At 45.3% G+C, this 105,523-nt stretch overlaps 2 protein-coding genes across 2 annotated transcripts; both read left to right on the forward strand.

The window, feature by feature from the left end:
- The first annotated feature begins 768 nt into the window (after nucleotides 1–768).
- Nucleotides 769–27,462, forward strand: LOC142578372 (glutamate receptor ionotropic, kainate 2-like). Its single transcript, XM_075687767.1, has 7 exons — nucleotides 769–881; nucleotides 5,808–5,898; nucleotides 19,850–20,011; nucleotides 20,473–20,620; nucleotides 21,903–22,120; nucleotides 24,198–24,487; nucleotides 27,222–27,462. Exons 1-7 carry the CDS (start codon nucleotides 826–828, stop codon nucleotides 27,460–27,462), a joined length of 1,206 nt encoding a protein of 401 aa, XP_075543882.1. The 5' UTR covers nucleotides 769–825.
- An 8,018-nt stretch (nucleotides 27,463–35,480) lies between these two features.
- LOC142579863 (putative cytochrome P450 49a1) lies at nucleotides 35,481–65,779 on the forward strand. The gene is made up of 9 exons (XM_075690487.1): nucleotides 35,481–35,806; nucleotides 43,205–43,442; nucleotides 55,575–55,765; nucleotides 57,072–57,273; nucleotides 57,663–57,822; nucleotides 60,307–60,476; nucleotides 61,233–61,311; nucleotides 61,671–61,877; nucleotides 62,888–65,779. The coding sequence occupies exons 1-9, from the start codon at nucleotides 35,623–35,625 to the stop codon at nucleotides 63,020–63,022; spliced, it is 1,566 nt and encodes a 521-aa protein (XP_075546602.1). The 5' UTR covers nucleotides 35,481–35,622; the 3' UTR covers nucleotides 63,023–65,779.
- The last annotated feature ends 39,744 nt before the right edge of the window (nucleotides 65,780–105,523 follow it).

Below are 105,523 nucleotides of genomic sequence, written 5' to 3' on the forward strand. Positions count from 1 at the left end.
AGGAAGATCTTTATTTAGGCCTTCAGTATAAAAAAAATAAAAAATGCATTATTTAAGAAAATCTCAAGTACCATGTTTCGAGCACTGTAGCTGCGTAATAAATACCAATACCACAATTACGTAACCTGCATCTATTAAGTAATATAAAGAGGACAATACACGAGGACAAATATAAAGAGGACCGTTTTATAAAATAGTAATTTAACAGTAGGACTTTTGCGATACCTTTGTAAACATTGTAACGGTTTCACTAAGCTGTCATGTATTTATCTGCTTTAGTTGCTCTAGCGCTTACTACACTACTGCCATACTTGTTTTTGGTGCAGGGATACAGATTTGTAAATTTCATACTTGATTTCTGTTAAACATGCCAATTATTGGGAATTATAATAATTCCAGAACCTGAATCAAATTCCTCCTAGAGTCTAGAATTGAAATTTTTCTCTCAAATGCAACAAACGTCTTTCATATTGGTCCGGCAGTCGTCTCATGAAAGAATTTCTGCTTTTTGCATATATTTGAAAGGAAATATCGAAGTTGGCCTGAGCTGAAGGTTCCTCTTAACTCCAAACATGGACTTCAAGCCTTAGCGCATGCTCGCTGCTGCCGCCTTTGGAGGAGCGTTCAACAAAACAACGGTCAACAGTGCAGTCGTCCGGTATTTTACACTGTATTTCCTTTTATTCCCTGTCTCTGTCGCAAAATGAAGCTGCCCCGACGACCTCTGCACAAAATCGCGCCTAATATATGGAGGCCTGTTCGCAGTGGATTCCTTGGCTGCGTTTGAACTTCACCGGTGACACGCATACCGAGGATGATGTGCAGATGTCTGGACCTATGGCCAACCTCTTGAACCAGCTGGCTGGCGATCTCGGATTCACGTGAGGCTCATATATCTGTGTGTATGCTTTCATGAACAGCAGGTTGCCATTATCCCTCAAGAGAAAAGTGTATAACAGCTGTGTCTTACCAGTACTCACGTACGGGCCAGAAACCTGGAGGCTTACGAAAAGGGTTCTACTTAAATTGAGGACGACGCAACGAGCTATGGAAAGAAGAATGATGTGTGTAACGTTAAGGGATAAGAAAAGAGCATATTGGGTGAGGCAACAAATGCGACTTAATGACATCTTAGTTGAAATCAAGAAAAAGAAATGGGGGCATGGGGAGGACATGTAATGAGGAGGGAAGATAACCGATGGTCATTAAGGGTTACAAGCTGGATTCCAAGGGAAGGGAAGCGTAGCAGGCGGCGGCAGAAAGTTAGGTGGGAGGATGAGATTAAGAAGTTTGCAGGCACAACATGGCCACAATTATACATCACCGGGGTAGTTGGAGAAGTATGGGAGAGGCCTTTGCCCTGCAGTGGGCGTAACCAGGATGATGATGATGATGCTTTCACCTGACGAAGGCATGTTGTGGGCGAAACGCCGATTTGAATGAAAGTTCAACCTGTTCGCGACTTATAGATAGTAATACGCATATATATGAGAAACATTACATTTATAATAAATATGGTTAAGGGGGACGATGTGTGCAGAAAAGAAGACGTCGTGAATTATTCGCGTTATATGACTAAAACAGAACTGAAAGGAGGTGTGCGCAGCGGAAAGAACTGAGCAGCTTCGATAAAATCTGTCCCGAATCATCTGAGTGAATGCTTAGCTATACAGAGTGATCATTTATAAGCCGTCTGGATTTTTTTATACATTCGCTGTGGCCGATATCGTAATTATTGTCCTTGAGCTGGTCTATTTGAACAGACAAACCTTCCTAGCACAAGAAAAATAAAAACATTGTTGTGGCTTCATATGGTAGCGTTGCGGAGGCATCGGGTTGAAGAAATTAGACAGTCGGAAGTTGGGAAATCGATAACCGACAGATTTACTGGCACTTGAAGAAAACTTATTTACAAGCTGAAAAAAACAACAACAGAAAAGTCGTGTTCAGCAAAGAGCACCTGGATGAACCTCGTTCACATGGCCCCGAAGAGCTTTTTTTTTCTCCGCACCGTCATTACAACAAGTCTATTCAAACACTCCCTCCTGGCAGTAGCCATTCACACACAGGCCATCTTCCACCAGGCCGACAGCCAATGAAGAAGCACATACAAAACTGTCGCAGACAGAATAACCAACCGGCAAACCCTCCCCCCCCCCCAAGTTCTAGTGGGCACAAAGGCGCAGAGAGGGTCTGGCCGTGGGAATGGGAGACAAGATTTTTTACTCCCAACTGGTCTCTTACGCTGCTTATCGGTAGTCTGCAGGCACCAGTTCGTGGCGGCTTTCTTCCGGGAAACGTCCACAAGTCGTTCGCGTCGTCTCGGCCTGCCTTGGAGTGGCAACTCTCTCTTCCCTTTGTGGCGCTTCTTCTTTGGCGAGGGGAGCTCGTTACGGGAAAATTAGCAGCGCCCAGCATCGCGTGGGAACTGTCCTCCGGCTATCTTCCCAGCCTGGCTCTCGCATTCTATTCTTGCACGTGACAAACAGCGTGTTGTGTACTGCAGTCATAACATATTGAACTAATTACCGAAAATTCATTAGTTAAGTTAATTATTTACTTCACGGCACATAGTGAAATTTACGAATTGACCGATTCCAAAATTGGGAGTATACCGCCTACAGGGAAAACGAATAACCTCGCGCCTACGCCTAATAAGGCCTACGACGGCGTGCAGTCCGTGCTCCGCGTGTCGATACGACCTGCTTTGTGCGTTCTTTCGGTGCATTATTGAATTGGTTTCAATGCGTGAGTGATAATTCAAGAATACAATATACCCCCCTCCCCCTTCCGTTTGCGCCTAATGCGAAGATGTGAGATTGTTCCCCACCTGCGGCAAGTTGTTTTTTAATCCACTTTCATTGCCATTAATTTATCATTCCTTTGATTCAATTAGTAAGTTCAAGTAACTTCCGCTATGTTTTACTTGGTGTCCTTGTTCGTTCGCTTCTCATGATATTCTACAGCTTTAGTGGTATGTTGCGAACACTCCACTCCTGCATCAACTTGTGAAAAGAGACAAACTCAGTAATGTTGCTGAGTACGATAACCTACATATTATAGTGTTAAACTGGTTTTATCTTTTCAAGTACCACTGGTATGAGAGATTGGGCACATTTAGGCTGCTGACCCCACGACATGTGACACCACTGAAAACAGTAGACTGGAAACAGCCTTCTTTGCACTTATTTTAGTCATGTGAACACTACACTAATGAATCAGATAAAATGGCAGTAGTCATGCCAGTCTTCCACTGCACGAGGCTCTCCCAGAAGGGTTATTCCAGTGAAGCACGATTCAAATAGATCGTTTAGGTGAAGTTGCAAGGTGTTGAATGAACTAAACTTATGTGTTAAATAGGAAGTACGATGCTGCTCTTCACTGACTGCAGTACGCTGAGTGTCCGGGGATTTAAGTCTACAAACAAGCAGTTACCCGAGCCCCGCGGCACTGCGCACAATGTACCCCTAACGGTTCCCAAGCCCGGACTGCCCCCTCTGTGGTGGTTATGCGGACTTCGAGCATGTCCTGTGGGGCTGCGCCTCTGCCGGTCCCCCTTTCACCCAAGAGGAAATGATGAAGCTCATTAGGGCCCAGGACCAGACCTTTCAAGTCCTGGCAGTTCAGAGGGCTCGCGAGAGGGCCGTCAGGTTTCACCTGATGGTACCCGAGTGGGCCTAGCCAGGTGACGTTGAGTTTAGTCGCGTCTATTGTGGACCGAATAAAGTTGTTTCACTCACTCACTTGAGACAGGAAACAGTGTTGGCAGCTCCGGTACAGTTTATACATAGCATGATGTGTTACATACAGCCAAGCAGCAGTATTTAGAGACTTTCAGAAATTGTTGAAATAATGCCATAAGGTTCTTTATAGTCAGACTGTTAAGCACTGTATTACAATAACGCATTTTTGCTGCCTTTAAGTTTCAGGTCATGTTAACTTATCAGTAAGCGGAAATGCTAGTGCACCGCATTCTTGCACAGCGAAGTAATGATATCTTTTTGTTACAAGCAAATACAGTTGACTGCACAACTTATTGCGTCGGCGTCGCAAAATAACTGGTGTGCTGCATTTACATTCGAAAATTATAGCAGTGCGGCTGCGTGCAACTCAGAGCAGCACTCAGTGCAATATAGCACGCAGAAAAAGAAGCAAGAAAAAGTGGGCGGTGGGAAGTAAGAGAGAGGAGGGGGTAGTGCGGCTGGCGCCGCCCTGTTAGTGTACATACCAAGGGAACGTATTAAACACGACCAGCGAGAGTAGATACGTGAAAACACGCACACTGTGAGCGGGTTATAACAAGCTCGCCGGCGTGACAACGAACCACCTTCACGTCGGCAAGACGACGTGTTGTAGACATTGTAAGCGCCTACGGTAACAAAGCAACCACAACTAATGGCGGCCCCAAAAGGATTCAGGGTTGAGCCATCACGAAGAAACACTTTGAGGTGATCCTACACTCATATGCGCCTATCGGTGTCCCTATCCATGGTCACGTAACGTCGTCACCCACAGGGTAGCACTACAGGCTTTCTTCACGGAACGTTCGTCTACTTACGTTTGCAGTCCATTTGCTTTTTCATTCAGTTAATAGCAATTAATGCTGCCTATTTTTCAATGCATGTTATGAGAGTACACCGCTGTAAATTGGTACGAAGCACGATGTGCGGGACGAATAGGTATACTGTCGTGAAAGCAAACAAAGAAAAACAAAGCGCCTGGCGCGGTTTTTGAATCGTGAGGTTTCGCCTATTTGCCTAAATTTTTATTCTCAGTCTTCGCATACAGCCTCTGCAGACATTGGTAACAGCACATAGAGATATATACCAAGGCAGTAATTCACGAGGATGTCGTACTTCAGCGTAGCTTCTCTACGTGGTGTTGAAATGCAATGTGTTGGTATACCCTGCGTTGTCTTGTGCGCGCTATAGCAAATTCCTTTAAGTGGAAGAACACTTCAAGCAACGCGTGTTCAATTTGAGTGGTTGTTACCACTAATTATGTGCGTATGTTTGAAAAAGATAAACAGCTGCCAGCACTCTGTTTGTGCTTGATGGTTTCTTGCGCTGAAGTTAACGTAAAATTATAAGTAGTAGTTCAGTAGTATTCAAGGGAACGCACGCTGGTTCGGAACATTTCAAGTAAATAATGTTTTCTTAATGTCTCAAAGGACGTATATCACATAAGTCTTTTATGCGCGCCCGCCGTGGTAGTTTGGTGGCTGTGGTGTTGGGCTGCTAAGCACGAGGTCCCGGGATCAAATCCTGGCGGCGGCAGCCGCATCTCGAAGGGAGCCAAATGCGAAAACACCCGTGTGCGTAGATTTTGGTGCACGTTAAAGAACTCCAGGTAGTCCTAATTATCCCGGAGTTCGCCACTACGACGTGCCTCAAAATAAGATCGTGGTTTTGGCACGTAAAACTCCGTCATTTGATTTTTAAAGTATTTTATTGGACTTCTCAAAGAGTACTACGGAGAGCCGTTAGCATCAATCATACATGTTCTTGGGTTACGCTTCCAGCGTTTCGTCCAGTAGATTTGTTTTCGTTTTTTCGAGCTACTTCCATTGTGCGCATGTGTGTTTGTGTATGTGCGTAGGTAGGGACAAAATATGCAACACTGCAAGCGGCTGAGTTTATGATAGGAGGCGTGGAATAGTTTGATCTTTGGGGAGCAAAAGTGCAGGATAGCTCTGTACTTTCACTAGATCGTAATGAGTGTACCTTCTGATGGAGTGTCGCTGCAAGAAATCATTTTGCAAGACACCCGCAAGTCCGTTTAAGCAAGAAATTTCGCAATTTGCGCAGCTACACCGTGGATTCACCCGAAGATGGCCAGTGGGGCGTGCCTTTGCCAAATGGGGACTGGAGTGGTATGGTCGGCATGGTGTATAACAACGTGAGTTCGCACAGTAAAGACTGCCTTGGCTTTCCGTGTTTGGAATATTTCTACGAGCGTCTATCTTTTGTATTGGTGTGCAGCATATGTTCCGCTAAATACTGGGGAGCATTTCTTATCACGCCTCCTCCGACACCGATTGCTTTCTTTTACCCCAAAGACAAATTCCAGACGTCTATTTCATCACGTCGCTGGCGCTATTTCATGCTCATCCCAGTCATGTAGATGCCCGAGCTGCTAATAAGGGCTTTGCTTTGTTACATTTGCTTCTTAAGTTAGGCTTAACGCAGAAACAGGCAATTTTTGAAACCCGGTATGACGGCTCAGACTCCGGCGTATCCATGGCGCGGCTCGTTCCTGAAGAAAAAAAAATTACCATCAATATAACGTGTCTGCACGCAACTTGCTACAAATAAACGAAGCGATGATCTTGAATATGACGCCTAATTGAGAGAATTTAGCGTGTGCAGTGAAAAGGTATGGCATTGGCCCAGAAGTTAGATAGTCATGCTTCCTTGACATCCATAAAATTTTAGTCTTTTTTTAACATTGGAAACATCAAATGAATATCAGATTTTGTTTATAGGTTTTAACGTAGTGGAACTTCAAAGTCTCAATGAGAAGTACTGAAGTCCAGGGCTTCATATTAATTTTTACCACATGTTCTTTTAACGCGCATTCAAAGCATGGTAACGTTTGTCCTTTGAATTTTACAGCCATCCAAAAGGGGACGCGGCTACTAAAAAGAAAGAATGGAAAGCAGGTGCAATGATACACATTGATGCTGCATGTAGACGTATGATAAATGACACACAAGACGCCATACTTTCTCACGAACACCTGCAACTATGCGATTCAGTAGCAGGATAAAGCTGGAGCTAAGAAAGCTCTTTCTGACTGAACCATGCGCAACTACTGATGATTGTGCGTAAGTAATACATACATTTCATTACACAGAATCACAAGTGTGCAACATAGTAAAAAACGTCATCTTACAAGAAAACTGTAAACGGTATGAATGGACCATCGATAAAACTAGGTATTAACCTAGACGTCCAAATTATTCGCAAAAAAAAAATAATGCGCCAAGGCAAAAAATAAAGTACGCAGACTTGAAGCTTGAATTAAAATACGGTAGAGAAGGTCTGAAATTTTTATAAACGAACTTTCAAAGTACGCTAACAATAAGAAGTAGTCCTTGAAAAATGTGGAACAGAATCCTTTCCGTTATATATCGTTGTTTGGTAGCTTGAAAAGAAATCATTCTTTATGAGCAAGCTGACTAGCTATATTACCTCATTATTTAGGCATTACTGCCTACATAGCAACTTTCATGAAAGAAATTTAGCACGCACGCTTAGGGCACTCACCACAGATCAGATAATGGTAGTTTTCGGACGCAACCTTGCATGCAATATTGTTTGCAGGTAAAAACGTTTCATTACTGCGCGCATTATCAGCATGTGCAAAACTATTAGCGTTGGGTTCAATTAGCTTGGGGACATGCAATGCAAGTCACACTGAAAACGCGGTGATGAAAGGTTGAGGAAAAATTATGTGACACAGGAATACCAAGAGTGCGACGGTGTTACTATTGCTGCCAAATCCAGGCATTCCGAGACTAAAAACAATGTGTAAAACGACGAACTAGAAAGGAAAATGGGACAGCCTGGGTGCAATTATCAACAGTAAATAATACCTGCAATATTATTCAAGCTTTGTCTTACCCTTGCATCGTGTTTATTTTTACCCTCTAATAACGCTTGAACTGGCAGTACGCACCAGCTTGTAATTTATACCTGATTTTTATTTATGTGTCCTTTGCTAGCGACACATAAGAGTGAAGCCACCTGAATATAGGCAGTAATTCTGGCACTTTAAGGGGACCATAGAAAGGTTGATTGAGTAGGCATGTAGCTTAAATGTGTTGATTTGCTCCCAGGAAGAAGGCAGGAGAATAGCTTGATCAACTCGTGCGTTGAAGAGCTTCCAATAGAGAGATGGTGGTTCCTGAGCTCTCGTTATAAGTGGCGTTGCAAGCTGACACGAAGTCAAAAAACTACAATAGAACAAACATTTGCCGGAGGAAGCGCAGGATAACAAATAGGCCACTCATCTTTGAAGGTTGGTATATGTGCTACAAAGCATGATGATAAATAAAGAGAAAAGTTGGAAGGCGATTCAACTTCCAGTTGAAGTCGATGAAAGACTAAGCGTTGCTGATCTAGTTTGGGTTGGGACAGGGGCGGTGTCACCGCGCGTCGCAACTTGTCGCGCCATTACTCGGGTCAGAGGAGTAGAAGTGGCGTCGCGGACTCGTATTTTATTTTGCAGCAATATCTTCGGGATCAGCCCCCGTTTTGGTGTATGATGACGCGCTAAAGAATTTGAAATAAATTCCGAGATTTAACGTGTACTAACCACGATTCGATTATGCGGCACGCTATTACCCAGGAAAAGCGTTTGTAAACTTATGGTTCCAATATCAGGCTTCTGTGCCAGATTCTGTTCGAATCCGGCCACTGGACGATTTTATTGACTTTTTCGTTTAAGAAATGGCAATTTCGCCATGAAGGCAAAACGATCAATACCATTGCAACATTGAGAATATTACATGATGTAACGCTCATAGCTCCAGCAGGAATTGCCACAAACATAAGCTGACGAAGTGAACACGTGTGGCTTGACGTGCGCAGACGCACACGGATAAAAAATGCGGCAGACCCCACGCCTTGTTGGAATCGATGTTATGCGAAGCAGTGTGCGGGGAGCCTACCCGAGTTAGTAGTAGTAGTATAAAACTTTTATTTAAAAAAAGAAAAAAAAATCACACTCAGGTCCAGTGGGTGGGTCCCTTAGTCCAGGGCCCCACTGGCGATCGCGGCACGCCGGGCTTGGTCGAGAAGGGCCAGTTGGTCCTCCCGCACCGTGCTGGCTAGCCACACCTCCCACTGCCTACTGTTGGAATTTTGCCCCATAAGGGGTGATTGGATTTCTTGTGGCCGACTCTGGCACGACCATGTGATATGGTCAAGAGATGGCCGCCCTCCGCACCAAGGGCAAGTGTTGGGATACCGGGTGGGGTGTATGTGGTGTAGTAGGAGTAGGTGTGGGTATGTACGGGTTTGTAGTCGGCGCCAGTCCCGCATTTGCGCTGAGTCCAAGGATGTGTCTGGAAAGCTATACCGTTGCCTTCCTCGTCTCTGTGCCTCCAAGATATCTTTTGCTGTGATCGGAGATTCTACGAGAGTGCGTTCCCTCGCTCGGATGCTATATTCCCGAGCGAGGCGGTCCGCCCTCTCGTTACCGCTCACTCCGGCGTGCGCCGGACACCACGTAATAGCGTGGTGTTCCGTGAGATTTCTTCTTAGGATTTTGACGGTGAGTTTGGGCAGGGTGCCTGCCATGAAAAGGCGACATGCCGACTGCGAGTCGGTTAGTATTACCGCAGAACGTGCTCTGTTTTCCGCGTCACGTATAGCCAGAGCCACCGCAGTAGCCTCTGCTGTGGCCACCGACCCTGTTCTGACTGTTGCGGAAATAGTAGTTTGTGCGTTTGTGGCTACCACAGTGAAAGTTTTGCTATCCTGTTTGCACGCGTCCGTGTAATAAACCTCCGGATTTCTACCGAACCTGCGTTCGAGTGTCCTGGCCCGTGCAAGGCGGCGTTGTCTGTGGTATTTCTCGCTCATGTTTTTAGGGATCGGGGACACAGAGATCTGCGCTCGTATGTTCGGTGGGAGTAGTTCTGTTTGGTCGTTACAATGTGCCGGTCTGAGTGGATACCCTAATCGACGGAGAAGTGCGCGACCTTGCTCCGTGGAATTGAGTCTTTCTCGTTGTGCGATCAGTGTTGCAGCCACGAGTTCTTCAAACGTGTTGCTAATACCCATTGCATTAAAAAGGGTCGTGCTAGTGCAAATCGGTAGACCAAGCGCCGCCTTATAAGCTGTGCGTATAGGGGCGTTTATTTTAGTTTCCTCTGAGTTTGATACTTTTTGGAAAGGAAGGCCAAAGGTTACACGGCTTATGATAAATGCCTGTACGAGCCTTATCGTCTCTTCCTCCTTGAAGCCTTTTCTGTTTCTTGCTACTCTGTTTATCATTCTAGACACGCTGTTAACCGTTTTCCGGAGGTTTGCGATCGTGTGCCCTACTGCTCCATTTTCCTGTATCCATAGTCCTAGTATCCGAGCTTTAGATACCTCCTGTATAGTTTGACCTCCCAGAGCAAGCTTTATCGGAAGTCTATCGTCCTTTCGTGTATAAGGCGCTCTTACTCGGATTAGTTCGGACTTCTCCGGGGCGCAATCCATGCCAGCTTGTGTTACATGATCCTCAACAATGCCAATTGCCTTCTGGAGGGTTTCCTGACGTTCCCCTAGAGATCCCTTTGCGGTCCAGAGAGTTACGTCGTCCGCGTAAATCGCATGTCCTAAGTTTGGGATCCGTTGTAGTTTCACCGCTAGTCCTTTCATCCCTATATTGAAGAGTAGCGGTGAAAGAATTGAACCTTGCGGCGTTCCTCTTTTGGGGGTCTGTAGAACATCTGAGCGGGTGGATCCTAGCCCTATCGTGGCTGTGCGGTTGTCTAGAAAGGATTTTATGTATTCATAAGTACGCTGTCCGCAGTGCATGTTCGATAGTTCCGTTAAAATGCTTTCATGCGAGATGGTATCGAAAGCTTTTTGGATATCTAATGCTACTATGAATCTGTCTGCATTTCCTCTCTCTGTGTTTAATACTTCTTCTTTCAGTAGGAGAAACACGTCCTGTACCGACATATGCTGTCTAAAGCCGAACATAGTTTCCGGGAAAAGGTTGTTGTTTTCTATGTACCTAGTGAGTCTCATCTGTATAACCTTTTCAAAAAGCTTACCCAGACATGAGGTAAGGGATATGGGTCGGAGGTTTTTTATGTCCGTCGGTTTCCCTGGTTTCGGTATTAGAATTATCTCTGCATGCTTCCATGCCTGTGGGATTTGACCTCCTTCAGTCCATACATGTTTGTTAAAAAGATCTGTTAGCCCTCTTAAAGCATTGAGGCTAAGATTGCAAATCATGGCGTTTGTTATTTTGTCCGGTCCAGGCGCCGTATTTTTCTTGAAAGTTTGCGCTGCCGCGAAAACCTCTGCCACCGATATAGAGGCATCTAGCTCCTCATTGTTCCTTCCTAAATATGTGGGAGTATCATGGTTTTGCGTGGAATTTGCTCCTATATACATGTCTTCTAGTGTGTGTAGGAGATGGGTGTCAGCGTCTCGAAATTCGCATTCAAGCAATCGCAGATCTCGGTTCGTCGCTGTTTTTGTACTTGCAGGATCTATCATGCTTCTCAAAATGGCCCATGTATTTTTTGTGTGTAAGGTTCCTTGTAGAGATTCACAGAATTGGTGCCAATTATTGTTTTCTAGTGTTTGTGCATAAGCATGAGCCTCCTGTGTTAGTTGAGCTATACGTATTTTGAGCTTTCTATTTAATCTTTGTCTTTTCCATCGTCTCGTCAGGCTTCTGCGTGCTTCCCATAAATGTATGAGGCGGCTGTCTACCGCTGTTATATCCGATGTTGTAGCAATCTCCCTCGTTCCTCTTTCGTGTGTTTCGCGTATTTGCTCCACCCAGGTTTCAATATCTTCTGGGAAAATGAGCTGCTCTTGTTTATCTCGATATACAGTCCAGTCTGTAATGCAAGCCCTCCCTAGGGAGCGACGGATTTTGGGGGAATTGATACCTATCGAGACAATGTTATGGTCACTGCCCAAATTTTCCTCCAAATTTGTCCACCACGTCTCCCCTGGATGGCTCGAGAAAGCTAGATCTGGGGTTGTATCCGCCGCTACACTATTGCCTAAACGTGTGTAACACCCCGGTATTGTAATGAGTTCTAACCCGTATCGATCTGTCGTCTCAACTAGTGATTTTCCCTTCACTGAGTCTTTGTTGTAACCCCAGGCGGAGTGTGGTGCATTGAAGTCACCAACCACTAGCAGCTTGTCTTTTCGCTCCATGTCTGATATTGCATAAATTAGTAGGGTATCGAAGCATGGTGCTCGCTCTCGAGGAGGACTGTATATATTTACGATTACAGTCTTGGCTTTATTTCTTTTGCATGGCCACACCGTTAGTATTTGATGCTGTGTGTCGTGCTGTGGCATATACGTGACGCTGAGGGCCAGGTCTTTTCTCGCAAAGCTGGCGACCCTAGGATAATCAGGATTGGAATACGTCTCGTATCCTTTTAGTTTTTGTGTAAATTGCCCAATTTCTTGTAGGCATATAATGTCGGGTAGTACTGGCGCTGACTGTATATATTGTGCAAGGGCAGCATGTTTGTTACGTAACGTACGGCAATTCCACTGCCATACCTCAAGGTTTTCAGTGTTTCTGTGTGTCGTGTCAGCCATGAATGGTACTATCGCTATCCGTCGTCTCTATCACTTTAGGACGACGGGTAGGAGCTCCTGGGCTATCATTAATGCGTTTTCGTGTGGTTACTTTGATGCAGCTTAGGGAGTCGTCTACGTGTCTCTTAAGAGCACGCAATTCTGCGAACATTATCTGTACTTGATGTGTGATTGTTTCCAGCTGCTTGCCTATGGGCTCTTCTGGTGTTGGTGTCGGTTTACTAACATGTGTTGTAGACGCTTCTTTTGTTTTGTTTGCGAGGTCGTGTATTGTTTGCTTAAGGGCAGCCATCTCTTTCTTCAATTCTGCCAGACTGGCTTTTAGTGATCTATTTTCTTCTATAAGTTTCTGATCCGCTACCGATTTGTGATTCGCATGATGTTGTGCAGTGGGAGCTGCAACTTGCGCCCAGCTTACCTTTGGTGCCGCCATTTGTGGTTGGCCAATGGTTTCCCTGGACTGAGGGTGGTGAGGTGTTGCGTTCTTCATCTTGGACTTCTCTGGTCCCCGCCCGGTTTCTTGACGGTGCACTTCCGGGAAATTTTCCTGGTCGAAGGGAATAGATCCTTCCGAGGTATATCCGCGCTCTTCTTCCTCCGACTCGAACCACCTTTGTTTACGCTTGAGGCTGCGTTCCTTTGATGGGAACGACCGTGAGAGCACCATGATGTAGGCGGCTGTTTCATGGCCTACATGACACCCATTTCATGTCATGACCTATCATTTATGTTCGTCATACACTCTTGTCATACTATGGAAGTTTCGATACACACCAAGATGTAGGCGGTTGCTTCAAGACCTACATGACACGCATGTCATGACATTCTTGTCATGACCTACCATTTATGTTTGTCATACACCCTTGTGCCAACTTTGGTACATGTGCCAACTTTAGTACTGTGCCAACTTTGGTACATGTGAATATGTAGGCGACTTTTTCATGACCTACATACACGCATGTCATGACATTCATGACAATCATGTGACGATCTATCACTGGTGCTCGTCATACACTCTTATCATACTATGCCAATTTTGGTACATTCCAAGTTAACGAAAGGACCATGACAGCACCAAGACGTAGGTGGCTAGATAGGTATTGTCAATGTAGCAAATGTTCGCCTAGAAATACTTCGCATTTGAAATAACTCGATGACCGCGAGTAGCATCGGCTCGAACTACAGGGTCTTGTCGGCGTTGTCACCTTGGTTCGACCTCGCGTTCCGCTGCTGCGGCATGCTCCCGGCGAGCCCGATGTGCCTCCGCGTCGCGCTCTTCAATGACAGGGTTTTGTCGGCGTTGTCATTTAGCCTCGGCCTTTTTACGCGCAGCTTGCATTTGCTCACAAGGGGTGTTTTTGTGGTCACGCCAAAAAATCCAGTTGCTCCCATAGCAGAGCAGCTGCGGTAAAGGGCAGGAAAGGGTATCGCGCGCGCTGCGCCAGCTTTGTTTCGGTTCAGTTCAGTATCGGAAAGCCGATGGGACGGCCAAGCGTTGTGCGTTCCCCCGAGGAACGGGCAGCCTTCAACGAGAGGCGCCGAGAACTGGCCCGTGAAAGGGCTCGCCGTCGGTACGCCGATCCATACGTTAGAGCTACCCAAGCCCACGCAATCCGACAGGAAGGAGAAGAAGATCCCGAGCTCAGGGAGCGGGAGGCCGAAGCCATCCGGCACCGTTCCTGTGGGTTACTTAACCCTGACGAACGTCAGGTGCACACAGGACAAGCTTCATTTGCCCCCATTTTCCGGTGGGAGAAAGATTGGTCATTTTTAACACGAAAGTTTTACTGGCCGCGAACTTGCGATTTCGCCATGGTGGTGCTCCCAGGAGGCACATGACATCGCAACGCGCGCCTCGCCGCGGATATTTCTCTCTCTCTCGCTCCCTAGTCCCTACTGCGCATGCGCCACTAGTAGTACCGAGCCACAGGTGTTCCGCCGCTGCGCAGCGCCACGCCTTTCTGCCGCCGCCCTTTGGTATGACGTCACACCACGTTCCTCGTCTTTGCGCTCGCCTCTGCTCGCGTCGCCAGCTGCGTCGCATGCCTGATAACATCTCGGAGGATTGAAAAGGAGGGCTCGCGTGCGCCGCAACCAGAGTTGAGGCGGCAGTATGGACGGCGACAATTCTGATAAGCAGGAGGAGGCCTGGAATGGACATCAGAACTAGATGAAGAGGAAACGAATCGCCCAGGAAACAGACGAACAGCGCGCCGAACGACTGGCTAAAGCTGCAACATAGCTGGACAACCAGACTAACCTGGACTTGAAATCAAGATTAACCAAGGCTAAGCATGCTATGCCTTAGCTTTCGCAATGTATATCCTGGCATAGCCGAGCTAAACCACTGCCATTTTTTTACTCAACGCAGCGTCTGTGCTCCCCGGTGTTGAGATGCAGTGCAAGCGTCAAATTCAGTGGCACGTTGTTCGTGCGTTTGGACTAACGAGTGGTCTTGGCGCGTATGTAATATCTATTTGCTTTAGTGCGATTAGCGTTTCGCTGGCGCTTCTCGACTGTCGTTCTGTAAATTAACACGCAAAGTCATGTTAGCGCCATGTGAGGAACGCAGTGCGTCGCTGTGGAAACCCTGTACCATCAGGAAAGTCTTGCATGAATATCTGATAAGGAAATTAATAGCAAATTTAAGAACGCGTTATTAAATGTTCCCTAGACAACGCCAAGTTCGCACAAGAGCCCGTTCTTAAATTTGTTATTTTCTTTTTAAGTGTTTGTGCAAGCCGCCCCAGGTTACCACCTGTGGGAAGACGATGGCACAAGCTGGCAGGAGTCTCCATAGCTGTGTTAAAAGTCATTACAGCGAGCAAAGCTGTCTTACTTTACGCCTTAGCATACAGCTTACTCTGTGCAACAATCTGTGTGATTAATGCTATATTACGCCACCGAGCGCTGAAATTCTGACACGGTGGGAAAACACACAGCTAATGTGGGCGTTCTTCAGAAAACGTATTAAAACTGAATAAATCAGCATTTTTATCTGTAATAACAGATGACGATGAAAGCTTGCATGGAGTGTTCGTGTAAATGATACTGCAATAAAAAGCTGGAGAACGCTTGAGCTTCGCCATTTAGGGTTGGACGGACGCGATAGTATTCAAAGCTCTCTGAATGCTTCCCACGCTTCCCGGCAACTGTAGCTTATGTAACCGCAATGTTTACCGGGAAGCGCTGGCGGCGAACGCTATGCACGGAGGCGAACTTTCTAGTAGAAACGCGGCTACTTGCGTGGGCCAATCCCGGACATGGTGCAAAGTCGGTCTAGATACGTTCTACCATTTTCAGATTTCTATTATTGTATCACCGTTTTAATATTTAAGACTGACAAGATTTAACATAAAAGGCATGAGCTGTCGGTGTTTTATTTCATGACATTTGTTTGCTGGTTGTCATTTTCAAAATACCGAGGAATAACTTTGTCAAGAATGTAAGACAAACTATGCGCGACTTTAGTGACAGAACAGTATAACTGGATAAGCTTAAGTTCAAGGTACGCTACAGTACGTTGCTGCCATTTCTGAAAAATAAACATTATGCAAATATGTAAAGCAGACAAACTACGCAGGGCGTGCAGAAGCAGAGCCGCATTAATTAAAGCGCACCACAGGGTCCATGTGACACTACGGAAGCGGTTGACCGTCAAATCAACACTTCTGTGCCCGCCGCGTCTGCTTTGCGGCTATTTCATTGCTAGAGGCCTTGGAGTTAAGCCCAGCCGGGGCAGCCGGTTGCCCAGTGGACTTTCTCTTTTTTTAATCTTTCCGTCCCCCTTTCCCTTTCCCCAGTGTAGGGTAGCCAACCGGGCTCAGTCCTGGTTAACCTCCCTACCTTTCATTTATCATTCTCTCTCTCTCTCTCCTTGACGGGGGGGGGAGAAAAAACGCACGTGCAGTTTGGGACAGATTTTGGGACGCATTAAAGAAAGTCACGCTGTCAAAATTAATCCGGAGTTCACCACTACGGCGTGACTCATAATCTGATTGGGGTTTTGGAACGTACCAGCCCCATAATCCAATTCAAATTTAATACTTCTGCCACGGTGCGATGTGCCATGTGAGGCAGAGACTGCGCTCAGCCCTCTCAGAGGTTATGAATTATGGTACACAACAACGCCTCAAGCAAACACCTCTCCCTGTGTGTTCTGTTTACTACGCAGACAAACAGCAGTGATGCTAGTAAGGTAACGTTTAACATCAAGTCACCACTCTCGTGTTAGACTAAACGATGAAGAAATTAAGCTTTGGCCATTAACATCACTGCTAATTATCGCCAATCAATGGATCCAGCACGGAATGTTTCGTTTACATCGATTCCCACAGTGCGTTGGATCTCCATATTTTTGAAACTGCAACAATTACATGACGAGCATATAAAAGTATATCAGCGACCTGTAAATGAATAAAATGTTTCTAGGTTAAGCTTCAAGTAAGTGTATGTTCGGCTCATTCTGCTTTCCTGAATTTAGGTTGGTCACGCATCACAACCTATGCTCAATGTTGTAGAGTGACTGGCTGACTGGCTTACATTTCAAGTATGTAACTGCATTCTAGAGAATTCATAGGATACTATAAAAGAAGGCATTGTTGTACGTTTACCAATGACAATCACAAATATTACAACATTCTACATGTTAGGTTTTTTTTCAATAAAACGCTTGTGACTTCTGTGCATCTAAGTTAGACTTCACATGGAGAAAAAGACAATTGCCACAGGCTGGTGCGACCTCCCAGAATCATAGCCAAAATTTCAGAGAAGCTGTTTCCTTAAAGCAGTGGCATTAAGTATGTCTATCACCTGTAAAAAAATACTACGTAATTTAGAATGTTTCCCGCATATCCCACTTTCGGACACTTGCTCTAATTTGCCTACATATTCCCGTTAGCCTGCCCCTTTTTGCCACAGTATATATACAAATTGCATGTTTAATTTTCGTAAAATACTGCGGGCGCCTCGTACAACGCATTAAAGAGGGCGAGGAGGAGTGTTCAGTAGTTATTTTAAACGCCCACAATTAGGACAGCCACTCTGAGCTTTTGCACAAATCACCAATAACACGGACCACACTTGCACCTATTGTGAACTAAGTGTAACATACACTTCTTTATAGACACCGGGGAGCATTGCCGATGAAGGCTGGATAAGGTTTTCGAGCACTCGCTTATGTAATTTTTAGCAAAATCTGTAATTATCTGAGGCTCTCGAAAACTTGCCCCTGCATCAGCCACGAAATTTCCGTTTTAACCTTGAAACTTCAACTTTGTATCCCGTTGAGATCTTTGAGGATTCTCTCTGCTGATAATCTCGGACCCAATTTTCATTGTTTCTCAGCCAAATGTGTATTTGACATATACTGCAGCTTCAACTTTGATCGTACGTCACCAGCAGGATGTTTGCAATTTCTATGAAATATAGACCACGTGCGTGTTTAGTTGAACAAGAATACCATAAAATCCAAATGGGCCTTTTGCGTCCGACAGGAAATTAGATAGGCAACATATATTCAGTAATTATTTACCAAGTTCGTAATACATCTGCACATTTGCAGCTTTCAACACACGCGTTTCAATACATATTCCTCATCTTCTCTAAATATGAAAGCACTCTTGAAACCTATATGAACCATGACTTATAATTCAGGGCAAGCTCTTAATCCAGTACTCAAATGATATTGCGCAACAAAAAAACGACACAGACGATCACGAAGAACATTTAGAAAAAGGCCCGTTGAACTAGAAATGGACTTAATGAGAGCAGCATTCCGGGCAAGTTGGGCAAGTTGACGCTTGGTGTGTCGTCTTTTGTTACGTCCGTGTCGTTTTGTTTTTTTTTTTTGTTGCGCAATATCATTTGAGCACCCTGACTCCCATTATCCAAAATTACGATACCATGCATATAGGATACCATATAAAAACCCGTTTTTCCCGCATGTCATGAGATGTTATTGGTATAGAAATTATGGGTGGTTTTTTCACTACAGGTCGTTAAATAAAGGCTGATGTCCGGAAATCTTTATTTCTGAAAATTATTCACCAGAACTTTTCTCTCCCTTTCTGTATGCTCCGATGCAAGCTAAATGCGCGCATCTCGCCATTTATACGAAGCCAAAGTAACATGAGTGAAGCTATTTTTTGCCCTTTTGTTAAATATCGCTTCCAATGTGTTAGCTCTGACTTGTTCCATGACAATGCAATGTCTTTCTTTTTTGCCGCTCCCCGAAGAGTCGCGCCGATTCCCTTATTCCTGCTACCGTCAACAATTAGAACTGTGAAGTCTATACGCTACTGACAGTGGAAAGGTAAATTACTTTGGAATAGTATAAGACAATGAAGGTGATTTTTAAGTAGGTGTAAAAAACATTGCCCACGGACGTATACGGAAAGGAAAAAAGGTACCGATGAATAATTTTGATAAATAACGATTTCCCGAGCATCAGTCTCAGTCTTTATATAACCAAGTCTTGTAATATTTCTGTCACTATTCATTCTTTCAGATGAATGGTGAAACGTTGTAAACGTTTCATCCAAGCTTTTAAAGATGCAGAACACGAGGGTTTAGCAAATTTATTTACCCACAATGAAGCCAAACACTCCAAAATATGCCTTCGCAGCATCTCTAACTTGAATGTCTTGCTTGTTTTTTCTAAATAGGAACTCATTCAACTATCCAGTTCGCCAAGTACACCGTGAAAACACGCATACATTGTCTTCGAACGTTTCTATCCATACTAACAGTTTCGCTGCGAAATGTTCCTCTGGGAGCCATACCTGACTCAGCTCATTTGCATTGGACTCACTGTTTTGATGTTTTTTGTTCCGCATTATGCTGTTACCTACCCACTCATTCCTTGCATTTTTCACGTTTATCTCTTTGAGTTGCATGCCGTCGTCTACTTTTTTTAAGCCGAGCTGTTCTTTTTTTTATCGGTGCCATATCAAGGAAGAAAGCCAAAATTAGTTCCAGCAGCCACAGCATTTCCTCATGCGTAGATCACAATGTCAACAGATTTGGGGATAGTAATATTGGGCCTTGTAGTATATCAAACTGCATCCGGTAGCCCACAGACGGCGCAGTGAAACCGTAAAACGCTTGCTGCAACAGCGGAATGCAGACCGCAACGGAAATAAAAACATCCGCACGCATGTAACTGTGAAATGTGGCGATATATTCGTTTTTTCACACAGAGGCATGAATCAGTGGGAGATCAAACCACGATTACCTTGTAAATTGTTCCTCAACTACTCGTTGAATCACATTGTGCCAGTCTTAAAGCTACGGCAATAATAATAACTGATTGGACTTTATCCACGAAAACTAAACCAGAGCTACGACGGATGTCGCCGCTGAGTTCTAACTCCGCGGTGTTCTCTATCCTATAAAAATATTTGAGCCCATATTGTAATGCTGACAGTATTATGCTGCGCTGTTCTAAATTTAACATGCGTCGTAATGTTCCGCCGCAGAGTGCTAGAGCCCGTAAGCGTCTACGTACGGCGTGATAAAGCACCACTTAATTTTTCGTTCAAATGCAGAAATCCGATCTGGCTCTGGGTCCTTTAGTGATGACGTACGGTCGCTCGCAAGTGACCACATTCAGCTCCCAAGTGACTACGGACTACCTGACCATCCTGGCCGGCTTTCCCAACGTCATTCACGCAAGCATCTTCGGCACCTTGATGGCATTCGATTCGGAGGTGAACGAAGCAGTCTCGTCAGTTTATCGAAAGCGAATAGGCTCATTCCTCGTCGGACACACAGGTCGCGCATGTGCATCGAGAGTTCGGGGAGGCACGGCATTATATTCAAAACAAGCATTCAGGAAGCCCACACACCGGCACGTATCTATATACATGTTATTTATCATTCGTGCGCAAATAATGGGGAATTTTCGGAAATCCAAATAGTTTTATTGTGACTAATGAATCAAACTGTCAACTATCGATTACCCTCTAGAGTACTTCAGAAGTTATTTATTTGTGGGTTCTCGCGCAATAAGAGACAGCCATCGCTAAGTCACAAATTTTGGCTTCTATCAATTGACAGCGGGCGCTGTAGCTCACGAGTTATCAGGAGCGTTGCTTGAAAGGTAGTTGGCATGCACAGTACGACGAGTTTTGCGTGTTGTTTCTAATACTGGTACGTGGACTGTTGGTAGGTGTGGATAGCTCTGCTGGTCTCCCTGCTGCTCTGCGTGTTCGCGGCCTTGATGATCGACATATTCGGAAAAGAGAACGCGGGCCCTTCCGTCCAAGACATGCTGTTCTCAAACTGGTGGATGTATTTCTCTATTTTATTCTACGAAGGTGAGAACCAGTTCAGAGTGATGAAGTACATGTGCCCAATAATTAACAGGTACAGCATTGGTCGTATTACTGTTTGCATGGGTGTCACCCTGCCACAGTGGTTTTCTTTTTCTAGGTTAAGTAACTACGTCCTAAAAGAAAGGTTTTTCACAAACGAATGATAAATATTGGCTCTACTAACAAAGACAACGCTGTGCATGAAACACATATTAAGCTAAAGCCCCCAGAACCGCACATTTAATTAAATGTTGAAAAATAAACGCGAATTTAACTTCAAGTGGAAGTAAATGTTATAAGCGGAGCACCTGAGTGCATAATCTGCATAAATTATGCAGAACGCATCGCGTTGAGTGCCGTACTATTCTCATAGGACAGCACTGTCTGGACGAACGATTTCAAGATGTTATAACTTTGTTCAGGCATATGATGGCTAAGTGGTTGAAATTTATACTCGTGAATTGCTGTGAGAATTATTGCGTTTGGGTTTAAGGCAATTTATTGCAGAAATACAGCTGGACTACATGCTTTAGTGTAAATTGCTACCTGTGGGGCACTCTGTCTGCAAATTTCGGCACTCTTGCGTCAGGAAATGTATGTGATTTGAATCGACGCACTCGGACAATCTGCTTTATTCCGTAGAATGAACAAAACGGCTTACTCCAGGAGGGAATGACTCTTGTAATGCGATTCCGAATGGGCTGAAGCGCTCGCCCAATGCCGAAACCAGTAAACACGAACGATAGAAAAGATGCGTTCAACGTAGCAGAGACACATTACAGATCCTAACCGGGTGATTGAAGTAAAGTATACTTCGCAATAAAAAAAGTGTAAGCACTTCTGGGACGAAAAAAAGATTCTCAGTTATATATTGCACAATAAAATAAAGTACTTAATTAATATCTTATAACCGCAGCCCAATGCGATATATCCTCTAAAGCTTCATCCAGGGTCCAGACCGTCGGCATTACAGGGATAGAAGGAGTCTTTAATTAAATCACATTATATGGGTAAGCTTCATGCCTTGCGTTCCATATCTCACACATGGTGTACGTACATTGAGCACTTCAAACCACCCGAAAGCAGTCAATTTAAGTTCTGGAATACTTTATTGAGTTCGGCATTGGACAATTTCATGAGCATTGGTTGGAATCCGTACCGCAAGGAAAACCGTGGCTATGAGTGCCTTCCGAATGGCCACTGCAAGGAAGTCATGATGCTTAGCTGCGGCAGTGTGAAATCTGCAACCACTGACTAATTACTCTACATCGCTTCTTCCGCACAGCTTCGCCACGGCCGCCGCGTGGTACGCCATCCAGGATCGTATTCGCCATGTGGTGGCTGACGGTGCTGGTGCTTATGAACGCCTTTACGGGTCACATGAAGGCTACAATGATGGTGCGACCCGAACCCGACCGCATTGATTCCATGAAGGAGCTCGCCGAACACGAGGACATGAAGACCTTCATATGGGAGGGCACCGCCTATGAATCCCTGCTAAGGGTACGTATCGAACAGACGGCACCTTTAGCGTTTTCAGCATTTCCCCAGTTAGACTGACTACACATCACACAGTATTAGTCTGGCGTAACAAAATGTAAATATTCAACAACTTATGGTGTGTGATCGCTACTCGGAAGGAAAGACTTGGCGTTCATGATTCAAAGACGCAGGAGCAATGCATACGTACTTGCTGAAGTGCCTGAGCCTGAATTTCAGCTTTAACTTAACCAAAACTTTTCATAACCAGGTGCAGTAGCTAATGTGACTATAGCGTATTGCTACCGAGCGACAAAGTCGCGGGTTCGATGCCCGACCACTTCGGCCACATTTCGAAGGGGACGAAAAGCAATGGTCAACCACAACGAGTTCAGGAAATACGTCTCACCTTTGCTGATCTAGTCTGGAATATTTGACGAAGGAAGTGGCAGATGGTCACGACGGTGAAGCAGCACGGCAAGAAAGCAGGAGCAAATATAACCGATGAATCTTGAAATGATGCGGGGTCACATTCACAATGCTTTTATGTTCCTAAGTTCTCTTCGCCATTGGCCAGCCGTCTTCGCTAAATACGTGTCCAGCATAAGACTGGTTGGAATCTGCTCTTACAGGAGATTTTGCCCAAGAACATGCTTTCTTTGTTACGGGCCCTGTATTAAACATGGGCGCTCTATGTATACGTGCATTAGCGGGGTGCATATTTTGAGTTGATACCATCTACACGGTAGACGCCATACGCAGAAAGTTGCATGCCATACTCTGTTAAACACGGATCATTTCTGGGACAAAGCAATCGTCGCTTCAACCTTGCCCGCACGTGAGCCAATCTTTGGCCGCAATCCGTACCAGATTTCTTATCCAGCCAGATTTTCTTATCTCTAACGTCAGCAAAATGGTACGCAGATGCACACGGACACCATTGCAGCTCCGGCCGCGATATTAAAGAGAGGCTGCGCGGCCTCCTGCAGCTTTCTCATATATACGTCTCGAAAGATGCTTGCAAAGTTTGAGCGAATGGTCCGCGGTATTATCTGTGGCTCTCGGTGTCAGTGAGAGCCGTAACCGATCGTGGCAGGGATTCTAGGCACTGTTTAGACGCCCTCCCAACGTTGCCGCTAGTGCCGCTAGCGAGATCGAACGTGAGGTTGCCGGCAGCGCGAAAATGAAGAAGTGACCACCTGCAAAGCGAGCATGTTGCAGCTGTAGCTAAGCGATATGCGGCGTGCTCGGGCGTGAGCACCACTGAGAGTGCGGTCTCACTCCGGTAGGTGAAATACGAGCGCTGTTGTCGGCGCAAAAACTTGAGCGGAGGTTGTCTATGCGGTACACGATCCCCCCTTATTTGCTTCACGGGTCTGCGCCTGGCGTGACCAATATGTCCGGCGGCCTTCAGTATTTAACCAGTTGAACCGCACTTGGGGACAACCTTCGGAACTGCACAGGGAGAGCATCCAGCAAAAGCGCCTCAAGGATTAGCCATACGATTTGTTTTGGATGATTACAACAGCCAATGGCTGCGCTGCATTCGTTTGAATGGGAGCGACATACCACGACTAGGACGCGAAACGCGCTACGTGCTAGGAAATTGAGCAGTGGTCTAAAGGCTCAAATTAATTTGCAGTAACATGTACGTACGCCTGCTCGTTCTTGCATCTTGTAGCTTTCGTCATCTTTGTCACAGTGTTTAAGCTTCGCAGCATAACAAACCGACCATTCCAAACTACAACCTTGTGCGCCAATCTGCATGCTCAGTTTTGGGCACTTTTGGGCACCTGGATCGACTGCTGCTAACATTATCTGCCTCTACGGCCCACAGTTCTGCATACTAGTCTAGTATCGGCTTGTTGGATGTCACAAAAAGTTACCGAAGAGAAGCGTCTAAAATTGAACAGGATGAAAACATACAACGGAACGAAATGAATATTAAAGAAAAAACACCTTCCCCAGTGGGGCTGCTTCGAAGTTGAACGTATTCAACACTGGCACTGGTTTATATTGTTGTCGCAACTGCGAACACATTTCTCACTGGAGATCGCAGACTTTTATCGCGTTCTGCATGAAGCCGTCATCCTCGTCGCAGGATTCTCGGAATGTGCCGGAGTACCAAGCCGTGTGGGAGATGATTGCTCGCTGCAACGGCACGTTCGACACCAAGTCGCTCTACTCCAGAGCGAACCTCATCGCTGTGCAGAATGGGGACGCCGTCATCGTCAGTGACGCTACCACGATGCGCTTCCACGTGGCGGCCAGCTGTGGCGTGTTGAGACAAGGCACCTTCTACTTCTCGCGGGAGCAGTTCTTTCCGCACAAGTTTGCCGTGGCGCTCAACCGAAACGAAGACCCAGCGTTCGTCGCCGCAGTTAACCAACGGTTAGTAGCACGGTTATCGCCTCCCAAGAAGTAATTTGCGCTTAAGTTAAATGGAATAATATTTCATTGGACGGGACAGACAAAAGGAATGGGCGAATAGCAAACATTAATTGCAAAGCCTTTCATGCGTCCCTTACGTCTTTCCTGTCATATGGGCTTTTACTCTAGCTGTGACGCCTGCAGTGATCAGCGGTTGAAACGCGATACTCTAAGCGCGTGATTGCATGCCGTTTTTGCGCTACCGACGGGCGCTGGGGACACCGGGCTGACGCTTTTTTTTATATCACGTGAATGCGAGAGCCAATGTGACGCGTTGTGTCTGCATCTGGTCCCTGGGCGGTCGCCCAGCGCTCACAGGGGGCTCGAAAAGTGCCAGCCGCTACGCGGTCCGAGTATCGCGCTTCAGTCGCTGAGCACTGTGCCTATACTAATTGGTTCATGTTAGCACTCTTACACATGGTCGCCTAAAGGCAAACTGCAACGAGAAATTCCGGACTCTGCAGTGACAACTGGCGGAGTTGGCTTTCACGCATATTTATAAAAGGCCCAATACACGCATGGCGAAGAGAAGGACCGGACACAAATGCCCGCTACTAACCAAAACATTAATAAAAGCACACACCCTCCTAACATTTTTCTTTCGCGATGCGCAAACACTGCATAAAAGCCACAAAGAGAAGGAACAAGGCAAAATAACCAATAGAAGGAACCAAAATTATCACATAGTTTCCTAGCCCCAGGATTTTAATAGAAAATCCATTTCACTTTGGTAGAGTGATGCGGACGGAGCACTGATACAGAGATCTGACATGCGCTATATGTAGAATGCCTCAGCAACTTTTCTAACGAACTGATACCTGTGCTGCATCAACACGTTAGTATCATTGAGCAGAGGATGACAGGCGCACTCGCGACAATGTATTGTCAAGTTTTAATTTTCTGCTCCTTACAAAGACAATAATTGTAGTGACGTTTCACTTGATGAGCTCGGGTTACGCGCAAGCGTATGGGTGCTGTTCCAGAGTTTCTAAGCTATGCCATCTTGCCTGACACATGCGCCCTATCGCAAGCCGCATAACATGTTCGGGAGTCTCCTGGTCCCGCCAAGCAGGCATATTCTCTCGGTCTTGTTCAGCTTGTGCCCAGCGCTTGCCGACGACTTCGGGGTCGGTCGACTCACGCTCAGCCTGCCGCCACATGTACCATTGCTCCGTTCTTCTTGCTCGGCGCTCGGCCTGTTGATTAAGAGACGGACCCGGTACGTCCATAGCGCACACATAACTGATATCTACTGCCAGAGAAGGTCAACCCAGCGCGCCTCTGACTACCCTCCTCCTCAGCAACCTTTCGCCTCCTTTCTCCTTCCCCGCTTTGCTCAACGCAGCGTTGCTTCGCCGCGCGCTCCTCCGTATTTTTCCTGGGCCGCGATTCTCCTCTCCAACTACAGGCGCCTTCCTCTCCCGGCGCTCGCTTCCCTCGCGGCGACACACGTAATCTCAGCGATTTCACAGACGGCGCATGTACGCTTGAGCAAGGACTCGAAAATTGGCCGGACTGGCTCGCACGCACTTTTACATAGGACAAAAAAATGTGGTGCTGAGAGAAAGCGATTGAATCATAATCGTAAGCATGCTTCACTCTACATTATTGCTTTGCGAAAAGGTCGCGCTCAACTCTGCTCTTAACCCCTAGACACACCTGAGTGATATTATTATGGGCAGAAAGCCGAACTTCGGCGCCATAGAGTGAAACCACTTGTTGCCACCCATGAATTGTGGGTTTCATACTTCGGCGCCATAGAGTGAAACCACTTGTTGCCACCCATGAATTAATTGTGGGTATCATACTTCAGCATGCACCATCCCGTGATAGCTTTCATGGGCACAACAGATAAACGGAACGATTATGGAATAAAAGCTGAATAAAGTGGGTGTGTGAGCCTTAGGCTTAGCCTAGCATCATAGATGGTGTCTGCCGGAATGTCTTGAGTTCCTGATGTCAGTAGGCTCAGCAAAACTACACTCGTAAAAAGACGTTGCAGTAGTTATTACCTAGCGTCACACCATTTTCTACCTTAGTGTAACTGCAGTGGGTAACTATAGAGTTAGTAACGTAACTTACTGTTACGTTACTACTGCTACTACTATTACTACTGTTACGGACTGCTGTTATGAACGGGTTTACGCTACCAATACCAAACGCACTTCGCGCCTCCTGATGCAAGGATTCTCTCCTGTGCAGCATATATCGGACCAGCTATGGCGTATTCCACAATGGGCACAATATATATGTTACACAATAGAAACTTTGAAACCGGCAGTGCTCACTGTGTTCGGAATAGGCAGCTGAGACCAATTAGTAACAGTGACTACATTGTTTAGTCAGCTATGTTACTGACTCTACCGTTACCAGCTGCACTTATACTAAGGAAGCAAACGGTGTGACACTAGATAGTAACTACTATGACCTTTTCTTAAGAGTGTAGGTAACGTAGCGTAAATTAGCGTGATTTGTATTGATACTTTACGCACTGAGTGGGCTTGAGTGGGCCTACGTACGCAGGGCCTTGAATATGCTGAGAAAACAAGCCTGGCTCGCTTCTTGCTCCTGGTCGACACCGCACACCTTTTCTTAGCTTCACGTTGTGGGAGTTCGTACCACTTGGTGGCGTTGCGGAAATGCGATTGCCCTGCTTAGTTGTACATCACTTCACCTATCCTTCTTCTGAGACCAGAATCAGTTGGATGAAGGAGACCGGCTTGTTGGATGCCTGGATGGAGGAGGAGTACGGCGACTGGCAGAAGTGCGCCTCTGGCTCCGGTGAGGACGCGTACAGCCCGCTGTCAATGTTCGAGATGCAGTCCATCTTCTTCATCTACCTCATGTTCAGCGCTGCATCAGCCATTGGATTCCTGCTCGAGCTGCTTATCGGTGGTACAGCAGTTTCAGACTTCTACATTATGCAAACGGCATGAATCAGATGAAGTATTTGTTGTATAAACAATATTACTAGCGGCGATTTGCATCGGGCAACAAATTAGCCACTTTATTTATTTATTTATTTATTTATTATTGCCTGTGCTTTACATGAACTGTGTTTAGCGAACCGGTATCAGGCATATGATGTGTATATCTCGCTGCACGCATGTCATGATGATAAGAGCATGCCATGCTTCGATTTTGGCACCACGACGCGTGATTGTGGCGCCATCTGGCGATGCTGTCTAAAGTGGCTTCTTGGTCAGCACGTGACACTGCGCGCGGCGTGAAAATGCGGCATCATGAGGTGTTCGCTATAAAAGCTGCTGACCAATGTATTCCCTAATGTTTCTTCGCCTAAACCACCGCCGTGTATTTCGTTTTCTGCGCAGCCTCGAAGAACAGCCTCAAAAACGCCCGTTGGGCGAATTTAGGTGCACGTAAAAGAACACCAGGTGGTCCACATTTCCGCAGTCCTCCACTACGGCGGGCCTTACAATCAGAAAGTGGTTTTGGCACGTAAAGCTCCATAATTTAATTTTTAGTTGGACGATTCTTTCCATGATCACCGAATTGCGAAGCATTGCGGTACTGCTGCGCTCTTTAGCAAGTCGTGAATGTACCTGATGGCGAAATTTTAGCACAGGAGTGACAATAAAAGTGTACTTAGAGGTGCATAGTTGAGAAAGGGTCAACCTGAAGAATGACACCGATGGTACACGAACAAATTTTATAAGTCGCCTTAGCAGTATTATCATGAAACGGGCCTACGCACTCATGTTTCATTACATTCTGAAGTTATGCCACGCCGCAAACAAGCAAATCGAATTCCTGCTCCCGGAAAAATACAAGGGACAGAGAAGTGTTACGAAGTGAAGCGATCTTGCATTAATCGGGTAAAGGCGCTGTACCCCCCGTATCAGTAGGCAAGGGGGCTTGCTTCAGGAAGATAAGGAAGATAATGTTTAAGGAAGATAATTTGACATAAGTTTGGGCCTGAATAGCTGAAGGAGGACGAATTGTCGGTATCAATCAATCAATCAATCAATCAATCAATCAATCAATCGATCGATCAATGAATCAACCAATCAATGAATGAATCAATCAATCAATGAATCGTGCACCACGTGCCACACCCATAAATGACACAATCGTAAGGTTGTGCATGTAACAACCGTAAATAAGAAGTTTTGAAACACGAATATTCAAATGCCTTGATTGTTTTTACATTGCAGGACTTCCAGTTACGAAAAAGAAGTCAACGATACGGATCATCATTACACCTGAGTCAAAGGCATGGACCACGGCGCGTCGAACATTTCAATATGGGCCTAGAATGAAACTGTAAACGAGCTACTCACGAAATCGCCAATCTTGAACGCTCATCCGACATGGCGAGCAACGTGTACGGTTCGTGTGCTTATAGTGTGTCTTTGAACTTATGCACTTAGCTAGTAGTTTTAGAACAAAGCTGTTAGTGCGACTATATAGAAGCGTTCAGAAGCAATACGTGCCTATTTTTACGGCGTTCTGGGAGAACTGCACTATTCACCGAGTTTACGTATATATGTTATAGTGGGCCACGTTATGAATGCTGTACGCAAATATAGTCTGAAGGAGAACGGCAGATTGGGAGAGTTGGTGGTTTTCCACAATGGGGGGAGGGGGGGGGTAAAAAAAGAAAAACAGCGCTACAAACGTGCACCGGGCAACAGAATAGAGGATGGGACACAAACAGCGCCGTGTGTGTCCCATCCTCTCTTCTGTTGTCAGGTGTACGTTTTTAGCATTAATTTTTTTAAAGATTATGCAAAAGTAATGTTTCACGTTCGTGGAATAATGAGGGCTCAATGACAATTGATAAACGTTCGTTTTCTGCCGGTCAAGAGACGGTATACAAATGCTTATGAAGTTTCTCAGCAGCCGTGGGAGAAGCAAAGCCGGCAGCAAATCAATATATACAAGGCGAGAATAGGGGATATGTTATGGGTGACCGGCAAATGAAGTGTGAACTGTGCAGGCTACACGCAGCCCTTGCAGGGCACTAGATTATCGCAAGCGTATTGTGCGACTCGCATAGGAAGCTTGACTAGTGTCCTGAAAGAAGCCCATGCGCCACAGTATTGCTCTTCAAGAAAAGGGCAATCTTATGGGTGATATGTGGCAAACGGTTAAAGGGCGTCCGTAAATTATGGGCTCTCAAAAAATTCCTTAAGCAAGCGCTCGAAAGCGTTGTACGACCGCTATAGGCAATGTTTCCCAAACCTTAGGAGAACAGTATGTCACACCAAGATCACATGCAGTTGAAATAGTAGCCATGTTAAGGCGAAGTGGGGTGAAAATTCATGCGGTTCGTCATTAAACATGTAATTTGTAAATATTTGCTGAACCGCTGCTTTGTTTTAGTACTTTCATGCGTTATACGAGGTACATACTAGATTTCCTGGTGTCATAGCTCAGTTAACTAAGTGAACTGGCACCTTGTTTACATTCAGTGAATATAAGAGAAAGGCTATGAGTAATACATAGGCGAAGGTAATATGGTGTGCAATGATTAGTGCTCTTGCTGTACATTGCGTAAGGAAGTGCTTCGGAGCATTACGACGACAAAAGGCGCAGAATATAACGCACAGTATGTGAACACTTTTGGAGAAATTGAGATGAAATTTATTCACAAAGCGGATAACTTCAATCATGTACTATTTCAATCAAGCCTTCAGTAATAGGACATTAAGAAAAGCTTGACCAATAGAAATATTTAGGAATTTCAATGCTGTCTTACTTCATGTGTCACAGACACATTACGCACATTAAGGATAAGGCAATAGGTTCCTTGTAATTCTTGCGCCGTAATTTCAGTTAGTTTCCGGATAAATTAAAATAGGTATGGTATTTCACTAATGTTCGTACTTTACTTGATTACGGTTGTATCTGTTGGGGCCAGTACACGGCTTATCTCACGGAACAGCTTGAAAGCGCGCCGAATAGGGTACCTAAGTTTGATCTCAATAATTATACTAGAAAATTTAATATAACAGAAAGTAAAATTAAATTATCGTGGGAAGCATTAAAAGACCGACGAAAAAATCTGAAATTTTTTTCATACTGTTTATTATTCTAAAACAGGTATTGAGAGAGAAAGATATATTAAGCCGCCTACTTATATGTCGATAAGCGATAAGACGCGACCATGCACTGAAAGTCCGCGAATTCCCTTTCAGGGGTGACGTCATTAGGTATTGTTTCTTTGTTCAATCTATAAGAATACGGACTGCTCTTTCATCTGGCATTGTTAATGTGGAAAACGATGATGCGTCTGATATCACGCTTTATGTACGTGATCACTTGTTTCTTTTCTTTGCGATGTGACCCCCCCCCCCCCCCCGTCTGTAATGCCCGTATGAGCGATGCAGGTATGGAATAAATAAAAATAAATAACAATACCCAAGTGTTGCTTGCGAAGTCAAGTATCCGCGTATTAAACATATTTATTGTTGATCATTACTTAAGAAGGTGCTTGAAAGCGTTAAATGGCAGTTATCTGCTTTTTCGCTGTGTACCGAAAGAACTTTACGTGAATGCAGTTTACATTCAGTGGAAATAATGGCCATATAGGAGGCAGAGGGTAGGGAAGATATAACGTTTCCAGCTTAATGATGCGTTTGTAAGGAATTACTGAACCTGCCACCGAGATCAAACTATTACTATAACAGGAAGGCTACGTTTTAAAGTATATCGTTTAGCTACTGGCAAATGCAATTCCTGGTGCAACTGCTCGAAAGAATCAGCTTCAATGGGAATGGTGCTGTGGTTCTGCAAAGTCGCACTATTGTTTTTTTTTCTGTTCTTTTGGCGTTCGTCACGACCGCGACTACTGGATGTCCACTTGATTAATTTTTTCTTCATTCTATTCTTACTTACACAGTACTGGCTGCTTCCAATTTGCATCGTGCGTGGAATAAATAAAGGCCTCGTATTAGGCATGAAGTCTGGGTTAGCGTGCTTACTTATTGGTGTATTTCTGAGCGTTCTTACATCATACTGAAGATGAACTCGAAGTGAGTTTTTTTTTTTGGGGGGGGGGGGGGGAGCAGTGAAGAGCGCCACGTAACACTTGCGTCTACGGATTGTGTTCGTGCTTAGAGCAGCCCAGCGAAGTCGACACCAACTTCGACACGGTTTGTTGAGCTTATTCTTGGCTTAGGTTCAGTTGAAGCACTTCCTGGGCTGGCTGGCAAACTTTTGCAAATGTAGCAGCCATGTATCATCTTCTGGACAAGGATACGCACTCAGAAAATCCAGTGACGCTCTCTGACGTCATATGCGCCACTATGCAAGACCTGCATGGTCGCATATCAGTGAGGTCCCTTGCATCGTGGGCGACAGTGACTCCCGGAAATTTCTATAGAAGAGGTGAACTTGGATAATGTTCGCCGATATGCTATCTTACGCGGAACGACCGCTTCTGTTGCATAATCCGCCATTTTATCAGCTCACGGGGGCACAGTAACAGAAGCAAGGTGCGCGTTTTGCGAAGCCATCTTTAGCGGCTGGATACAGCTCACCTCGAACTTGAACATTCACTTAAAGTACGTACGATGTAAAGGCTGTGAACATTGGTGTAAACATTCTATTCTGTTATTATTCAGATTAATTTAGTGCCGACTAAAATAAAAAAAACTATAGCCCAATGTATTATTTAAAATATTGTTATGTTCATAGACAAAGATAATGTTCAGTAGCCTGGCAAGGGAAGAATTCATGATCGCCAGTCAGCCTCTACAATGTGTTCAAGAGCACGTTTATCTATGTTAATTAATCACAGGGGACCCTGATCATGACAAGGATAAAACTCGATTCTAGTACATAGGGCAGGCATTAGCAAATACTGACTGGAAGCTTACCACTATCGTTGAAAGTAAAACTGCACAGTCATTGCATTCTACTGGTCCTAGCATATGGGAGCTTCTTTGTTAAATAAGCTCGACAATGAGCGATGGAACTAGAAATTGCAGGCGTAATGTTAAGAGACAAGAATAGAGTGGTGCGGATCAGAGAGGAAACGGTGATGGCTGATAGCCTAGTTGACATTAGGAGAAATATATGAAGCTAGGCACGCCATGTTATGTGCTGGAAAGATAAGCGGTAGATCGTCAGAGTTACATAGTGGGTGCCAAGGAAAAGGAAACGCGGGCGAGGAAGACAGAAATTGAGGAGGGGTGATAAAATTCGGAAATTTCAGGCATAAGTTGTACTCATACAGCGCAAGACAGGGGCAATTAAAGATCATTGGTACAGGCCTTCGTCCTGGAGTGGACATAACGATAGACTGATGGTGATGACGATAATATTCATGGGACACGCGCCGACTTAATGTGTGATGTGAAGTTTGATGTGAGGTGAATCCAGTTATAAATAAAAAAAATATGCAGATGCAATACACGCATTGAAATCTACGTTGACACTTGCCAAGGTTGACGACTGGGCGTGTTGGTATGGCATATTAGAGGTTGGATTGCGCAACATTTTGAGGAGACAGACACAAGAAATACACACACCACGGAGCGCTCTGTGGTGTGTGTTTTTCTTCTGCGTGTCTCGTCAAAACGTTGCGCAATCCAACCTCTAATATGTTGACACGTAACTTTCGTAAAGCCGTTTATAAAATGTTATGCAACTGTACACCTCCTGCACCGCGTTTTGATGCATAGAAATTACGTGTTAGGCCATAATACGTGGCGACTCCTACCACGCGCCCCGCGCGATCGCGCATTGGAGTGTTCGTGATCGGCCCATTTCGCTATGACGTTGTCTCCTGCAGGGTCGGCCCACTTGTCTATTGTTTGACGATGTGGTCATAGTGCTGTTGCACTATCTTCGGTACAACCCCACTTCGCTCGGTATAAACCGAGCGAGCAAACGCGCTTAATCAAGAAAAAGAAGTCACAGAAAGCGTCGTTTTAATAACGGAACAAAAATACTACGTCACGAATCAAAATTAAAGCAAATTAAATGTTATACGGACGTGTGCGCCAATTAATGCCTAATAGTAAGTGTGAAGTAAGAAAAATATTACATGGTAACTAAGGAAACATAACGGGAAGAAAAGTGTGCAGAAACCATCGACGATAATTGTCCGTGTATGCGTATAGCCGAACGCCTTGTAGAAAGCTATTCGGTTCATTAAAGGAATGATGCGCGTTTAATGGCAAACATTTGATCCCCCGCCCTCGGGCTCTTTAGCAGCACCACACCGTATACTCGCAAATCCACCACGGCGAGTTATTCGGTTTTAATGTACGCCGTAATGGGGTGCAACGGAACAATTTTGACTTGGCTGTGGGTTTTTGAACGTGCACCTAATGCATGGTACACGAGACGAGACATTTTGAATTCCGCCCCCATAGGAAAGTGGTCGCCACAGTGGGGGTTACACCACGTGACCACGAGCTTAGCAGCCCTACCCCAGGGCCACTGGTCTTCCAGGACGAGTGAAACGACTATACTCATGCAACATGCAAGCAGCCGTACGCGAGCTGGTTGAGCCTTAAAAAAAATAGGTAAAAGAACAACCTCCAGCAAGCAAACTCCACATTTTTCTATTACCCAAGCGCTGGAAAATAAAAATACTGTGTTCTGTTCGCTTTGATGTAAGAGTTCACTGCTCCGGGATGGCGCCAAAAAAAATAACGAAGAAAAAAATACAAACACCGAAGTGCCCGTTGACGCCAAGCATTTGCTCTTTCACGGGATAACAGTTGTTATAGTCATAACACAGTGGCCGTCACGTACGATGTAAGGGAGAAAACAGAAAAAAACAAGCAAGGCAAAAATAATCGTTATGTTACCTAGCTCAGGTCCTGGTCCTTCGAGCACGCTGACATCTGGAAACGAGCGCTTCTTGCGCTATTTTACTACTTCTGTGACAGCGATGACAAATATACTCGCTGCTGAGCATTTCTGCTTATAAAAAAGAAACGTGTGGGGCAGCTCTAGGGTTTGGTTTGAATTGATACAGAGAAAGCAATGTTTTGAGGAACTTCAGACAAATCGCTGCCCTTTTACCATTGAAGACCTTCACAGTTGATTAATGGGAGCCAGTTAGCAAAATCACTTCGTGAAATGAAAGTACTCGCTCAAACTGAACTGCACTTACAATTTACAACAGGCATCGTGTAACACGCGCCCAGGCAAACGCGAACCGATCTCACTCGATGATGACCGCAAGCCTCACTGTCATATCGCAGGCATGATAACGAGTGCCGGCAGAGGAAAGCGAGCGCGCTTGTGGCAAGCTCGTTTCACCTTGTAACTGTACCCAAAACCCAGATTACGCGACCTCCAACACTTTGCGCGCGTGATGAGGTGAAACAAATGAGGCAAGCTGGAAAAAGCCACTTTGTGGCATTTCTCTTCCCTGAAGCATGTCTCACTGTTTGGCGCTTGCTCCTGGCCCTGCTAGCTGTGTTGACATTTACAGCACAAGCACCTGTGCCCGTCAAACGACGATTGCACACTTATGTCCTGCAGAAGGAGTGAATGCCTCTGGCGCTAAGGTCGGTGACAGTGCACGCAGCCGCCGACCTGGGCAACCGAATGCGAGCGGGAGGACTGAGTTCGAAGTAAAAGCAAGCGACAAAATTCTTTAGTTATTGCTCGCACCTTTCGCGTCTCCATCAGGGCCCCTATTTCGAAAGTCCTTGAAACCCCGACATTGACTTCGCCGGAAATAACATCGTTGCACGAAAAGCCCATAATCAGACAGCCGTTTGATCGATGTCAAACAGGAACACGATCAATGTGAAAGAATTGCACACACGTCGAGTAGGTCAGCGTGCTCTCGGCATAATAGAGCGTGGCGCACGTGGCGGTCGTGCGTACATGTGTCAAGGCTCGAAGACGATAAACAGCCACCTTCACACCGCGACCCGCTGATTAAACGGCGCGAAGGTAGAGGGTCGAGGGCCTGCAAAGATTACCAGCGGAACTGCCTCGTTCAGGCCTGCCGCGAGGCAAACGCAGATATCGCGCCAATCGGAAGCTGGCTGCCCGCCCGACTTTATTGTGTCTAGCGCGATTTCTGCGGCACGTTTCAGCGTAAACTCTGAAAGGACTCCACGCCCTCCGCATCAGCAGTCGGAGGCTCGCTGTCGAGAATGCAAGCGCAAGTGCTCCGCATGAGAGCTTTCGCAGCGGCGAACACCCGGCGACCCTCCAGTACCGCCGTCGGCGGGCTTTCGAGCGGAAACCATGCTGTTCGAGCGAAGCCCTTCCAAGCGATACCGAGGGTGCCATCTCTGCCGCTGATAGGCAGCTCGTGGATCTACTCTCGCCTACTCGGTAAGTGTGCTCCCGCGTTGTGCGCGGCATTAGCAGCATGAGCGAATGTTACGTGCTCTCTACGCAGCTGGCTGCGCGACCAGTGTCGACACGAGCTATGCGGGATGACGAAAAAGAAAGATCTGCCTGGGCACGGGCTGAGAGAGGTCGGGCGAGTGGAAGAACAGTATTCTAACGCGAAGCTACTACTACAGCTTCCTTTTTCTATGCTATACACTGAAACGAAACGTGCGCTGTACGTGCTAGTTCCGTGCTGCATTATGGCGCACGAAATTACCATCCGATAGGTCGCAGGAATACGTGCATCAAATGGACGTCTAGTCTGGCGGCTGTTCTCGCGCCGCCATACACACTATGCACCCACAATGCGGCTTCGTGTTAAATAACCTTGTAAGGCGTTCGGCTCTGTATCAAGCGTAAAGTAACGGGTGGCGCAAGGGTGGCCCTGAAACGCACTGTACAAACGCACTGAGTCGTTAGAGTAGGCCCTTCTGATAATTAATCGAAGCATCTAAGTGCTCCGCGTAAAGCATGTAATTTATTATAAAGTTTTAAAAATCTACATCGTTGCCGATCACAGCACACTGCTCGGGGGAATTTTCAGCCGCCCCTACCCATATGACGTGAATCACCCAATTGAAGGCAGTAGGGCGAGCTATCCGATTGGCTGCCCAGGGTGCGTCATCGATAATTTTTCCACCTTTATGGTGAACAAATCATGTTCGTAATAGTTGGAATGCTGAAAGATACATTACAAAGTAGTTTCATAGAGGTAAGAACCAGAAGAAATGGGGTTAACCGTGGGGCCCGATTTTTATTAATCATCATGAGAAGCCAACAAACAAAGACAAGACATCAAGGAAAACATAGGGGAACTTACTCGTACTTACTATTTGAATTGAAGAAATGATAAATTAATGGCAATGAAAGTGGATGAAAAAAGACCTTGCCGCAGGTGGGGAACGATCACACATCTTCGCATTACTCGTGCGATGCTCTAACCAATTGAGCTACTGCGGCGCGGTTTCCCCGTCCACTTTCTTGGGTATTTATGTGTTACTAGTAGAACTAATCTTGGGAGTTTCAGCCAACGCCACCACTCACAAACCTTTGTGGCGGGTGTCGAACATCCTTTCTGCCGCAGGCGTCACGAGTACGTGATCTTTCTGGGTCAAGGCAACTGGTCAATAAACCCGTACATGCTTTAGAGACAAACTGCTTTATCGCCCCGTATCGCCATGCATAATTTGACGGCGATGTACAACGTCAGCGGGGTTTTGCACTTAAGCTGCACTTTGCATTGCTGCGCGTGCGTAATCGGGCAAACCGAAGGAACAATTTGACCTCAGTTATTTTGGTTTACACGGTTTCTTTGAAATGTAGAAACGCGGAACTCGATTTTCATGCAATTAGTACCCTTGAACCCACAATGTAAACATCTGCCGCAAATTTTGTAACCAATAGACGTGTACCTAAGTAGTTCAACTGTTTGATTGATTGCTTTGGTTCTTCTTGCAAATGATTTCTGCCTGGGAAGATAATCATCCCGCAGTGAAGTAGTTCGAGTAACCCTTGTGGGTGTTTTTCTTTTCTAAAAAGGTCTTCGAAGTACAAGAAAGAAAGAAACATTGTATACCGAGCGTATTATGAGTTCATTTTACTTTTCACTGGACTGCCTTGCAGAATTTCGCTGTGAATATCCCACCCTTGACACTCAAATTCACTGCTGCTAGTATGTGAGATAGTGCAACTAGTTACGTCTACAAGTTTCGTAACATTGTATATTACAGTCATTACAACTTGATTGGTCACAACTTAAAGCGAAGCTTTCTTTTGCTTTCCGCGCGCAGTTGCCTGTGCGGATTGGCTCGCGCGTGCCGCTGGGTGCCTTGCAACACCACCAGATGGCGTTCGCCTCCGCGCATCCCATTTTGTTTTTTGTACGGAGGAGTACAACAACAAAGTTCACTAAAGGGTTCAGAAACTTTGGTTAAAAAAAATCATCGTGGTCATTTCTTTTCTTCTTTAACATGGGTAGGACATTAGGCAATAAAATAGCAAGAGCTTGGTGGCGCAACCCACCGCTCCAATTTAAAGGGGACGCTCATAACATCCATCCAGCCATCCCTGCCGCCGCCGCCGCGGCAGCGTTTCAGTTTGTGCGTGTGGCACGTGCTGCGCTTGCTTTTCCATGCGACAAAAATGTAGGTGCTGGGCTGTGGAAGTCGCCTTCTGGGCTGGGACAGTGTAAACATTACAATCGCCGCAGCCTTAAGAGCGCCCTTTGAGCTGGCGTCTGAACAGCGTGCTGGTCACGTATGCAGAAGGAGCGCGTAAACGCGCGCCGGAAAAAGGGCTCCAAAGTAACATAATTGTTGTATATGTGCAACGTTTATCAAGCGTATTGTCTCTTGTCACTGCGCGCCGCGTATCTGATGCACGCGGTCGCTGTTCACATATGCTATTGTATCGCTAGCCAGTCGCATGCCTCGGCTGCGCTCATGCTCCCTTTATAAGGCCAAGCCACTGAATCGTTGCTGTCTGTTTTGTTCATGTTGCTGTCCGAATAAATACTTGACTTCACGGCGCCTCTGGTCAACATTCCAAGTAATATAATAATTTCATCGTTACCATTGCATCATTAATTGCTTTGTGCCATTAAATATTTTGCAGCGTTAGCTAGTGACTAATTTTATACGGTGTCTTGTGTGTTTACATGTAACTGCTTTATGTTTACACATCCTACTAACCTCTAATGGGAGGTCCCCTGTACAGTGTCTTGTTTAGGAGACTATATGTATAATCCCCATTTGTAACATTATTATTATGCTCAATGAAGAGCTCTCAAAACATGTGAAAGTCTGCGCCGAGAATACCCAGTCCCGAAAGAAGCATCGTGTTGAACTGGAGTACGTTCGCTACGCAGTGAAATGTGGTGCAGAACGCTGCGGCCACGGTGCGATTTGCCATGCGAGGCAACAATAATGCTTAAGCCTCCCGGAGATTACGAAGAATGGCGCAGAATAACCCCTCAAGGAAACACATCTCCCGGTGCGTTTGCGTACTACGCAGACAAACAGCAGTGGTGCACGCAAGGTCAGGTTTAGCATCAACTCACCACTCTCGTGTTGGACTAAACGCTGAAGAAATTACATATTCGCCGCCAACACCACCTCTAATTATTGTCCGTCAAAGTAAACGACATCCAAAGCTTCGCTTACGTCGATTCCCCCTTGCGTGCGATCCGCAGACTTTTTTTTTCTTTATCAATGTTTACTGTCTTCGTTAAACATTCTTCGCTTGTTTATTATGAACAAGTGATCACCGCTGAGTTTATTTATTTAGCCCTTAATTCTTCTTTGCACCTTCAATTTCCTAGAATTATTTTGTCATTTTGCTCGACGTCAAACTTACCATTGTCCAAGAGTTGCATTGTCCGAAGTCTTGTATTTACGTACTTGTGCTTCCTACGCTATCTTGAGTGTTTTATTATTGCTATGGCCTCTTTGTACTTGAATATGTTGTCGTTTATTTATTTTTTACACAAGGCACCGTAGTAGTAATACGTTCTTGTTAAATCGTGTATCCCTTTAAATGTTACCACAGCCTAGTGAAGCTGCTTGCTAGCGCTATTGGCCAACGGTTTGCGCCATTTTTTTTATTGCTGGAAATAATGTTATATGTATGTATATAGACAATGAGCAAAAAGAACAAGGTAAAAGCGAGAGCCCACGTATCGACAAGTGTACTTGGCTTTTTCAAGCGACATATGCTTTCTTCGGCACAGTATATATAGATAGGGTTCGTCTAAAAGGGGGACAGGGGGTAAGCCGAGTGGGCGAGACAATGGCCGATTGTGTGTTAGCGGCGAGGGTGCAAAAGTGATAGGCGTGCTATTGAACATCGGTGGAGGCATGTGAGATAGCGCCGTGTGTCAGCCGGCTGACGTGTCACTGTAGGTTCCTTTTTTCGTGAAAGGGACCTGGACGGCGGGGGTGGGGGGATAATCTGCTCCGTTGGAGGTCAGTGAACTATCGTCTCTCTGCAAGAGAGAATACAAGAAGCGGCAGGGAAAAAAATAAAATGGAATAAGTATATAAAAAAAAACTAAGGAAAGGGAGGAAAGAAAAGAAGAACCAAAACACTAAGCAACCCAATGGAAAATAACGAAGTGCTGTTGCCTATAGCTTGCAATTTAGCATAGCGAATAGATTCAAAAGCTCCCTTTGAAATGCTTATATCTATTGGTTGCAGTGTCTTGAACTCATAGATGCGGTATGATTCTCTGCACTTTCTGTCTCACGCCGAACAGAAATTTGACTGCAGGATGTAGAGTTCAAGTTGATGCAAACTGTTACCTGGTTGGCTGAAATGCTCGGTGACGGATTTGGGAAGTTTTCTAGCTGTGGTCCAAGCGATGTCCGTTTAACCTGACGTTGATTGATTGTCCCGTTTCACCAATTTATTGTTTGTTATAGAAGGGACATTCAACTCACCCCGGAGCTAGTGCAAGTAAAGCTAGCTTTCACTTCGTGGTTATAATAAGTGTATTTGTGGTGCTTTTAATTTTAATGTCACTTTGAAAGTGCCTGCAGGTCTTGCACCTGAGGCGACAACGTGCTTTTATTACGTGTTCATGTTGTTGGCTGACTTTTGCGTGAACTAACATGTCATTAACATTACTGTTACGACGATAGGTCCCCCTTGGTATCGCCGGGAGCACTTTTCTCAGACGCTCGTTACTTGATAATATTGGGTGGTATTTTCGTAGGATGTTGTTCATGTTTGAGAGGGCATTAGAATATCTTGTTATAAAGGCTGGTGGTGTATCAGATTCGGGTGTAGGCTGTTTCTTTGGTAATTCTGGCTGCCTCTCCAATCTTGACACGACGGCATAAGCTCTGTCGAGAGGAATTCGTGAACAGCTTCTTTCTGCTAGCGTGATTTAAGGTAATTTAGGTCGCAGATGTAATCGTTGTCTGAGCTGTAGATTCTTCTTATTCGTTCCGGTTGTCCAACAAAAGTTCCATGCTTGCAGTGTCGCGGGTGATGACTGTTGTAGTCCAAATATTGCTGGCTATCAATTGTGTCGTTCTCAGTTTTCCGTTTTCTATCGCTAAAGGGCATCGTGTCAAGGAATTTGATTTGACTAGGAGAGAAGTGAGCAGTAACTTTATTACTAGGGTGAAAGCGATTGAAACGGCTTATTGTGTTGGTTGATGTACTTGTGCCGTGTTACCACACTCTAAATATGACCTCAATGTAGTGCTATAGGGGTTGGGCTTCAAAGGGTATGATTTTATCATGTTTGCTTCAAGCAGTCACATGAAAATGTTGGCATCGTGGGAGCGAATAGTGATCCCATGCTGGTGCCGAAAGTTTGGAGGCAGTGAATAGAATCGAATTCAAACTATTTTAGCATGAGAACAAACTTAAAGAGTGAGAGGTAAACTTAAGGAGCGTGCGCTTGGGGATTGACTGCGAGGGATTTTAATACGGCTTCAATTCCTTCACTCATGGGTACGTTGTGTGAAGCACAAAAACATCTGAGGTGACTATGATAGCGTGGTCGGAAAGGATTTGGTGGGCGTTAATGGCGTCGATAATTCGAAGGAAGTGGGACGTGTCTTCAACAAAAGTTGAGTAGGGGGTGGGAATGTTTGACAGGTGGTGATTTAAGAACTTAGATAGTGACACGATAGGTGTGTCGTGATCAGACACTATAGGCTCACCTGGGATTTTTGGTGTAAATATCTCTTCTACGGGAGCCTTATGTAGGAAGAAGATAAAAGCGGCCAGCTTTTTTGTCCTTTGGCATCATGAAGCGATATTTAGATTGCGTGATCAGTTCCCTGGACAGGATCTCCGCTATTGTGCTTTGCACAAGAGTGCTGTAGTTTGAAGTTGGATGAGAGTCGAGTTTTCTGTAACGGGTGTTGTTGCGCAGTTGTCTGGAGGCCTAATTTTTGTACTTTTCTATAGGCCAGATTACGAGACTGCCGCCTTTTGAACTTCATCTCCATCATGGTATGGTACGACAAATTCAATGTAGTAAAGCCTATAGGTAATTTGGAACGTAACGTGTGATAAATTCCTTTCAATAATTGACCATGTCGCCTGAGTGGGGCTTGAAAATCGTAATACATATATACTTTGCAATGTCACACTGCGAAAATACATGAAAAAGCAACCCTTCGAGATAACAGACGCACGCGTCGTTGATAGAAAATCTTATAATTCACTGCGAAATCACCGTGATCCTGTTTCAAGCCCGCTTACAAATGAGACACTGGCAATCAGTAATACAGTCAATGCTCACGGGCATTTTAATGACAGTACACTGATAAGGTGCTCCATAATTGCCCGACCTCTGTGTTACGGCCATGGTCAAGGAGTGCATCGGGAGCTTTATGAAAGCCTTCTATGGCCGGATATGCAAAAGTCCGAAAAGCCCAGCCGCTTCCTCAGGCAAGGCATTGGAAATTCTATCAAGGTGATTTTCCAGTACGTCGATATCATTATCCAAGAAATTATACTTTAATTTCCGTGGTATATTTAAGACCAACGGTCCTCTTTAACCAATATCCTGCTGTATACGGCTGTCATGCCTGATGATCCATCTCACAGTGCGTGTCTTTGGGCACCAAGTTCTCCGATGGTTGCAGAACAGCAATTACCGCCTGCGTGACTTGAGACAAATATTCTTCAGGTAGGCAGAATTGTTAAGTGGACAAATTGAGGAAAATGAATGGCACTGAGGGTTATTTACCTGCCTAAATTACCTAGCTGTCTCTCTAGAAACAATAACGGAGGTTCAGACATGCTGCATGCAGGCCTGGCGCCATAACCCGTGATTGATGAATGAATGCCCTTGTAGTCGGACATCAGGTAACATCACTCGCTGTTACAGACAATATTGTGAATGTTCAGCTACCTTGATCCACATAAAAAATAAGAACAAAATATTTTGCTTTGTCTAGATGTGCGGCACAAAAATGCTGAGGTCACATGCCAAAACAACAATGGCATATCTGTGCGAGCTTCCTTCAAAGAACATGCTATGCGAACGTTTTGGCCGACGAGCCCCATGAACTCGTAGTTAGGTGGTCATACCAAAGCCACTGACAGTAGCTGCGACATACATTTCCGCCAAGTGCCAGGCTCAAACGGGGTCCCTTAGTGGCTTGAGACACAGCTAATTTCATACGACTTCCACACCGTGTTGGCTATAGCAAGGCGTATGGAGTATGCGAATCAAGAGGTATGGCACAAAAAAGTAATGGGTAGAGGCACCGTATTACTAACATGCACCGGCCATTACTGCTGCCCATCTATTCGGTGCTACCTTTCTAAAACTAGTGTCTATTGATTTCAACAGAAATCGTATTTCATTTACAGGTAAGCACCATCCAGACCAGAGGCACAAGGCATCCATGGAGATGTACAAGAAGTATGGGCCTATCGTTGTGGAGAAGCTGCCGGGCCGTTACTCCTTAGTGCACCTATTCGAAGGCGTCGACATTCGTAACCTATACCAGGAGGAAGGCAAGGAGCCGTTCAGGATGGGTGCAACGGCCTTCAAGGATTACCGAGCGAGCAGACCAGAATACTACGCCGACGTGGGCATATTAAACCTGTAAGCTTCAGACCTTGTACCGCAGGTTCAGTGGTAGATAACAGCATTCATGTGTTTCCAACAAGGTGCTTGTAGCGTGTAGCCTTTGTCGGTTTGATTGCACGTTGGATACTGTGGGAATAACACTTGTCTAGACTGGTCGAGTGGTTAGTTTGGCCTCCATCATTTGGCGAAAAAAAATAACAGGCTAACTCCGCATAAGGACCCGCATGGCCATGCCTCATGCCACATGATCGGTCCATGCGGTATGTAGGAGGTCCAAGCTAACGTTAGCCAACGTGGTCGACGAAACAAATTATTTATAAAAACACTGTGCGAGATAAGACAATCTTACGGTGTTGGGTTGCCAGAACGCTGACCACCTAACAACGTATGTTTTATAATTTATTCTTGCACTGTGTATTTCTAATATCTTTTTTGTTGAACCGCTTGACTGCTGCTAGGTGGGACACATGGTAGAACAAACGGATCTGGAATCCAGCAGCTACCACTAGGTATCATCTACGGACACTCGCGCTGTCTGCAGAGGACCACTCTCGACTTGCGTGATTCGCGCTGTAGTTTGAAAGGGCGTTAAAGAAAGCTTCTCTGAGGAACCCACAAAGAAAAATGCTGTTTTTTTTACATACGGGGTGATCATTTAAATTTTACAGAATTTTTCAAAAATTGTCTACCACGGATAGCATAATTCCATGTCATTGCGCTGGATTATTCGAAGAAACGGACATTAGTAGCACGCGAAATCTAAATACATATTCAAATATTTAAGAAAAACTCACTAATTACCTTTTTAATTATATACGTTAAGAAACATATCAAGATTTACGAATTCTAGTGGGTGACATTGCAAGGCGTATTCACTTGAAATTGATCTTCAGGATGACAGCGGTTTCAACATATTATTTCCCGAAATGTGGGACTTAATACATTGGCGTTCCACTTACTTTCTTGCTTCAGTGCATAAAAGGGCCTTTTGTAAAAAAAAGTAAGTGAAACAAAAGCGCATTTTTACGGTGAGGGTTATGTCCCATATCTACAAACTGATGTCATTCTCTAAATTCCTTCCAAGTTCATAGGCCTTGCAATCTCACCGGTTACAATTCTCAAATTGCAATATGTACCTTAACGTAAGTAATTAAGACGCTAATTAGTATACTTTCCATAAGTATTTCTATTTGTGTTTGGATTTCACATGCTAGGAATGCCAACGTCTTGGAAGAATCGAGCTCGAGTTCTACGATTATGTCATTTGCGACAGGTGATCTTTAAAAAAAATTTGAGAACTTAAAATGGTCACCCCGTGTTTTTTATGCGCATATGTGGGATTATTTAGATCTGAGTGACCTTCCTAATTTTTGTGTGCGTGTCCATGCAGTGCGTTTTTATATTTTCGCTGTATTGTAATCTTGCTTTATTACCTTAATATTACAGTGAACACCCTTACTTATTACTGGCTTCACGGGGTGCCTAAGGTACACTAATAAATAAATAAATAAATAAATAAATAAATAAATAAATAAATAAATAAATAAATAAACATAAAGAAGGCGAGAAATTGTATAAGTAATGTACGGCGACGACAACCTTGCCACGTGCATAAATAATAAAATAATGTTTCTTTCGTTCCGTCATCGCGAAACCGCTTTACGATATTCACATGAATTATGGGATACCCGCCGTGGTTGCTCGGTGGCTATGGTGTTGGGCTGCTGAGCGCGGGGTCGCGGGATCGAATCCCGGCCACGGCGGCCGCATTTCGATGGGGGCGAAATGCGAGAACACCCCTGCACTTAGATTTAGGTGCACGTTAAGGAACCCCAGGTGGTCGAAATTTCCGGAGTCCTCCACTACGGCGTGCCTTATAATCGGAAAGTGGTTTTGGCACGTTAAATCCCATAGTTTAATTTTTTTTAAATTATGGAATCTACGAGTTCATATCGCGAGTACACTAGATTCCTAGTCGCTATGGTGACACGGAAAGTCTAATCATAGCAAGCTTTAAGTGCTAAAAAGAGTTCGCTGCTCAAGCGCAAAACGCGCCTTTCTGTATACGAAGTTTCTCGAATCTTATCGCTTGTTATGTTCGTAGTCTCTTCTAACAGAACCTTGTGTAATGAGATTGTATGCATGATACGAATTGTGTAGTACTTTGTGGAAAACACGCGGGCACCCGCGATAACGCTGGAAGCTTCGACGACACTTGTATAAAAGCCGCTACAGCGTGACAATACCTACAGCTAGGATTTCTTGAACGAGTTGAGTGACCGTAACTCTTGACACGGCGGCCGCATATCGATGGGGGCGAAATGCGAAAACACCCGTGTGCTTAGATTTAGGTGCACGTTAAAGAACCCCAGGCGGTCAAAATTTCCGGAGTCCTCCACTACGGCGTGTCTCATGATCAGAAAGTGGTTTTGGCCCGTAAAACCCCATAATTTAATTTTGTTTAACACTTGACCTGCGATTGTGGGCTGGTCGGGACACCTGTTCTACTATCGCGCGGCCGTTGGCCGCAGCCCTTAAATAATTTTAACTCCACTCTTGAAGACTCCCAAATATGGAGCGCAGCAGTAGATAGCTGAATGAGCAGAGCATCAACATATTAAAGCGATAGCGTTAAGGGCCCCGTGTGGCAGAAAATCCGGCGACTGGCGTCCGACGTTGTTTCGGCAAAAAGATTTCGAACCGCAGACGTACCCAAACCCTCCATGTGGCGCAAGAAAGCTACTGAACGCATTGAATTTCTCAAGCTAAAATAGGGAGAAAAATCGTAATATACGACTTACACACAAGCTACAGATATGATAGAGTCGGATTATATTTGACTGTACGAGAAAACAAGTCTGTTACGCGAAAACTCAAAAGAAACCCACTTTCCAGCGTTTAACCAATTATAGACCGGCCCGGTGTCTGCCATTTGTACGCGCCGGCACCCGAGGGTATTGGGCAACGGTGGTATTGGGGGCCACGGAGCGGTGTGCCCGGTTCCTTGCAATACCTCGAGGTAACGAACGCCTTCGCCGCACCGCGGGCTGCGCAAGTGGCCGCGTTTCTACCAGAAGGCCCACCTTCGCGCATAGCGTTCGCGGCCAGCGTTTCCCGGTAAACATTACGGTTACATAAGCCGCGGTTGGTGGAAAGCGTGAGAAGCAGTCACTGAGCTTTGCATGCTATCGCGCTCCTCTGTCCAGAGGAAGTTTTAGCTAGGGACAAACTCCGATGCAGCCTATTCAAATGCATTTAAAACGCAAAACCGTTTTTCTTAGATAACTCCTGGACCGATTTTAATGAAACTTGTTGCATTTGAGAGATAAAGTGAAATTCTAGTGGCTGTTGGAAGCGGAATTTCGATTTACCTAGGACCTGAATCTGAAAAGAATTTGAACGATTCGAGAGTTCGAAAAAAATGCATGCACGAGGTTTAAATATTAACAGCTCTGCATCCAGAACAGATATCGCGATTCCGTAAACGGCATCCATTAGATCGCTCAAAGCGGACAAATTCGATTTATATCTTACGTGAATTTGTTACGTTGTGTACAACGGTTCTGCAAAAGCTGCATTTCCATATTACTGAATTTTTTTAGACTCACGTGTAACATATGAATTTTGTCCGCTTTAGATGTACTATCAGGTGCAATTCACAGAATTGTGACATCAATTTTCCTTGCTGAGTTAGAGAGCTGTAAACATGATTGTTTCGTTTTTTGAAGAAGTTCAATTTTCGCCAATTCTTCAAAAAAAAATTGACGGTCTAACTCAAGAATTCGAAACCAACAGTCACGAGATTCTAAGTTTTTCTTTTAAGTGCAACAAACCTCGCCAAATTTGGTGCAGTGGTTGCCGAGAAAAACGAATTCTCCTTTGACATGTATTTAGTAGGAGCACCCAAGCCAAAGCTTCTTCTTAAAGACGACGCTTAAGCGTCCTCCAGCTTCCTTTACTGTTTCCCACTTTCGTTGTGGTTCGTAATAAAATACTGTTTTCAGCATTTGTTCGGTAGACAAAAAAAGGGGGAAAGTTGACCCGCCGTGGTTGCTCAGCGGCTTTGGCGTTGCGCTGTTAAGCACGAGGTCGTGGGATCAAATCCCTGCCGAGGCGGCCAGATATTGATGGGGGCGAGTTGCAAAAACGCCCTTGTACCGTGCATTGGGTGCCTCATAAGCACATTGTGGTTTCGCCAAGTAAAAACCTTAGAATTTATAACAAAAAAGTGTAAGAGAGCCAGGGAGCTTACATAATCATCGCCAAAGGCAGCACACGTGAGAGCTCGGATACGCACCCATGTAAAGAATGCGCTCAGGGTAGGACTTCCTGCGTGATGAAGTTTGCAGAAACACACATATTTTTCTTGATCCCCAAAAACTTGCGCTTGCATTGCGCACAAACAGTAGTTGCTAAGGTAGTCACTTAATCAATACGATCGAGTGTCCGTAACGGCTTTCGAGTATAAAACAATTAAAGATTTTGGGGTTTGACAGGCCAAAACTATTTTCTGATTATGAGGTACAAAACAATTGAGCGCTTGTTGAACGCAACCGCGAGGACTTCATCACTTTCCATTGCGTCGGGAGCATCGTTCCGAGCTTTTGCTCGAATAGTCTGAGCTCAACGTTAATGATCGCTGGCATTACATGCTATTCAGCTTGACGGTGACAATTCATTTTCATGGAAATCTATTCATTCGGAGGTTGTTTCGAAATATTCACAAAAATGATGAAAATGGCGGCTTCCAGACCGGCTAAGATCAGTGGTTTTTCCCTACCACGAACAAATGTGCGCCCAATAAAAGATGACTTTTGCTAGACGGAGTCTACGCGTATGATCCACAATAAGACCGGAGCTGAAAAGCCTCTTTCACGAAGTTGGAAGTTTAATGTTGGGCATAAAATGCATGTTGAAAAACTTCGAGGGCACTTAAGCTTCACGTTTAAGAGTGGAACGTGAAAGCATTTACAGATCCCCGACTCCTTCTGACGCTTTACGGCAACTGCAGCGTATGTAACCGTCCTGTTTATCGGAAAACACTGGCGGCGAACTCTTACATGAAGGCGGACTTTCTGGTAGAAATGCAGCCTCTTGCGTGGGCCGATCCAGGAGGTAGCCCACAGCCACGCCAAAAAAATTGCATCGTTTGAGGTGTCTGTTATTGTTTCCCACTTTTAATATTTCAGTCTAGGAAGATTTAACCTGTAATGTATGCAATGTCGGTGTTTTGCTTCATTACATTTGTTTATGGGTTATCATCCTCAAAATTTCGAGGAATAACTTTGTCAAGAATGTAAGACAAGGTATGAGGAACTTTAGTGATGGAATTGTACGGTAATAGAACCCGCATGTGCCGCATGTCATACTTCATTCACAGTTGCGCTCCACATGAGTTTAGCTTTAGTTTCTCAGATCTAATAAGTGAGATTTCATCACGTCTAATACTCCAGTAACACGGGCACCAGCGAACTCCGTTGACATGAAACTCCCTAATTAAGATTTACGACGCTGGAGTTGCGACCATGCTATACAGCATAATGCGAGCTTTCGACGGGCGCCGCGTGGGACGGAAACGGCGCTGCGGCGCTGCCCTTTCGCGTGCAACTGTTCACATATACAGCAGCCATTAAACATAGCTTTTCTTAAAGCAGTATTAACGCGATAGCGTTAAGGAGCTCGTGTCGCAGAAAAGCCGATGTCGTCGGCGTCGGTGTCGGCGTCGGCGTCCGCGGCGTTGGCCGTGAGCGATATTTAATCTAATAATATAACAGTGAGAAAGTTTGCTTTATATTACCGCAATACTTGTTTTCCAAGCATAGGGAAGTTGAAAGCTATGCTGGCCACACTGCGCACTTGCTTTCTTGCGTGGGAATCGTGGGTCACGTTGTTTGACCCGTGCGCTTCGAGTTTGACGCAGGTACAATGACAATACATGCTTTATACCCTTATCACACGGGCACCCGCGAACTCCATTTAACTTCCTGTGTAATTGTGCGTGCGTGGTTTGTTCGTGGTGAGCTCAATTGCTTCCAGATGAGTGACGAAGTGGACGAACGAACGAAATGGCGGAACGACAATTCGCCATGCGGTACGGCGAAGCATTGGTGTGGAGGGTACAGGCACTATGTCCTTAAAAACGAATTAAAAATTCCCATTGTGTGACGTGTAAACGAAGGCAATAATAATTCTGCTAGAATTTGTAAGTGAGCCAGTTACGACGATTTTATGAGCGCCGTTTTCTTCGCAACTGTAGTTATCTGGTAACGAGAGTACTCCATCCAGCCGTAATGGTCATTGCCGAACTCCCTTTGCCGAAATCTCCATTTAACTTTCTTGGCGCAAGGCAGACCAACTGATGTAAGGACGAAGAAAGTTAAATGGAGTTCGCGGGTGCCCGTGTGGTAGGGGTATAAAGCAGTTATTGTCATTGTACCTGTGTCAAATTAAAAAAAACTGCCACAAAATACATTCAGAAGGCGATGAAAGTTCACTTCTTTAACGTATTTCACTTCACTTTAGTGCCTTAAGGATCCAAAAAAAGGAAGCTAGCAATGTGGACGAGATAAGAAACGGAAGGCGCCGATATTCTAGCTGAGATTAAAAGCAATAAAAGAAATGAAGACCACTCCACTCTGTGAATACCGAATGGCAGCGGAAGCTGACAACAGTCAAAGCTCTCAAACGAAAGGCAAAGGGCTTTCGCTGCCATTCCATCTTCAAAAAGTGGAGTGGTTGTCATTCGTTCGTTCAGCATCGCGGGAACGTCCTTCGTCGGTGGTCGTTTCGCACCGGCGCCGTTTACATTCTCGTTGCTGTTCCCTCCGGCTCTTCTTGTACACATGTTGTTCTTCGGGTGTACGAACTATAAGTGTCCGCCCCATCGATAACGCAGCTGTGTTTGGCGCCGATACCTCTCCTGCTTTTATAACGCGATAACTTTGACGTCACGCTATTGTTGACGGAGAGCGTTCTAATCTGTTCCGTATTTTGACATCTGCGCCGCCACACTGCACCCGTACGTGATCATACTCAAAGTAAACAATGTAACCCATGAGCATGGGTTTGTTAGAGATAGCTAAGTCTGTTTCCATTGCCGGACGCTGAAAAAACTACGGAAGTTTAGTCATATACAGCTTTCGCTGTAAAAACGAATTGTCTACACAGCATAATGCATAGGGCCGATAACCGATGCTCCATTAAAGTCAGCGATGAACAAGGAAGGGGAAGCGCCGTCGAGGACGGCACATGTAGTGTGGCGAAATTAGGAAATTTTCATGCATAGGATGGTGTCAGATGGAAGAAAGACAGCTGTAATCCGATATCACTGACCGAGGCCTTGATCTGGCACTGAGCATAAAATAAACAGATGACGATGAACGAATGCTACGTTGAGCATGGGTATACGATAAACATGAGCAAATATTAGAAGTAGATACTTTGAAATAAACTTTAGCGTCTGTTTTACATAAACAAATGACTGCAACGAAGTCAAAGTGCAGCAGCGTTAAATACATGACCGCATGTCATCTAACTCGTCGCATCCGCGCAAGCTAATTAGGCCGTAAAATAGTGTGAGATAACGACACATGTGAGCGTACAGTTGTTTTCCTACAATTTCTTTCTTTAGCCTTAGTATGCTTCAGTGTGTAGAGATGTAAGCTTTGAGGAAATCTTGAAGTCGTTAATTTAATCATGGGAAGAGCTGGTTTACTTGAGAAAATTTTGGAAATACCGGTAAAATATCCAAGCCTATTTTAGCGCAAGTAATAATTAAAAGCAGCAGACGAGAGTTCACGCAAGAACATGTTTTCAAAAGTTATGGCAAGATGCTGGCATTCTATAAAGAATAGACCTCTTTTTTGTTCACTCAGAGATTGTTAGTAGCTTTCAGAATTCTCATCTTCCTACCGTGACAGCGGCGCTCTCCTAGTTTGTTAGGGAGAGCACACTGCTGCATGTCCTGCACGCTTTGGAAATTTAGTTTCTCCGGATTGCGGATGCCACGTGTTCAATTACATGTTGCGAATTTGCCATGCAAAAAGCTGTACGTACAGCTTTTGGTGCACGAGCGGTGTGAATGGCGCAGCCATTACTATAAATTATCTTGTGCGACAAACATGAAACCAGTTAATAGCGGTTAGCTTTTCAACTACAACTGTTTTTTCTTAGTCTGGGAGAAAGGACTTGGCCAATAATTGAAAAAAAAAAAGTGAAGACCAAACTATCTTTTTTAAATTTTTGTCAAAACCGCAGAGCGATCGCGTAAATGTGAGGTGATCAGTTCTTTCTCTCATCTTTGGCTCCGCTTTGGCTCCAGGTAAGTTGTCAAAAGTTGTTAGGTTGAGCCTTTGATTTCTTCAATATGCAATCCAGACTGTAGAATTTTTAATGAAAAGCCGTTAACTGTAAATTCCCGTGCAAGCACTGTAAAAATGTATGATATCTTGAGAAGCCAGTGCGGGGAACTTCAGGAGAGCAACGACAGCCGGGTTTTGTTTTCGCGTTTGTTAAAAATTACATTGTGGGGTTTAACGCGCCAAAACCAGTCTCTGATTATGAGGCACGCCGTAGTGGACGACTACGGAAATTTCGACCTCTTGGGCTTCCTTAATGTGCACCTAAATTTAAGTACACGGGTGTTTTCGCATTTCGCCCTCATCGAAATGCGGCCGCCGCGGCCGGGATTTGATCCCGCGACATCGTGCTCAGCAGCACACCACCATAGCCACTGAGCAACCACGGCAGGTTCTGCCTTACTTCTACACACTGTAAAGGGCGTTTTTTTGGCCATCTGTGAAGCGTAATGCACTAATACTTTCTAACGTGTTTCTTTAGTGTACCCTTACAATGAAAAATTACCCGCCTGGTACATATAACCTAATCAACGAAATTATTTGTTGGAAGCAACGCCTCCAAATTGCTGCTATAGAAGAGCATTCGTACGAGTTGCGCTGTCAGGCAGCCTACCAACTTGCGAAACGACAGCCTGAATGCTTTCGTCAATATTGATAGTCAAGAAAAAGACGTAACTTGCGTCTCATTGTTAGAATGAGACAGAAAGCAAACGCAAGTTGTTTCTTTGCCGAAGAAAGCTGCTGGTGCAATAATTTCCATAAATACAACGGGGGAAGGACGGAAATGCGCTTTTGTGCGATCACAGTGAAGGTCAGATGGAAATACTCCAGAACGGTGCGTCCTTGCACAGAGACCAAGAAACACAAGCGCAGAACAGCTACTCAATAATGCTGCACCGAATTGCGAAGCCCGCGACTCCCGTGCATTTTGGCACTGGTTAAGACAACGGCAAACTCTGTTCTTCGTACCGACTAGGGATCTCGTTGACAGGTTCGACGAGGCATCTGACGCGGCTTTTCGAGCCATATTTATATCATTATGAATGAAAAGCGCTGCTAGGACTGCAACTGTCGTTTTTCATTAATAGAGGGTCAAATGCTATGTTCAGCGATATGCGACGCCTGTCGAGTTTGCCTTTCTGAGACCGATAGACATATGATAGTTGCGCACATACTATCTCGGTCACCAGGTATCCTTGCGATATAATCGCCCTGCTTATGCCCATTATTCTGCGACAAATAGGCGCCACCCTGGGAGAGCTGTTAGTGTATAACTCCAAATTATATTATACAACTCACAAACCTAAAATATCATGATATGATATCCGACGGATATCATATCGTGAGAAGCCAACAAACAATGAGGCTAAGGAAAACATAGAGGAAATTACTTGTACTTGCTAAGTGAATTAAAGAAATGATAAATTAATGGCAACGAAAATGGATGAAAAAACAGCTTGATGCAGGTGGGGAACGATCCCACGTCTTCGCATTATGCCTGCGACGCTCTAACCAATTGAGCTACCACGGCGCCGTTTCCTCATCCACTTTATTGGGTATTTATGTGTTACTACTGCAACTAACCTTGGGAGTGTTAGCCAGCGCCACCACTCACAAACCTTGACGGCGGATGTGGAACATCCTTTCTGCCGCAGGCGTCACGAGAACGTGATCTCTTTGGGTGAAGGCAGCCGGTCAATAAACCCACACGTGCTACCTGAACGCATAGATGTTGCTGGATTCGAGGCCCTCGTTATATGATGAACGAGAAGAAAGGGGGTTGTTTTGCACTTGTACTTACTTGTACAAATACAAGTACAAGTAAAGGATCTTCCACATCCGCCACCTAGGTTTGTGAGTTGTATAATATAATTTGGAGTTATACACTAACAGCTCTCCCAGGGTGGCCCCTATTTGTCGCAGAATAATGGGCATAAGCAGGGCGATTATGTCGCAAGGATACCTGGTGACCGAGATAGTATGTGCGGAACTATCATATGTCTATCGGTAGCCGAAGTGAGGTTCCTGAACATCAGTCAGTGCGGAGCGAAACACCGCCACGCATTTACTCGATCGGCTCGGAAGCTCTGTTTTTTCCTGTGAGGCAATGCACTTCATTTCTCGAGGCTTACCTGTAATGTCAGGTGCGAGACATGAAAGTTCAAACATTGTGAATCTGAGATGGAGTTGGTCCCACGCATAAAGGGGCTTTATTATTTTTCAGTACTATTTTTTGAGATCTGAGTACAATTTTGTTGCATCCAATTTCTGATTTATATCTTCCTGTTTGTTTTTGTTGCTTGTTCCTAACTTAATATTGCTATAAGCTTCGGTTCTCATTATTTACTCAATTATTTATTGCCAGTTCTCTTTATTAGGTTGTATTTTCAATTACTGCTTTATTTGTTCACCTGTGTTGCATTTGTGATGCAATAATGTTTTTTTTAAATCAATGGACCCTTCAAATTATAGCAAGCGGAGTCCTAGAGCTCTGTGGTATATCATCTTCTTCGGAGTTGAGTGTGATCCAGAAGAAGCGAATTTAAATATTTATTGTGTGTGATAAAGAGCTGCAGCTCCCGTGGCAGAAACTTTTTTTTGGTTATCCTGGTATGCTGTTTCAAGGAAGGACCCACTGACTCACGTGAGTTGTTTATTCGCATCAGCTTACTCTGCTGTCACGCACAAGTTTCGATGTCGCTGCGCGTCGTCTGAGGCAGGAGGCCGAACGGAAGCGCCGGCGTGTCGAGACGCCATGAAAAAGTTTGCGCGACGCAGTAGATGCGCGCAGGAATATTGCAGGAGGAACGCGCAATACGAAATTAGAATAATTCAGCTGCTTAGCCGCTGAAAGAGCGCGCCCTCTTCCAAATGCGCACACTTCACTGCGACAAGCGCAAATAGTTGACGTTCAATATCCTCCGGCGTTTGAGTGCAGTAGAAGCCGCGGAGTGCAGTGCGTGGTAGAGAAGGAGTGACAGGCATAAACAAAGGAAGAGAGAGAGAGAAGGTTCTGGGAGAGGAAACGCTGAGAGGTTGGCCGCATGAGAGTGTGTTTTCGGACCCGCTGCTGCACATAGCGTGCTAGATATTATTAAAACGGAAACATGAGGCCCTTATGCGTTTCTAGACTTCGGAGGCATCAACTGAGAGCAGTGGAAACTGTAGCTAACTACTGAAAACAGCAGTGAATCTGGCTGCAATGTCTTTTCTATGTATGCGTAGTACCCAAGGCAGTGCTAGTGCCTCTGTTTTCAGGCTATGCCAGCCTGCACCGTAACATTTACACGCAGTTACGAACATCCGCTGCAATTCAATGCAAAACTGTAAAATGAAGCATGTGCATGGCGGCCATGCTCTTCCCCAGTGTAAATACTTGTGAATGCTTTCCTCTCGAGCTCCATTTCGTTGGTCAGCGTTACGCATACGCGATAGTTCTAAGACTGCCACGGTAAGCGACATGATCAAGTAAGTACTTTCATTGATAACGTATTGTGCTATCTTTGTTGTGTTGGTTTGCGTGGAAAACAAAGAATGCTGTCCACACGTCCTCATAAAGCAAGGTTAAGCTCGCGTGCATTTCACAGGACAGTGCGCCGCGCCCAAGGAGTTTGCCCTACAGCCGAGATAGAGCTGACGTCACATTTGTGACTTGGTAAATTGACAAAGTCAGGGCTCAAGAAAGCCATATCCTACGCCTGAAACACAGCATTCTGTAACGTTCCACATCAATGGCAGGCATTTATCTTCTTACCTCTATGGCTATACTTTCTTTTTGTTCCTTATGCAGTCAGGGAAAAGACTGGCTTAAAGTTCGGATGAGCACGCAACAGCACACACTGCGTGTACGAACAACAATGTCCTACTTGCCTAGCATGAACAAAATCGCGGAAGAGGCTTTGGACCTGCTCGATCAACTCATGGATGACAACGGCACAGTGGAAGACTGCTTCTCATTCCTGCAGCGATGGGCTCTGGAAAGTAAGTCCTATCGAAGGTGGGCGGATGTTTTCACAGCAATAAATGGTTTCCAGGTTATGAATTTTGTACAATGACAAATGTTCTATAGTTTTACGAAAAACATGCAGCTGGATCTACAGCGGTCCTTGCCAATTCTGAACGTCCCTCACTCCTGCGAGTTCGGGTGGTGATATTTAGCAGTGGACAAGCTCTGATATAAGAGCAACACCATGAACAAGTTGGATTGACCAACCACGCCCTAGGTAAAAGCATCAATTCTAGTCTCACCAAATTTGGACAGAGATGTTCTACTTCAAAGCAGTGAAAATATTTCATTTTCAACCGACACAAGTCGTGTTATGTAAAAGTACACAAATGAACAAAGGCTTTCTGTCCGTGTGCGAGCCAGAAATTTATCTGGTTATTGTACTGGATGCACCGCAGTACAATAGGCTATAAGTGTCCATTGTTCAGAATAATGGAAGCAGACATTTGTTTCGTGAATTATCTATCGGGTATTAAGGCCATTTGTGCTTATCAGCTTCACAAGATGCGCAGTCTGCCTATGTATTAGGCAAGCGGGCACAAAGTGCATGAAAGGTACGTCTGGCAGGCCCTAAAGTAAAACATACGAAGTCCCCTGTATACTAAATTTACAATCCATGAGTATAATAAATGGCTTAACCAAAAGCTGTCTTGGAGGTCTTGGCTGTACACGGGCCTTATCACATGCAAGCCCAGGTCGTTCAATATTTGTGACAAGTACGTTCTTAGGTATGCTCATCAGCTAAATTCATAGATGAGCCGCTTAGTATCGGCGGCAGCCATGGTGTATGGGTTGCCTTATATGATTCACCGCGATGGCCAATAGACGGAGCCGCAATCCTACAAGGTGCACTTAATAGACGTTTTTGAGGAAGCAAGCTGAGGGAACATTGAAAGCGACCTACACACTCTGCCATTTGATGCATAAGGCTCTGAAGTGTCCCCTCAGTGAGACCAGTGCTTGCTATAGTTGTGGAATTTTCATGGTATGGCGCAAAAAAGCTTTTGGAATGCAAAACATTGCGAACTGAGCTTGCTTAAAAATAGCCTCGCCAGAGCTCGAACATGCAGCGTAGATATTACAAAGTGAGTGAAAGCTATGCAATATGCTAAGACTCCGCACGCGCGAAATCCGTGCTTGCATTAGGGTTATGCCAGCCTGGCTGATCATTTCCTGGCATGCCTTCTGACAGTTACATGCTGTGAGTGGATGATATGGGTGTGAAGAAAACATCCGAGAATGAACCGGTTTTAATTTCGCGTGCCTTTTGCTACCATGCAGGCGTCGCGTTGGCCTCCGTTGACGCCCGGCTTGGCTCACTGCGGCATCCGCTTGACCCGACTCTTGACGGCCCCGCCATATTGGAAGACATGAGGACGACGTTTGCCTGCATGCAAAAGTTCGGATACCGGTTTCCATATTTTCGTTATATACGCACGCCGACCTGGCGACGTTTTGAGAAAGCCATGGATGACTTCACTGTGTAAGCGCGCTTCAAATTTTCTGTTCTATGGCGTTGAAAATAATACATCAGAAAATAGGAGTGAGAAGCAGCCTGCCAAATCAGTTCACAAAGAGAAATCAACTGAAATAAATTACAAACCGTATTGTAAAGATGTTCATAAAACAGTTGTATTGTAAGCACAGTTACTGGATTTCCCAACAGAAGACAGACTGTAGCGCTTGACATTTTTATGCGTTTTCAGTCTTATCGTTTCATACTCAATGCGCATTGAGGTGCGAAAATAACATAATAAGTAATAATGAGAAATGGACTGATTGCCGTCAACATTGCAGCTATCAAGTCCTGACAATAGGACGGCACGTTAGGCAAATCTCAGCTATGCTGTTTATTATTGTGCTCATTTTTAGGCGAATTTTCCGACACATTGAAGCCGCAGCTGAGCGGATGACTGCTGAAGAGTCCGAGCATGAGCCAACTATTCTGGAACACATGCTTAGAGAAAAAAAGCTTACATTTGGAGAAATCTTAACGTTTACTAGTGACTTCAACCTCGCAGGAGTGGACACGGTGAGTTTTTGGAAACATTTAGCCACCCGTTCGGCACTATGCCTTAAGGTGATTTGCTGCCGCCATATCGTTGTTGTTTCAAGGCGCTATAGTTGATGAAGCTCGTGTTAAAAGTGTCTGTAGTTATTTTTGTTATCGCCAATGTCTTTCATTTACACACCACGGCCACATACTCAACAATGGTATTTCGGCGATGGTAATGTTTTTCCTACAAATAATGCATGTACATTACGTGTATAATATAGCTAAAGACTCTGTATGTATGTATGTATGTATGTATGTATGTATGTATGTATGTATGTATGTATGTATGTATGTATGTATGTATGTATGTATGTATGTATGTATGTATGTATGTATGTATGTATGTATGTATGTATGTATGTATGTATGTATGTATGTATGTATGTATGTATGTATGTATGTATGTATGCTTGTGTGTGTGTGGCGTACCTATAAGCTGGTGCATGTATTTAAGTGCATATAGGTAAAATGTGCAATACTATGACCTAATAATTTGAATGAGCAACTGCTTTATAGCAAGTATCAAATTTTTATGTTGTCATAACTGCGGAGGAAAACTTCAGATGCGCGCATCATTTACATTTTTAGTGTATATACCGTATTTGCTGACACAGCTATGCATCCAACAACTGCACTTCCCTCGATTTCTGTAGGTTTGCAATTTTCACCCATATAAAGAAAATGGCCTATTCCATCTTACTTGCCAATTTCCGATCCGAATTCCCTTAGGGCTGCAGGATTTCACGAATTAGTTGGGATCATTAGTGGAACGCCGACACTCCCGAGCGTACGAACCCATTTTTAATCATCCGTGATTATTTTGTTACGATCCTTTGCCCTCACCTGTGATTTATTCACCTATGTAAATGTGTGTTTCTACAGCTACTAGCGTCTGGCTACTAGTCGAACTATAGCACTCTTCTCATGCTATTAAAAATACATCAGTCCTTGCGTATTACTGCAGGTACCGACTCGTACACTTTGCCAGTTAAGGTCTTCAGCATTTTATTGTAATTCAGCTCTAATGACGCCTGCACAGTTCTATGTAACCTGGACAGAGCGCATCGGTGAGCTATCTCCTACTGCTGCCCACAAGAAACCCTTTGGCCAACGTAAGTGTCTACTGAAGTGGCAGACACTTACGGCAGACCACGGGAGATGGTGATAAGTGGGCGCGAAAAAATTTCGAGCCTCTGATTTCACTGAAGATAGATAGCGCGAAAGGCGTGAAGAGTATCAGTGGGAGTGTCGCATCGAGAAAATCATCATCAGCCTGGTTACACCCACTGCAGGGCAAAGGCCTCTACCGTACTTCTCCAACTACCCCGGTCATGTACTAATTGTGGCCATGTCGTCCCTGCAAACTTCTTAATCTCATCCGCCCACCTAACATTCTGCCGCCCCCTGGTACGCTTCCCTTCCCTTCGAATCCAATCCGTAACTCTTTATGACCATCGGTTATCTTCCCTCCTCGTTACATGTCCTGCCCATGCCCATTTCTTTTTCTTGATTTCAGCGTCTGCGATTGGTCCGCTTTTCCTTATTTAGCTTACCGTGGCTTTTTTTAAAATCGTGGCGGCGTGCAACAGAAGCTTAAAAATGCAACTGAGACGGATCGTGAGCAAGGAAGAGTTGGTAGAGCGATCTCTTATACATGCCGAAAGGGCTCGATAACGTTATACGGCCACGCAAAAAGTTTCGTTATACGCAAATAAACTCATGCTCTACGGCAGGTGGGAATAGCCAGTGCCTGAGCGGTTGGCACCGGCCATCTTTTATTCCTTTCGGAGTGGGGCAGCGTACGGCTATTCAAAGAAAAATTCAGTTTTTTGGGGGGCATATTAATGTTTCTTTAACGCGTACACGTCACTTTGACGCAATGAGTTCTCGCGGTTTTGTGACGTCGAGTGACAGACAAGTGAGGTGGGTGCCGCCTGAAACCTTTTCACCAATAACAGAGGTTCATGGCGAAAAGAGGTGGAATCAGAAATAATTATTTTTCTTTTGTTCGGTCGAATCATGCATAATCAGTGTGCACACGTCATGTCAGATTGGGAGCTATCGCGGTTTTTGTGATGTCGCATGACAGACAGGCGAAGTGGGAGTATTTTAAAAGGTTTTGACCAATCACGGAGGGCTGATTGCACAATTGTAATAGAAATGTTTGGAATAGCGTTACGTTATAGCCCCCACGCATTCGTAAATTAAGGCGGCATGTACTTTTTATTGGCGAAATTCATGCAAAAGGTTGCGTGCTGTTCTAGCTGTGTAGCGCTTCTTCTTCGAGGCTACTGCTTTCTTGGAAAATGTCGGTGTCTAAACAGAGACGTCTAAATATGTGACCTGCTAAGGTCAGAGAACCCCTTGGCCAGATTTGTGAAGCTTGCCAAGGAATACGCTGTTCAACACATTGCTGAGAACTACGTTGTAAATGCTTGCTTCATACAATCACCCTTGCAGACATCAGCGGCAGCGACGTTCCTTCTGTTTCAACTCGCGAAGAATCCACGGGCTCAATCGAAAGCACGTGAAGAAGCGCTAGCCGTGCTCGGTGACAAGTCGAATTCTGTTGAACCACATCAGCTGGAGAAGATGTCGTTTATAAAGGCCTGCCTGAAAGAAAGCATGCGGTGAGTGCTGAGATTCGGATACCTGTGAACAGAAAGCTTTATTTCTGGTCCAAAACTGCACGAATACATTATAGCAGGAAGTGCAAATGTATCAAACTGACGTTTTCTTAGTGCGTGTGTTCACACACATCTACATATGCATTATACATAAGCTCATGTACAAGAACGGACATATATCTTTGCCTTAGTGGTGAAATACCTTATGGGTGAAATTGGTGAAAATACGGCAATTTGGCACTTGAAGTAGCCATGGATCCTCTAACAATGAAAAGATAATACAACCGCGGGGAAATTAACACTTTAATAAACTTAGCTTTAATTTGGTGGATTGGTATGCACGAAATTAAATCAGGCATTCTGCGTACATACCGAGTTTAACTAAAGGCCAGTATGTCGATTATCCCTGAGGAATAATTCATAACCTAAGGTAAGGACAGGAATGTTCGCGCATAGCTGACAATTCAGAGACAAAATATAAGGTACAGCATCTTAAGTGGATATATACAGACGCGCACCGCCAATAACACGCAAATAAATTGAAACAGTGAAAACCAGTTATCACGAAAGTTGAGTTAGTTCTGCGAAATATACAGGCATCAACTAGCGTCGATTTGGAAGACCATGTGATGGAAAGAATGAAAAAATTACAGCCTAGGACGCCGAAACAGAAGGAAATAAAGCTTACACGTGTGCCATCTTTTGTCTCCGTGTTTTTGTATTATACTGCAACTTGTCTTGTATGGTCGCTATTCCCAGGTTGATCCCAAGCCTGCCGGGAATCTACAGGAAACTGGACCACGACGTCGTCATGTCAGGCTACGTTGTTCCCGCCGGGGTTAGTTTCACTATAAAATAAGGTTTTGAGGCTGAATAACCGAAGTTAACAAGGAAAGGTCAGCACGATAAATAGCAAATGTTATCAAGCAAGCTGCGTAAACATTCGCTGAAGTTATTGGTGGCTTCACGAGAGTGTAAGTATGAGCACGCTTCAATTGAAAGTATATAGACATTACTGCTTCAGATATTACACCTGGCCCTTTCCACAGAGGACATAATTTAAAGGCTCTCGTGTACCATGCTCTGGGTTTACGTTGAAGAAGCTTACGTGAATACCCGCTCTATGGTTTTTCCCGCAACGCCTCTGTTGTTTGGGGGCGCGAAGCCCCACAGTTTGTCTTATTTTTCCATCATTAGGTGCCTATATTCGTGGACGCCTTTGTGGCTGGCCGTGCTGAAGAGAACTTCTCATGTCCGGAGCTGTACCTCCCAGAGCGTTGGCTGAAAACAGACCAAGAAATTTCGCCCCACGACGGATACGCTTCTCTGCCCTTCAGCTTTGGTCCACGCATGTGCCTCGGCAGGAGGATAGCGGAACTACAAATCTGCACGCTCATCGCTAAGGTGCGGTATTGGTGCCCGCGATTTTCCACTCTGTTTAGACGTGCTCTTCACAATAGTGCTTATAAAGCGCGGGATAACAAGCACATGCGCTCGTCCACGAATTCTGCGCATCTTGTAGTGTTTCCACATGTGCAGTCGTAAATCCTGAAATCTAGAACACTGATAATTAACGTATTCACATTTGAGCTGAAAACAAAGTTTAAGATTCCGGACATGCCGCAATGTTATCCGTTTACTTAAACACGGCTGGGATTCACCGTACGCTGATGCACTTCCATTGTAAGCGCAGTCGGAACACCTGCCAAATATTCCACGCCTTCTTGAGCCAAAGCAAACGCCGCTAAGGTTCACCCGACAAAAGTTTATAGCGTTCAAACTGCGCTGGCATCGTTTAATTGTAATGTTTCAGCAACTTGGACTATGTTCATTGAGGTTTGGAGTAAAGTAATTGTTAAGATCCTATGCAGCAGGACCTCAGGGACACGCGTAAAACATAAAGGTAGATGCGAACCGAAGCAATGATATATGCGAGGAGTCCTAAGACGTTTTCGCTACAGTGTACTCGGGGTAATTTAGACTTTCCGGGAACACAGATACATATTTGAACCATCCAGCACTCAGCAAAACATAAATCAAAATAATATTATTAAATTTTACGCAAACGGGTGGGCTCTTGAGCTGATATCCGACCACGAACAGCGCGCGATCACATTAAAAGAACGGTTACCGAGAATTCGCACCTATTTCATGAGAATCAACATAATTTTTAGAAGAGTGCGCTCCCGTTGCCATATTACTTTAACATGGTCCTTCACCTTCTTTTCGAACTGTCAGCCAATGTGTGGATTTGTGCTGGAAGAATTTGAGTAATTCGAAATTTTAGCAGCGCTAACGACAGCAGCAGGAAGAGATGACGCACACACACGCGTGTTCTACGTCTATGTCCAGAGCGACGCAAAAGTTTCCGAACGTCAACTGTGCACTCCGCTCATGCTTTCTTTATCGTGCAGATTTTGCTCAAGTACAGCATTGAATACCCGAGAGAGAACCTCGAGTATCATGGTCAACTCATCAACATCCCGAAGGACCCTACGGACTTCCGCTTCAAGAAGCTCCGACCGCCGGCTCACCGAGACTCGAACTAGGTGTGCGAAAGCGATAGCCGTTACCAACGAGTACTTGTGAATTACGGCAGCACACGGTGCCGTCTCTTTGGCGCATTTTCGGTCTGTGGCACGCGCTGAAAAGTTGAGCTGTCTGTGGTGCACAAATCAACACCACCGAGAAAATTAACGTGGCATCCGTAGCTGAGCAACGAAAATAACCGCTGGTTATTCCTGTTTTGCAAATAGGTTCGGCACTGGCCCCCGTACCAGTATTGCACCGACTGTAGTATTGGCCTATGCGCCTTAATTTCCGTGCTGCGTCTGCTAGCTGCAACTCCGCAGGGTGGACAGGCGTAGTTGCGTTTAGGGGGCGCGTTGGGTGCCCGCATCACGCTAAGCTTTTGAGCCCGTAAAGGGCGTTGGAGAGGCAGTGGAAGTACGGAAAGACTCGCTCCCCCAGTTCGACACTTTGAATTATGAACTACGTCATTATGTGGCATTGTCTGCGTAGCAGTTACGGAATGCAGTGGCATGAAGTTGCAAAACATCACCATGCACTTTTCAGGCGCGCAGCCACAATTTTTCCGGGGGGGGGGGGGGGGGGAGGAAAGCCAGAGGCTGATGTTCTATTATTTCCTGTTAAGTTTCCCATGCTTGGTGCATAATAGCACAACTATTACGTTGAGAACACCCTTGGTCTGCCTGAAGATGTGTACCATCCTATACAAGTTAGGGGCGCGCGTTCAAAGGATAAGTGCTTTTGTTCATTGGTGACATGCCAGGAATAAACGGGAACAGAGCTCCGGTAGAAAAAATTTCTGGGGGAGAGGCTGAAGCCCGGCAGCCCCCCCCCCCCTCCATCCCCGGCTACGCCCCTACCACTTTTATGCTTCTCAGACGGAAAGACAGCTCAGGCCCATAAACGCGTTTTCAAGAGGTTCGTATTCTTGACAGATGTGCTGGGAACGTAAAAAAAATTGTTTTACATTATCTGGTGAGATGCTCAAAGCAGCATCTCCGTATCGCTGGAGACTAACCACCTCCTCAGGTTATATGGCGCAAACACTTATTGGCTTAAACGCAAAGACAAAGCTGTTATATCGCGCGGTAGGTTGGCATGTTGAGCATGCGCTGGATACATTTATGTTAACTTGCGCTATTCGAAACTAACTTCGTGGGCGCTTTTCGTCGCCTGTGACTTTATGTAATGTTCTAAAGATTCGATCGATGCGAATTTTCAAGAAAGTTTAAGCCCAGAATATGGCTAAACCACTTCCAAGACAGTTCCGCTGGCACCTGAATTAATATCCTGGCTGAATATTTTAAAAACCAATTTGTCAAGAAATTTGCAAGCTCCACAAGTCATCACATCTCACTATTAAGGTGCCAATGGGTACAAGGACGTGGTTGAAATGGTTTTAACCACATGGCAGATCAACTGGCTCGACTGTTTGCCTCATCTGAGACACCTGTTTCCATTCAATTTGATCAGCGCTTCCTGTACCAAGCATTGAAATCTAAATTCTGGTGGTACATCCGCACCTACATTGTCCTGTGTGCTTTACTCCTTCCATTGAAGAAGTAAAGCTATTCCAAACCTTAAACGGGAGCATGAAGTATCCCTTCGAAAGCAGCGGGCTCCAGTGGCCCTTCCACGATCCGTTACCTGGGCTTGGAGATCGACAAATGTTCACCAAGGTAAATGTAGCTACGATCTGCGAACCTCTTGATTAACTTAGACGTTGGAATTATCGCCCTGCAAAGGCGACGATGCATAGTTAGACTTTGAATTTTTTTTCAACTGCAGAAGCTTGTTTTTCTGCGAGACCTGTACGGGGTTTCCTTGATAGTTTCGCGGCTGCAAGACGGGTAGAGCTCAATCTTTCCCTTTCATGCCCCAAGTGTTTGAATGCATTGGAAGCGTCAAATTCTGCTTTGGCGGTGCCCTGGAACGCGGACGATCAGACTTATAATTTAAAAAAGAAGGCTAGACTGAAGCCATACATAGCTGGTACCTACGCCCATTGGCTTACGGACAAAAATATTTGCCGAGACATCGCTGCTTCTCCGGCACGATGCACGGTTACAAGCTTTTGTATGATTTTCTTTTGTTGCTCATATACCTCGCGGAATATCTGATGGATGGCTATCGCAAGGTAATGCGAGCTCTTTCGTCTTGAAAGGTTTGACTGGAAGAGTGGTTGGATTATGCATGTCAACAGCCTGCATCATTCGTAAGGTCAGCTCAAGTACTGAGGTGACTAGAAGTTTGTAGTCAGTATGACTAGAAACGGATTCAAAAACTATGTGAAGGAATTGTTACTAACGCAGTGTTTGAGAGAATGATTCTCGCAATATCAATATATTATAACCGGCTGTTTTCTTTTTTTCTGTTTTATGTCGATACATACATATTCACGGTTATATTCTGCACTTTAGTGTACTATGGTAATTTACGTGTATAACCTGTACTTTACTGCTTGTGGACCGGGAGAGGAAAGGGGAAGAGGGGTTAAGGGGAACATTTTATTATTTCACCGTCTATATTAGTAAACAAACTGTAACCCAACAATTTTGTCAGTTCTGCTCTCAGTTTGTGTAAACTCGTGTACAATGTGTTAGAATATGTAACGTTATGTGTGTCCGCTCACTGCCAATGAACTACCACTAAATAATGTATAATAAAAGCGTATATTGCGGGCACAGGGGCCCCTGTCAATCGCTGTGCGCCTTTTGCCCCCTGCACCTTTCTTGAAATCGTACTCAAGATGAAATAAACATTCATTCATTCATTCATTCATTCATTCATTCATTCATACTGACGTGGTGGAAAGCGCATTAGCTAGTCCGGAAATGCACCCATGATCACCGAGTAAAACAAAGAACCCAAGTCAACTGAATCGCGGCCCACTCACGGATACTGCAAGGGCGGCGTAAAAGCCTACTGGCCGGGATTCCATTTCTCGCTTTTGGGCCCTTTCTTTTGAAAACAATAAAATGCTACGAGAAATGTATACTCGTGGTGTCAAGGTCTTATTCGAACGGCTTTGGACTAGTGCATTAAGGCATGCTATTAAAACGCAATCGGAAAACTTTACACTTTGGCAGATGGATGACTGCTATTAGCTATCGAAGCGCGAAAGAGGAGTCCCGCTGAAGCAGGCACCTCAAACGTAACTCTTTTCAACGGTGGTGATAGACACCTTCAGTTGTGCGTACATAGCACGTGCGCATGTAGTGCAATATGGTGCAAACGACGGTGCAACAATACGGTGCAGACGACGCGCGTCACAACACTTTAGTTTAACGTTTGCAAACGTCGCGATACGTTTTGCTCAACTATACGTGTCACATACGAGGTGCAAGCGTTTCCGGATGCTTCTCGGCGCGATCAAGCGTCGGAAGTATACTACGTTTCACTAAGGGTGTGTGTGGCCTCTGCGATCGGCACGCCGGATGACCGCGGAAGTCGTGGAAACGGCCACAAGCGTCGAAGTCAAGCAGCGGCTTCGGCTGTGGGCATCATCGTTTCTGGCACTTCCTACAGGGAACTCTGGCACTGCGATCGCTAAGCCACCATGGGAATGAAGGGTGTTAGACGGATTTGTCTGATCTTCATGATCGGGGCTTCAGACGTCTTTGTCGCTTCGTTTATTACCCTTACCTGGGTTTAAATTGGACAAAACTTTAAGCAAACTATACTTTTTTGAAGCAGAAGGTAATAAGACTCTGTGAAAACGCATAATCGTTGCTAATTGCAGTGGCTCCACTAGTCCACGAGTCCGTGGCGCAGTGGTTTCAATATCGGGATTCTGCGCTAGAGGTCGTGACTTTGAATCCTGCCGTCGGACAATTTTATTGATGTTCATTTAGTTATTTATAACGCAGTACTTTCTTCAATATGGCCACTTAATTTGCAAAGTCATGAGGCCATTTAAAGCCAGAAGGACGAAGTTCAGGCAAATCCATGTACTACTCATCATTACCATGCTGGCTGAACTTCCCTGCGTGTAGCTACCGTAGGCACTAGCGCCACAGTTCCCTCTAGTAATTTCATGAAACTCTGATGGAAGCATCGTTTATGTCTCGCTTGTGTGTCACGCAGCAAACTGCGCTTTACGCCCTCAGCAGCTTGTTACGGGTTTACGCAAGAATTCGTGAAATAGTTACGTTTTCTCCTGTGCATATAGGGAGGCCTCATTTTTGCGTCCGTCCAACTGAAATTGTGTAATATGTCATGTCGCTATTTTCATTATATGGTAACGCAATACCGTGAACAGTCATCGTCAAGTGCGTTCTGCCGCTTTCTTTAAAATATTAACTTAACATTGGCAACCCGCAGTGTATATCGTGTTCAATCTATATTAAACAGCCTGCTAGCAGAGTTCTGTAAAAATTCAGGGCCGGACTCATATCACGATGGATATCGGTGTTAATGCGATTAACAATGAAGCAAGGTAACGACACATAATACTGCCACTGACAAAGACGCGTCATTTATGAGGCCTGTATGCAGCCAGGCTTCTCTCCCACGTTTCCCTCTGGACAAATTGTGTGATTCAGCGGCGTCGCCACGAAGAACGTGTGTGGTAGTTTTGTGGATATACATTCAGAGAAGTTTCAATATAGTGAGGTGAGTTCTATTACGCTCAAGCAGATTATAAATCTGAAATAGTTTTTTGTCATCGAAAAGCGGTACTTTCTAAGGGGCACATAGTTACCGAAGCTGGGGCCAAGGAGGTTGATTGAAAAGCTCCTCGTATCAATTGACCCAAGTTGACATCAAAGAGGCTCATTGGGGAGCAGCGCATACCCAGTAGCACATACTCTGTGACCCAAGTTGGCATCAAACAGACTCATTGAAGTGCAGGACACGCCCAGTAGCACAAACCCTGTGACCCAAGTTGGCGTCAAAGAGGCTCATTGAAGAGCAGTGTGCACGCAGCCAGCACACACCCATTGACCCAAGTTGACATCAAATAGGCTCATTGAAGAGCAGAGCATACCCAGTAGCACGTACCCAGTGATCCAGGTTGGCATCGAAGTGGCCTGTTTGGCAAAAGCTAGATGCAACCATGGGGTCATTACGGCAACCTGGGTTACGCACAACGTTACCAGTAGTGAGCGTCCTCTGTATCCAAGCCTTGTGGGAGGGACTGCGGTACTGCACGAGCACGGCGTTGCCGCTCAAAGTCAGCGCAGAAGACTACTGCTGTGGCAGGAGAGACTGCGCCGTTACAATGATTGGCAATGCGGTCGCCGCAAATGCCGCGAGGGGATCTCCACAAATTGCACCGCATATTTGCAGTGATTACTGGAGGAGAATGACAAACCGTTTGACCCATGGGCCGCTATCCACCCACCCGTCCAGTCCTTCCGTCCATCCGTTAAGGATACCTCGCGCCTTGCATGTGCCACCCGGCCTCCCCACAGAAATCAAACACGTCTGCTCCCAGCCCTAACCAAGCATTCTGCTTTCTTGGCCATTAGCCTGGTACAGAGTGTATGGGTTATGCCAGATTATATACAATACGTTTCAAGCTGGCACTAAACTACGTTTCACAACCTGGACAACCCCCCTACTGGCCATCGAAGGACTATATATATATATATATGTGAAAGACTTGGTGGTATACCTGCCGCGAGGAGTGTATAGGAACTGTAAAGATAGCAACGGCGCGGGTATAGGAGGATACTCAACAGTCTAACCATAGCAATGAAAAAAATAATATGTGCAAGCACGAGCAGGCCAGTGGGACAGAAGCCTACCTGGTCTAAATCAGGAAAGGACTCTAGGGAAGTGCGTTAAACTACGACACTAACATGCAAGTGGGCGTTACTTTACATTAATACGAAAGACGGTGGCTCATGAGTAAAAAATGTGACCTTCCGGCATTATGGCACCCAACTTGGGGATCGAAACCTCGTCCTTTTGCGAGAGTCGAACCCACAACCTTTGGTGTTAATTAGGGCGAAATTAAATAATTAACAGTTAATTCAGAAAGAGTTAATTAAGGAACTCACACCCACGACCTTTGATGGGAGTCGAACCCTCGCCCTTTAAAGTTTGCTTGATTTGCCACGTCATGAGCCATCGAATGCTTTCGCGTCAAAACATGAAAAAACAAGTAATAGATGTTGCAGCACAATTGAATGAGAATGTCGAAAAACTTAAATGAATATCTCGTGAGTGCGCAGGCTTCTGCTTTAGCGTAGGCTAAAGTGACTGTCAGCTTTTGTAGGCTAATTAAAAGGAAAGCGCAATTTGTTACTAAGAACTTCATAGTTCTTAAACTGGCACATAAAGTATCGAATGTCGCAGTTCTTCCGGAAAGGCGAAGTATTGAATGCGATAGCAAATTGATAGACAGCTATAAGAAGTAAGGATAGCAGTTTTATCGGCAGTATAAACTTGTAAGCATTCGCCTACTAACTAAATTAACAAGCATGGTGTCACGCGAGCACAAGTAAATATGAATACATCTTACTCTATAGCCACCCACACTCGCTGTCAAAACGCTGGAGTGAACTGGAGTCTGGAACTGGAGTGAAGCTGGAGTCAAAACGCAAACTTACCTTAGTGCTGCCTTTTGCTTCAACGCGAACTAAGCGGTGAGTACACAAGGCAAACAAATTTACCAGCAATCGGCATACTCTGTCCCTGTCAGATGGCTTTCAATATCGGGGCAGCCGCCGCCGAAGTAGAACGCCCCCCTCCCTCCCTCCTTTCCCCCCAGTAGCCTACGCACGACGCAAAACGGCGCGCTTCATCCACGCTTTCCTGCCTTGCGCGGGCAAGATTGAGTCACCTACGTTGACTCATCCTCTCACGCTTTCACTGGCACATACAGCATACGGCGCGGCGACGATGTTACCGCCCTTGGACTTTATACAGAACATCATGGCAACTCCGACGCCGACGATAGAAATGTGCCTAGAGTGTTCGTATTATTGCTATCGCAATAAAATAAGGATGAAGCCAAAAGAGGTTGAGCAGGAGAGGGGGAGGGGGGGCAAATAACAAGCTTCGCGCGTTGCTCCGCTCCCAAAATGCTTAGAAAAATGTTTCCTTCCATTTGAAAAAAATAGCGCAGTTTATTCCGAAGGGCGAGGCACTGAGAGCGACCCCAAGTTTTGGCGTTGCGCTTGAGCTGAGTGGACGGTCTTCTAACTATACGCGGGAGCGACAGGCTGACGTAACGCAGCAGGCAACTTTTGCTTTGCAGAAGGAACACCGCTCTCTCTGGTATGTAGAAGCCTGTTCGCAATGCTCGCATGAGCGCCGCCAATGGCTTTACAGGCGTTTTCCCAGATGGTGCACGAGGTGCGGCCGACTGGAAACAGTCAGCGCTAGTCAGCGCCCAGGGAGCTTGATGTTTACTGCTCAGACCAGAGCATACACTAGACAGCTTCAGTATAGCGCGAGCTAGCGTTTAGCGAGCGCAGTCCATTGCATGCGCCCTAGTGCGTATGCGCACTACGCAAAAGCAGCGAGTGCGTTTTGCGGCCGCACACAATTTTCGGAATTTAGCGGCAGAAGCGTAACGCTCGCAAACCACCGAAGCTAAGAAAAAGCGTTGTTGAACACAACGCTACCCATGGCTCCCGCTTCACCGTGAATGCTCGTGATGGCCACACGCTCTCACTCTCCCTGATCGCCAGCAACCATTGAAATGAGCTTTCATCTAAACTCACCTGAAACGCTAGTTATGAGCGCATAGCGCGACGAACTTATCGGATCGTTCAGCGATTCCGGCGTCCCTAAGCGTTACGACGCGCGTCCGCATAGCAACACAATGGTTGCTAATAGATTTTCTTGGCTTTTTTAGATAACCCAATTAGATAACACAAGCCGCACAGTCTAGACAATTTTATTCGTTTTTAAAGCAGACAAAAGTGACCTATAAAGCTGATCCAAGGAGTTTATGCAGCGCGAAGCCTTATTAAATTTCATGATAGATGGACAGCGATCCTGCTTACTAAAACTTTACCTTTGAGCATCGGCATATTTCTCTTTATTTGTTTACTCATACTGTTGGCCTGTCGGCCGTTACAGGGTGAATCAAAACCAGCACTTCAACAGGTAGTACAATACATAAATATTCGAATACTACATATAGCAAAAAAAATAAACCAAGTCAGTAGCAGTATTTCGGCAATTAGTACAGTACATGAATAGGCGAACATAAGCGACCAACAAAGATATATAAGCGAATTATTCTGCACATTCTCCGATCAAGAATACAAGAGTATAAATGCAGTGTTAACAAACACGCTCATTCGCCCCCCCCCCCCAAAAAAAAAGAAAAGCGGTGAGCACGTATACGTGCGTGCATCTTTCAACGTAGCTTTAAGTTTATCTCAAATTGTTCTGCACTGATGCTTTCTCGCGTTAACACCGGTAATTCATTCCATTCTTTAATGGTTCTTGGGAAGAACCAAAATGCGTATGTGTTAATGTGCATCTGAGGTGCTTGAAAAGTATTATATTTGCTTTTCTGTAGCGTTCTACCTTGTCGTGCTATCCGGTAGTGTTCACTGTTGATGTTGAATGTGTTTTAGTGAGAAGAAAAAAAGAACTTTAACCTAGCTATGCGCCTGCGTTCACCGAGCGCCGGCAAGTTCAACAAACCGAGCATTTCGGAGACAGAATGTGTGCGAGAGTAACGTGATAGAATAAACCTTGCTGCTCGACGTTGAACACTTTCCAGTCTCTCAATTAACTCTGACTAATAAGGGTCCCAGATTACGCTGGCATATTCTAGCGTGGGTCGAACGTACGTTAAATAAGCTGTTAGCTGTAGTGACTGTGAGGCTAACTGCAATTTCCGTCGCAAGAACCAAAGCTTCTTTTTCGAAGTTTCGTGTATTTTTATAACGTGGTTCGACCAGCTTAAATTCGCGAATATGTGTATGCCTAAGTATTTCAGCACGTCAACTGTGGAAAACACCGAATAATTCACTGTGTAATTAAAATTGAAAATATGATTTATTTTATTCGTTATGCGCAATACAACAGTTTTACTCTCACTTATTTTCATTTTCCATTTGTCACAACATTTTTCTATAGCCCTAAGAGCGTCACCGAGTAATTGCTGAACTTCCATGCTTTTAATTGCTCTGTATAATAAGCAATCGTCGGCGAAAAGTCGCACCGTGATACCTTCGCCAATTGCAGAGGAAGTGTCATTAATATATACTAAAAATAGTACAAGACCTAACACAGACTCTTGTGGGACACTAGATGTCACGTTCAACGGCTTTGATTTAATGTGTTCCAGAACTACGTATTGGGTTCTGCCCCGGTAGTACGCGGGGATCCATTTTACTATTTTCGCCTTTATTCCCATATCAGTCAGTTTCACAATCGTACATGTAACACTCTGTCGAATGCTTTCGACAGATCAAGACAGATGGCATCTATGTGTTTCTTATTTTTTAATGTGGCGGCAAAGTCATGTATTGTTTCAAGAAGCTGTGTTGTTGTGGAAAGGCGCTGTCGGGATCTCTGTTAGTTGGGAAAGAATGAGTTCGCATTTTCTATGTACATGTAAATTGACTTGGCTACAACATGTTTTAGGAGCTTGCAGCAAACGCAGGTCTGCGATATTGGGCGATAATATTCAATTATCTGTCCATCTCCAGATTTGTGCACAGGTATAACCTTTGCCGTAAGCCAGTCAACAGGGACTTGACCTTCCGTAAGTGGCGCGTCAAATATGATTTTTAAGTTATGCGCAATTCATTCCGCATACCTGCGCAGAAATGCGTTCGGTGTGTTACCGGGCCCACCGATTTCTTGACGTCAAGGTTATTAGAAGAACTACAATTCCCTCATACGAGACTTCAACGTCCGGCATCTCTTCCTAGGGAAGCCAGGGAGAGAGTATGGATTCAATACTGGACAGTGACGGAACAGAAAACACGGAGTGAAAGAACTCGTTGTAAGAAGCAATCACTGCAGGATCAGTAACTACAGTGTTGTCAACTACAATGCTATGTGACTCGTTGTCCTTTTTCGACATGTGACGCCAAAATTTATCGGGAGGTGACCTCATGAAATCTGTCAAAGTTTCTTTGTAATATCTACTTTTGGGCGTCAGTACTCATAGAACGCAGTTGCGCAGACAACTCAGTTATTTTTGCGGTGCCTTTCATTACTTTCCGTCTCTGGCGGCTTATTCTACGTTTTAGTTGGATGATTTCCCTGTTGATCCAAGGGTTCAGTTTAGTTTTTCTTCTTTTATGAACCGGCACGAATTTGCTACTACAATGAAAAATAATATGCTTGAACGATTCCCACATGGTAGCGACATCACTCTGAGAACCTAAATTGTCGTGTGCAAATGACAAGTAGTCAATGATACTTGTGTCATCAGCTTCAAAAAAAATTGGGAACACATGTAACCGCCTCTTTACGTTTTGACATTGTTTCGTTATGTGCTATCTGATCGAAGACAACTTCACGGTCTGAGATACCCTCCTCAACCAACACTTCAAACTAGTCAGAGCACCCGTCAAGGAATACCAGATGCAGGATAGATGGACTTTCCCCTGAATTGCGCGTACTTTGACGAACAACTTGTGAAATGTCATGGGTGTATGCAATGTCAAGGAGCAAATCGCAGTGTGCCTGTTCGCGCGACTCTGTTGCGAATGTGTCGCAGTTAATTGCAGGTAAATTGAAGTCACCGGTTAGGGGTAGTCGGCAGTGGCGCTTTTTGTTTGCTTCTAAGTAACTGTGTATTGACTCTAAGAACGAAAGAGGTGAGTTTGGTGATCGGTAAACTGTACCGTCAAAGCATCGACGAACATCGTTGACTGTTTTGTTTCTTAATTGTGCACAGACGACGGTTCGCTCAGAGGCAATGACGTAAACTCTGAGCTTATGAAAGACAAAAATAGAGCATTGCAGGAAGTCTAGAACGAGTTCAACGCGTGCTTCGCTTGGTCTATGAAGATGAGCCAAACGCCAATCACACAGCACCGAAAGACGACATACGACGGCGCGCTCCTCAACAAGCAACAGCCTTATCTTGTGTCGCCGAAAGAACCTGAGGCAATTCTAGCCCACGTCAAGAAGATGCTAGATGTTTGTGTGATTCAGCCTTCGTACATTCCATGGTCCTCCCCGGTTGTTCTTGCCCAAAAAACAAATACGGGACGCTTCGTTTTTGTGTTGTAGGCGCCTCAAGAACGTTACGAAGAAGGGGGTTTATCCGCTACAACGTATCAATGACTCTTTAGAAAGGTTGTGGCGAGCTAAGTATTTTTCGTCTCTTGATCTAGGTTATTGGCAAATCGAGGTAGATGAACGAGAGCATAAATAAAACCGCTTTTATCACTCCATATGGCCTTTAAGATTTGAGAGTACTTTTTTCGGGCTCTACTGTGCACCAGTAAGTTTCCAACTAATGGTAGACACCATTATCGCTTCTCTTAAGTGGCAAAACTGCCTCGTCTACCTCGACGACATGGTTGTTTTTTCGGCGTCATTTGGTGAGTACCTAAAGCGAATGCGGCAAGTTCTCGAAGCCATCCGATCGGCTAAGCTCCCCCTTGAGCAACACAAGTGTCACTTCGGCTACAAGGAGCTGAAGTTTCTAAAACACGTTTTCAACACGGAAGGCGGTAGCCGCGATGCCGGGAAAGCTGCCGCTGTAGCGACCTTTTCAACGCCGAGTGACAAGAACGGTGCACGACGCTTCCCGGGCTTTTGCACATACTACCGGCGTTTTATTGGAAATTTTTCGAAGATGGCGGAACTGCTAACTCGCTTTACCAGGGACGATGTATCATTCATCTGGACCTCAGAACAAGAGGCTGCACCTAACTTCGACAGCGCCTGGCGTCGGCGCAGTTCTGGCCCAATTTGACGAGGAGGCGGACACGGAAGTTCATACCGATGCCAGCAGCGTTGGTCGTCGTGCTGTACTTGTACAACGGCCGCAAGGCATTGAAAAAAATGATCGCCTACGGAAGTCGCACAGTATCGTGTGCAGAAGCTAACCACATCACCACCGCGAAAAAGTGTCTTGTCAACGTGTGTGCGCTGACAAAATTTCGACCTTACGTCTATGGCCCCCCATCCAAGGTTGTGACAGATGTTCACTCATTATTCTGACTTGCAAACATGCCGGACCCTTGTGGTCGACTGGCACAGTGGATTCTACATTTGCAGAAGTACGATGTGACCATCATGTGCAAGTCGGGCCGCATACACGATGACGCTGACGCATTCTCGCGTCAGTACCGACCCTACCGACCAAAACATTCAGGACGACGGCGCTTTCCTTAGGATTAAATGTGCGACCGGTTTGTCCAAGAGCCAGCGCGCAGATGACTATGACCTATATTCGCACACCTAAAAGGAAGGACCCCCCTCTCCCCCTATCGCTAGAGGTTTGTTTTCTTTTTTACAGCATGGCGTCTTCTACAAACGTCCAGTCCAGTCTCTCACGCTTCACCATACTCAAATATGCATGGCCAACTGGCCCGAAATTCTACTCTTCTGGAGAACACGGCCTACCTTTTGGTAGTTCTGACGTACCTCCGTGACCAAATTTTGCTCGCCTGCTATGACGAGCATTCGTCTGGCCATTTGGGCTTAACGCGAACCCTTGCTAGAGTTCATATCATGCTACTCCAAACCTGTTCCAAATCACACTAATGACCGAAATGTGCCGCGTGTGTTAATCGGTAGGTTCAAGCCTGCCGTGAGTGCTAGCGCCGAAAGTCACCAGCTGTGAAGCCAGCAGTATCGCTGAATCCGATTGACCCAGTTGGTGAGCCTTTCAACTCGGTCACTATCGATCTTCTGAGCCCGTCTCCACTGTCACCTTCTGGAAACAAGTGGATAATCATCGCCACAGACTATTTAACGCAGTATGCCGAGACAAAGGCTCTGCCTCGAAGCACAGTTTCAGAGATCGACATTGGGCTACTTGGCGTTGCATATTTGGACGAGGTATACAGCGCGTAAGACGAGGACGCGTGAAAGAAAGACAACACACGCACTGATTAACAACGCTGTCTTAATTGCAACAAGTGCACATATAGAAACCAAGTACAGCTTCCCCGCATGCGCTGAGCATATCATCAAGGATAAAAGGCATTGATGAACGTTTTAGAAAGGATGAATCTTCAATTTATAAAGGTGATTCCTCTGGAGCGGACTAGGAATGCGATTTCTTTTTTGCTCGACTCGGCATACGCGAACTTATGATTACTCCGATAGATCAGCAACGTCAAATATTGACGAGTCTATGGTTTGATGCCACATATCTTTGAAGCGAGATGTGTAGAGCAAATAATAGTGTAACACATTTACCTGCCTTTTGCCTAATGAAGGAGCTGACGTGTGTAGCCTTCTTTTATTGTATACTTTCTCTAGTCGTAACTGGTGGCGGATTGCATCAGTCAGCCTTGAAGCTCTGTACCGATGGAAGTGTTCCTAATTATTCCTCCAAGTTTGCAGTTGTTGGTCACCTAATTGCGGAGTTTCTTTTGGAGGAAATAATAAATGTGACACACAGCAGTGCGGGAAAAATTATTCACAAGTATTGCTTTCATATTTTTAACCTAGGAATTCTTCTTAAAGCGAAGCTTTCTTTGCCTCTTTCTTTGACTTTCCCACTGCGGCTGTGGGCTGCTGCTGTCGCGCACGCCGCGTCGGAGGGTGGTTCAGAACATGGTTCAGAACATGACAGGCGCGAGTAAGAGAGGAAAGGCGACGGGAGAAACATGCTTTCACCCCAACGCGCTGAATGTGCACAATGCCCTCTGGAGTTCCCTGGCCGTCGCCACATTAGTCGCATGACAGCTGTAATTATCCGTGGCTCCCTTCATAATCATTGCCGAAACTGCAGCATTTTCCTTTCTACTAACTTGCGAAGCCAGAGGGGACGCAGACAGAACTGTAGTGAGAAGAAGGAGAGTGAAGAGAAGAGGCAGTTCCCATATGGGAGAGGTGGGGGAGGTGACGTGACAAGGCAAGGCAACCTCATGACAGTGGTTGCGGGGAAACAGGATAAGCTTAAGTTCGAGGTACGCTACAGCACGTTGCTGCTACTTCTGAAAAATAAGCACCATGCAAATACGTCAAGGGGGCAACTTGTGCAGGGCGTGCAGAAGCAGAGCCGCATTAATTAAAGCGCGCCGCAGGATCCAGGAGACACTACGGAAGCGGTCGACCGTCAAATGAACACTCCTGTGGTGGCCGCATGTGCTGTGCGGCTATGGCGCTGCTCGAGGTCGTGGATTTGATCCCAATCGTAGTAGCCGCATTTCGAAGGGGCGAAATAGCAAAGGCACGTGCACTTAGATTTTGGTACACGTTAAAGAACATCACGGTGTCAAAATTAATCCGGAGTCCGCCACTACGGCTTGCCTCATAATCCGAGTGTGGTTTTGGCATGTACAGACACATAATCCAATTCAAGTTTAATACTTCTACCGCAGTGCGATGTGCCATGTGAGGAAATGTGAGGAAATTTTATAACCTCTCGAAGGTTATAAAATATGGCGCACAACAACGCCTCAAGCAAACACCTCTCCCTGTGTGTTCTGTGTGCAACGCAGACAAACAGCAGTGGTGCACGCAAGGTAGCGTTTAATATCAACTAACCACGCTCGTGTTAGACTAAACGTGGAAGAAATTAAGCTTTAGCTGTCAACATGACCACTAAATATCGTCAATCAAAGCATCCAGCACGGAAAGATTAGCTTACATCGATTCCCACAGTGCGTGGTATCTGCACATTTTTTTTTTTTTAAAGTGGGAATTTAGTAAAATGTTTTAAAAGGCGACATTATGCGAAAATCTGGCGTTATAGAATGTCGGCAGCATTCGCATTCCATCGGTGACTGCAGTTACTGACTCAAACGATTCCCAGATACCAACAGGTGCAAATAAACATTTCATTGATACCAAACGCTTCAAGAACGACAAAAACTGCATATACTTCGCTAACTCAACTTATTGTGGCACCAGGGGCGCTATAACGTAAAACTGTTCCAAACTTTTCTATTCCAATTCTGCTATCAGGCCTCCACGATTGGTCAAAAACTTTTTTCGACCACCTCCACTTCACCCGTCTGTCACGCGACGTCACGAAAACCGCGATAGGTCCCCATCTGATATTATGTGTACACACTGATTATGCATGTTTTGACAGAAAAAAGAAAAACAGTTATTTCTGATTCGACCCCTTTTCGCCATTAGCCCTCGGCAATTGGTAAAGAGCTTTAGGGCTGCACCTACTTCACCTGCCTGTCACGCGACGTCAAAAAACCTCACAAACTCACCGCGTCAAAGTGACGTGTACGCGATAAAGATGCATTAATATGCCGAACAAAACTGAATTTTCTTCGGAGTAGCCACAGGCTGCCCCGTTCCGAAAGGAATAAAAGATGGCTGCCGCCGATCGCTGAGACGCTGGCTACTCGCACCTGCCAGAGAGCATCGGTGTATTTGCGTATAATAAAGCTTCTTGCGTGGCCGTGTATCGTTTTCGAGCACTTTCGGCACGTTTACCACCTCACTCTGCCAACTCTTCGTTGCTGAGGGTCAGTTTTAGCGTCATTCTTAAGCTTCCGTTGCGTGCCGCCACGATTTTCGACCAGCCACCATAAGCTAAGTAAGGGAAAGCCGACCAATCGCAGACGCCGTCACCACCCTCTTCATCCGGTTATCAATTTTCAGTGCACTGGCTCTGTCCCAGCGGATCCCTCTCCACTTGAGCGTTCTCCTCGCCTCTTGTCAGCCAATTAGATACGACAAGCCGCTCAGTGTAGGCAATGTTATTCGTTTTTCAAGCAAACAAAAGTGACCTCCTATGAACGAGGAGAGTGTTTGATTGATCTGTACAGACAACCCTGTGGGCGACCGCCTGGTGCTTGCGTCGGTGGTTACGCAAATTTGACGTCAGGAAATTGGAATAGAAACATATTGGAATAGTTTTACGTTATAGGGCCCCAGGACGCTTTAAAAGATTGCTGTTGAATGAATATATACAATTTACTTCAATATCTTGCAGCAAATCATTATAGACTGATTGCTGCTTTAGTTCTCTTTCTTTGAAGAACGATTGGCACTGGGGCAAGTAGGGGTAAATCCAATATGAGCAATGTGCAGAAGAATGGGTACGCAAAACAAGGAAATACGAGGACGCCTAGATCTCATGGCTGAAGAGACGTTCTTATTGGCGGCAGTATCAGCGTTTAATATGAGATAACGCAGTCACATAACCACAAACTCAAAAGTAGACTCAACCTTTCATTGACATCCATCATAGCCAATACCTTCCTGAGCGAGTGAAGGTGAGGGTGGGGATGGAAACACTGTGTTCGAAACTCCAATGCGTGACCTCTCGCACGAGTGAAGTAGGAAGAACGTCGGACTGCTCAAATTTTGTGACTACACTATAATCAACATCAGTTCCCATTTTTAGACTGCACTTGCCCGCACGAACGGCTTTACACCGCAAGGCCTTCGGGATTGACTGGATATTTTAGACAGCTATCTCCGGAATGGGTCCACGAAAGAGGCTAGAAACAAAGATATCCGATATCGAAAGTGTCGCCAAGAAATACATTGGGTGGCTTTCAAAAGGATATAGGAGAAGGAATAAGCGCCGACTACGGGGAGAGGGGGGGGGGGGCTCTGGGGCCAGAGCCCCCTCCGGCGATGCCGAAGTCTGAAGCCCCCCCTCCCCCCCCCCCCCACGCACACACCTACATTTCCATTACCAGTGTTCTGTCACCCACATCATTTGAGGTTTTTTTTTACTTGTCTCAACGTTTTCACCTAAAATTGTATTGTGGCTACTAGCTTACTGCATCATTGTTCGCGCGGACGCGCATGGCTGTTAACTCATACTTTTGCTTTACTTCCGGAAATCCTGACAATAGGAGGACCAGCGCATTAGAAGCGCTAGTGGCGGCTGCCTCATTCATATGTTCTCAGTGCCACATTGTACTAAATTTTCACTGTAAACACCATGCACATATACAACATATTTATATACACACAGGAGTTTATTATATTTTTGAAAGAGAAGGAGGTAGACAATTAAAACATATTTCTAAAGATATGGATAGCCGATGCTTAGAGAATGAATATGTTGCTGTATGTTCTCCTCGCTTCGAATGGTTTTGCATTCTTCTTTGACCCTCAAAAAACGTCCCGATTTCAGTGACCTCTTCGGCAGAGTCATTTATGAACAACGTGTGAAATGCACGTGAATGATATGTGTCTGGGTATTGCTTCTCTTTCCAGTAAACAGTGCTAACGACTCATGAAAAAAAAAACACTCTGGTATTAATTTACTACATTCATTAGGGATGGAAACATCGTCACTGGTACGCAGAGGTCAAATATATACAGTGTTTCCAAATTAACTAACATGCGCCCAAATTTAAGAAAAAGAAAGCAATTGCATTAGTCGAAAAAATCTGGTGCGTATTGTTTACAGTACAGTGGAGTAGCTGCCACTAATCTTTTCGTTACTGAGATTAAATTAGGTAATTGTAATTATTTATCTAACTTGAGACGTACTATCCTAATTATCATAGTGTCAATGAATCATTTGTAGACACAGCCACAGGACATCTACTTGCGACATTTTCTGCGGCATACTAATCCCGTACTAATTTTTCCCGAGTAATAAATAAACCCTGCGAAATATTAATACCACGTGACTGCGCTCGCACCCGCATTATAAAGCAGTGCCTTCGAGCAAGATCTATTTTAATTAGGCGGACCGAAATAGAGGAAACAAAGAAGAACTTCGTGATCGAGCTAGTGCCTCATCTGCCGGACCACAGCAGACGTGCGACACCGTGTTTGGTGTTAGCTGAAAACAAGCTGCGACAGCGGTTGTCCTTGCGTAGATGAAGTATATCGATGGGTTTTTTTTTTTTGCGACAAAACCAGTCACCACAAAAGCGAATTAACGTCGGTGCAAAGGTGTACAGGTGCGTTTTGTTTCGTTCCAGTCGCCATGTCTCTCTGTGATCAGCAGAAGGAAAACATGATCCTTGCCTTGGGAGCTGCAAATGGCAACAAGAGGAATGACACTAATATAATATATAATATATATCAGTCATAAAAATGTGACGGGAGACCAAACGAATCAACTATGATGAAAAATTATGAAAACCTGAGGCAAACCGGCAGCTTCGAAAAACGGAGGCGGGAGATCTCATCTTTGAGTCCTAGCCTACGCACAGATGTTCTAGCGTTTATGGCCTCAAACCCCCACGCTAGCTTGCGGGACGTGGCCGCGCAATACCAATTTCCGAGACACCAGTTTTGAAGATCCTAATTGACTCGGCCTTTCACCCGTGCCACCTTAACCTGCACCAATGCTTGGAAGACAGGGACCTGCAGAATCATCTACATTGCTCGAATTGGGTCCTCACAAATGCCGATGAGTCGCCGGACTTTTTGAGCAACATCATGTGCACAGATGAAGCCAATGTTTGCCGAAACGGCCAGGTAAATTTGCATAATGCACACTGCTGGAGTAACTCCAATCCACGATGGATAAAGTTCACTTGGCACCAGTACCAGTGGTCGCTCAGTGTGTGGCGCAGAATTTACGCCGGTGCTATAATCAGTCCCATCTTCTTCGATCACACAGTCACTGGACAGCGTTATGTGGACGAAATCCTTGAACGAATGGTGGATGAGTTTCTCAGCGAAGTCCCACTTTCACATCTTCCACTTCTGTGGTATAAGCAAGATGAGGCGACAGCACACACCAACAGCCGAGCACGAAACTGGCTGTATGCGACTTTTCATGGGCAGTAAATTGAAAGACACTGGCCTGTAAATTGGCCGGTCAGGTCACCTGACCTCTGTCCACTCGATTTCTTTCATTGGGGTTATGTGAAAAATCATGTTGACGTGTTCTAGACGGACGTCAGATGCGTTCAAGGCAAAGATAACAGATGTCTGGTGTAAAATTTCAGTGTCGGACATCAAGAAAGCCACAGAAGATTTGATAAAGCGAACTCAGTACTGCGTAGCGGCAGAAGGAGACTTATTGGAACTCGTTTTAAGGGGCAGCAGCTGGTCTTCAACGGCACTTACGAATTCATAGATAACAAGGGCACAATTAAATCAGATGGCTTTATATGCGTAAGCATTTCGATCCTTACCCAACGGAAAAGCCGTCCCTCCGTCAGTCCCGTAAGACGATTGCTTTCGGCATACCCGTAGTAGCGCGCGAATTCACCTGTGGGCTGCGTATCGCTTCAACGCCAACGAAGCGGCGAGAACACAGCGCTCACGGAGCTCTCAGTACATGCCGCACTCTGTCGATTTCGCAGATTGCTTTCAAGATACGGGCCGTGCCACCGCGCCAGACGTAGCCGCCGCCGGAGCACGGTTGTTCGCGGTTCATAATGGTTCAGTGTGCCTAATAAATGTTGCATATATATCCCTCATTTGCTACATCACCCTGGTCATTTCGTCCCACCTTCACATCCGCTGCGGGCTGTCTATAACACCAGTGAACATTACTTCTAGTCGCCTCTTCTACGTCGTCTCGAGCATGTCTCACTGAACAGTTCGGTGTTGCAACCGCGTTTCTCTGGTTAACGGTTCTTTCGCGGTCGTTCTCGTAATTACACGAAACACCACGTCAGTACTACGAAATGCTTATGAATCGTTCAGATAAATCCCAGAGAATATTCTACGAGGATTTTTTGTGTGCGCGTGCGTGTGTGTGTGCGCGCGTGCGTGCTCAACGCGGCGCATCGGCCGCGTTGACAACGTTATCAATATTTTATCAATATGATCAGTCGGCCTTGAGAGACGGAGATTAAGTGTGATATAGAAATGAAAGGAAGTAATAGCTGCGAAGCCTCGAAACCTGCTCCCTTTCGTACGATTATCAAGGTGATGCGCTGCCTCTTCCGGTTTGCGACAGGCAAAGCAGTTTCTTTCAATCAGCTCGATTCAGGTCGCTGCTTTATGATGCGGGTGGGATCGCAGTCACGTGATCAAGGTGATGCGCTGTCTGTTAGGGCTTGCGACAGGCAAAGCAGTTGCTTTCAGTCAGCTTCTTTGAAGGCGCTGCTTTATGATGCGGGTGGGAGCGCAGTCACGTGGTATTTTTATTTTTCGTGGGGTTTCTTTACCGGACGAAAAAAATAGTACGGAATTAGTACATCACTGAAAGCACCGCAGTTAGAATTCATTTGGGGGCGCCTGCAAATGCCTGATTAATAATTTGATAATCACGACAACACTTCTCGAGTTACATAACTAACTATAATTACCTGATTAAATTTAAGTAATGAAATATTAGTGGCGGCTACTGCACTGCACCGGAAGCAACAGGCACCAGGTTTCCTTATAGTAAAGCAATTGCTCTTATTGTTAAAGTATTGGTGCATGATAGTTGGGACACCCTGTATAATTCACTCGGTAACCGAAATGAGGCCAAGCCGGATTCTCTCGAGGTCAGAATCAACAGCATTCATGCACAGCAGCGCTTATGCTTAGACCACTGCTTACACCGTGGATTAGACTCACAGAAAAAAATATATAGAGAGAGGGGATGCAGTTTCTCAGGAAAGGCGAAGAGCTATTAGTGTAGTGAAGTCTTAAACAATTTCACGAAAGAAGATTACACCACCAAGATACACCAGATTCTTTGTGGCACGTTCATAGTTTCCTGCTATGAGGTCTTGTACATCTTCTATAAGTCTGCTACTGCAGTGAACGATTCTTCGAGGTCACACAAAGTTTCTTCAAGTGAAACTGTTATTAAGGTCATATGTTTGATTATATGGGGTTCACAAAGCCTCACCGGAAAAATTGAAACTTACCGCCTATGGGAGAAGGCACTTGTCAACTCCTCGCGCAGCCCTTAACTAAAAAAAGAAGTAGGTGATGGACGTTCCAGACCGTACCAAAATTAACCACAAAGTTGCAAAAATCTTTGAATTACCTTCCTCGTGAGCGCGATTGATGACTAGCTACCGCATTGGTCACTTTATCACGCATTGGTTACACATTGGTCAGTATTTATTTCAGGCCTTGCCGTAAAAGAAAAGCATCCTTTCTTTCTTTGTGTCCCCGTTCTCTTGCTCCTTGTTCATAATGGGTATAATGAGCCCTTCCAGCGCTATACATATGGTGGATGCACTCGATTGTGATGTGTTCTGCAATTTCCGAATGCTCTTGCCTTGAAATGCAGGTACTTGCGGGACTAGTGCTGCGAAATGCACAGGATAGATGTGCGCGCACTGGTGCTGGTCAGAGGAGACAAAAATATTACATCGGAACAGTCTCTAAACAATCTTAGAATTCGTCGCGCGCAGGAGTGCTTTGGAGAGGCAGCATTGCACTAAGAGAGTTCTTCCACCGTGGCAGAACTGTTTGAAATCGCGTGTACTTTGCGCTTAATAACAAAAACAATACGCAATACTGGGTTATTTTTAGTGATTCGCAAGCCGCTCTGACATTACTACAGAAACCATCAGAAAAATTCTTTGATCACTTTGCTATTGTATGAGACGCTCAAAGAACATACAAAAGCAAGCTCTACGAATCACGTAATTGCATTTCAGTGGATACCCGAGCATTGCAATATTCTTGGTAATACTGCAACGGACGCAGTTGCGAATTGGCCGCACAATAACGCAGAGAAATCAATCTTCCCCTTTTGCGTAGTGAAGTCCGCCTGCTCCTTACGCAGATATCACCTCGTCTCAGCAAAACTGCCTGGTTTGATCAGCAATCTAAGAACTCGGAGTTCTAATTTATAGACCCATGTATAAACGTACCAAGTCTGCAAAATCTAAGAGAAAAAAGAAACTTGGAAACATTGGTGCCCAGCCTGCAGCTTGGTACTGCATTTACGGGGCACTTATACAGGAGAAAGCGTGCCTCTAGTCCGCAGTGTTCTTGTGGCCGTCCAAACGAAGATGTGCATCATCTCCTCCTCGAGTGCACTAAACACGATCCACATCATAGGGTATTGCAAGCAGATTTTTTTACTTTTAGACAGAAGATCATTCATTTTAAAAAGATACTTGGTCCATGGCCAACTGCGGGCCTTCAAGAAAACACTTCTTCCTTTGAAGAAGTTTTTGGAAGACGCCAACATTTTGCGGAAATATTAAGTTTCAGTTGATCCTAATAAGCGAAATGAATGATATAAATTTTGTTCGGGGTTCAAAATTTATTTATGTTGTGATCGTAATTTTTACGCAATATGTAATTGTGTACTGGGCTTGCAGTGTAATTACATGTGTTGTGTATTTTAGCTATTCAAAATATCTAAAATATCTGACTCTATATATGCGTATGTGTACTGAACTCTTGCATAAATTTTTGCGATTCATGCACTGTTGGACTGCATAGTCTTATTCATCTGTTGGACTGCCACATGTTGCGACATTATTCGCCCTTTTTGCACATAATTGTTTCTTTTGCTAAGTGACAAGGAGTAGCCGGTGCCACCATAAAGCCTCCAACCTCTCCTATTATTCATTTCAATAAAAACATAACAGCCTATTTGGAACGCGCAATTAGGAAAATATCTCACAGAGATGAATTTCCCGCTTTTGTTGCGAACATTATACAGAAAATAAATTATCGGAACCAAAATAAGAAAGCGGCATAGCTGAAGTCAGCATAAATGTGTTTACTAATAGCGATGGCAGAGAACGTATGTTTTTAGCGGATGAAATATTTTAAACGGATAACGTCATGGTAAAGAAAGGGATTCTAAATGTATAAAGTTTAAAGAAACAGTGTCCACGAATTGTGTTTCACAAAATACGTCGAAGAAGTAATTGTAATGAGGTCAGCCATACTTGCTGAAGTGGCGCGGGGCATTTATCACGCCTTGACCTTTTCTGCTGACGTTACATCTTTAAAACTTTGCACGTAAAGCAAAAAATCAAAACCGTAAAAATACCCATCGTGAAGTAAAGGCTGAGCTGCTTAACAGTGAAAGTTAGTCATTCGATGGCGTCATTTGTTTCTTCCAATATGAGACTGAACGTAGGACTTTGCAGAATGGAACCACTCTGACATTTTGCGGTATAGCTGCAAACTTTTTATTCTGCCGTTGAACTTTCGAGCGCACTTCTTGGGAAATCAGAATTTGCGAGTGAGATGAAGAGAAGCCAACACACACTCCGCCGCTTCATTTTCGTGCATTTACTAATGCGAATAGCATTTTTCTGGGACTTCCCACTCTTTTCGCAATGTTAGTAGGTACCTAACCTTTTTGCTGCCGGCTTGGGCCACTTGGTATGTGAAACTGGGAATGTGACACTCAGTATGTGCAAGAATAACCAACTTTTACGACTGGATGTGTACAAATGGACATGTATCACTCGTATGTGTCCGATAAGACAACTTGGCTCATCGGGTACCTGCAAGTCGGCATCTCAATCTATGTATGTGGGGCTTCTTTAACAACCCTTCAAAATAGGTTGGTGCTACTGGATAGGTGCCCGGACAAACAACCAGAGCAAGAGACCGAAAGTGAAGAAGTCTGCCCGAGAAAATTAAAGAAGCCAGATAATGAGAAGTGAAGAAGTCGACCTAAAAAGCAGCCGAGCGTGTAGAACGAAGTGAAGCGAATGGAGCCGCACTGTGCCTTGAGCGAGGAGTGTTGAGTTACAGAAGTGAAGGAAATGTTGGCAACCGAAAACTTATGCAGTCTATCATTTGGCCATATGTAGTGCTGTTACACTGCTTGAATGCTTAACGCATTAACATCAACCTTTATCGTGAGGCAGAGACTGAGAGAATTTTTATTTCTCATGACCCTGCAACCGAATCGTTCCGCTGATGATGTGTATTTATCAGGAAATAACACTGCCGAAAGTGTAGGAACTATGCTTCTGTGTTAGGCGAAGGAAAGAAAGCGCTTGTTTTCAACCCAAGTACACATTGCAGTTATTCGGACACCAATAAGCTTTTTTTGCTCTGATCTGCGCTTCGAATGCAGCTGAAATTGATTTGTCATTCATTCATTAAATAGGAAAAAAGAGCGGAACTGCGGGCTTTCCGCATGCATCACGTGGCTAGAAATTCTTGCGGGTGCAATTGTGGCCAAGCCGCTATAACAGACTGATATAGCTTTGTAGAATGTAGGTTTCAATCAAGAACATAGTTCACACGTCTTGTTCAGGGTGGTAAATAGGTACACCATGGTGTGAGGCTAAAGTTTCAAGGTTATAGGTTAAATGTGTTGAAGTGCCACGTTCACCCCTAAGCGCGGAGTGAGTTGCTTCACTTTGCTTTGCGCTCTTTTCTGCCCCATCTTGTTCTTGATGCCGCTAGATTCATTCAATTACATTATCAATCTTAGGTTTCATTGCATCATTACTGCGGGAAATGTCTCGTGAGGAAATGCTCCTCTTTGTCTAGCACTTGAAATCACAATACCGTTAGCGGGTGAGCTGGCGTCTTTATCAATTTTTCGTGGCTTTTTATTTTATAAATGGTATGAAGACGTAACGAAGTTTGCTATCGGGAAAATGTTGTGGCAACGTGGTATAGTGAGGACGCAGAGAAGCGACAAAAATGCAGCTGCAATGCATGTTCCTAAATCAGCGATCGCAATATATTTATCTAAGGTCCCCCATTTTGAACTTTTTCATAAAACAGTCACCATTTGCAAATGTCAACCTCGCCTCTTCAGTTCTTGCTGTAGTTGCCGGTGCCTTGAGCCCCGCGAACACAAGCATAATTCCAGCGTCAGAGCTGCGTCAGCAGCACGGCATCACACCCATGTTCACGTGGCTCCGGCACCAAGATGCTTCATTCTTGGCTCTTCTGATTCAGTACCTCCTGTGAACGAATAAACTAAGTGTCAAGGGCCGTATCCACAAGTAAAGCTCTTGCTTGGACTAGTTGGTTCACGCTTGAATGTGCAAAGAACAGGCCGCAAAGATCAGGACAGAAGAAGAACACAAACGACTAGACCGGCGCCCCTCCTGTCGTTTGTGTTTTATGTCCTGATCTTTGCGCCCTGCTCTTTACACGTTCATGACCACATAGCTCTTATTTCGTAAGATACGCTTCTTGTTGACCATCTGCTTTCAGAGAGGTTATATTCGCTCTCGTAATTCGCGGCTATTTCCCCTATATTTCCTCTGGTTCTGCCGGGTATTTTACATGCAAAATGCTGTCACAGACAACTTAAGGCTATGCGCTGATCGTACCGACCACTGCGATATTCCGCGTAGTGAGGATAAAAAGATAAGAAATAAGAATACCAAAGCAAGTGGTGACTTAGAAACATTATGTACAATATACGAAACGTAATAAGAAAGCAATAGGGTTATGGTATTTACGAAGTACGACATTTACGTACGCTCTGGCGGCGATATCTTTTTTTAAACCTGGTCGAGAGTACAAAGATTTGTGTGAATACGGGGGTCCGTATGTTTCTGTCGCCCGGCTCTTTCCGGAGGACAGAAATACCGTGTCTGAGGCCACGTCTAGGAATTAAGTACGTCCGGGGCCCTCCCATTTCACAATGTCTTCTATTCGTAACAGCTCTCTAATATTACGCAGGAGCAAAAATGTGCTTGTAGCCATAGTTAATTAGCATCAATTCTTAAAATATATCCTGTGTACCAAGTGCGTTGTCAATGTCGGCCGAGATCTGCTCCATTTGTTTTAGTGATGCGCACTTCCCCGTAGTCTATAAAGCCTAACCCATCATGCAAAGCTTAGCGTTAATTTGAGGCTAATAATGTTTTGAGCAAAATAAGTAATGCTGGATCAAGAGTGCTAACACTACTTGCGATCATAATGTAGTCCTTAATAATATACAAGCTTGAACGTGGTGAAATTGGAGCAGCAGCTGCAGCTGTATCCGTATTGCAACAGAAGGCCGAGCTCTTGCTGGCTGTTGAGGCAACAGATATTGTCATAAAGAAAACCCACCGACAACGTTGCAAAACGTGTTTAAAAATGCATTGAGGGAAATTACTCAAAACAAGCAAGTGTGGATGTTCTGGGCACATCGAAATCACACTACCTACACGGGTTTTATGATAAAGAAATGACTTTCTGAATAAAAACGAGCAGAGGTACTACAGTTTACCATATTAGCATTTGTACTGTTAATTTTCATGAACATGTTAACTAAAAAATGAAGTGCTACAAGAGAAGTAATCATAGGTAGAACATCAGGAGGTATCGAGCCGAGTTTGCTCTCTCTCCAATAATACGGTGAGCACCGGGAACTTTGATGATTTATGCTCGTGGCTAAAGCAATGTCGCATATACCACTAATCCATCTTTGAATAGCCATGCGGTAGGAAAATGATATGGGAAAGTGTTGCAAGTGTATCTATGAACTTAGGCTTGTCTTAGGGGAGATGGTTATCTCACCGAATTCGTGGGCTGCTCGAGCATTACCCGATTGGGTGTGCCTCGATGACCTTGATCTCCCCAAAATATTGAAATTTCTGTAATAAGTTCAAGCCAATCAGAGATACAGTCCTAAGGCTCAATGAAATTAATGTCAGTGCAATGCGACCAAGTTTCGTCAGATATTTTTCTGCTCTAAGGTACCTAAAGCTTGGCCATTTTCACGAATCCCGTTGTGCTGACAGCACGAATTTCGTGACATAATATTTTTCGTTACAAAAACATTATTGTTTCATGCATGACTACGGCTAGGCTTGTGAAAACGTACTCGAGTAGTGCAAGTTCAGTGCCATCTGAGATATTCACAAGAAAATTAAATATCTCGTAAGAATAAGTGGTACAGTTAGCACTTCAGAGCACTAAAGATAGTCGTTGCTAACGACTACCATTTGCCTGTTATTAGAGAACGTTTCTGCCGGCCACCTAATGTACTAACATATTCTATAAAAGTCGAATTTGGCACAACAAACCACGTGTTATAAAGATAACATCTATGCAACTCAAAGATGAGCGCGTACATAAAACAAACTTCATCAAAGGCGGCTTCAAAAATATATAATGAAAAGAACAATACCTGAAACTACAGATGAAACGAAAAAGTTGTACTCAAATTTCACGTAGACGCAGGACCTTCGATGAAGTCTATATGTGCGAGGAGGTTGACTGAGACACGGAACTATTCTTGGCTGCTCTATAGGGCCCTCGGAGGTAATCGCAAATGCTGTGTCCATAGCGGCTGGGCATAGCTCCAAAAGTGCGCCCGCCGACGCCCATGGTTACCCGCTTTTATGCGCTCCGGCTTGAGTGGACCCCCAACGGCCCGCGGCTCCGTCGCGACTACGCCACTTGAAGTTGTGCGCTGAAGCACAAATGGCCACATGGCGCACCCGACAGCTTGGGGATCGCTAGGAACCTACGACAGATGGTCAGAGATAAGGCGGCAGCCATCGAGTGGGCCCTGAGCGCCCGGCCGCTGCGCTTGTATGGTCAGCGCTCACAAAGGCCAGGTTATTAAAGCTTGGCTTCAGTCACGTGAGCACCCAGTGCAAAGATAAAGGACCGTGCGTTTCTTTGTGCTGAGAAGGCAGAATGCAGGCGTAAATTCTGAATTGTGGAGCTGCTTTTGCCATGCCTATCGACCGCAATAAAATTTCGATTGCTGAACCGAAATCCAGTATGCATGGCAAGTGCAGAGCACTATCGCGTATATCGTTAGGGCTATATCAGCCTGACTTCCGCCGCGAACTTATCTGCACATCCTACAAGTTATCGGTTGTTTCCTTTCGTCATCGTAAAATAAAATAAATGTTTTCTGCGTACACACTGCCAAATAAAAGCAACAACGCTGTCTGAAACAAAGTCCTTGCATTCACTTTTGTGCCATGCGATCTCCATTGTGTGCTTTCTTGCTTTCTTTTGCTAGGTGTGTGGCCGCTGAGCTGCCTGCCTGTAACAAGGAACATACACTCTTTGACAGGGAGCTAAATATATAAGCACAAACAGTACATCATACCATGTACCTCACTGGGAACGTGCCACTGAATATGTGTCCGGTAAGACAACTTGGGTCATCGACCAGAGTCGCGAGGAAACTGGAGAGTATAGAAGGTATGCACTTTGCAATATACGCCGATCACATAACCATATGGAGCGCCAATGGTAACGTAGGCCAAACGGAGACAAGGTTGCAGGAGAGCATACACGCCGTGGAAAGCCCGCTAGGCGAGATGGGACTCAACTGTTCGGCGGCAAAGTCGGAGCTTTTGGTCCTAAAACATCGGCGCAGGGGTCGAAGACCCAGGGGCTACGTCCCTGGGGAGGAACCCAAGATTATCTTACGCTGTCACGACGGATCCGCGATCAAGCAGGTGGAAAAGATTAGAGTTTTGGGCTTCCACATAGCAGCGGGAGGTACCAACCTCGATGACATTCAACACATTTCAAACAAGACGGACCAAGTCATCAGGTTACTAAAGAGAATCAGTAACAGACGCAAAGGCCTGAGTGAGGACAGCGCTCTAAGGCTAGCGCATGCCTTCACTCTCTGTCACTTCACCTACGTGGCTGGTCTATTTAAATGGTCGCAGCCGAGCTGAACAAGCTAAACACTATGATCAGAAAGTTAGTGAAGGCTACCCTAGGTATACCCATCAGCGCCTCGAACGTGAAGCTCATGAACCTAGGCGTGCACAATACGTTGGAAGAGATGGCGGAAGCGCAACAGATGGCGCAGCAGGAAAGACTGACGAAAACGCGAGCGGGCAGGCTTATACTCAGAGCGATTGGGACAGACCCCAATAAATCGATGAACCCGAAGGAATCCGAGGCAGAATTGAGCGCGAACCTTAGAGACGCGATCAGAACCACCCCCCTCCCGAGAAATATGCACCCGGAACACAATGTTAGCAGGAGAAAAGCGAGAGCGAAAGCTTTGCTGAAAGAAATTGAACATCTAGGACAATAGGCGGCCCTTGTAGACGCTGCCTGGGTCAAAGGCAAAGTGGCCTACACCGCCGTGGTGGTCGACAGCCGGGGCGAGGTACGGGACGCAGTCACCATCTTCACTAAGGATTCCACGGTGGCGAAGCAAGCCGCGATTGCTATAGCCATCACACGACGTCATGACAACGATGGCACGGCAGCCCTGGCATTATCACGATTGAATGACGACAGCATAATTACGATAGAAACACGAAATCGAATTGACGTCCATGGAGCGACGAAACCAGTATGACGACGGCAGGGCGGCAATGGCGCGACGTTACTGAAGTGATGACAATGGTAAAACGACAGCATGAAGACGACGGTATGACTACAATGGTATGGCGAAGACTGTGTGACAACGCGGCATGACGAGAGTTGGATGACGATGTTAAAACGAAGACGTTAGAATGACTGCGACGGCATTACGAGCACAGTATGAAGACGAATGCATGACGACGACTGTGTAGCGACCACACAACGACGATGATGGCATGAAAAGATATGAGGACAATCGGATGACCACGAATGTACGACAACAATGGCGTAACGGCCACTGTATCACGAAGCCTGTATGTATGACGATGATAGCCTGCGACGGTGGCATGACGAGAGGTGGTTGACGAAGCTGGAATTATCATGCTGCAAAGACCACGACGGCACCAACAGCACGAGTACATGCCACGAGTACGGCCCAAACTTCTAGACAACTTGGTTCACTGGGTGGGCCTAAAAGGCGTGACGACGACGGCATGACGATAGTCCGATAACAAAGTTTAGTTGACGATGATCGAACGACTATGACGGTATCACAACCATGGCCTGGTGGCCCAAGCTGCTAGACAACTTTGGTCATTGTGTCGGCGAATAGATAGGCTCAGAACGCCTGAAGTACGCAAATAATGCTAATCGCATTGAAAGACTAGTACTGCAAGAGTACTATCGTGATTAATATGAGGGAACACGCGAAAGCGTGGCGAATTGCCTCGACACCGAGTTAGAGCGATACGCGGAGGGCGCTGTCGAAAACGAAGGAAAATGGGAGTGCTCATCCGCTAGCTGTTGGCACTCCAACCGCGCTTTCGTTTGTCGAAAATGGCAGCGTACGGGATTTCACTGCCCGCCGATAGCTGATAAGACGGTTACGTGGAGAGTAACTTACAGCTAGTCACATTTTTTAAATCTTGCTTTTTTTTTCCTTTACCCATGCTTTTTTTCCTTTAGAGCGCTGCTCTTAGGCGCCCGTTCCTACGTTTAGCGTAAGGTATTTTCAGATGTACCCCTATAGGACCTGATGTATATCCTATAGAGCGTGCTGTGTCACGCGTTCCAGACAGACGGACAGATTTTCCAGGGAGGTAGCTCTCGAATGTTTACGCTTCAAAACAGTGCTGCAATTGGCCACGCTTCGTTGCGCAAATTTATCAGTAACCGCAATATCAGACAGCTTTTTTTTAATCATTGTGCGCTGGTGATGCGAAGTTCCGAACTTAGTATAAAGAGACGCGTGGTGGGAGTGTCAACAGTTATTAGAACGGCGTCCTCCTTTCCACTCTGTTTCCGACGGCGGACGCCGCGCATCGCTGTTGTGCCCCTCTGGGCGATCACTCCGTTAGCAACCAGCTTGTTGCATTTGAAGGCGATCCCACTGCAAGCGACCTGTCTCTCGAAGCTCCACCGACATTCCTTATTGGGTAGCGTGGCGCTGTCGGCGAGCTGCAGGCCTCCGGTAGACCATGGCGACCGAGCAAGGGCAAGACGACGTTTTGCTAGTGCGAAACTTGCACTGTTTTATTCCATGGTAGTTGAAAGAAAATAAGAAGAGAATGAAGTATCAAGATGAAGTACATGGTATGAAGTATGGAGCCCCTTAAATAGGCTCTGCTACAATCGTGTGGGCGGGATCTTGCTTGCGTCGATGACACGTGACAGGCACAGAGAGAGGGCCCCTCCTCCTGCAATACCAGGCACGGGCAGGAGTAGTCGATCCTCTTTTCGACGAATCTGAGAGGAGCGGAAGAGTGAATGACCTCTCCGGCGCTCGTGGGCTCCGGCGCAGGGGAAGAGTGAGGGGACGAGGTAAGCACACCCGATGCCACGACCATGAGAGGAGCGGAGGGGGACGAGGTATGGCCCTTGGCGTCCGGCAATACCTAACATCGCCCATAGCAGGGTTCGAGGCTACCTCGCATGCGCTCCTGTGTTCCCGTTCATATTGTTCACGGTAGTACATCCTAAGTTCAAGTTGGTGTTCCTTAGACGAGGAAACAAATGCGCGGGTTCGGAATGCGCGGTTCGGGCCCGATCTGGCCCGAAAGCCTGGGCCCATCTCGGTCCATGGGCCGGGCTATGTCCGGGTAAGCAATTGCTGACTCTGGCCCAGGCCGGGTTGGGACATAGGAGCTTCGGGCTCGGGTCGCGTTCGGGTCGGACTCGGATTATGCCCGGGCATGCTATTTGCAACTCTAAAGAACTAAAGACTAAAAACTGTACGCTGCATAGATTAGTGCACATTAGCGGCGCTCTTTCGGCCACGGAAAAAACGGTACAATGCTGTGATCAGCCGAGCCAACGTGTATCGCGACGACGCCTGCCCGCCCTGCGGCCAGACCTCCACTCTAACTCACATGCTCTGGGAGTGCGGGTCGATATACCCCAAGCTCATCAAGGAGGAGTGGGACTCGCTTCTGCGTAGCCCCGCTCTAGAAAAGCAAATCCTGGCCGTCCGGCGTGCCCGCGACCGGGCCGGTGGGCTAGACCTGCCGATCCCGACGTGGGACTAGCCGGGTGCGTGACGAGTTCGCGTCCTCGCCGGACCTGCAATAAAGTTTATTCACTCACTCACTCACTGTCACCCCGCTTTTTAATGATATCGGCATTCTTTTCTTATTTCAGACACTTCTTTATCTATCTATCTATCTATCTATCTATCTATCTATCTATCTATCTATCTATCTATCTATCTATCTATCTATCTATCTATCTATCTATCTATCTTACATCATGTGACCCAGTTGTTTCTACTAACTAGATACACTACGCATGTCCTCGGAGTCATAGTAGCCCTGTCATCGTCATACAATCATGATGATTCCGTTTTACTGATGTAGTTCCCGTAACGCTGTCGTACCATCGTCATCATTTCAGAAACGTCATCAAATATTCGTCATGCACTCATCGTCACACTGCCTTCGCAGTTCCATCGACACCACTCCACTGAAATCATTCAATCGTGATTATGTCGCGGTTGTCATACCATCGTCGACATACGGTCATCGTCATGCATTTGTTGTAATACCGCCGTCGCAGTTCCATCGTCGTCGTCTCATTATCATCATGATGTCGGCGTCCCGCCACTTTCATCATACAGTCGTCGTATCACCACTGTCATCGTATACTCGTAATTTCATTGTTGCCAGGCCAACGTGGTCACGCTGTTGTCGCACCGTCACCACAAGTACAGAAATGTCTTCCAATTGTTTTCATGCCATCGTCGCCATACTGCCTTTGTCTTTCTATCGATATAATTCCTGCTTCCTTCCGTGATATTTCTGGAATCGTCAATCAATCGGGATTATACCACCATCTTCGTGGCATTGTAATGGCGTCGTGGGGATTTATCGTCATCACTTCAGAAACGCCCCATCGTCGTCATGCAGTCGTACTTATAGTGCCTTCGTCGTTCTATCGACGTAATTATTTCTTAGTAATTCTATCGTCGTGACTATATGCGCCGTCGGCGTGTGCTCCTCGTCCTACTGTCGTGAGATAACCTTGGCGAGCGACGGTCATAACAAAGCGGGCCAAAAACGGATACAGAGTTTGTCGCATATAGCCGAATGACTTGAAGTCTCAGGAGGATCAATGCAGATTTTAAATCAAGGTATCTTAGTCAATACGGCGAGTCGCTGCGACGTCGCTACGATGAGTGAATTCTGGTCGCATGAACTTGGACAGTCATCTTAAGATGGGTTCCGCAGGAAATCTCTTCGCGACGCTAAAAAGCTCTAATCAACATTGTTTCCAGGTCATTACGATCTCGAATTCCTGGAGGTGATCATGCTCAGGCGTGAAACGGACGACCCGACGTTCGATGAGCGTAGTGCTGTGAGTTGGACAGTGGCCTGTCAACAAAGGGAAGTGAAATGGGGTGGTTGGCAGTGGCGGCGAAAGGCAAAGTTCGAGTTGCTAGAGGTCACCGAGCAAAATCAATCAAAATGACGAATAATGAGAAATATATTTGCAGCGCAGTCGTGCTATAGAGAGTGGAAACGATTTGATTGGTGGTGCTAGACTCGCTGCAAAAAAAAAAAAAGATTCCCTAGAGTCTTCACCTATTCAAGCTATCGTTCATATAGCAACCTCAATAATAGGAGGAGTTTCGGTACAGCTTGTTACATTATTCAAAAGCGCAAGACGTACATAGAGGCAGAGTGGTCTGCAATATTTTGTTGCACACAAAGGAAAAAAACGACAGCATGTTACATTATGTTACATTCCCTGTAACAAGTAAAGGCGAAAGCCTGCTGCACACTTGGTAATGTGCCGTCTCGCATCGTCGCGTTGCTGCTTTCGCAGTCTTCTGCGCCTTCGTGCGCTCGTACAGCGTGGTGAGACTCGAGCCGCCAACGTTTCTCTTCGACTTTATGTTGCATCCTCTCAGCAGATGACTGAAACGTATGCTGATCTGTGTATTGTATGGGTGATTTCAATGAATGTATGCACTCTTCGCTTCTCTTTGCTGAACGCTTGTAGCCTCAGCCTTAGGAGGGTATGAACCATTGCATTTTTTCGCTTGCTTACGGGGATCTGACCCATTGAGAGGGTCACGTGGTTTTTAAAGCGAAGCTTTCCTTGCCTCTCCCTTCGACTTTCCCACTGCTGCAGCTGCTTCTGCTGCTGCGGGCTGCTGCTGTCACGCACACCGCGTCGGGCGGTGGTTCAGAGCACGTATATATATGACAGGCGCGAGTAAGATAGGAAAGGCGACGGGAGGAACTCGTTTTCACCCCATCGCGTCGAATGTGCACAATGCCCTCTGGAGCTCCCTGGCCGTCGCCACATTAGCCTATTTACAGCTGTAATTGTCCGTAACTCCCGTCAGAAACATTGCAGAAACTTCAGCGCTTTCCCTTTCTACTAACGTGTACAGACGCAGATAGAACTGCAGGGACGAGAAGCAGAGGAGAAGAGCAACACCTTCTAGAGAACTTGTCTAGGAGGTGTTGAGACAGCACCTCCTTGAGAAGAGGCAGTTCCCGTACAAGAGAGAGGGGGGAGAGGGGGTGACGTGAGAAAGCAAGGAAACCCCACTACTATAACACAGCGATTGCGGGGAAACCGGATAAGCTTAAGTTCACGGTACAGTGCAGTACGTTGCTGCTATTTCTGAAAAATAAACACCACGCAAATATTTCAAGCGGGCAGCTTACGCAGGGCGTGCAGAAGCAAAGCCGCACTAATTAAAGTGCACCGCAGGGTCCAGGAGACACTACGGAAACGATCGACCGTCAAATCAACACTTCTGTGACCGCCACTTTAGCTTTGCGGCTATGTCATTGATAGTGGTCGTGGTTTTGATCCCAGTCGCGTTAGCCGAATTTCGACGTGGGCGAAATAGAAAACGCACGTGCCTTTAGATTTTGGGACACGTTAAAGAACGTCACAGTGTCAAAATTAATCCGCTGTCCGTCACTACGGCTTGCCTCGTTATCCGAGTGTGGTTTTGTTACATACAGCCTTATAATCCAAGTTTAATACTTCTGCCACAATGCGATGTGTCATGTGAGGCAATGACAACGCTCAACCCCGGAGATGCTATAAAATATAGCGCGCAACAAGGCCTCAAGCAAACACCTCTTCCTGTGTGTTGTGTACACGCAGACGAACACCAGCGGTGCACGCATGGTAAGTTTTAACATCAACTAACCACGCTCGTGTTAGCCTATACGTTGAAGAAATTAAGCTTTAGCCGTCAATGTGACCACCAATTATTGTTAATGAAAGCATCCAACATTGAACGCTTCGGTTACATCGATTCCCACAGAGCGTGGGATCTGCATAATTTTTTGTACCACTCGGCTAGACGTCAAGTTTCTGTACATTGTTTTCGTGATTCCGACACTTTACGCTTCACTTTGATGACTGCTTGTAGCATCTGTATTACGAGAAGGTTGAACCATTGTATTTTTGCTTGCCTACGGGCATACGAGCCATTGAAAAGATCTCGTGTTTTTTTTTTTTTTGTACCACTCGACTAGACGCCGCGTTTCTGTACGTTGTATGCACGATTCCCACAGATGCATGTACTTTATACTTTAATTTGGTGAGCGTTTGTAGCCTCTGCATTACGAGAAGGTTGAACCATTTTATTTTTTGCTTGCTGAGGACGGGTATGACCCATTGCTGATGATGATATGTTTCGTACCATTGTAACGGACGACGCGTTTGTTTCTCACGGACGCCTGATGCGCAGCGGTCACTGATGAGTCGGTCTGCATTGCCTGGGCGTGATCACATTAAAGGAAAAATAAAACAAAATAAATTTTGAACAAATTCTTGTACCTAAATGGTAGAAAATAAATTCTGGAACGTTCACTTACAACTTTTTTTGTGCCTTAGGCATGGTGCAACTCACTACTGGCCTCCATTATTTTTACTGATTATTTTTCAAGCGAGTTGTGTATGTGCCGTAGTTTGTCGCACAATTAGTCCATATAATTGAATTTGCACTTTAAAGTGTCCCTCGTTCTTAGATAAATACCTTAAGCCTACCCACATGTTGTAATATTTCTGAACATTGGTAAGAGGATGTGAAAAAGAAAACAGAACTCAGAAAATTCATTGTGTCAGTGATTTTTTTCTTTTGAATGCTATTCTCACGCGCTAAGTGGCTCAACCGTCGAGTTCGCAGCCTTTATATGTTTTTGTAGCACTGGGTCGGTTCCCTGCGAATTCACACGAATGAACGAGATCATATTGCAATCTGCTGTGGAAAAAAACATAGGTTCCCTAAACTGTACACGTACTGTAATATAACTAGAGTAGAGCCCAAATTTCGATTTATTTCGAAAGAAGGATGCCTAAATTGTCCATTGAAAAACTGACACCTTGATAATGAAAGAATAAAGCAATAAAAATGGCATGTCCAGTGTGAAAATATGATTGGACGTGAGCGTCAGCCTTGCCGATTATCCGTTTCTGTTTGTTGAAAGAAACTTCTAGTGGACGTGTATTATGGTATTCCTGAAAGCCAATAGACCAGCGTATTTAAATTTACATGCGCGCCAAATTTATTGCCTGGAGTTCAATCGCTGTACATCCTAATAATTATGTGAGATTCAAAAAAAGTAATATGAAATGGCTGGTGGCACGTACAGGAGCGTTCACGTGTGCCTTCGCTATAGTATATTGTAACAAAACTATTGAAGATTGTTGTACGACCGTTCTTATCAGACTTTAAAGCACGAGCGTGGCGATCAACGGACGGGCGTTTCTATATCTTTCTCCCTAAATGTAAGCAGGCGTTGTGTCACTGCAGGTGGCCTTTGCCAATCTGATCCCTCCCAATTTTCTTAACTGTCTATTATATATGTGGGTTTTCACACCAAACATTAGCATCATAATCTGTCCGTGTTCGGCTAGCAATTAAATGAAATGAAATCTTTTTTTTTTCGCGCATAGCTAAAATATCCAACAAGGGGACCACCCAACAAAAAAAATATCCAACAAAATATCCAACAAGAAAAGACCACCCGGCATCCGTTGATCACATGACCGTATATGTTCACAGTAATCGAGAAATCGACCTAGATTCGTATAGGCTCAAGGGCTAATGGCGAATAGAACCGGGCCGGGCCGGGTCGAGCTGGGCCACATTATTTTGCGCCTGTGTCTAGTATGGGCCAGGTTTAAAGGCAACGGGCTGGGCCCGGGTGGGCGAACGCATGGTACTTTTGGGCTCAGGCCGGACCCGGGGCTGAAGAACCGGCTTATGCAGTGGTGTAATTTGCATGGACTGATAAGGAGGTTCTCATATGATGATGGAGGATTGAGTAAAATAGCTTAAGGCATAACTGGCATCTTTGTTCAAGCAAAATAATCCAGTCAACTTTTTTTTTTTACAGCGACGCTGTATATGGCTAGCTGATTTGTCTGTCCGTCCGTCCGTGTGTCGCCTGTAGGACGAAAACTCCTCCGGCGCAACCCCATGCGCATGCGCGGAAAGAAATATCGTGGCGGTTGCTCTGAATGCTATCATCTTCCTTCTATGTATATAAAGTACATTACCATTTCCGCGCGATGTTATAAGTCGCGGCGGTCGCTCTGAATGTGATCATCTTATCGACCATCTTATGACTCATGACCTTGATGGGGATATAAAAAACGTGGACTGGCGGCGCTCTTTCGCTAATAATAAAACACAATAGCGTACCCGCCAGTTGTCGACTTTGAAGACGACCTAGCGCGCCCCGAAGGCAATTGGATTGCATCCTTCCTGTTGGAACGATTTGGAATTGAGTGCTAGACGGACGTCAATGCGGCAACGACGCGTCGCCGGTCGTGTATACATTTATGCTTTGGCAAGAACTTGTCTAGCAAAACACCACAACTGGTCGCGGTGTACCACAGCGGCCGCAAAGTTATGGTCACTCTGGTAACGAATGATGCAAAAGAAAGACGATAAAAACCGCGAAGTTACGTGTAGGTCTTTAGTCAACCAATATAGCAATCCTATAGGACTTTTCATCGGGCGAGGAGGATAGGGTGCGCGGCGAGTCTTTCCTCCTCTCCGGCTTGTGCGATCCGGCGAGGCGCTGCTTGAAAGTACTGCTGTCGCGGGCTGCGGAACGATTTCGAGATGTTTCAGATCGTACTTTGTGAAATTTGCGCAATGTCCGTTCATGCAAGGTCGTCAGGGAAGTCTCTAAGTGCATCGGTAACTACAGTAGGCGGAAATATGTCTCGGGGGGCGCAAAAATGTGACGCGTATAATCAGTCGCGATGCACGCGCATTATCAGTCGCGGTGTGTGTATGCTGTGTGAACTATTTTGCTTTATATCGGGTTTACTTCGACAAAGAACGCCGGTGTCTCTGTATTACCAGCATTACGTGGTAAATCAGTTCACCGTCTGATCGCGTGGCGTAGGGAGTAAAGCATAAAACATAAGAGCGCATGCTCGTGCACGGCCAACTTTAGACAACCACGAAACATCTTAAGCGGCAGGCGCTATCAAATATTTGTGAGGCACCGGCCTCGTTCTCACGCATTTCAAGTCTAGCAGACTTGAAATTACTATATGTCTACGCTAGCCTTTCTGCATGATGCCGATGGCGCTGCTCAACGCAGCGATGGCTGCGGTTGGTGAACCAGCACGATACATATATAAGCAGTGCGCTTAGGCATTGCCTTTTTGGCCTGTATACAGCCATAATATTTGAGATGTATGGCATAAAAAAGGATGTGATGGCTATTTTTGCGAACAAAATTTCCGTAATACGTGTGAGTGCGTCCTAGAGGAAGGAACGAACACAGCCGAAAAACAAATTTGGTTATCATCCTCTTTTGCGAAAAAGCAAGAGAAAACGGGCTAACGCTGCAAAACGACATCGCATAGTCACGCGGCACAACGTTTATATATATATATAACGGCTGATGCCATATGCTTGGACCATGAGGTATATAGAACAAAGATATCTGTAATCCAGCTCCTACCACTGCTTAGGACGCTCGCGCAGTTCGTAAACAGTCCCTTTGCTGGACAAGTTTAATTCAGACTGTCAGGTATGCTGCTATTACAAGCCAAAACTATTTTATTCAGGGGTGGAAACCTCATTCATCGAACCAAGTAGTCACGCAATGTAACCTGCAGCGAACGGTTTGAACGCTTGTCAAAGTATAACATCACAGCTCCTATCGTAGCAGAACGGTACCCACGCTGCTACGATCGTCGCGTATGTTTCATGGCTCCTAAACCGCAGCTTACAAATAGAGGATAATACTGCAATAAGGTCACATTAGTGAATAGAACATTCAGAAATACACAACTGATCTCCGAGGCTGATTGTAGGCACAAATATGCGCGCGTACATCGCGCTGCGTGTTCCGTCAACCTCAACGCCAGCAGAAACTCCGTTCATGACGCATTAAACCAATTCAGCACGTCTCGCAGAACCGTTTACCACGTAGGAGAGGCACATCATACTAAACAGACCGCACGACCGCGAGAGCAAACGCCAGAAACTATCGCCGAGCGTACACCTGCCATGCAAAACAGCGCTTTCTCCTAAGCCACTATGTCGCTGCTCATAGGCGGCGCCACTGCGTTCACAATATGGCGGCGCCCACAAAAAAAAACGGTGTACAGCAAGCAATATAAATGAATACAGTTGTCAATATAGTCATTCCATTACAGCTTCGCTGGTTATCCTTCTTCACAAACTGGAAGGGCACTTATTTTCTTTTTCCTTGCTCTTAAACTTAGAAAGTGAATGTATGTCCCCAGGGCGAACTTTGCCGTGACGGATTGGATTTTTTCTAGTGCATTATTACGCATATCAAAAACTGGATCACACACAGGGCAAGCCTCCTCCAAGTTGGTAAAACTTGTTTATACGCTTCTTGTTTTGTGGTAATGCTTACGTGTTTTAAACGTTGTTGCAACAAGCCAAGGTGATGCCCTGCACTACCACCTAAAGTATTGGCATGTTATGACAAAGGGTTATCCTATGACAGCATAACACCTAAACGTTTCACTGATTAATCATTTTTGAATATTTTGGCTACTTAACAAATACTTATGCCTGATATTGTTATATTTTTCTATTAAAGCTAACGTGCACATTTATTTGTGTTCAGGGAGGTGCTATTACTAAAACACCATTTTACTACGGGCTTCAGGCCGGCCGCCAATGGAAAACAATGTCTGATTGGATGCCCTTGCACACAGGGCAGAATCTGCCGCAAAAACTGTATCTCGGTTTCGGTAACATCACAAATATCATTTATAAAAACAAGAAAGAGAGTCGGCCTCAACACGGAGCCATGCGGAACACCATACGTAGCAGCAACATTATCTCAGCAATTTGTATTCAAAACAGCTCTTCGACGTACTTACTTAGCAACACTACGTTAGAGCCTGTATATTCATAAAAGTATTTACGCGTTCATATTACGTCTAGTCTCACTTGGTCAACCTATATCGACATTAGTAACAATGCAAAAAGAAAAAAAGGCTTACTTTGGGTATTTGCTCCTGTAGGTTTGTAATGCCACCATCCTCTCCCGTGTTAGTACTATAGAAAACCCTAATTCGGGCAAAATTAGAGTATGCCTCTGCCTTATGGGATTCCATTAACTTTATCAGCTCTTTAGAACTTCTCAAATTTACTCTACTCATTTTATGTTTTCAGCTTATGATCGAATAGCTACTCTAACCCTCAAATAAAACTAACCTTGGATTTCCAACTCTTAACTGATAGCTCCATCGCAACATATATCGAGTCCAATTGATTAGCTTTATAAAGCAGGTATGGCATCTAGTCACATTATCTTTCTTAAGCTTTGTTTGGCCGTAAATGGATTCGCCTCCCCACAGGAATCATAACGATCACTAATAAACGGAAGTCTCATGCGACATGAACCACTGTAAGTTGTGTAATTTCAACATATGTAATTACTGAATATGATACTTTATAATTATCTACAATATCAGGTAATACTCCATAACTGTAAAGCTGCCTTCCTGGTGCACACTGATATTTATTTTCATTTACCACCAGCTAAAAGCGCATGATTACAAACTTACGTTTGAATCATTGAATTATTTCTTTATTCTTCTCCACCCAGTCCTTTCTGTAATGCCTTCGAACGATCATGGCTTAAATAAATAAATTATTGAACTGTAAAAAAATATTTTTGTAAGAAGACGAAGTCACCTCCGGTAATGTATCATCATCATCATCCGCAGCAGCAGTAGCAGCGGCAGCTAACTAATCAGTTGTCGCTCTTAGACATTTATTTTGTCTGTGCATGAAAGTTTTTTGTCTTCATTAGGGAAGTAACAACTTAAGCAACGAGTTCCTGAAACTTGTATCGCAATTGCGGATTATCTCCGAAAACAGTTGGCGTGACTCTGACATCAATTTCCTGTTTTACGCATAGGCTACTGACAAAATATTTTTTTTTCATAATATGGTAAACAGACAGCAGAGTTCGTCTCATCTACACATCGCGACATTCAGGCCTAATTTTTCGATCAGTTTCTCGCCATGGGTGATATAGCAGCCCCTTCCTCGTAAATATGTGTTTTGGCTCGGAACGTCTGCGTCAAAAGCTTACTGATTGTCCGCGCTTTCTGTGCAGCCACCGAATCGATTGTGGAAAACTTGCGCTGTTTAAGGGGTAAAGCTTTTCGATGAAATACGCAAGACGTATACACAAGGATCGTGCTCGTTCGGCACATGAAATGTCGCAAGCATCATTTCAAAGTTGTAATTACCCTTCTTAGGGTTAGTCACGTCCTTGAGAATAGAAACCGGGGAGCGACAAGTCATGTTTCAACCACGGGCTGCCGCTCTTATCGTTATCACACATGCCGACCCGCACCAACGTAAAGGGCTTTGTCGTGTGGCTGTGATGGTTCATCCTTTACGAGGTCGCGGGATCGAATCCCGGCCACGGCGGCCGCATTTCGATGGGGCCGAAATGCGAAAAACACCCGTGTGCTTAGATTTAGGTGCACGTTAAAGAACCCCAGGTGGTCAAAATTTACGGAGTCCTCCACTACGGCGTGCCTCATAATCAGAAAGTGGTTTTGGCACGTAAAACCCCAAATATTATTATTGGTTCATCCTTTAGCAACGGTATTTATTTTTGTTCCCCGACATGACCTACGTCATGGGGGCCGATTTAAAAATTGAAGTCATGAGTCAGGCGGGAGTACCCAGGCGAAATGAAGTATGCCCGAGAAAGGCGAACTTGTACAATCACGTTCGGTTGGAAGCTATGATAGCGTTGCAGTTTAACACACAACAGAACTCCGTACACACTGCTTTTCCAAATAGCTTACCAGAAGGCTAAGTCCTAATATTATCAAACTAATAATTTTTTATGGCAGACACTCTCAGATGGCTTTATTATATACAATAAGGGGCTCTGCAATTTTGACCGTGGTTTAATGCAGGTACCTTGACGTGCTTCACCTTAATCCTAGTCAGCCTACTCACACATACATCACTAGTAATCGCATCTACCATAGCCTCGGCCACATCCCAAGAAGCAACCACCTACCTCGGTACACGTAAGACAGGTAAGCGTAAGACAGGCCAAAATTCGAATAGGAATGCGCAGTACCGAGGTAGTATGGAATCTTCAGCGATATGGAACCTATGCACTACATGCGAGTCTGTACAGTATTAGACGGTAAGATTCACTTACACTGGCTATTCATTCGCCAACAGTGTCAATAAACAAAAAGCACGCTGAGCTTCTATCGCTAGATTTTCTTCGTGAAGTCGCCTGACCTTGCATAAATTTTGCCATTCTACCCTCCAATACTCCGTGACCAAGAACTCGGCGCTCGTCATCACGTGTAAGCCAAAAAGCAGCTCACCTTCCGAGCATACAGTTACCGTC

Source organism: Dermacentor variabilis, chromosome 4 (genome assembly GCF_050947875.1).
Source record: "Dermacentor variabilis isolate Ectoservices chromosome 4, ASM5094787v1, whole genome shotgun sequence".
NCBI classification, from domain to species: domain Eukaryota; kingdom Metazoa; phylum Arthropoda; class Arachnida; order Ixodida; family Ixodidae; genus Dermacentor; species Dermacentor variabilis.

Coding starts and splice junctions, on each gene's coding strand:
- LOC142578372 (XM_075687767.1), top strand. CDS start 826: ATGTCTGGACCTATGGCCAACCTCTTGAACCAGCTGGCTGGCGATCTC. Junction 20,621..21,902: donor CTCTATTTTATTCTACGAAG/GTGAGAACCAGT, acceptor TCTTCCGCACAG/CTTCGCCACGGCCGCCGCGT. Junction 24,488..27,221: donor GTCGCCGCAGTTAACCAACG/GTTAGTAGCACG, acceptor TTCTGAGACCAG/AATCAGTTGGATGAAGGAGA.
- LOC142579863 (XM_075690487.1), top strand. CDS start 35,623: ATGCAAGCGCAAGTGCTCCGCATGAGAGCTTTCGCAGCGGCGAACACC. Junction 57,274..57,662: donor GCCATGGATGACTTCACTGT/GTAAGCGCGCTT, acceptor GCTCATTTTTAG/GCGAATTTTCCGACACATTG. Junction 61,878..62,887: donor TCTGCACGCTCATCGCTAAG/GTGCGGTATTGG, acceptor TTTATCGTGCAG/ATTTTGCTCAAGTACAGCAT.